A 144,179-nucleotide genomic window follows, 5' to 3' on the forward strand; every position below is an offset into this window, starting at 1 on the left:
CACAGCATGGAGCACTTCAAATCCTCAGTTTAGGTCTCTGTTCTTTTCTCAGAGGATCTGTACACAGATTCTTTAATCTTTGATGACTGTCATGCTTTCTGCTCTGAGAGTAGGATTCCAGTTTCTCTTATTAGTATTATCTTTGCTGTTCCTTTCCTTTGCATACATACAGGAAGAAAAAAATGCAGAAAAACTAGTGCACAAAACCTGCTGATGCCAAGTTATTTTATTCTTTTGGGACCATGAACAGAGAAGGTAAGATAAGACACTGAGTTATTATCTGGAAGACCATGGGATAGATATCTTTGCATTTAGCTTCAAAGGAAAATAAATTATATTGCTCAAACCTTGTAAATTGAACCTACAAGGTATATTTCCTGCCAGCATGAACAAAGTTTTCCATTGTGTGAACTCCCTGAAATTGCTAGTACTTAATTTAAGTGCATGTGATACTCAGCAAGTGTCAATAATGGCAGTAACAAGCATGACCTCGACAATGTGTGCAAGCCCAGCTTTACAGACATTAAACTTAGCAAACAGTTATTCCTGACTGGCGTCAGAACAGAAGAACAGAGAACCAACTCTCCTCATACTCACTTGAAAGTTAGGCTTTTGGCCTCAAACCAAGGAGCTGTTCCTGCTCCAGTGATCAGACAGTCTCCTGGCTCTCAGACTGGCCACAGTTACGCCCGGTTTGTGCCTGTTGGTACTTCTCACCCTGTCATGGTTTAACCCCAAGCAGCAGCCAAGCCCCACACAGTCACTCCCTCACTGCCCCACCAGTGAGATCAGGGGGAGAATCAGAAGGATAAAAGCCAGAAGGCTTGTGGGTTGAGAGAGAGACTGTTCAATAGGCAAGGAAAAAGCTGCACATACAAGCAAAGCAAAACAAGGAATTCAGTGTTCCACAAGGCAGACAAGTGCCTTTCACAGCCATCTTCAGGAGAGCAGGGCCCCATCATGCCCAACACATACTTGGGAAGACAAACTCCAAATGTCCCCCTCTTCTTCCTTCTTCCCCCCACTTTACATACAGAGCATGATGTCACATGGTCTTGAATATCCCTTTGGACAACTGGAGTCTCCTGTCTGTGTTTCCTCCCAACCTCTCACGCACCTCAGTCCCCTCACCAGCATTCAGTATGAAAAGCATAAAAGGCCTTGGCTGTGTGTGAGCCCTGCTCAGCAATAACAAAAACGTATCTTCTCTATCATCACTGTGTTCACAAATTATTCAAAAGACAGCCCAAGTCTAGCTACTGTGAAGAAAATTAGCACTACCCCAGCTAAAACAAGCACAACCCCCCAGACCTGCACCTCATTAACGCTTAATGTAGCAAAACTATCCACTGTCACAGATGTTAGACACATGTACTTGGGTCAGAATTTCACCAGATGACTGTAGAAAGTATGTCTGTTTCTGCTGTGAATGAACCACTCACGTGCATTGGAGATTTCCATCAGGAAAACTGTTCAGTCTGACTGCCAAGTTACTGTTAGCCGAAGGAAAAACTAAGCCAGATGGTTTGAGTTCTGCTGGAGCACAGTAGCAGCCTCTCCTCTTTCTGTACTGCAGCCATTGGTGTCATGGTCTGAGTTTTAAAACAGTTCAGATGCATACTAGTAAGCTTACTTCCCACTTTTACTGCTGCTAGTAGACTTACTTGACAATATGTCTTCACAGACACCATAACCCTAGCTCCACACAAAACAAGTCAATAAGTCCAGGCAGACTTTATTTTTTTATTTGCTAGAGGTCAGCAATGGTTCCAGGCAGAAGGAACATCCAAGAAATTAAATCTTCTGCTTTATTTGAAGTAACATTACCGTTCCAGGCAGCAGCATCAGACCATATCTAGAGCTGTTGAAATCAATGGAAAAATCATCCTTTAAGTTCAATGAGTTTTGTGTCAGATACCTCACCTAGTGGGTCAAAATGTTGAGTGGCTGTGATTTTTCCCTTGCATCTCAAGATATTGATGAGAATCCAGGCAGCTGTGGGAAGACAAATACTCCCCCCCACTATTGCCTCACGATAATTGAGGCAAGAAGGGCCACACAAGGCTCAATGCATCCTTTCATCCATGCTGTTCTTCTAAGAGTTTGCTGCTGAGAATTGGTCTCTGTGGTTAAGAAAGTTTTGACATTGATAAAGCAATGAGAGCCTTTAATTGAACTCAAAGGTGATTGCTGAGAAAGAGAAGAACAAGAGTATTTATGGCACTAAAGCCACACTTTGACACAACCGGCTGACAAAGTAAAATAGAGGAAAAGCAAACCTCCCACACAGTCCACCTTGGGCAAATACAAATATAGAGGTCATGAGCAAAAGGTATGAAAGGAAGTTTACTCACCTGCAGCCCAGGTCTAGCCAGTTCTTCAGTCATCTCAGTCCACTCAGTTGCTGCTCAAGTTACTTAGCACAAGTTCAGTCTCAGCCATGACAGAGATATGCAGCTGCCTTTCCACTTTTCTGCCTCCAGAAGGGGTGTTGGAAAGAGATATCGGTGTAAAGTCAGCCACTTCTAAAATCTCTTTTTGAATACAAATATTACCAGCTGTTAAGATTTTTATTTTAATAAACAGTTATTTTTAAAATAGAATAAAACAAAAAACAAAACAACAAAACCAAGTAAAAACAAACCTTTTCAAAAGTTCAGCAAATATTATACCAAAATGTTGAGGTGATTGGTCTGTATACATTTGAAGGAACTGAGGGTGAACTTTAAAAGTATACATCTGTATATTTTATACCTTTTATACTTTGTATAATCTTTAAAAACACCAAGTCCTCCATTCATAACTGAAGAAGGAAAACACTTGGCAAAGACACAGATCTGTTTATGCACACTTATCATCCCCCAGGGTTCAGTACTGGGGCCAGTCCTGTTCAGCATGTTTATCAATGACCTGGGCGAGGACATGGACAAATTGCAGACAGCACCAAGCTGGGCAGGAGTGTTGATCTGCAGAGGGCAGGGAGGCTCTGCAGGGGGATCAGGACAGGCTGGATCAGTGGGCCAAGGCCAAGGGTGTGACATAACAGGGTGAAGTGCTGAGTCCTGCTCTTGGGTCACAGCAACCCCAGACAGTGCTACAGACTGGGGCAGAGTGGCTGGAAAGCTGCCTGGCAGAAAAGGACTTGGTGGTGCTGGCTGACAGTGGCTGAGCATGCATTGTCAGTGTGCCCAGGTGGCCAAGAAGGCCAGTGGCATCCTGGCCTGTATCAGCAAGAGTGTGGCCAGCAGGACCAGGGCAGTGATTTTAATTTCCCCCTGTACTTGGCACTGGTGAGATCACACCTCAAATCCTGGGCTCAGTTTTGGACTCTGTCATAGGTTAAACCAGCCTCAAACCATGACAAACTCCTTTCTACAAGAAAGACATGGAGGTGCTGGAGAGTGTCCAGAGAAGAGCAACAGAGCTGGGGAAGGGCCTGGAGCAAAATCCTATGAGGAGTGTCTGAGGGAGCTGGGGGAGTTTAATCTGTAGAAAAGGAGGCTCCAGGGAGACCTTATCTCTCTCTACAACTGCCTGAAAGGAGGGTGTAGCCAGGTGGGGGTCAGCCCCTTCCCCCAAGTAACAAACTATAGAATGAGAGGAAACACCCTCAAGGTGCACGAGGGGAGGTTTAGATAGGACATTAGAAAAAATGTCTTCACCAGAAGGGTTGTGAGGCATTGGAACAGGCTGCCCAGGGAGGTGGTGGAATCACCACTCCTGGAGGTATTTCAAAAACATGTAGATATGGCACTTTGGGACATGGTTTAGTGAATCTGGCAGTGCTGGGTTAATGGTTGATCTTAAAAGCCTTCTCCTGCCTATAGATTCTATGATTATCACAGTAATTAGTAAAATCAAATGGCAGGAAATAACTGTGTGTGGGGAATTCAAGGTTTTCTTGGTTTTTACAAGTAATAAAGGCAAAAGACTCCTGGAGACATCTTTGGAAAGGTGAATTAAATCACATTACATAACTGGGAGCAGGTGACATAAGAATGTGTAGAAAGAACTAAAATAAGAAGCATCTGAATTCAAAAAATCCATCCCACAAAATGAAAAATGGCCTTTGAATTAAATGGGCTGTTAAACTGACCTCAAAATGCTAAGACAATGTGTCATGACAAACATTTACTTTGCAAGGAGAAAATGAAAAAACAGTATTCGCTCTCTAAAGTGGAACTCATGTTGATTTTAGGAGTCAGGCAGGTTATAGATTTTTAATCAGTGTTGAGGTAAAGAATGAAAGGTGTATTTCTGAGGCTGCTGGGGGACTATTATAGACTGGAAGCAAACAGTCATAACAATAGGGGAAGAAACACTAGCAAATATTCCTCCCATGCACTGGTTTAGATAAGCCAAAATGAAGTCACTTACTAATGGCAGGAAGAGAATTTATTTTCTGAGTTGTAAACATTATTTCAGTATTAAAATACTGGCTAGTGAAGGAGGAAGAGATGAAATTAATTGAGAGCCTTGAAACACTGTCAATAATGTATTTTTCCAAGAGGCTGTAAAGGAACTTGAGAATCAGATGTGAAAGGTAAAGTCATATCACGAGTTAAAAACTATCTGAGAGACAGAGTAAATTACTGCCTCTTAAAATGGAAAAAGGTTAATAGCAGGAGGCCCCAAGGACCTTGGCTGGAGCCACTGTTCTGTGCAGTATTCGGAGTCTGAAAGGATGAATGGTCTGGTAGCAAAATTTGCTTCTGATACAGATTATTCGGGGTTGGCACAGTTCGGGAGGATTATGAAGAATACCAGATGGATCTAATAAAGCTACTATAAACGTTTGGAAGCAATATAATTGTAAATGAAATACCAACTGTCATGGTTTAACCCTAGCAGCAACTAAGTACCACACTGCCACTCACACACTCCCCACCTCAGAGAGACAGGGAGAAGAATTGGGAAGGGGTAAAACTTGTAGTTTAAAATAGTAACATTTCATAATTGAAATAAAGTCAAGTATAATACTAATACTACTAGTAATAATAATGAAAAGGGAGAGAGAGAGAAATAAAACTCAAGGGAAAAACCCCAGTGATGCACAGTACAGTCACTCATCATCCACTGAATGATGCCCAACCCATCCCTGAGCAGAGATTGCCCCTCCCAGCCATCTCCCCCCAGTTTATATACTGAGCATGATGTTCCGTGGTGGGGAATGTCCCTTCGGTCAGTTTGGATAAGCTGTCCTGGCTGTGCTGCTCCCTCACAACTTGGTTGTGCCTCCTCACTGGCAAAGCATGGAAAAGTGAAAAGTCCTTGGTTTAGAGAAAGCACTACTTAGCAACAACTAAACACCAGTGTGTTGTCAACATTATGCTCACACTTAATCCAAAACACAGCGTTGCACCAGCTACTAGGAAGAAAATTAACCCTGTCTCAGCCAAAATCAGGACACCAACAAAGAAAGTTCAAGATAAGGCTTGCTGAAAGCAGTGTAAGTTGTATTCTACTTGTGTGCAGTGGGCTCTGGTTGAACTGCAACCTCCAAGGACAGCCCTGAGCACAAATGGCAGGAAGACCATGGAAACAGCACCAGTAGAACTGCCAGTGTGGTTGCTGTCATCTTGAGACTGTTTGCAAATATGAACTGACTAGCCAAATAGTTTCAGCAAGAAAAGACCCAAAAAATGTCAAGGGACAGATTCAAAAAAGTGAAGTAGTAACTGGAGCACTGGGAAAAGATGCATGAGAACCAGTTTCCCTTCCTTCCTGTAAGGGAAGTTCACATGTCATGGGGGAATGCCACAGGGCTACCACAGCGTGAGCTGTGCCAAAGGGTGCAGATTGAATTGTTTCATTTCCTTGAAGAATAAAAAAGAAAAGAATGAATACCTGACCTTGGCAGTGATTAAGCTGTTCCTAAGAAGATGCAGTGCTTTAATGTCTCTACCAATCCAGTGTGCTTAATTAGTGGTATTCCCCCACAAAAAAAAGCCTTGATTCCTGTCAGGAAATGCTTAATTCTCAGAAAATGCTTTAGACAGGAGGATAGGGTTCCCACCACATGCTTACTCACTGAAGAAGCAGGAACAATAAAATTGGAGGGTTAGACTAAATTTTCTTCTATTTTTCTTCTAAGCAAAGTATTTCTTGGAGGCTGAATGGAATATTTGCGTCAAATGAACCAGTGTTTTCCAGGGTTTCTTTTGACAAGAAGTTAGACTGTAATTTTGATTGTAACCACTTTTTGTTTAAATTGTCCAGTTTAGCTGTCAAATCAATTTGTGGTGCTCAGGATGCAAATGCATGCTGTCAGTTCATCGAAGACATCTGCTGAGTGTTCAGCAATTGTCAAGAAGTGAGTGAAGTATTAACATTTTTAAGAAGAAAATGAAAGGTAATAGACAAACCAATATATCATGCAGCCTTCTTTTGGTCTTCACTTTGTCAATTAACAACAGGCTGCATCAGAGCCCTTGAAACTTAAAGGCATTTTGCAAAGACATCCCACATTGCTTTTTTTGTGTGGCTTTTTGCATTTCCACTCCCTCACTTCACCACACTCTTTTCTCTTTTGTTCCTTCACCAGACTCACACATACCTTAAGTGCACACCCAAACAATTCTTCTGCTATTTTTCCTTTTTTTCCCCCTCTCACCTCCTCAGGTGGCCATCCTACCACTTCCATATTTGAGGGTGAATTTGAAAAGCCCCTTTTGCTAAAAATCTCTATGCTTTCAATTCTTGAAATCTCCCACCTAAAAGAAAATTACCCAGACATAACCAGCATGACAAATCATAACTGTCATCATAAAAGGTCCTCAGTGTCAATGTGAATTGCATATTCAGTATCTGCTCCCCAAAAAATAAAAGGAAGGAAAGTGACACAAAGTGTTGGGCAAAGAATGGATGTGCTGCTCGAGCATCTGTGAGCCTGAGCAGCTCAGGGAGGAGGTGCCCAGAAAGGTGACTGTCTTTTTATTCAGCAAATGTAGATTCAATGGCAATGACAGACATCATCAAACTGGCAGCTGAAAAGATCTGAATCACTCAGGTGAGATTTCAGAATATAAATGGAAGAAAAAAAATCAGAGTAAGGAACATCAGGGGGAAAGGGAAGACAGTATGATATGGGCAGCAGAACAAAGGAAGTTTGCTGTCTTACAGATTTGTTTCTCTACATTTCTCACAAAGAAATTCCTCACAAAGCTGTACTCAATAACTAGGGATTTCCCTTCATCTTGAAAAGTTTACCTACATGTCCCTCAGCTTTCCTACAATAGTTTCACCTCACTCCAGGTCCTCTAATTACCAGGCAGGGAAGAGGCCAGATGTGCTGCAGCTGAATTCAAGCTCAGCATCTAGTCAATCAGTAACAAGATGAACAGGTCAGCCTGCTCTCACCCAAAAGAACAGTGCCTGAGTGCCTCCTTTTCCTCCATCATGAAGGAAATAATAGGCTTTTCCTACATAACTACAGGGGTTTTATGCAATTTGCAGGAATGTTGCAAATTTGCCAAATCTGCCTGAAATCAGTCTGATGTTCACAGTTATTAGAGCTAAATTGATAGATGGGTGAACAAACAACTTGGCTGAGCAGGCATTGCTTCCTTAAGAAAACAGACTAAAAATAGTTTTTTGTTGTAAATGCCCAACACTCTTGGACCTCTTTTCACAATGAACAGACTTAAATAATTTTCAGCCATATTAAATGAAGTGAAGCTTAGCTATCTGATCCAGCTGAAATAACTTTGCAAATGGAAATTAGCTACTGGAAATGCAGAAGAAGAAAAAGGCAGAAGAATCTCTAATAAAATCTACATTGAAGTACTACAAATATGGAGCAAATTTGCAGTAAAATAATATCATCCTAGACACCAGATTAATTTTTGTCTTTTTTAGCTTGTATGAAATACAGGGAAGTGGGCTTTAGTTTATATTAACCCATCCAAACCCAAAATAATGACAGTCTCCTAGTCAGCTGGTGGAGAATTAACTAGGTGGCATGGTAACTCTGCTCACAGTGTGGAGATGTCCCCAGGGGCTCCATGTGAGCTCGGCTGAGTCTTGAAGCAATACAGCCATGGTCTCATGAGGATGCACTCTAGGACTTACTGCAATGAGCTTAGGCTAGTTGGAAAAGCCTTGTAATGCAGAGTTGTCTACTCTTGGCGTGTGCTGATGTCAATTTTTACCAGTGTTTTTATTAACTCTGGTATTGTCTAGTCTAGCTTCTCCTAACACCTCCCAAATGACTAAATTTGCAGGATTATGCTGACTAACTTTGCAGGATTGTGCTGCTGAATCTGGTTTGGCAACCTAAGGGTGACCTTCAAGGACTGCCAGAAAAGATAGAAATGTACAAGTTATTCTCAAGTAGTCTCTTTCTTCCAGTAGAACCCAGGTAGGATTCAGCAGTGTTTCCCCAGCCAGAATACACTTCAGTATCTGTTTGTCCTCAAGCATTTGCCCCAAGAATTTAATCCTAGTCCAAGCTAACACTGGGTGAGGAAGGTAGAAAATCTCTGTCCTGTCTGCTCTAGGTGAAAAAATGGCAAATTTTGAAATTTATAGGGGAGAGATATTTGGGTGTATGTGTATGGGGGAGAATGTTTAAAGCTGAACTTCTGCACCATCAAGCTCAGCCTAGAAGCCAGCTACAAACTGCAACTGGTCCAGGATAATAGCAAATTTTGGTAATACCTGGATTAAACAGAAGTGGTACATTCTGAATCAATTAATGCAATTAATGAAGGGACATGAGACAGCACCACCAGTTACAAGGCTGATCATATGCATTGTGCTTCAGACTACTGAGACCAGGGAAAATGGGATCCTCGAATTTTGTAAAGAGCTGGTGATAAAAGGACATGTTCCCAATAAGAAGTAGTCTCAATAAAAATAAGGTGGTCTGCAAAAAGAAAGGAGGAAATCTTGGCTGGAGGAAAGATCCTGAACAGGGAGGAAGTTCCTGGAGACCTGGGAGCTGTGTGTAGGTGAATGCCAGGGGATGGCCTTGCTGGTTGAATAGTGATGATCCTGCTGGGAAGTGAAGTTGAGACTTAGAGGACACAACACGGAGGTGACAGTAGGACTGAGTATATGAAATAATTAAGAAGGGTAAAAATTTGAATCTTGTCGGTTTTTAAGTAATGCTCAGTTCCTGGATCAATGGTGGGTTGTCATTTGCTCTGTCTCATCCATGACATTGCCTTATTTAAAGCAGTCTGAATTTCCAGGGCTAGTGATGATGTCAGGTCTTGTGACTCTTGTGCATTTCTTTGCTATTGTAATACAAAAGACAAAAAAAGAACATTGTCATATAATTACTGTTTTCCTCCAAAGATTTCTCAGCTGGTACAAAAGCACTCCAAAGCACACCTCTCAGTGGGAAAGGAACACTGACACTTTTAACCTTGAAAGCAGGCACCTGAACCAAAGTAATGCAGCATTAAAAGGAGACACTGGTCTGATTTTAAAAAAAGTGCTGGTATTTTAAGTATGTGTGCATGGAAAGGGTCTTTTTTGGATGCAATTTAAAAAAATCTAATATGGAAACTCATCAATATTAAGGAGTCTGTAAACTTAAAATTTGTGCACGTAAAATTAAATTACCAGGAATATAATTGATTGACAATGCAATAAAATTGACTGGTGTGTGGCTGAGTCATAGTAATATTTATTTTTCAAAGAAATTGCCCACATCTAACAGTGAATATTCTTGAGTGACTATGCCCAAGTCCTTTTTGTGGTGTGAAGTGAAGCAGTGGAGATCTGCAATGACATTCCTATGTCTTCCCTTGTTTAATGCTCATCTAGATAATAAGCACTAGCCTTGTATTAGCAATTTGCTTCTCTTTCCTCCTCTGTCTCCACAACAAATTCTTGATAACTCTCTCTGAAGGTCAGATATTTGCTTTAAGGGCATGTTAAGCTCCTCATGTGGATGTAGCAGTTTTTTACACTGTTTTCAACCAAGTCTTGTAAGCAGAGCTGAGAAAAGTCAGAGATCTCTAGTTCCTTGATTACAAAGAGCCACCTTCTTTGGCAGCTCAATACCTTGCTCAGGGCAGGCATTTTCTTCTGACAGCATTCCAGTGATGCAATCATAAAAGCTGCAAACAATTATCTTCTTAGAGAGTTTCTGAAACTTACTAGTGAGGGCAGTGAGGGCAGCAAGACAAAGTAGTGAGAACACTGACTGTGATAGAACTCTTGGAAGAAAAAAAGATGGTGTCATCAGTTTGACATGCAATTTCCATTTCACTTTTTACTGCTAGATCTTCACAGTCCTAGATTAGGAAAATAAAAAATCCTGGCTGTCTTGTTTTTTGCAGAGTAAACTTGTGGTCTTTTTATGTTCTATTCCATTTTTGTTTGCAGACTGGGCCCATTGTCTATCTACAAAGAATAGTCTTGCAGCATCTTTCAGCCTAGTGAAAAAAATGCCATGCAAAGCCTCTGATTTACTGTCTGACACCAGGCTTTCCAGTGGCCACTGGTTTCCTGACAAGGCATGACTCTTTCTTTTACAGGTCCTGCAAAATTCCACAATGCTTTACATCATATCGCATATATGAGGAGTAACACAGATCCTGGAAATCTGGGGGTAATTACCCCAGGTCTTTTCACTTTTTTGTATCCCACTATTTCCCTGGAGGCCCACAAAAATATTATTGCTGTTGTATTTTGCCTTAGGACTTTAAGAAAACTCAAGTCATATAACAACATAATAGTGAACTGCAAAAGGGTGATACCACTACCTTGACAAAGGGAACAGTGATAAGATGTATTGCAAGTGGTATTCTTGGAAGTAGGTAAAAGATCAAGACTTGGTCTCTATTTGGTACTAACTCTGAACTAGGCATGCTGCCAAGTGAAAAACCTCCCGTCACCAAGGAAGTGGCAGATTACTCCGTTGTAGACTGCTAGTGACTTTTCCACAAGCATTGTACAGCAGAATCTGGTTTCTTGCATAGCAGCAGCTCTTTCAAGGTCACAGCTTGATAAGTCCTATCCATGTTTGCAGAACACCCACACGAAACACATCAGAAATCCAAGAGTAGGAAAAGGTGCTGAACACTACACTTTGGGTAAGCTCTGCTTTCATGAGCTGGCTCTGTAGTGACTTCTGCCTCTAATTTGTAGAGATTGCTGCACCAAAAAAGAGAACCAGTGCTGACACAAGCATACGCACACTTCAGAGCTGTGGCTCTTCCATCTGCTAACTGTGGTTATTCAGAAGATGTTCCCTGGCTAGGAAACACTCTTTTTTGCCACGCAAAAATTTCAAGCTGCTGTGGAGGTTTGTGTCTGCCTTCCTAGTCATTGTTGATGGGGGAGCTGATACAATGACAAAGCTATGGCAATTGGGACTAAAGAGGGAAATAACTTATTCCACTAGCAGGAAAGCAAACTAAATCTAACAAGCTACAGATGTGTGTTATGTGTCTCATGAGCCCTAACATGTATTAGTAATCCATCTCTCACCCACGTTTCATGCAGTACTGCCATCACCATGTCCCCAGTCTTTGTCTCTCCTAAATTCTCCTCAACTCAAACGCCTCTTGCAGTCCCTCATGCTATTGGTACAGCACCCAAAGATCTACTTATATCCATTATTTACAGTCTTTGGGCTTTCTGCTGGGCACAAATGAGTATAAATGAACACATGGTATGAAGAGCTATGGGCACAGTCACTGGTTAACCAGCTGCTGTCAGAGAGAAACCTCATCTGAGTTCCCCCTGCTGCTCCCTCTCTCCTGCTCCATCCAGTCATCTGTCAGATCTTCACATCTCAGAGGTGGCTGCTCAGCCATCCCTCTTTGACACACACTTTATTCCTTAAGATGAGTCAGTGAAAAATACAAACCAACTTTCTTTCTCTCTCTAAGAAAAAAAACCCACAAAGCATGTGCACACTTGGCATCCTTATACACTGGACAGGGAGAACCTACAGAAGTGAGAACCTGGTGAAGGACAGGAGGTGTGTGCTGCTCCAAGTAAGAGAAGAACTACCTAAAACCTAGGGAAGAAAACTCAGATTCAGCTCTGTATTTCTTTCTAGCCAAGGCCAAAGTGTCATTCATGCCCAGTGATACAAAATGTGAGTGGGACTGCATTCCTGCTGCCACCCTGGATTCCAGGGGGCGATTGTGGCTCAGCTGCAGCAGCAGCAGCACTGCTCTGCAGCGGGGGAGGTGTGGGGTGACATCCAAAGCATTACTCACGTCCTTCTGTCTGTAGACAAGTGATGATGGCAGGCCCTGGCAGCTATCATCTGAGGAGGGAGGCACCGTGCAAGTTCTGAGTCTCAATTCTGACTTCTCCATACACAGCCTTCCAGAAGCTGCAGATGTCATCTAAAAGGCTACAGATATCTCAGCTGTTATCAGTATTAACAAATCTGGGCAAATTTTGGTCCCCCAATACTCCTGCAGTCTACCTCAGCATGATGGGTAGCAATACAGAGGAGTGTTGGATCAGTCATTGTAGGGAACCTGAGACAGCCACACAAAACAAACAGCTCTAAGAGCTCTACACAAAGACTTTTGCTAATTTCAGGATAGGAGTAGTGTAGGTGTGAAACTCAGGCAACAACTGTAAAAGCCACTTACTGGTCACAACCCCAGCCATCAGACCAGGCGTGGGACAGCAAACACAATGTCATTGTTGGGAGAGATCAGAAACCCCACAGATAGCATCAGGGAGGAGGAAAATGCAGTGATGTTGATTCATATATATGATATTTCCCATGGAAGTGTGTAGGAGTTCAGCCTTTTACCATAACCTAAATTTTAAGAAAAGCAACAACTTGTTTCCAGTTCAATAACACAACCATATGACATTTTATATTAGCCTGAGAAATAAGGGAGGACAGAGTATGATGTAATTCTTCTCTTTGATGCTCTATATTTTGCAAATTCATTATATTTATGTGCTATGTAAAGTCATTTGAAGGGATGCTTTCATTCAGAAGCAGCAAATAAATAAGAGTAGAAGAATATATTTGGAGAGTCATAAGGCCACATCTTATCAAGACTCCTAACTAATAAATATAGCACAGCTATGATCAGATGTTTCTAAGCTGTCATATTTTAACTTACAGAAAAATAGAATAGACAAACAAAATTCTCAAGTAAAGATTGATATGAATAACTGGATTTAATGACCTGACTTCCTTAAGCAGCAACAAACAAGTAGATAAGGTCTTGTTTCAATGCACATTTCAATCCATAGATTCTGCACCAGAAAGCTGGGCCACAAAGATCTGATTTTCTCCTCTTAATGCTAGCAATATGATGGCTGAAGCAGATTTTAGGTGCTTCATTCTTTTTTGAGCACTGGCTATGATCTCCTGAAAGATGCCAAGGGAGACGAACCAATCTACACAAACCAGAAATCTGCCTGTAAGGAACTATAAACAGAAGCTGTGCTGTAGGAGACTCGTGATATGAAGTTAGGGATGACTAGCAGGGTGGGAATACAACATCCAGCAGCACCTTGAATTTCAAACCTGTATCCTGATTTTTATTAAAAGTTTATAGCCTTTTTTTCTGTGTTCAAAAACAACCCTCCAGGAAAAGAGGCTGCAATGCTAGCAAGAAGCGGGGGAAAATCAAAGAAATTTTTCAATGTTCCTTTTTCTCCATTGCTCAGTAACATAAAATTACAAATCATAAAGTGTTGGTCGGTGCTGTTGTATTTCCTGGTCATTCAGTTCTCTACAATATAGAGCAATCTCATATTATCAGTCATTCCAACTATAACAGAGACACCCCCCATTCTACACAGCTTCTCTGCTGTAACTCCACGAGTTATAGCCAAGAGTGCAACTACAGAAATCTAACTTTAGATCATTTGTTCTGAAGCTGTGCTGCTGCCAGCAGAAATTCACTGAAAGAAAGCTTAAAAGGACATGTTTCTCCTGATACTACATATTTTTATAATTTTACCACTCATTGCCAAATGCAAGAGTTCAAGCTATTGTAGCTCTGGAAAGCTAATGGAGAGGAGCCAATTTTTACCACTCAAATCCTGGCTTTATTTCCACATTCCTGTTCACCCACTTGTTCTGCATTGTTCCATAAAACCACCTCATGCCTGGGCTATTTATTTTCAAATGCATTATGTTACTCTCTAATTACAGTGAGAGAATAGATGGACTCGTTATTTCTATGTGAAATATGGTAATTGTAGCATAATTTAAATAATTTTGGAAAAATTATCAGCTCTGAATAAAGAACACAGTGAATGAAGAAGTAAAACACAACTACAAAGTAGTCCTGACAACTCAGGAATGTGAGTCAAGTGTATCGGAAAGTATGGAGATTTGGGAAAATTGGTTTCTGTACAGAACCCCCTTCACCCCTCCCAAAATAAAAACTCCTCCAGGCTACTTGCTAATACAGTTGAATAAAATCTGTTTCTTTATATAGCTTGCAGCATACAAAACTTTGCAAAGAGAGTCAAGAGTTGCCGGAAGGGATGAGTCAGTGACTTAGAGAAGGAAAGAGGATTGTGCACACGTGGGCTAGTGGCCGTGACGCAGCAGTCCTTTCCTGTAGGACACGGCAGAAGTGCAAAACAAAGGAGACCTGGAGTTTGTAAGCAAAGGGACACACTTTAACAAGTTAAGCCAATTTATCTGTCCGTGGAAAATCAACATGCATTAAAGCCCCAAATGGCTGTCCTTGCTTGGGATTAAAGTGGTCCTAATGTGACTAAAGTGGTCCTCAATCCTTGAGGATTTATTCCTTGATGAAAGAGTGCTCTGAATTGATTCAAAGGCATTTTGTAGAATAAAATCTAAATGTGCAGGTTTCTCCCTTTTCAAGTTATGTCAACTGACTTCATACTTCTCCTTGACTCACCATGACGTTGCTGATTTTCCCCATGAAACACAACCTTAATTTGAAACATGAACATTTAGAGTGACAGGACAGAACTAGTCTTGGGAAAATTGCAGCTAAGGACTCTATTGGGAGCACTGGAGGCTGAATAATATAATTCAGAGAACAGGTAAAACCAGGGCAAAAACCTGACTTGCCATGAGATAAAAATTTCTAGGCAAAAGCCCAGAGGTAGCCACTCTGGGCCAGCAGCATGCAAGACAATGATCCCAGGGTAAGCCACCTTCACCACCTAGGAATCACCTTGTGTTTTAGCTGCAGTAAGCCAGCCAGGGCAGATTTGCCCTTAGTTCAAGAAATTTTGTCATGTCCTTTAGGGTGGAAAGGAGAGAGTTAGGGTTTCCCGAAGGTATTTCACCACTCAGGGTTAGTTTAGTTGTAAGAGAATCATGATAATGCTTTGAGGGAAAAAGCAATCCCTGCCATGGGCACTTCCCCATCTGACACAAAACACACTGCAGTACTTAGAGATGAGGAGAATTACATTCCTCCTGATTTCCCCCCGCAAATCCATCTCTGCAAGGCCTAAGAAGATAAAGCCAGAGGAAGGCAGGACATGTGGATCTCCAGGGCATATCCAGCTTTCAGCCTTCTGCATTCAGCTTCAAGATGGGATGGGATGTCAGCACCAAATGCGTCAGCTTGTGCAGAGCAGCACCCGTCTGCCAGACCCTGGACATGCCTGTGTAATTTTACACAGCCCCAGCAGCTGTTCCAGGCCAGTGGCTTCTTATGAACAGCCAGCAAATTAAAATTGACATAATTAAGGGAGGAAAATCTCAATCCAATCTCAGTTTCCAAGGACACTGGCAGAAAGGAGAACATGGGGATTATTCCTGACACGTGCACACCTGCTTCACTCTCATTTTAAAATCTTCCATTGAAGAAAATACAAAAGCATTTATTTTCCAATGAGGAAAGCAAAAATTCTGACACTGATAGAAACCATATAGTCTGCCTCAGTCTTTGACTCTTTTGGCATGCTTACCCAATCTTGTAACATGCATTTTCTGCAGCTTGGGATTGTCTATGGTCTACTTGTGCTATCAGTCAGAGCAAAGCTTTTCTGCATTCTGACTTCTGCATGAGCTGAAGTGTGGGAAGATATTTCCATCTCAGCTTCATTAATGTTGAAGAATTAGGCCCCAGGCTCTGCAGATCAGTTGTGCTGGCCTCCTCTAATAGACAAGCAAAAGTGTCCTATCAGTGCTCTTATGTAACTATATAATGATTTCTAAGTAAAAGATATTTGTCTGGCAAGTGCTGGGCAAACTTTGGTGGTAAAGGAGGCCAGGTGAATGCACAGGTCTAGCATAAAAATATCTCTGAACGACAGTACCAGTGACACACAGCTTGAGTGCTGAGTTCAACAATCACAGTCTTCTCGGTCCTTAAGACAGATAGTGAGACAAACACTTCAGGCAAAACACTGATGTACAGGTTCTTTACAGACAGGGGAATAAAACATTTGCTGGCAGTCCCAATGCACAGTGGGGCTTCTCAGCCACAAATTGTGAGGGATGCTCTGGATCTGGTCTGTTTTTCATGGGGTGGGATGTTACTGGGCCAAGGTAATCATATGGGAATGGAAACTTCATTCCATCATGCTGTAGCCTGCTGGTGTGATAATCAGGACCAAAGGGATAAGAAACATCAGGTAGGAGGCTATACAGGTATTAATGTCTGTGTATGTAAGACACAAAAAAGGAAAGAAGACTTTGTTTGCTATGTTTCAAGGTGAATTTGTCTGGTCTAGCAGCAGTGAGACAGAAATCCTTACTGATGCACTTACCTGATCATCCAGTGGCTGCATCCCAGCAGGTCTGAAAAGAGTCTCTAGAAAAGAAGAACTGACAGAGTCAATGAGAAATTAGCTGCATTTTTGCACAAACAAAATAATGTAGAGACAGCAATATGAAAATGCAGGAGATAAAATGAGGTTTGTGCTGCTGCAGCACTCCTTGCACCCTTGCAGCTAGGTTAAATCCACAGCCTGCGAAATCTGGTGAGCTGGCATTAGCATTCAGCCTCTTTAAAGCAGAGCTTTCTAATCCAGCTGTCATGGAGGTGTACGGTCATACCTGCTCAAGGAGATGGAGAAGGGTGAAGAAGACAAATGGAAGTGGGATGGGAGCAAGGAGAATGCAGACAGGACAGACTGGCAGAAGAAAAATGAGTTTCAGGTATGAGCTAAAGCCAGTGGACATAATGGTGTTTCCTATGAGTCTTTCTTTTTCTTAGCAAAACTAGGATGACAAAATTCCATCTCTCAGGAAAAAAAAGAAAAGAAAAAGAAAAAGAGAATGCTGTTATGTAACAGAGCACTTCAGCAAAAGGTAAAAGGTAGAGTTATGTTTGTAAAGCTGGACTCTGAGTGACAGCTTGGCAGCTTGGCACTTCTGGCATCAGTACCGAAGTGCAAACATAGCTAGAATGGCTTATTGCCTCTTTTATTGGTTTGGGTTTTTTTTTCTTTTTCAACAATAAGGTCTGATTTCAGATTTACTGGAGGAATCACATTGATTTCTTGTTAAGGCACTGTTTACCAAACATGATCTCAACACAGGTTTTAGACAGCATATTCTTTACAGACTAAGTACTTTTCTTTTTTTGCCTTTAGCTTTTTCTGACTTTTAAAAAATAAGTTCACAGAGCAAGCAGAATTCGACCTTTGCTGCTTAATACACCTTGGAGTGTAGTCCACAAACACAACACTAGCTCTGCCCTTTTCAAGGGCACTCTGCCCAGGGTGCAGCACAAAACTGCCCTAAGGAGGGCTGAATCTGGGTCCAAATCTTGCAACAAACAGCTTCAAGAATAAATCACAACCATTTTTATCTCATATTTCTGATAATTCTTTAAGCAGCAAATGTCTGGAACACTTGCAGTAAGTCCTGCAGAGGACATTGGTGAAGGTTAAGTAGAGCTACATTATTTTGGACAATGAGTTTATGAGACACGGAGATGAAGACATTACTCTCTTTTTTTTTTTTAACTGCCCATTATATCACTATGTCTAAACATCAATTGCTGTTGTCTAGAGGAAGGTGATTTACCTAAAGATAAATCTAACAGCCTGTGACCAGCAAGTTATCAGCTCAGTGTTAAATTAGATTCTCAAGTTTATTTCTGCACGGCAAAACTTGCAGTACCGCAGTCATATGATGCTAAAAAGCATTTCTTGTCATTTGGCTAAAGGAAGGTGAGTGTTCCCTGTAAAGAGCTTCAATATTGAGTCCACTGACAGTACACCCAACAAGCAGGCCTTGTGCTGCTTGAATCATATCTCATGCATAGTTAAATACCAGGATTGCTCATTTAGCCTCTCATTTGCCTCTGGTTCTAATAAGCCAAGCACTAAAGCTGATTTATAGAATTGCACTCACTCAGTATGAAACTTGGCACAATAGTCCTTCTTTCTCAGGACAGTCAGAGCCTGGCATAACAACAGATTTCCAGCAATCAATCAGAAAGGTGATATACTGTCCTACCACATCAGGCCTAGCTAAACCCATGAGCTCTCTGAACAGTGTTTGGAAGTGCAGGAGAGCCTTTGCTGACACTTTTCTAATGCAGCTTTTTGAAGAACGGAACCTTGACTCAGCTTGAAGTCGAGAGAACAGAGCAAAATCAATAGCACTGTTCCTGGTGCTGGACAAAACACTGGCTATAATGACTTCAGAGCCTCCCAGGCATTCCCAGGAGCACTTGACACATGCTGCTGCTTCAGGACCTCACACAGGCAGTTCCCTTAGAAAGGAGGGATCCTGCTCTGCTTAGGCAAAAGAAAGAAACCAGTCAATAGGGAAAAAAACAGTCAATACTCAGATCAATGTTCCCAGGCAGCCGCCGCCTCTTCTCTCCTGGAGGAGTTGGTGGGGGGTCAAAGATGCAAAGGTCTCTTGGCCTCGGTGTGTCACCCATGGCTGAACACGTCCTTTGGAAGGCCATGGAACACCAGGCACGGATTGTTAAGAGGCAGGCTGAGCTGGTGAATCACCAGGGGAAGCGGTCAGTGCTCTCCCCCTCAGAAACACTGCCTGTGTTTCCATGCCTGGACACAGTGCCTGCCTGTGATGCTAAGTGCCAAATGAGGGGAGGCATCCAGGGCAGTTTCTCAGCTGAAGGACTTGGCTCTGATGCAGTGCTCTGCTAATGCAGCTCTTCTCTCTTTGCTGCCAATGATAGCTCAGTAAGAATTAGCCTGAAAATCTGTACAGCAAACAAAATGTTTGTACAGCACAGGTGCACCTACCTCTGAGAGTGAAAAGATGAGCAGGCTTAGAATGGAAGAGAATAGCAGAAGAGAAGCCCCCATTTCTGCTGCCACCTGGGAGTACAGAAACGTTGCTTCCTAAAGGAGCTTTTACTTGACTGCTAAACATCCTTTATAACCAGGCCATTTCCTAAGCACACATTTAAGAATAGAGGAAGCTGATCAGAAATGAAGATCAGAAATGAAGATATGAAAAAGAAATGAAGTCAAAGACCAAGTAATGTTCTTGGCTTGTCAGGCACAAAAACCTCTTTAAAACTTCATTTCCAGTTGAAATTAAACCTGTGCTTCAGATAGTCCTAGACTTTTATTTATTATCAGAGGATAGAAACTTTCTGTGTATTTATGTATAGTCAACATTTTGGTTATTACTGAAATGTAGGCCAATATTATTAAAAGGAACACAAACAGAACTTGGGTAGTAATTTTCCTCCTCCATATTTCCAAAACAACTTTAATCAGAAGATGACACAACAGGACTATCAATTTCAGCAATGAAAGATGCTTCCACAAATTGCTATTATTTTATCAGTTTGAAAATAAGTCTTAGCTAAATGAGCTATTTAGTGCTACCAGTGCTGTTCTATGCTCTGAAATTCCTCCAAAGAAAGGGGAATCATGGGTGCTCTTTTTCTTCTGTATAAGAACAAATTAAAGAAATTAGAGGATTCATATCTTTATGGACAAATAAGATAAAATCATATGAAATAGGACATGGTTTGCCTAGGCATTTTGGTAAGTATGGTTTCAACTGAATAATTTACAATTGTTTCAGTGTATATGTAGTCCTGTTATGTATATCCTATTACTAATGAAGTAACTACATAATTAATAATATGAAGCTTCTCCACAGTTTTCAGTTGTTACCTCTCAGTTATTGCACAGAATGAGACCATAGGCATGTGAAAATGCTCAGCTGAAGAGCTGATCAGAGTGAAAATTAGACCCCATTCCTGCAGCTGCTGCCTGTGGAGGCACAGCAATTCACTATTGTAATATTGCTTTTTGCTGTAAGATTACTTTTTTTGAATTTTTATGGACTTTCAGCTGTATGAGTGCAAGATCAGGCAGCTTTTCAGAAGGAAGAAAAAAGAGGATGGTGTAGGCTGTATAGAAAGAAGTAGAATCTAGGGAGAGAAGCAAGCTGTTAGTCACTTACAGGGCAGAATGCTTGATGGGCCAAACACCCAATAAATCAGAGTCAATAACATCCTAGTCCTGCTCTGATTCTTACCTTCTTTTTCTCCACCACCATTCTTTTATGTCTAGATAAGCTTTCTGTAGTCTTCTTCATGTCTCACTCTTTTAATGGAAATTCTTCCATTCTTTTAAATTGGATTTGCTTTGCTCCTTCTTAAAGCTGCCTGCTTTTCCTATGACTGTCCTCCCTTCAGTGCTGTCTCCCTGATGAATGTAATCATGTCTGATTCCCTAATTTTTGTGTGAGCACTTCAGCAGCTTTCCTTTTCCTTGATTATCTCCAGTCTTTTGTTCCCTTCTTCCTGAAGAACGGGAATTTTGGGGACCTTCTTTCCACAACAAAGCCTCTTCACCAGCTCCTCAGTCCCTTCCACGTTTCCCTTACTCCTTTCTGCAACTGAATTTTCATCCATTTATATAAGTGCCCATGCATTTCTCCATCTAGGCTCTGGATATGGAACATACCAAAAACAGTTGCATAACTTGTTCTTTCCCCTCCATACACTTCCTAAATGAGAATTATGTAGTCAATTTTTCAGTGACTCAAGGAAATTTTGCTTGTTTTGGTGACATTGCAGCTGGGTCAGGGATGCCAAAGCCTCTATTAGTAAGTGGCAGCCAGGACGGACACATGCATCCAGTGCCAGTAGGTGGCCAGAGGAAGCAGCTCCTTGTATTGCTCAGGCAGTTCTTTAGTGCCACAGGGTGGTCTGTAGTGACCATTCCCACAATACAGCTTTTGTGTATTATATGTGTTGCTGCTTAATGGTAATTTTTCTTGAAAACTTTAGTAGAAATTTAGATGTGAGCAAACAAGTGAATATTCCATGCACTTCCAGTTCCCACTGTTAACTGGCATAGTGCCCTCTGCCTTCCCTCCAGAAACTTCTGATTTCTTGTCCCCACTCTTCTCTCAGTAATGTACTGAGAAGCAGGTTTGATTTTACTCTGGCTTTGCTCACTTTCCTTCTTTCTTCTCAAATTTCTTTAAACTTCTTTTTTTAAATCCTCTTTAATATGACAGCAAGAGTGTCCAGCTCCATTATAGAAAAGGCTGGTGGCTCTGTTGAGATCTGGTGACAGCAAATGAGGCTTGCATGACTTCTCTAATTGCCTGGGAGAGAAATTTCCCTTATGCCACTTGCTCCCAGGTCTGGTCACAGCAAAGGCAGGTCCTGGTGTCTCTGCAGCACCTCAGCCATTGCAGCTGCTGAGAGGCTCTCCTGTTTTCCAGAAACCCCCTGGGTTCTCTTAGGTATGGCAAGGTGCCTTTGGTCTCTGCAGCCAGGCAGAACTAAATAAGACATGGAAAGAGCGTGTCTGCCTTTCCTCTCATTTCCCAGCCCCTGAAGCTGCAGGGAAGGCTTGCATGGTATGGTTATGTGCCCCTTCTGTCTGTCAAAGGTCTTACCTGTACATCTTGCTGTCTGAAGAGGCCAATTTGGAAACAAATAATTGCTGCAGGACTGGAAGGGGCATCAAACCAGCTACCTCTTGTACTTCCCTGCAGGATTTGAGTTCAGATTCCTGTCCACTTCAGATTCATGGACTTTCTGTCTTTGCCTTCTCTCTTTGAAGATCATGCACTTTACCTGAATCTAAATATCCTCTGTTTTGCCCATCTTGAGTCCAAATTCTTTCTCCTCCCCCCTGCTTTACACCAATCTACATTTACATTGAGCCTAACATTTATGCCTCATTTGTGTCACTATAAAACAGAAGAAAATCAAGCCTTACATGTGTAAGCAAGAAATCCTCAGAGAAACAATAGCATTTCTACCCACTCTGATTTTCTTTTCTTGTAAGTAAAAGATAATTCAAAAAGACTAATTAAAATTGATCTTGATTTTCTGAAACATTGAATGATGCTGCTCTAAATCAAAATTATAGCAGCTATCTTTTTAACAATCATGAGATTGAAGAGAAAGAAAATAACTGTCAAAACAGCTAAAAAAATATTATCAATATTGGTTTGCTGGCTCAGAAAACAATACCAGTCTTTGAACTGCGGAGTGGTATATTCTTATTCAGATAGGTGGCTTGCAGCAATCCAAGAAATCTATTCTACTGTTCCCAGAAGGATAACGTCACAAAAGCTAAACCTCAGCATGGCAGTGGCTGTGGCAGCAGCCTAGGACAGGACTCACTGCAGGCTACATAGAAACAAGAGATCATCAACAAATCCTGCCAGGGCTGAAGGAAGAAATTATGAGCATTTTCAGGTCTCATGTATAGAGATGAAGATGGAGGAGAAGCAGAAGGAAAAAGTACAACCCTCCCCAGTCCCAAAATTTAGGCAACTGTAAGCAAAATTTTAAGTCACAAAGTAGCAAAATGTAGAATATGTTTCCTTTTTTATGGTGACACAAAAAACTCAACCCTACCCATCCAAAACCCAACACACCAAAAAACTCAAACCAAAACAGTCCCCCAGCCCTGCCCCCCACCCAAAAACTATATTTTAGAAAGATACCGAGCAACATAATTAGCTAGGAGACACATTTGTGCCTTTACTTACATATGAACATTAGTATACACTAACACTCAAAAAAATGTCTTTTTAGAATGAAGAAAATTCATGCAATAACAATTCTTTATACTAAGGAACACTCCTGTAATTTTAAATGCTTTTAGACCTGCTGCCCTAAACCAGCTGTCATTGCATTTTATTTGAAATATTGAAGAAGCTGTTGTCATTCACTGAAATATTTGCCAAAGTAGAGCTTGCCTTCCGGTAAATAATAATTTTTAATGCTGCTAATGAAGTCATGCTCTGCTAATGCATTTGATATTTTTCTTGGAGTGAGAACTAGAGCTTTCTGCATTTCAGTCTGTAGCTGTTGTGCCATCCTTTTAGATTTTTATAGCTACTTCTAAGTTGTAGAGTAGCCATTAAACTCAACTGCAATGACAATTTTGGAAAGATAGTAATATTGTATGCTGGAGACAATTCACAAAGCCTTTATTGCTTGAGTGCTTAGAAAGAGAGAAGCACTGTAATGCCTAAATCCCACAAAAGCTGATTATTTTCTTCCTGAGCTTCAGACACAAATCAAGAAAATGCATCTGACTAGGAGGAAAGGAGCTGCAAAATCAGGATTGCTGAAAACATTGTCCTGGGCTACATATCTTTATCCTACATCCTATTTATGAGTTCTGAATTACTAGGCATCATTACTTAAAAAAACCCCCATCACAGCATCCAATCTGATGATGCACTGATGTAATCATTATTGAAATAATTTATATGCTGCAGACTTTAAATTTTTTATTCTCTAAAAGTTATCTTCTATATCTTTATCTTCTATAAACTGTGAAGCAGCAAGAGACTACAGGACACACACACACATATATATATATATTTGAGATAGTAATCAAGGAGCAAACAGCAGAGCAAAATGAAGACAAGGCTTCATTCAAAGGGAATGGAGAAACCACAACTTTTTCAGAAGGAGCTGGGCTGGGGGTGGTGGAAAGCTCAGCATCCATTCACAGTAGACAAGCTCATCCTGAATGGACTATTTAATGCTGGATAAATGAAGGATGAAGAGTTGATCCCTCTAGGGATATAAAGGACATAAATCCAGGATTCCACATATAGGAAGTCTTTTTAAACAAAGTTTTTGCTTCAGTCATTAAATTAGCTTTTCTTGCTATATGAGATTCAATAAAAGAGCAGCAAAATATTCACTTCTGTGTAATTATTGGGCTGCCTCCTCTATGTCTTCCATAACATGGAATTCAAATAAGGAATAGAAATATTGGCCTCTAAGCCTTTCTGAGACAGACTTTGAAGCTACAGAGAAACAATTCAGGAAAAGACAGAATCATAGAAGCAATCAACACTGAAAGACAAAAGCCCAAACCTACAAATATATATAAAAAGATATATACACATATATAATATATGCATACTAGTCTGGCAAGACCCTATTGAGAGCCTTAATAAGTGGTGTATACATGTGAAATTTCCCCAGATGTGGTTCTCATTTTAGTTATGATGGCAGGGAAAAAAATCAAGGCAAATATGGAGAATAAATCCTATCCCATGAAGTTTGGGTGTAGGAGCCAAACTTTAGGCAGACATGGGACACACATCCACACTGATTTATAGTCAACACCCGTGATGTTTTAAGACCTTGGGTTCCCTGAGAGTGACAAGAAATATACAGTCAAATTCATATGTCTGTCTGTTTATACATGTTGTGTAGACTTCCTGGCACTTGCATTTTCTGGAATTAGTTATGTATTGGCAGGTTCCCAGTCTCATATATACATTAAAGCATAAGAAAAAAACCCCATCATTTCTGAATTCACCAAAGTCTATTAAATACTGAGAAAATGCTTATAGTGCTATGTAATTCCTTCAAAGCTTGGCAAGACAGAAAAATTCCATCTACTTGCAAAATTTTGACAAATGTATCTTTTCCCACAGCTAGAAAGTTCAAAGCATATAATTTTACAGTTGTAAGTGGATACCATTCCTGAGAGTAGTGAAAACTCTTCTATTTATAAAATAAAACCCCTACACCACTTAAAACTTGCAACAGAAACAGAGAAAGCCACAAGACTGTACAAACTCAGACTGGTTCTACCTACATTTACTGGAAAAGATGGGCTTAGGTGACAAAATAACAGGCCTTGCTTTAAATGGATTCATGAAAAGGGAGAAGGTCTCCCTCTCTGTGACTGGAAAGAAACTGTGGGCATGAACAAGTCACAGGACAAAAAGAAAGTCTCACCCATATGGATTACATCCACAGCTATGGGAAAGAGCTCTATACATCAGTCAGAGCTCAGGAGCCCCTCTTTCCTTCCCCACCCTCCATGTGTGTGAGAGGCAAGGTCCTCAATTAAATAAAAATAAAAGAAAAATTAACAAGTTGTTGTTGTGTTTATACACAATGTCTCTTAAAAATAGCTTAAACCAAGCATTTGCTGTCTGAATGTTTTAGCAATCACTACAACCTTACAGTTGATTCTCTGGAAAAATGTAGCTGTAATAGCTGTAGACAGCAAAAGAAAACAGAATGGGTCACCAGAGAATCAAACATTTCAGAATTTCATTAATATTTGCTTGTTTTTATATGAAAATCCAAGTTAAATGTTCTCATTGTGCTAAAATAAAGCTTTTGTTTGGAATTAAGCACACGTGCTACTAAAAGTTAAGAAATCTGCCTCTGAAACCTTTTCACGTCGAGTGCTGTCATAAAATGTACACTTTATATTTACTATTACTTTCAGTGACGTTACAAGCTCTTGTATTACATTAGGTCCATAAATAAAGAGAATCTGAGCACATTATCTACACCAATAAAGTGAATATCTGCAGATGAAGTAGTAAGGAATACTTACCCAATAATTACCCTGCATTTGAAGTCCCTCAGGATCAAATTCAAGCAAATAGACAAATAGGAAAACAAAAGGAAAGCCCTTGTGTTTATCGTATTATATTCTTCTCCCATGAGGAAGGGACTGGCTGGGCCTTTCAAAGACTCTCTAAATTAAAACCTATTAGTAGCTCTTGCAAAACAAATGAACAAGTAAACAACACCCAAACAAACAGCCCACCCAGGAAAAAGAAATCAAAACCACTCCCCAAATCTTAGAAGACCTTACAGAAAGTGAGGATCCCAGCAGTTTCAGTTAAAGCAGATGAGTGACTGGATTGCTCCAAAGGTCTGGAGAAATCTAAATATTTCTGTTCTTAGTGATCCTAAGATCCTGTGCTTCTCTTTAAAGTAAGAACCGAAATCTGTAATCCTAAAATGAGAAAGAAAGGATGTTTGGAAATTTTAACAGAGTAGAAAGAAAATTCCCTGCACCTGGAAGACCAGTGGAGACTGCCCCCCTTTTTAAGGAAGTCAAAACTAGTGGTTGTGACCTGGTTACTGGAAGTTCCTGCTGCAGCCATGCAGGAAAAGAAGCTGCACTGAGAGGATGTGAAAGGTAGTAGACATTATTGGTAATGGGAAGGTCAAGACTTAAGATAAATCTGTGTGGAAAAGCATCTCTTGGCATACCATCCCAAACTGCAACCACAGTGCAGAAACTGACAACAGTTTCTCTCTCTCCCTCCGCCTTTTTAGCCACAGTAGCAGAGGGCATGGCACCCAGAAAAGCCTTCTAGAGCTACAGCAAAACACTCCAGCTGCCAGACACCAAACTGTCGTGGGTGCACAGCCTGGGACGGTGCTGTCTTTGGGTCATGGTGTGAAGCCCTGGGAGGGGATTATCCCAGCTCACTCAGGCAGCAGGGGAAGCCTTCATGGAGACCTTTCCCTCTCCTGCTTTCCTGGCAATAGCACCAAGTTGTATACACAGCACTGATTTGATTGTATGAGAAAAATAAAACTAACTGCTTTAGCAAAGGAATAGTTTTCTTGAAATCTTGAGATGATAAAAAAAAAAGGTTATTGGAAACCATTTTCTGAGAGAAAAACATAAATTTGGCTAACCTGATCAGTCAGAGCATCAGCCTGCACTACCTAGAAACTGAAAACTGCTGTTAAAGAGCCAGACAGGCAAAGAGCCAGACAGATGGCACTGCAGTAGATGTGGATTCACTGGGCTTTTTATCTTCACTTCTGGAAACTTTCATGATGACTTGGTTTTCAACTGCATTCTGGATTGGAACAGAGCAGCTGAGAGAACTGTCATCCTTAAATTTAAAATAAAATATATCGGCAATGTAAATGTAATTTAAGCCAAGCTCCCCATCAATACCTTTTATATATTCTGGCTAAGTAACAAAGGCTCTTTTTCATGCTGATTCTACTGTATGACTACTCTCTCCTGTGCTAGAGCCCTGCTTGTTATCTTTTTATCTACAGTATGTTCACTGTATCTACTAAAGATTACTGACCTGTACTTTTCAGGTAAGATCTGAAGCTGGAGCCAAATTTAAAGCTATGCCATCAAATGCAGTGTAACTCAACCATGTTGTGTAAGTGGGGACATTAGGCTTTGGTGTTTCTGAAGAATCAGAGCTGACAGCCCCACAAAACATCATTTGATATGTGCACTGAGTAAACATCACACCATTTCTCAGCTGGCTGATTTGCTAACGTGGGACATATATCAGTAAAACCAGTGGAAGTGAAGTGCAGACTGCTGGAGCCAGGTAGCCTCAATTGGATGACTCCAATTAGCTGAAGCAAAATTAAATGCATCCAACCAAAGAGATACTCACTGAACACACACACCCACTCCCACTAAAACTTCAATTGAATATACACAAGTTTGGGTTTTGTTGCTTCTGGGTTTCCACTGCTTTCCCCTTCATTCTGCAATAGGTAAAATCACAGGTGCATTCTTTGTCCCTGTTGAACATATAGCATGCCACTCTGCACTAACCTTGTTTAATTTCCAATTTGCTTCTCTTTTCTTTGCTTCATTTGTGTCATCTTGATTTCTATCCTATGATCCAGTTCATTTATAGAAGACTACTCTATGTTTTTGATAGATTTTCTGATGTGGAAGTATCTTTTATCTGCAAAGCTCTGCCTTTGATTGCATCTCTCTTTGGGGAATTTTTTCTGATGTGTCACTGGATGCTGGTACAGAGAGAGATGTCATCTTTCTGAGAATTCAGAGTGAGAGCAAACACATATATGAGCTAAATTTTTAATGTCTGATCAAACTGCTCTTGGTAGAGTTAGGCACTGCAAAACAAGCTTAACTTGTAACATACACATTGACCATGAACTGACAGGACAAAAGGCAGCATGGTCTTTTGAAGAGCTGCAAAGGCTTCATTACCAGGTATGTGCCAGAAAATCCATATTGACAGTTAAATTAACATTGACATCCTCATAAGAAATATCCCTGCTAAGTAAAATTCTAACCAAATATTAGAAATCATAGTTTTCCTAGGATCTGCCATAGTATCAATGCTAGTATTTAGATACACATGCATTGTAAAACATCATGGTTTTCATGGTAATTTGAGACTATCACCAAGCTCCATCCATAAAGCAGTATAAAAAACAGACTTAAAAAGTGCATTTTTGCTAACAAAAGTCACAGTGTTTCTGCCTAACAGCTAGTGGAGAAACTATATTACCTGTATATCCATTTAAAGCTTAATACTTCAACTGATGACATCAAAGTGAGCTCCACAGTAGGAACAAAGCCAGAATACGCATTAGAGATTGCCACCTTTGATTTAAGATTCTTTTGAGCAGTCAGAAACATTTTGCTTTCTAGCTGAATCTTTTACCATTTGAATAGGTTGAAATTTAATACAGACTATTTCAAACTTGAGCACGCCTGATAAAATATAAAACACGAATAAGTTTAAGACTTCAGAATACCACAGACTTATTGCAGACATATCACTGTATTCAGCTGGATAATCACCTCCAGCATTTTTTGCTGAGCACTTGCATTAAAATTGCTTTGTGTAAAAATGAAACTTGTCTTTCAAGCTGAGGTTTTTTCAAAATTACCTTCAAGAGCATGAGACAACTCTTCTGCAGCTTTTTTGTACATTGGCTCCCTCTCCTGTTCATTGAGCGCAAGTAAGAAACTGATGAAGTCAGCCGGTTAAAGACATTTCTCAGCACTTCCATCGTTATTACTTGGAAGCATGTTTCTGAGGATCAGAAGAAAATATTTTCTTAGGTATCCAGTTGAAACTGACCCCTTTTCAGTGAATTTAAAGCAAAAAAAAAATTGAAACAATGTAGAAGGATCCTTCAAGTCTTTACCTTTAGGGTAGAGTCCACATTAGAGCTAGAGATGTACATTTTAGAGTCCACTGCAGAACTAAGAAATGTCTAAATAAAGATTACATTAGAATAGTAAGGAACAAGAAACTGCATGCAGTTCAGACATGAAAAGTACATATTGTAACCGTAACATGTGAAATGAAGAAGCGTAAGACCAGATGGGCAAGCTAACCAGTGACAATTTGTACATGAGAATTAGAACTAAAATTATTCTCTATGGAATCAAAAATGTGGTACCTTTCCTATAAAAATACCATTGGAAGGAATACAGACCTAATATCTAATATTCAGAGAAATGATTATGCCTCTACTTGGTGAAGCTGCACCACAAGTCCTATGTCCATTCCTGGGCCCAGGAATGTGCTGGAGGTGCTGGAGCGAGTCCAGAGAAGGGCAACAAAGCTGGTGAAGGGACAGGAGAACAAGTCCTGCAAGGAACTGGGGTTGGGAGTGTAGAAAAGGAGGCTCAGGGGAGACGTTATCACTCTCTACAACTGCCTGAAAGGAGGTTGTAGCCAAGTGAGGGTCAGCCTCTTCTCCCACACAACCAGCGACAGGAGGACACAGCCTTAAGCTGTTCCAGGGGAGGTTCAGCTTGGACATTAGGATGAATTTCTTTATGAAAAGGGTTGTTAAGCATTGGAATGGACTGCTCAGGGAGGTGGTGGTCACCATTCCTGGAGGTGTTCAAACAAGTGGATATTGTTTGCACTTAGTGCCATGGTCCAGCTGGCAAGGTGGTGGTTGGTCACCAGCTGGACTTGATGATCTTGGAGGCCTTTTTCAACTGAAATTTTGCTGTGATTCTGTGATCAATAGCAAATAAACCGATTAAATAACTGGAAATAAAATGACAGAGCTTTATAGGAAACATGGCAAGGTATGGAGAATTCTGATTTCCTTTCCTCTCTGTTCTCCAAACAAAAAAATCAACAGTGGAAGTAGAGATATGAGACATACTTCCAGGGAAAGGCTGGTTATAGTCAATGTAGGAGCACTCCTGCAACAAAATCTGGGTAAGAGCACCAGATTATTGAGGGTACTGGTGCCACACAGGTGACAACCATGATATTTTTAAAATGCAGTGTGTGTGCATTTGTCTTCTTATCTGGAAGGACTGCACATCAGGGAATGCTCATATAATCATGCTGTATCTCATACTAAAAAAACCCCTGAGGTATAGTGCAGGTAAAAGCCACATAAAACTACCTGCTTTAGTTAGCTCTTAAAAACTTAAAATTAAAAAACACCAATAAAAGGCAATGTCCCATATCTTAAGAAGCATGAGACATCTTAAAAAGAAATTGTCACCAGACACTCACAACTGAATGGGGCCATCAGAAGTCAATTTCTGTGAATTATTGTAAGGGTGAGAATACAGCTTGGTATTTCTGCTAACAGCTTTTCATTTGAGTGCTTATGACCAGAAGACTGGTAGTGGGGTTAGACAGGGACAGCACAGACTTCCACACAAAAATATGCTTTAACACATAGAGGAAAGAGAAGATGGATCTGGAGAGTGGGTGATTTTGAAAGGAAAAAAGCAGTGGCTCACATTGCATAAGCAAGCTGCATTGAACAGCTTTAATGAGATGTAAAACCAGCAGAGTAATGACTTCTGATCTCCACTGACAGGTTTATTTTTATCCAAGGCTGTTTAAAATTAAATGCATAAATAACCTGTGGAGAACACACCTCCCCTGCTCCCAGGTATGTGTTTTGAACAATGTGCTATAGTTAGTTCCTCTTTTGCTAATTTTTTTTTTGGCTTTCCTTTTGCATAATGACAGCTTCAACAGAGGCAGAGAGCATCTTCTTCCCAGAACACAGGTTCAGTTTGTTGGTTATTGCAGCCTTCTGGAAACTGAGGATGTGCATCTGAAAGGTGTTACAGAAGCAAACACCACCCACTTCTTTTACCTCCTGTGACACTGACCTCTAAACTGAAAGCAGTCATTCAGAAGGTGACCATCACATTTTCTGTATTTCAGATCACAAGAACAATCCTGGAAAAAAAGCATGCAAGTACTCACATGCAAGCTCTAAATCAGGAGCAGAGGGACAGCTACCTGGAGTCCTGACTCAGCACTGGGAAGGGGCAGGATTTCATACTCTTTCCCAGGGTTAACACATCCTACTGCTAGCTCTGGGCTGCCCACCTCCCAGAACAACCTGGTTTTCAGGACATCAGTTTGAAATGGTTCAACTCAACCTGTATGTAGTAAAACAGACTTCTGTTGCCTTTAGCCCCAGATGAGATTTCAGGATGTGTTTTGGATAAAGGCAAATTACAACGCTTACTATAGAGGTAAATGTGTGTGCTTCAATGGGCTTTGATATATGTGACAGACTAGAATATCTAATTATTACCTATTAGCTGGTTTTGTTCTCCGCTGTGAACAGGATAGTGTACCACATTTCTTTTAGAAATTGATGCTATATTTTATACCAAAAAAAGGAAAGCATTACATCATCCCATACAAGACTAAATCTATTAAAATGAAGATCTTTATCTGAAGCAATGATTTACAATTGTACAGGCTGCAACAAATGGAACTTTCCCAAGCTGGTTGTAGAGGGGTTACACTTGAATTGTTGTAAGACTAAGGAAACAAGACAGCTTCTGTATCACTAAATATCAATTGGATGTACAACTAATAAGTTTTGTAACTTTGTAAGTATACTACTTACTTGGAAGTCACACTGTGAAAGGTGTGCTTTTGGATTTCACTGTTTTCTCTAGTCATTAACTATCTTCATTCATTTGCATAACTACACGTGAAAATATCACAAGATCAGTTTCAAAGGCATGCCCAAGCAAAACTGTGAACTAGTAGCCAAGCACAATTTTTACAGGATGGTGCAATGTTTGGCAGTGGTGCTTGATTCCCTAACTGGTAACTGTAAAGGAACTACTGAAATACCAAGTGTCTAGACTGGTATCACCGTCAGAATGAAAACCCCTAAACTTGGTACTTCATAAAACAAAGGCAAACCCCACCCCTCTGTTGTGTAATATAAACTAAGAAAGAACTAAAGCTTGATTATCTAACTGATCATGATGCCTCCTTCCCACCCTGCAAAGACCCACCCAAGCAAGCCCTTGCATTAACACTTATTTAAGTGATAATCTAACCTCCTTCCAATATTCTTTGCTTACTCATTAGTAAAAACACCATAGTACTGTGTTTCTCCAGTAGCAAATGGCTGCTCATTACCTACTACAAAACTTTTAAGCCATTGCAGTCTAGGGCTGTATACATGGAAAGATGAAATTTTAAAGATCTGAATGGTCTTCTCCCTAACATGTTATCAAGGATGCATGCTGCATCTAGAATTAAACTTTCTCAGTCTTCAGCGTTATGTAGAAGTAACATTTGTCTTTGTATACAGATAGAAGAGCCAAGCTAAATTGTGTCCTCTGCTTACTTTGGGCAAAGCATAACTTTGCTTCCTCTTTCAGTTTTTCTGATGATGGGTAACTCGTTGCAAATTGTAATCTGTGCAGAAATTACCACACTTTACTGAAAAAGCCTCCTTTCTAATTGATCTAGAGAAGAAATGAACTGTAAAGAAGAACAGCTTGGAGGTCACAGTCTTCTTTCATAAAGGCTAACAGAATGAAGTGTCACAACTCTCTCTCCTCACCATCATCCTGGAAGACTGCAGAGCTGGGTACAGTTACATTCTGTATCTACAACTGCTCTATCAGGATTTTGGCATGGAAAAAGCCTCAGTTCTGCATAACCAAAAAACTGCTATGACAAACATCCCTTACAGAAATTGGAACAGTAATAAATACTAGGATTTGAAGTTTTCTGTTAACAAGATTTTAGTACAAAAACTGTTGTTGTTTTATAGTGTATCCACAACTGCAAGAAATACTGTTTGCAGGTTAGTCTGGAAAGAAAAAGTAATCACAACACATATGACAGCAATCACTGAGACCACTGTCAGTAATCTTAGTTCTTTTCAGTCATTGACTCTGAGTAAAGCACTTTGCCATTCCATTATTAAGTATACTACTCCATATAAATCAAATGCAGCCCATCCTACAGCACAGCTACAACTTTTCAGTTACCTTGAACTTTCTCCCATTCAGCAAATGCTGTTAAACAGCACATCCCTGAAAGATGGCTGGCTCTGGTCGAAAATAGTAACTTTGGCACATTTATAATTCCCCCACCAATTCAATTACAATTTACCTTTTTCCACATGGAGCTTTTTTTTTGGTTTTGTTTCCTAATGATGTAAATCTGGGCATGCAACTTTGCCCTGCATTCCCACTGTTTTTCACTTAATTTCATACACATACAGCAAGCAAGACTTTTAATTTTTTTAATTTACAGTATTGATTGCTCCAAATTATGCCTTACTGTTGGTACACAGTAAATACATTCTTCTGAACAACTTAGTATGAAAAAAACGCAGGTAAAACATTAAAAATACTGCTTTACAATGTGCGAAACAGAACCTTCAGAAGTAATGATGGTGGCTACAGCCAGCACAGCGGAAGACTGCTTGATTTTGTCTTTTAGTCTACCAGCACATTCATTCCTGCACCCCTTCATCTGAAACTTCCTGTACCAATGAATTTTAGGTGAATGTTTCTGCTGAATTTAGAAGATTAAGTAACTCTCAGCTTGGCCACTAGCAGCTGTACTCCCAGAACAGGATGCTTTCTCTTACACTAAGAATGACTGTTATCAGTAGATTTACTGAGCCAAGGGCACCAGTAACACATCAAAACTGGAGATGTTTCTGAAGGGGAGTTGTACTCCACAGGTGCATGCAGCTGTCAAAGTCTGAATGAATTAGGTAACATGCTTCGCCTAGATAAAAGACAAGTGGCTGGGCACAACTGGCAGTTCACAAATAGTACTTAAATCAGATGAAATACCTGTTTCATCACAAGCTTTAGACAGATGAATACATATTGCAACACCTAGCACTGATTAAATTTAGAAAAATATTATACTGGGATTAGTTTTTGTTTTTTTCAATAGCCTTTGTTTTTTTGTTGTTAATGTAACAGACGAATGGCAGAAGATGCCAAAAAGGACCCTGCTTTTTGATGTTAAAGAGCTGAGCTGTCAAAGCTATTACGCTGCTGATGATTACTCGTTTGATTATTTACATATTTTTTTAAACAATGAAGAGGCAGGAAATGTTTATTTATTTTCTTTTAATTTTTACGATCAAGGATGACTGAACCCAATTACATAGTCTTTGTTAAGTTAATGGCTGCCAAACAAGTGTGTACTCCAGTGACCCACCAAGAGCAAAGTTATTTGATGGGTGATTTTAAGGTTAGACACAGTACATGTAAAAATAGAAAGTTTAAAAACCAATCTCATCACAGACATTTCCATTGCCATCTCCTTTGTGAAATAAATAAGGCAGCAGATAACTTTTACTTTGCAGTGGCAACTTTGAGGTATGCTATTAAGTCTGCTCTCTCGCCCTTCTTCTTAATACCCGCAAAAATCATCTTTGTTCCAGGAATATACTTCTTTGGGTTTTCCAAATACTCCATCAGAGTATCCTCACCCCAGGTGATACCTAAAGAAAGGTAAAAACAAAACAAAACAAAAAAAAGTTAATAAATTCAAAATAGTAAACACTTGCATTCTTGTCCTCTGTTCAGTTTTTTATAATTATCACCAAGAACTGAGTATTTTTGTCCCTTAAGGGCAGCTTTAAGTTTACCTTTGTTCTTATTAGCATCCGTGTAAGAGAAACCTTCGGCTTGCCCAGTCTTGCGTCCGAACAGGCCGTTCAAGTTGGGTCCAGTCTTATGCTTGCCTCCCTTTTCAACCGTGTGGCACTGGGAGCATTTCTGGACAAAGATCTTCTTGCCTTTCTCGACGTCTCCCATTGTCAGTACTAGACCAAGAACACACACAGAGGTCAGTACTGCAACCTCAAGGTCACCAGCTGAGCTGAAACTCTAAAAAGCGTCCTGCAGGTTTACAAAACCACCATGTGCAGCACGTGAATCTGGCAATGCTCCAGCACGCTGTCCACCCTCAAGCCACAGCTCCTGGGCTTGAAGATTAATATGGAAGCATGAAACAACCGTAAGGGTATCAAGGTGATACATAGGTTTTTCCTGCTTGAAGGGCAGGAAAAACCTTCCCTCGAATAAGATAATTGCCCCACAGCATTTAAAGGGTACAGTGACAATTTCTGAAGAACAAATTTGATATAACTTGTACAGCTGTAACTGGAGTTTCCTAGTGGTGAACGACCTCGTGTAAAAGCAGAGGACTCTCGGCAGGCTTTTCCTCTGCAGCTGAATAAGCGCACCTGCCACGCTCCCGGGCAGGGCCGGAGGGCGGCGGGCACCGGGCTGGCACCGTGACCCGGGATGACCCCGGGGTCCCGCCGGCCGCCACGCCGGAGGAGGCGGGAGGGCCCAAGGCCGCCCGCGCCGCCCGGCTCCGGCTCTACCCGCGCCCGGCCCGGCCCCGAGCCGCTCCGCAGGCCCCCGCCCGCGCCGGGGGGCCCGGCCCCACGGTGACCTTCCGCCGCCCCCCGCCGCCGCCTCAGGCCGCGGCCCCGGGAACGGCGCTTGGGACGGCCGCGAGCGACGCCCGCCCGCCTGCCCCACGTCCCTGCCCGCCGCCGCCACCGCCGGGGCCCAGCCGCACCTGCTGCCCCGCTGCGCCCTCAGACACGGTGACCGCGCCGCCGGCACCTCCCGCTCCGTCTGCGCCCAAGGACACGCCGTGCTCCGCCCTATGTAACCCGGCACCGCCGCAACCAACCCCGCCCGCGCCCGCCGCCCGCCTTTCCGCCGCGACAGCCAATCAGGCGCCGGCCTCTGCAGTGCTGATTGGTGACAATCAGCTGACGTCACGCCGCCGGCGGCTAGTGGGGTAGGTTGCGACCGGCGGGCCCCCGGACTTCCTTCCGTCCTGCCCCCTCTTCCCTCCAATCGCGGCGGAGTGACGTCAGACGTCGCTGTGCTGCGGAGGGGGCGCGCAGCCGAGGGGCGCGGGTGTTGCGGGCGCATGCGCACGGCGCAAGTGGAAGCAAGGGTCGCGCGGCGCCCTGAGGCAGTGGCGGGGCGGTGGGCGGGGCCGGGGCGGCCGGGCCGTGAGGGCGGGAGCGAAGGGCGCCGTGACGGGGTGACGGCACCGGGCGGGCGGGAAACACCTCCGGTCACCGAGTGCGTTCCGTGGAATGAACGCCGCCGCGTCACTTACACCGCCGCACTAAGTGCCGTGCCCAGTCCTAAACGCATCCAAGGACAGCGACTTCACCCCTTCCCTCCGCAGCCCATTCTAATGTCTAATCACCTTTTCTGGGAGAAATTTTTCCTGATGTCCAACCTGAACCTCCCCTGGTGTAATTTAAGACGGTATCACGGTATCCTCCAGTCGCTGGTTGCCTGTGAGAAGAGGCCAACCCTCATGTGGCCACAGCCTCCTTTCAGGCACTTGTAGAGGGGATAAGGTGTCCCCTGAGTCACCTTTCCTCCAGGCTAAACACCCACAGCTCCTTCAGCTTTTCCTCACAGGGCGTGTGCTCCAGACCCTTCACCAGCTTGTCCATGAGTTTTAAAAGCTTCTCCAGGGGAGCCAAGGGAGTAAGGAGTGGAAGTGTTGCCGAAGTGAGGCGAAATCCCCCCGCAGATGGCGGCCAGGGCCACCTGCCGGCATGGCCCCGTGCGGGCTGGAGGGGAGCGGGCGTGCGGCCGCATCCTCCATCCGTGTGGGACGCCAAAGCCACGCTGCTCCGGCAAAGACGGGAGGGTTGTGGAAGGGACTGCCACACGAAGGGATGGGAGCATCCCAAACGCCAGCCCAGCAGCGTGGTAGTGCTCAAAGAGGACATGTCAGTATTCACATGTTGTGGCCTTCCGAGCAGAATTGGAACGGTGAATTCCAGACACGACTGCCATCTCACTCTCCTTGGCAAGGAGGAGGAAGAGCTGTTGGAACAGCCCAGTGTAGTAATGTCCAGCGTTCAAACTGTTTGCTTTAACTAAGAACATTAAAGCTGTCAGAATTTTCCACTGTCTGACACTGGAAAAACATTTATTTTCTGTGTGTGCTTTTATGTTGTCCTGGAACTGGTGTGGGTGTGCCCCTGTAATTGCCCATGAGGCAGGGCTCATGTGAACAGTCAACATGAAGCAGAAAGATGTGAGGACTGTAAAAATATATCAAGGGTTCCTCTGATGGCAGAATTTTGTAGATAATTCACGAGACCATTCAGAAATTATCACTCCCTAGTTCAGACAGTGCATTACCTTCCAAAACTCATGGTGTCCAGAGCACACGACACAGGTTTTGTGCATTTTTAAACACTTCATCACAAGGTATATACAAAGTATGCATTCTTAAACTTCTAACAATTTATGTTGTAGTCTTATTGACAGTTCACTGGCCACAGTAAAACTGTTTTGCTTACGATATACAGATAAATTCATGTACTTCATGAAGAGTGAGGCAATATGTGCAATGAAACCACTTTAAATCAGGGTCTTGAATTCGGCTGTTGTTGCCCAACTCAAATCTCAAATCATGTCAGACTCCCATAATTATGGGGTTGACTGGAAAAATATTATTTTAAAAACTTAAGGCATCCTCTGTTTCTTTTATTTGCTGTTTGGTTTTGAGCCTTCATGGTGCCTTTCACTCTCGTTTTTAGACTTTTTACCATGATTGTAAGGACTGAGTTTCATTTAGTAAGGCTTGTGTGTCTTAAATGATTCCAAGGGCCAGATGTAACTTAATATCACATAACTCGTGATAAAACCATGTCTCTTCTATCTCTAAAGGAGGGAGCTGAAAGCTGCTTTAAGCTGCTCTAAGAAATTGCACCAGTGTAAATTCTTAAGCCTCTTTAAGGCCTTGTTGTGGCCTGATGTGTGCTGACATCTATTCAGAGGTTCTTCCTTTCTTCACAGAACATAAACTTCAGGCATCTGTAGCTCTCTTAATTTCTGTTGCATTTTGCCTTTTAAATATGTATGCTCCATTCTGAGAATTGCATGTTGTGTGCCACAGTTAATCCTTCTGATGTGGAGGGACACTGTAGTAATATTTTTTTCAGTTTTTTTCCAAGAAGCTGTTCTTGAAAACTGCAGCTTAATTCAAGACAACTGGATGGACTCAGGATATAATACTCTTTCCTGAAGGTGTAAATGATACAGAGTATTAGTAGGTTCCCATACTGTATTATTATTGGAAGCAGAGGTACTGATATATCAAGATAGTAGGTTAGGGGATGTGTTTTCACCAGTAAAAAGAGTTATCTCAATTGGAGAGGATTTCTCATATCTGTTTGAGCCCATTTGGGCATTGCTAAGGGTGGATCTGGGGCAACACCGGGGTAAGAACTGACCTGTAAGCAAAGTAGAAGGTGCAGGAAAGGGTGTTGTTCAAGGTGCTCAGTATTTGCTTTTTGAAGTGTTCTGTGATGGGACAGACTAATAGTGAAATTTTTGGCTTCTCTGCTAAATGTGGCATCTGCAACATACGTTGCAGATATGTGTGAAATGTGTGTGAAGTCCTGCATCTGTGTAGGGCAGAGTATGCTGTGGGGCTTCCAGGGCAACGCTGAAGACAAAGGCAGGACTTTCCTGGCTTTGTGGGTTTGAATTGCTGCAGTAAACTAAAATGACTCGGGGTGCAATTCCAGTGCTCTATACTTTACACACATTAACATTCATTAGACTGCCTTGGTGTGGTTTGCCTAGAAGGCTCATATTTTAGTCTTTCAGTTATTCACTGTGGTTACACCTGGAATACTTTCTCCTAGCTTAGGTCGTTGCACACTGGAACTACAGTTATTTTGCAATCAGAATTCTGTGTGTAACTCTATGTAATTCTGTCCCAAATGAAGGAAAAATAAACCCAATGTGTCAAGTCGAATAATAAACAAAACATGTCAAAAGAAGCATCCAGATCTCTTTACGAGGCACACTGCAAATAAAAGAAAAAAGGTAACCCTGCATTATGGACCTAGACTGGAACTCAGGAGAATATGTGATTTTTTTTTTTTCTCGACTCTGTACTAAACTTCTGGTTTGGTCTTTGACAAGAACTTAGAACCCATTTCCTGTGGAAATCATCACCTCATCCCTGAGCAGCTTGAGTACCTTGGCCTGTTTTCATCCCCTTACTGTGTGGAAGTGGGACAAGCCTGAGCTGTTGCTGGTTATCAGCAAACTGTGCCAGCACTGGGGAGTGTGTGATTTGTGTTGGAGTCCTTGTGGTGTGAGCTGGTTCTTAGAAACTGTTTGAGTTATGACCTGAGTCATAAATCTTACCTCATCACAAAGCAGTACTGACTGTTTTGCACCATTGTGATTTCTAAACTGTACTGAAGCAGTTCAGAAAACCTGTGGGGTTTTTTGTTTCTTTCTTCTGATTTTATCTTGCCTTTGGAATTGTTTGGGAGAAAGGTATATCTATTCTTGGGTTTTTCAAAGCCCAGTTTATAAAGATGAAAGAGTTATTCTGGGCTGGGCTTGAAAAGATTTTTATGCTAGTATCCTTCAGAAAGGAATATTCTGCAGTGGCAAATGTATGGGTTCAGGGTTACTTTTCTACACTTTTATGGTACAAGTCCTATCACTTGCAATATACTGCTGGCTTTATGTTTATTATGTCTTTTACAGCCTGTTCTGGAGGAAGACAGGAACCTGTTCACCCAGACAGGTAGGGAACAAAGTTGAAAAGCATTGGAGACTCAAAAGGAAATAAAAATGCCTGATGAATGGTGTGCCTCTAATCTCTACTGCTTGTACAGTCTAAGACAGAGAAGCCAGTTTTGCTACTGCTTTAAACAGTTGCGAGGGCAGTCTCTGAGATGCTGCAGTTCCTAAAGGTGACTGTATTCCTTTTTAAGATAAAGCTAAATATTGGCCTAGCACCTACTTTGGTGTAATATTTTACCAAACATTTCTCGGGTTTATTTTAAGGACTGCTTTTTGTTATTTCTTTTGGCAGTGTATTTATTCTTTGTGCAGTTGTCTTTGACAATGTTGTGTTTTGGTTTTTTGTTGTTTTTTTTTTTTTTTTTATGACAAGTGTTACATTGACTTGAGTATCTGGATTACATTCAATGCTTAATTGCTATTATTGAAAAGGAAAAATTATTCCTGCATTTTAAAGAACTTCTGATGTACTATCTCATTCTTATGTTATAAAGACCAATTATTTGGGAGTGGGACATAAAAATATTTTCCACAGCCAATGTGTAAAGTGGCAGTTAAAAGAATTGATCTTGACAGAGGAAGGCAGAACTTGGAGTTCTTTCTGCTGTTCCTGTGTTTTTGGAGAGTGGGTTTTGTGAAACTGTGAAAGCAACTACTTGGCACTAAGGGACATAATAATATCTCTTAAGTGTTAAGTAATGAGAATTGCCTGGCCAGGATCTTGTAGGTTCCACTTAGGCACAGGGTGAGGCAGTGCTGCTCAGCATCGTAATGGGCTGTAAAAGAAATTTCAGTAGGCAGAGGGAGAGACAGCAGCCAATCCAGCCAGAGTGGGAAGCTGGGAGACTGCCAAGCTTTCCTAGCTGAATCAGTTGCACAACCATTATAATGCCAGGGCTTACCAAGTGATAAATTTACTGATGAGTTTAACAGGTGTGAAAATAGCAAAGTACTTTGACCATCCTTTGATGCTGTGATTCTAAGCCTCAGGTATGAAGATTTATTCAGCAGCCATTTATTGTATAATAAAGTGTCCCCAGGACTGGGGTAGGTAGAAGTGTCTGTCATTCATCTGGCCTGTGGGGAGCTGTGTAGATAAGGAGATCCAGGGTTCAGAGTCACTCTTTGTCACTTAAAACAAACACAGACCTCAAACTGAGGACATGGACTCAATCCCTGCCTTCACTGTGTGGAGATACGGGGTTGTCCTGCTTGAGCACTTGCCCCAGTAGCTGCCTGCAGACTGATAAATGCCTTCTTATCCGTGGGCTCACTGATAAATAACCTTGGGCCTCAAAATAAGATGTGTGGGATACAACTTCTCTGCAATAAGATGATGGTTTGAGACAAGTAACGCAACACAGACATCTTGTTTGAATGAGCAGTGAGTATAAAACATAGGTGCATGAAGTTGGGGTAATTTGCAGTGAAGCATGGAATAGCAAGAAAGGACTGAATGCAAGACTTGGCCTAGGATGGGACAGCATCAACTTCTGGTTTACTATCAGAAAAATCATTCTGAATCCTTATAATCCAGTTTCCATAGTGAAAGTAGGTTAAAAAGAAAGGTGATTCAAGATAGCAATTTAGAAAAAAAAAAAAAAAACAAACCAAAAAAACCAAGCTTTTTTAGTTCAAGGACAAAATTAATTAAGTTAACCAAGAAGGTCATTCACATTTGAATGATTCAGGACTCAGCAATTTTCCAGAAGTTTAGCTTTTCTTAAAGACATAACTCTTCCTTTGGAAAGGAACTTAAAAATTAATTTTAGGGCTTCAAGAAATGAAAGTCAAATGAAAGGAGATTCTTTTATCAAGTCTATTATGATTTTTTAAATTTAGAGTTAGTCTCATGCTGTTGTGGAGTCTGCCGCAGTTTACTGGAAAGCTTAAAATAATAGAGGTGTAATAAATGTCCTTGAACATTGTCTGAAATTCTGATTGCATTTGACAAAAAACATGCTACAATAACAGCAATTTCTACTGGCCTCAATTTCAACTTTTGGATGGCAAGTAGTTAGTCAAAACTACCCAATTTTCCTTTTTTTTTTTTCTTTTTTTTTGTAATGAGTCAAAACAGTTGGAAGAATTACTGGAATATCCTGTTTGGAGGGGATAACAGTTACATTAATAACACATTTGCTTTGTGTATCCATGATCATCTGGGATGTAGTCTTCTGAATAATCCAAGCTGTAGAGTGAGAAGTGCCTCTGCAACAGCCTAAATTCAGACATTCTGAAATTAGTCTCCAAAGCATCAACTTAGCCCCATGAAAAGCTTAAAATTAAGAATCCTTTTGTAAGGAGATTTGTATGGTTGGGTCTCCTTATGTAATGATGATGTGCTAATTTAATGTAATCTACTAAAGCCTATGCAACTCTTGTGTCTAAGGTATAGGCAGACAGGAGGAGCTTGCTTGAAATATGAGCACTAGTGTGGTCCCAAGAGTCACATGAGAATCTTGAAAATAAAAGCTTTGCTCACCTTAGAATTTTCAAAGGAGAAACCTTTTATAACACATAGAGATAAGGCCATAAACTGGCGAATTTCTCTCCACTCTCTGACAGAAATGGAACTGGTGTGCTTTGGCAGGCTTAATTTTTGTAAATGTAAACCCAGTTCTCTGCAGAGCTACGAGGCCTCTGTGTACAGCAGCAGGAGGAGCTGTTGAGTGTGAAGCCTGACCAAGTCCTGAGACAGCACATTCATGGATTGTCTTCTTTATAGTCTTCTTCATTGAGAGGAAGTCACTCCTGCATGTGGTGGAACACATGGGGTGTTTCTGTCAGTGGACAGGGGGGTTTCCTCCCTGTAAGGATCTTATGCTTGTTTTGCTGCCTGTTGTGTCAAGTTTTCATGAGTTTGGTCACCAAGTGATCACCTGACTGGTAGATTTAGAATCAGATTTTAAAAGCCCAGCTTCATTGCTTCTTTTTACATCAGACTTCAGGTATCTGTCAAGTGTTCTATCAGACCAGATTAGGGGTTTAGTGCTGTTTCTGACAGTGATGAATGCTGGATGTTTTGTAGTCACTCACCCAGGATGAGTTTATAATCCTAAAGCATGGAGCTTCAGAGCTCTGAGAACACTTAATCCAAACTCCTAGTGTGGAAGATGTTTTTCTATGCTGTTAGGACATGTCTCTAGGGCTTTAAAAAATTATGTCAATCTTTTTGCCTTCATCATATTCCCAGACTTTTTTGCCTTTTGTTACTTAGGAAGTGTGCTGAACAAAACTAAATGCGAGATATCCAAATAACACAATATTCTGTCATTTCTGGTGTACTAGAGGCAGAGCAAAAGGCAGGGGTCTGCATTTATTTTAAAATAATTGCTCCAGGAGGTAACAACCATCTAAAAACCCATTTATGGCTGAGTTGTCTTCAGCAATTCTTTGCATAAGTGTCTTCATACTTCACTTTTAAATTTCAGCTGTTGTTGTGCTGCTCGGTTATTTTGTTCTAAGTCCTCTAGATGCTCTCCTGTACTCTCCTTGTGTCCTAACAAATGCATAAATCACCTCTGTTTTAACAACTAAAAGTCTCATTGTTTCTGAAATGTGTGAAAGTGAGATAGAAAGTGAGTATCCTGTCCTAACAGACAATAAGGTCTCTGACTCCTGTCATGTCATTTCAGTTGTATCCTTTTGATAGCCTTGGAGCCCTTTGTACTCAGAATACTTGCCCAGAAAATAGTGCACTGCTGGGGCACTGTGTCCTGGCTAACCTCCTGAAGATCTTACACTTGAATAAAGTCATAAGTGATTTGTGCCATGATTCTTTGCTAGCATCTCTTTTTTGTAAGGGAAAGTTCAGTTGATATGGACTAGCTGGAAACAAGGTTCTGTTTGAGCCTTGTATTCAGGGTATGATCCTGCCAGTCTCCTGAACCCTGGTGATTTGCTTGAAGGGAGAGGGAGATATATCTGATTCCTTAATGGGACAGCTTAGAAGAATGCAATGAAAAAATTCTCAATGAAAAACACAATGGTATTTTCCTGTCTCTTCCGCTTCTCTCTAGGGAACAACTGAATAATCTCATTTATTTAAGAGTTAAAAGAACCCCTAATGAATGTCTGTGTGCTGTTTCTGCTTCTTTAATCCCCACTTGGCTGCAGCTTCTTAAGATATGTATTGAACCAATATGAGCTGTTCCTGAAAAAGCTGTTATAATATTATGTTCTTGAAATCTGTGTAGTAGCATCATAAATCTGTCAGCACACAGAAGGTAGCAATTTAAGTGAGAGAGCTTTCCACAAAAGTTTCCTTTACTCCTTTCTTGTTTTCAAAAATCTTCACAAAAAATATTCAAGATATTTATATATTTTGTATTTGCGGACAGTTTTGTTTAGTTGATTTTTGTTCACACTTCTCAGGAATCTAGAACATCTCTGTGACTACAACATGGCAGCAGGGCTTTTCTTTCCTTATCTCTTGGTATTATTTTTTTTTTATAACTCCCAAATTAATGCTCATTATTAATCTCTGCCTACTATGTTTATCACTTTCAGCCATTTAAGCCTGACTCCTAATAAGAGATTACATGTTCTTGGTAGCTTTCCTGCTTCATCCTAAAGGTTCTTCAAATCCCTGGAGGGACTATTAAGTCCCATTCTCCCTCTACCAGACTTCCCTTCAGTTTATATGTCCTTTCCTTAGAGTTCTCTGAAACATTCCTGTCTCAGACAATGAGTGAAAAAGGAAAAAGAGTCTGAAACACAAGTCGCAACAGTCTGACACAGGAATGTGTGTTTGCAGAGGCCAGTCAGCCTTAGAGCTGGAGACTTTGGGAATGTGCTGTGCGCAAAGAGACACTATGGCTCATGAGTCATGTTTGTCCCCGTGTGTGCGCAGCAGTGCTGTCTTCATTGGCATTTGACCCCCTGCAGAGTAGCAGAAGATCCTTTTAACATGGAAGTTTGGCCTGCAAAGAGCCTTATTGGGGCAGTAATGCTGCTCCCCAGCTGTTGTTGGCAAATGCATCATGGCTCCTTTCATAAATGGAGGCAAGCCTCTTCTCTGATCCGCTCCTCAGCTATTCCTGAACCTCCCTGCCGTGAACATTAAAAATCATCTTGTCATACCCACCCTAAGTTTATTCCCAGTCAGACTGCAATGCTCATTTATTAATCCATTTGGCCTTTAATGAACTAATTCTTTCCAACCAGTGTTTATCCCACTAATGTGTTTATCTAGAAAAGTCATGTTTTCACAGACTCTAGCTCAAGCTCTTCTAGTGGTCTCAAATAATCTGCACATGTCCTGGGCTACTCTAATTGCTCTTCTCTTTGCTGTTTGAATTTATTATGGTTCTTTGGGAAAGGCCAGACAATTTGTGTTGGAGTTCTTTTTATTTGTTACTCCATTTTTTAAAAAATGTGTCAGTTAAAGAAATAAAAAAAATCATTGAAACCATAGTTCTTGTGTCTCTTGCAGTCGTGTTACCTGTGAGGATTTTTTTCCTCTCCTTTTATGGAATCATGTAAATGTTTTTGTGCTGCTGTCATAGAGAAAGAATGTTGCAGCTCTGTAGGAACTGTCTGGAGCTGAGGAACTTCACAGCTGGGGATCCATTCAGGCAGTGTTATCTCTTTTGGCCCATCCTCTGTTTCTATGCAGGCAGACATGTTTTGTGATGGCAAAGTCTGTGCAACAAAATTCCACTTTATTCGTGCTTGACATCCAGTGGTAAGCTTGGCTTACTTAGGCTGACTGGGTTTTCCAATATTGTATGATGCAAATATCTGGGCTTGAAGTCTTTGTAGGAAAGTGAACATGCAGATTTTGGAAGGGGTTCAAGTTTGGGCCTTCCTGAAAGCTACTGCCTCTACAGTGCTTCTTTTTTCAGCATGTCAGTGATTTTCAGAAGGTTGTTTATTGTCTGGCTTGAATCAAGATAAGGAACTTTCTGGTAGCATGTCTAAGACAGAGTGTCCTGCTCTTGGCTTACACCCCATTTTGGTCTGTGCTTTCTGTAACTTTGCACTGCTGACCTAGGCTGGCTGCTCTTTTAATTTCACTCAGCGTTGTGCCTTAGTAGCTGGTGACAAAAGTGGGAATGCTGAGTACAGGTGAAGGCATCTGAAGGAGTACTGTATTTGCAGAATTGATTCATGGGGGTGTTCACCTTGAAGTAAGCATGCAGTGCACCCTTCAGGAGGTGTCACTTGTGACAGACCAGCAGAAATGTTTCTGTATGAAGAAAGTAGCAGGCTTTATACTGCCATCTATGTCTCTTAGTAGGGACTGCTTATTTTAGCAGACCATTGACCCTGACTGCCCTGAAAAGGCACAGTTAGAGGTCACTCAGTTAAGAGAAACAGCCCAGACCTTCACTACTGCCCCTGTCATATAGGGAGCTCAGGGTCACTCTTTATGCTTTGGAGAATTAATTACTCTGTTCCACTCTGGTGCATAAGATTTAAATGGGTATAGATGTCTTGTGTTTTTTTTCTTTCTTCTATAATCATCTGTCTTCTCATATGAATGATAGTATAAATGGTGACTTGAATTAATGTGGTTTTAACTTCTTTTAGGAACAGTTGCAGGTGGTTTTTAGGATGTTCACTTGCAATGTGACTGTTTTAGCTTTCTCAACCACGGTTTGATCCACTGCTCACATACTGTTAACCTCTATGAATCTTTTGCATTGTTGAGGCTTTAGCTACTGGTGCAGAGCCAAAGGAACTGTTCAGATGTAAAGTACATTTGAGTCCCTTAGCCAAAGAACAAACTTCACCAGTTACTGTTGATATTCAACATATGTATGCTGTAAGTGAATGAGTGTTCAGGTAAACCACCATGGCCCTGGATAGGCCTCTGCCAATCTCACTTTGGAAGCCAGAGGGCAATAAAACTGCCCAGTTTTGAATTATGTAAGGTGCTGGTCTGGATTTTCATTTCCGGAGACAAACTGGTGAAAGTGCTCTTTGAAGTGTTCATTATCATAAAGTAAACAATTTTTTTTTTCTTCATTACACTGAAAAAAAAAGTTATACAGCTTTTCCATTTCCGATACAGAGATTCAATTATCAGAAATTTGTAAACATGTCAGAAAATGTAAAATGTAAATCAGAAGGGATTTCCTTACTTGGATTTGTTTTAATCAAACAGAAGAAAAGCAGGACAATTTGGGGACTTATCCAGGGCCATTTGGGACTATAACTGTGAAAATGACACAGTTGCCCTGCTTTATGTAAGTCCATGCAGTTTGAATCTGGAAGTGTGTTCTGGCTTAGTCACGCTAGGGCAAAGTGCTATAAAGCCAGCAGAGCAGGAATGTGTTCCTTCTGTTTTACCTGCAGAATTGCTTAGTCAGTTACAATTGCTTAGAGTTGCAATCAGTCAGAGCTGTGTATATAAAGCCATCACAAGTAATGATGCATTAGCAAAACACAACTCTCAACCTAATTTACTCTGCTTATATGCCACATTATGCTCTGCTTGCATGAGTAGCATTTAATGCAGATAATATCTTTTCAGTTTTATACAGGTCGCAGAGAATATAAAAAGTGTTGAAGACAACAAACACAGAGTTTTTCAATATAGTTTTATACATCCTTAAGAGTAAATATTGGCATTAAAATATAATTTGCTAGTGTTATTGATGGACCCTGGAGGAAGAAAGGCAAATCACTCATGCAAATGGAGGAGTATAAATCATAGAAACTCTGCCAAACTTAAATCGGTGTGGTTAGTAAGGAAGTAGTAGTCTGCAATGGTAATAAGTCACTTATCAAACACATAGTGCAATAAGGACAGTAAATTGGTAAGTTCATTCAGACTGTCATGATTGTCCCCATCCACATGACAGCTGCCAACTCATTTTATGGACACTGTTACACATACTGCTCAAGGCTAAAGGTCTTTTGAACTTCTGTTATGTGTTGGTGCCAACTTAAAATGGTAAGATAAAAAGTAAGCAGATAATCACAGTAACTGCCCCTTCTGCAAACCCTAAAGAAGTCATTAATCCATTCTGTCAACCTGCTGTGTCAGGACTGATTTAGTATTCTGAACTCTTGCCTCTGCTTTAGAGTGAGCTTTGCCCTGTGCTTAAGTGTTGTCAAAGAGAAGACTTAATTCTGCCAGCTGATTCTCTTAATACTCTTGCCAGTATTACTTGTGGTGGAAGTGTGAGATTCTTAGTAAATCCAGTATTTATTAGTTCTGTGTCATCTCCTTGTTCTCCAGTCAATCTGCAAACTGCTTTTATGTAAGGCAATATATTGGAACTGTTCCTAAACAGAGACATTTTATTGTCACACATTTTTATGGGTTAGGAAAATCAGGACTAATCCACAATCCCCCTGAAAAACCTTAGATAATTTACAGTTTATGTGTCTTTTGTTACTAAATGACAAAAAATCAGTGTCTTTGAGTAATTCAGGGGCTAATGATTTGTGGTCTCACATTGCTATCCCAACTAAATTAATTTAATAAAAATTGCTTACCTGTGAAGATCTGACTGTGTGTTGTGATCTCCAGAGCCCTTTCAGTGTTTTGTAGCGTGTTGGTTATTCTTGGAGAAAAGTTATGTTTGAGCTCCTTAAAATGGAGTTGTATTTGAGCTCTTTAAGATGGAGTTGTGTATACTACTGTTTTTGGTGGATTTGAAAAATATATTTGACCATTTTCTTCGACAAACTTGGAAAACTGAAGGATAAGAAACAGGTAAGGTATAAAACAAATATATGTGCTGTATGGGGAAGACTATTTTAAAGACTTGAAATAACATGTGGTCACCCTGCTCTCCCTCAGTTATCTGTTTAGCAAATGCTAATCAAATTTAAATCTGGTGGGAAAATATATTTGTTGCAGTGTTAGTACTCAAGTGGAAGTTTCAACAGGTATGTACTTATGCTGAACTTGGGTCAAATAACTTGGAATCAATTTCTTATGGTAGTTACATATGGTAGGCAGGGAAAGCTATGTAAGCTTTCTTCTGTAGTAGTCACAGTTATAAACTGCCTTAAAATGAACTGCTTCTTATTGTTTCCATTGCCACATCTGTAAACAGTGTGTCTGCATTGATCAGAAGGACAGACAGATCTGCATTTTTAGCTGCATTTGTAGATGAATGCTCACTATAAAGACAGCTGTGATGGTAGGAGAGATGCTTTCTGTGAGCTGCTGCTAATGTCTCTTTTGCCTGTGGAAACTGATCTGATGGATGTGCAAACAGAACTCATCTTCACTCTTTTGATACAAAATCAGCAGGATTAGACCAGATCAGCTGTTTTATCAGCACCAGTTAACCCAGTGATGTGTGATAAAGTCTTAGTGGAGGTATTCTACATGGTCATCTGCACCACTAGATCTGGAAATCTAGTTGTCTCAGGCAAAAAGGTGGTGACAAGCAGCTGAGAGCTCAATTTTATACCATAAAATACTGCCTTTGCAGAAGGCCATCTTCCCATTGCCAATTGCAGGAACTCTGGGTTGATTTACACTCCAGCAGGGAAGGTTCTTATTTTGTTTTCTGTGCAGGATTTTTACAAACAGGAACAGCAGACTCTAAAGATTAATGAATTGTGAAGCTCGTTCTGAACTCCTAATGTCACCATCAGGAATAACTAAGTTTTTCTAGATGTCTTTTAAAAATGAAACTGCACTGGAATTAGTTTCCAACCCTGTCACCACTTTTTCTCTCTCCAGTCTTTCTGCCTCTTGTTTCCTTATTTACCTCACAATGATGCTGCCAGCATTAATTACATAATAGACGTTGTGAGTTTTGTAAAGGAGAGATGTGGAAAAGACACAAAGCTTTTAAGCACAACTTTCTAGTAGTAAAAGTCACCAGGCTGTAGTCTAGGTTATCTGTATTTAACCAGGGATTCTCCTTCAGCCATGAGAGCTGGAGTGTCCCAGTCTCCGAGAAAGTCAAAACATATGAAGGGAGCAGCAAATGAAATTAAAGTATTTCCTAAGTGCCCATACTGACTGTCCTCTTAGCTGATAGTTCTGAACCTGTTAAACATTGCTGAAAATAGGTTTTGGTCTCTGATGATCCTCCTGTTATGCAAAAATAGGCTTTGTAAGCCCACCTCCACACATGATTAGCGTTTCTTAAATTGACCAGTGACCAGTGAAAACTGACTAAAAATGACTACTCCTAGCATTACATATTCTGTGGAAGGATTTTGGGTTTGGATGGACAAATTCTTCACTAAAAAATCAGTCATGTACCTAATTATATAAATACCAGTACAGCATTGTACTTATGACTGGGAATGGCAGTTAATTAATGCAAATTGACCTCCCACTTAACATTATCAGCTTTTACTTGGCTGAAAAGCTTCTTATCCACACCAGCGTGTGCTTTTTCTGTTTCAAACAGTTACTGCCAAGCCTTTCCTGACAAGCACTGCCATGGCACACAGAGGTGCTGGCTTTTTCCTGTCCCAAATTCCCCCTAACCCACTGTGGTCAGTAGCTGCCAAGTGCTTCTCATCAGTTCACGCAGGTGGTCATTTTGAAGTCTTCTGAAATAAAGTACCTGTCAGTTAAGAACAATAATTTCATGCCCTTTTCCTCTAATATTTGATGTAAACCACTCTCAGGGTAAGATGCTGCTGGGGTTAAAAACAAGCACCTCATGATGGCTTATATAGTGTTCTGCAAGTAGTGAATGTCTAGGGTTTCATCTCAGACTTCATAAGGGATAGGAAGAATTGTTTTTTTTCTCTCTGGGTCTTGTTCTACTATTTGTGTAGTGATAAAATGTTTTAAATCATTCATCTCTTATTCCATGGGTATTTCTGTTGACCCCAATGCAGGTGGCAGGCATAATTTTGGCTCAAAAAATGCTACTTTTGGGTCCCACTGATGATTTTTTTTTAATTTTTCTTTTCCTGTTTTGAACTGTGGAGAATTAGTTGTCTGGCAGAAGATAGCAAACACACTAAGTGATCCATCATGCTTTTGTGGGGAATGGCAGCTATGCTAATAGCTCTGTTGGCTTCTGAGGCTACAAGGGGGCCACAAATTGCATTTATTCTCAGTGCTGAGACAGCCTCCATGAGACTGCAACTATCAGCACATACAACTTTATTTTAAGCCAAAGTGCTTACCTGGATCACTGGTGTAGTCAGATTCTGTTAAACTTCAGCAGAAAAGAGTCACAGCTGCCACAGTGTTTTTAGGTAAGTTTCAAGAATAAAGGGTGAGCCAGTGGAGTTCTCTCTTACCGATGGTCTCCTCAGAACAGCCATGCCAAAAGTCTTTCTATCTAGAGATATGGGGATGGAAAGGTTGATGACTGCTTGAATTGATCCCAGTGTTGCAACCCTCAAGTGAAATGAAGTTTGGAAACATGGTGTACCTAGATATGTGTGTAGGATAGGGGTGAGAGGAGGAAAATGACAGGCACAATGATCTTGGGTTGGTTTAAGTTGTCAGGAAGAAGGACAGAAAGAAAGAAAATTTCCTTATTTCACATTTCACTGAGCTTTAGATTAAATATAACACTTTGCAAGAACAGGGAGAAATGTGAGAATCAAAAAGGTAGTATCTTAATTTTTTAATCCCCTTTTGCTTGCACCCTGCAAAGAATTCCCAATGATGCTGCCCTTGCAGCTTTTTTACATGATCAATCATACTGATTCTCATTTACTTTTATGTGGCTTAAGGGAATTTAAGATTCTTGCACAGCTCCAATTAATAGTAACTGAATTTGTGCTTGTGTAATCAAAATTTGTCTCTAAGATGACATTTATTTCTGTGAGGAAGGGGATAAAGCTAAACTGGAGATTTTATGGGATACAGAGAACTGGCATTTCATGAAGTGCCCGTGTTCCTGTGGCTATTCTTTTCAGCTATAAATTTTTAATGATAGAGTAATTTAAGGCTTAATAAAATCAGGAGAATAATGAAATCTGAGGAAAATTAAAGCAGCAGTTTATTCCAGTAAGAAAGAGTAGCCTGTTAAATGAATCTCTGTTTGGATTAATTTACCTTTAGCACCACTGCATACAGCAACTTGCTGAGAGCAAACACCTTCCCCCAGCTGCTGTGTAAAGCAAAGTCACAGTCTTGTACAGGAGCCAGATTAGTTTGGTTCCTGGAGCTGTGTGTCATGGCGTAACGAGATCTTACCAAGCTGGGCTTTTCTGAGGCTTCTGTCTCATAAATCTGCTTTATGACAGAGAAGTTGTGCTTTATAGTTGCTCTCAGACACTTTAATTCACATTAGGTAAAGAGGCCATGAACAAAACAGCGGAGAAAACCCAATTAGCCCATAGGCAAGTCAGCAAGATCAGTATTTGTTAGGAGAGTGTGTGTGCTAAGTAAGCACTGCTAATCTTCTAAACCTAATCATTGTATGCTTCGTTCAATAGAGAAATTTTTGTGCCTCATAGTGTTGCTGCTGCTTATTGCCAAGGAACCTGCAGTGTGCAATTATGATTGTGAGAAGAACAACTTGCCCTTTTATTTCATTAAGGAAAGGTGAGATACAGGTGAAACGTACCTAGACAAAGTGTCTGGTGGTTTGGGAAGCCTATATTAGAGAAGAAATGTAACAGCTTAGGTGAAGTGACCCACTCTCATTTGCATCTCCCACACTTTATCTGAATCAGTGCAGTCAATATACATTAGGGACAAATCAATGTGTAAGCAGTGCAGGCAGTGTTCTTACTGATACCACTCATTACATGAGAAATGTTTGGTGTTGCCAGGTGCCAAATACTGAAAAGACATCATGTGATGTGTGGAATGTCTTTTTAAAACAGAGTGAGGGAATAAAAAAATCTATCTCCTTAGACTTTTATGTAATAAGCTCTATATTAGTTTACAATAGTATGTACTATTAGTACAAAAAATAAATTTTAAAAATTCCTTTTATCAGTAATGCAAAACAAAAAACATATCCTGTTTATACTTGCAGAGAAATTACCTCTTCATACCATGCTAATACATTATTTATATTTTACCTTGGATACTTATTTATTTCAAGGCAAGCAAAATAAAACACTAACTTTAAAGGGCAAGAATTTAATCACTAAGCCTAGCTAAGAGTCTCTTGGCAATTTTACCAAGTCAGAAAAATATCTACGGTTGAATAAGTAATTATTTGCTTAATGGTTCTTTTTGGTATAATAAAAAATAAAACAAACGCCTGAAGTATTACTGGGCTAATCTAAATAGTTCACCTAGATCTCCAAAATTTTGTGTATTTCATAAGAAAGGCTTATCTACCAGGCCTTGCTTCAAAGGGTTTTTATTGTAAATGGGTAGATGTTTCCAGGTGAGAGCCCTTTTTTAAGCTTTATTATTTGTACATTGTCACCCAATGTTTCTTGTTTCTTCAAAAGCTGTATACCAAAACCTGCATATTGCTAAAACCCCTTGTTTTCCTCAGTGAAAAGAGGGATGTCCCAGATCAATTTCCAAGCAGGAGATGATGGTAACTTCTCAGGGCTCCTCCCCTTGCTCAGCTTGAGGACATAGAACTGTTGGGATGTTAATAGGCCCTGCAGGGATTCCATCATTTCAGCCTTAGCAGTTCCTGTGGGATCTCTCTTCCTCCCATGGCTAGGTTTGTTCAGTAGCCTGGTTAATGACATAGCTGTGACATGGGAGCTGCACCCGAGCTCTCTCCAAGTCATCTGTGACTCAGGGTGCAGCTAGGCCACTCCATCATTGAATTGGTCTCTATAAAGGTGGGTGTTGCAGAGTTACAAAGAGGAAAAAAAGTCCCTTCACAAAAAAGAGTTTAAATACAGTACTTATTTCTTTCCATACTAAGATGGGTGTTTTAAAGATAAACTTCAACTGCCAGATCAGTTTTACTCACACATTCTGATATGAGATGTAGAAGTCATGCACTTAATTGTGAAATCTGTGCTGTGGTGTTATGGGACTCAATGCAATCAACATGAGGTGTGATATCTCACAAATTGCTGTGCCAGCTTAACTCATGCCTCAGCTGAGCTGAACAAAAAATCTACTTTTAATGTATGATGCTACAAAGATAAAAGGACTTAAAGTGTTGAATTCTGGCAACCATTTGTATATTGTTGCATTTATAACAAACTGGGACTCTGATTCAAAGTTCACATCTGTCTTAATAATGGGAAGCCTTTATAGAAATGCCATATTTGCAGACCAGCAATATCTCTGAAAGTTTATTACATGAATAATTCTAGTTGATTTTCCATTTATTTCTACTGTTAGAACTGGTGGATATCTATCAGTGCTGTGCATATGTAGAATACATCTTAGTATTTCTATTCAATTCACATTCTGTTACAGCTATATTATTGTAACAGAATGTGAATTAAAAAGAAATACTAAGAAGCATTTTCAATTTCCATTTTGTTGTGTTACAGTGTGACTTGCTACATTTTTCACTGCAATAATTGGACATATTGCTGATACACATACATGTAAATAAGGACAGTCAATCTGCTTTGAGCTCTGGCATGGCAGAACTACTTAACTACCATTGTATATCACTTTTCATTTTAACATCTAAACTTAAGGCAGCAATAAAATAAGGATGAACATGCATTTTCATGACTGCTGTGATTTAGAGAAGGTTTCTGAGCTCAGGTTGTAACAGCCAGCAAAGTTTTGCATTTTTAAGGGTAGATGGTTGTTCTGAACATTTGTTATATTTTTAAAACTCATACTGTTTAATAAAGCCTGAAGACACCCAGATTAGAAGGCAGAAGAGAAAGAGAAAAGGTAAAGCTTTTTTCTGGAAAGTAAGTAAGATATCAGCAGTCTTTAAAATTTTGTACTCTCTTCACTGGAGTTCTATTAGACTTTTGGTGGAGTCAGCCTGTACCACACAAGAAACAGTTGCTCAGTATTATATCATCTGCCCCTTTATGATGAGACCATGGACCACATGGAGTTTGTCTACTGAAAATAAATCAAGGCTCAGGGTGGAGGGATTTATGCTCCCAGTTTGGAAAGGCCCAGAACAAATCCAGGGAGTTGTGCCGATGAACACCATCCCATTTCCCTAGCAATGAGTGCACTGTGGGCACTCTTGAAACACTTTTTGATGAAACAGGCATAAATCAAGTTTCACATGAGAGAGAATATCCTTATGGACACTCTGGCTTCTGTGCAGTAGTTCTGCAGCTTCCCTCATGATGGCAGAGCATTAAGTGGAGAGCTGCACTTGTTCAGTGATAGTAATAAAAGACACATTGGAAGCTGTGTGACCTTCATGAGAGTCTCCCACTTAGCGCTACTTTCCTACTCTCTGACACATGCTAGGGGCCTCTAAAGATCTGTTTCTTTTCTCAAGTGTGGTTTTGGCCTGAAAGGCATGCAGCATGGGGGGCCTCATGACCTTCACCTTCTTTTCTAGATCAGGCCAGAGAACATTTTGCTTCGCTTTCCTGTTACTTTCCCCATGTATTCTGTAAATTATTAGAATGAGATGTATCACTCTTGCCAATTTTAGCAGAAAGGAAATTACAACTAGAGAATAAATTGTTTCAAATATGTAAATTGACTGTCTCTACAGCCTTTTATACTTGCAAAGGGAGGCAATCACTTATCTTGCCTAACCTTAAATCCTGCTTGGTCAGGAATCTGCAGGTCTGGGAACCACCATGGGTCAAGGAGTTGGGAGACAGCCAGTGGAATGTAAATACTTTGTGGCATGATAAACAGCAAAACTGTATTAAAACCCACAAGACAAAAACAAACAAAAAACCCCAAACAAACAACAAACCCACCAAAACAAATCAACCCAAAAAAAGGTAACAAAACAATTTGCATTCATTGTATGCTGTCACTAAACCTACTGGAAGCCTTAGTAGTGTGGCTTGTCCGTGGAAGGACAGCTGCCAGTGCTCTAGCCTGATGTGTGTGTGTATAACTAAGGCTTTTGGCAGTGGCTGAAAGGTGTTTTTCAACACCTTTCTCAATGTTTGTGGTCTTGTTTTGATGTGAACCTGAGGACCCATTACACCTACAGAAGCAAGGAGGCAACTGCTTTTCTCCAGTACCTTTGACTGGAGATCATGTGTGTGTGACCCACTGCCAGTGCACTCAGCAAAGCACATCTGCAGCCGGTCAGTGACTGATTCCAGTGTGCAAAACTGCACAAGGATAGATAGTGCTCATCCTTAAGGCAAAGGCATTGTTGGTCCATGAAAGTGTAAAGAGTTATTGCAAATACCTTGTAATTCATTTCCCACAAAAGACAGTAATGGCTCAAAGGAGCCCTCACAGGCTATAAGGTGAATAAACTGAGTGTTAATAGCTCCCAGGTTAGCACCACTCAGAGTGTATTTTTCAGGAGAGGTTCCATGTGGCTGTCACCATTTAATAGTTCCTGATGGCAGGAAGAATATTTGCTCCGAAAGACCTTGGACTACTAATGTGGAAAACTTTTTGTGTGTGTTTCACTTTTTGTTTAAAAGGATATACTCTTTCCTTCAATTTAAAGGTCTTTGAAAGGCCAAGAAAATAGAGAAGGAAAATAGAATATTCTAGGGAAAGAAAATGCTTAAACTAGGAAAAATTAAAATGTTTTTAGAGACCCAGCATATTTCAGGTTAAGATGGAAGTGCATAATAATAGAGAAAGCATTTTAATGATCTGTTGGTTAAATATTCAGAGTCCAAGGTTATGCACTTTTCAGTGTGTATGAGGACAGAATTTGACCTACTCCTATAAAACCTTCTTTCTTTTTATATAGCTGATACAAGGGCACAGTCACAGCAGGCCTTGGTTGCTTCCTGTTGCAGAAGAAAATCTCTAGAAAGGTGCTGTGATCTCTTCCTCAGCCTGTGTACCTTCATGACCCATTCTGGTGAGCAGCTGTCATGAGGAATGCACCTCACAGCCCTGTAAAGTTACCTGTGAAATCATCACAGAATTATTCTCAGGTTTCTAATATACTTATCAATGCTGATATAAGAGGTTGTTTATTTTCTCTTTTTAAAGAATTTACATCTATGTTTCAAACTACCTTAATCTAAAATCCCGGTGTTTTGCTGGTGCCATCAAGTGGCAAAATGTTGGATTGCAGAAGTTCCACGGCATCCAAATTGACTCTAATATCTCTTGAACAGCACCAATGAGGAAAATAATCCCTGACAAGCCTCCTCCAAAAATACATATGTATAAATATGTCTGAGAAAAATTGACTGAAATACACATGGTGTAATGATTGCTTCAGTTACTTCAGTTTGATCTGGATTCTAACAAGTAGAAAGGCTAATATTTTTGAGTATTACTAGTTGATAAATACAGGCAACCTATAAAGCAAACTCCAAGATCCTTGTTGAAGAGCTACTTGAACTGAAGTGGCACAATGCTGTAGTCTGAATTTCTGTGTTTGCTGTCCTCTGTTACTAGCTATTCCCTTTTTACATGGCTGTTTGATTTCATATCATAGCTGCACTTCATGTCATAAGTGTGGAGTGAATATTCAGTTTGCTGCTGTATTCTCTAACTTCACAGTCTGGTTAACTGAAAATTTAAACTTAAAGTTCGTCATTCATACACACATCACTTTTTTTTTTTTTGCCAGCTGAGTGACATCGTAGTATCATTCAGTAGGAAGGCCTCTGTGCAAAGGAAACACATAAATTTATAAAGCTTATGCTCTATTTCCTTATAAAAATCCAAATAAATTGGTATGGTTTTGTCTTGATTTCTCAGGGAACTGCTAATATCAAAACTCATAGATGCTGCCAGTGCAGAAATTATCCTGTGCTTCAAAATTTAATCATGCAGGACTGGATTTTGAGAAGTGCTGAGCACTCATGCCTGACTTTAAAGTTCCTGAGAATGCTGAGCATTTCCCCCTGTGAAAGCCTGGCTCTTACACTTCCTTACACTTCCAACAGGAGCTATGGGAATGCCTCAAATAGGTACAGGCTCCAACTTTTTACCCTAAAATGAGTTATTTCTACACTCTGGGGACTTTCAGTTCCTTCTGCCAAGGTGCTCACAGAATCCAGCGAAACTGCATGGTTTTCACTGACAAGAATCTGCAAACAGCTCCACACCAAAAAATAAAACCAACAACAGAGAGCAAATGAGAGTGTGAATGAAAATGATGGAAATGCAGGTGGAAAGATCAGCCATAATCAGTAAAATTTTCCTTGGATTAGAAAAAGCCTTACATTTTAATTAATTCTCACTGTGGATACTTCATGAAGTTTTATTTACAAATTCTAATGTAAGCATATTTAGGCTTCTTATACTTTCCCCACTGAAATTTGTGCCAGTACTATCAGAGGCACAAATGCTAAAATATTTCGTTTGAATCTTGCCCACTTCAGCTTTTTACTCCGTAATTATTAGCACTAGATGAAGCTTTTAATTAATCTCTAGCCTGGTACGTTTGGAGATCAGTGAAACTGATGCTATTTGGGTTAGTGTGGCTCTGGTGCTTGCCTGTTTTCTGTGTTTTACAGAAACTTAGCATGGAGGAAAGGCTACACTCCTTGGCCCCTGAGTAGTACCTTCAGGATTGTGGGTATGCTTTGAGCAACTCTCCTGCAGTAACATTTTACTGTGGGAGCTGTCCAGAACCAACAGCAAATGGATGTCATTAACATAGGTGTATGAAGCAGCTTGCTAACCTCTTCTCCCTTTCTGACTGCTATATTGGTTTTCTGAGGTAGGACATTTAGTTGCTATGACTCATCTACTTTCTCATGAGGTATTATGCTAAGTTGGCCAAAATCTCTCCTGGCTTGCAGTGTGAGTGTAGGAATGTAGAGACATAGACTACATGCAACTTAGGCAATTTCTACCTTGTGGAATAGGAAAGGTTTGGTCCTGGACCTCTTCTTTTCTCCAGAATGGGATTCACTTTGATTGGTTAGGGGCTCTACACTAGTGTGCCTTGAAAATCTAATAATCCAAGGGATTGTATATTCAGAAAAAACAAACACAAGAGGAATGAAAATTCTTGTTTCAAGCTCATTAGTCATTCTTGCACTTGTCCTATCACTGTGGCATCACAGCACCTTGCCATGGTTTTGGGATGGAAGTCCTATCAACATCATTTAACAAAGGCACGTGCTGGACTCTCCATGGGATGGGGTAACCCTGGTTGTATGTACAGATTGGGTGATGAGAGGTGGAGAGCAGCCCTGGGGAAAGACATCTGGTGTTTGGGTTGATGGCAAGCTAGATGAGTGAACAGTGTGCCCTGTTGGTCACACTGCCAAAAGGGCCAGCTGTACCCTGGGGTGCATCAGCAGAGTGCAGTGAGGGAAGTGACTGGGAGGTGACTGGGAGGTGACTGGGAGGTGACTGGGAGGTGACTGGGAGGTGACTGTCCTGCTCTGCTCTGCACTGGTGCAGCCTCACCTCGAGCACTCTGAGCTGGTTTGGGTGCCTTAAAGCAAGAAGCACATCGAACTGTTAAGAGTGTGTCCAGAGGAGGGAATGATGAAAGATCTCAAGGGCAAGACGTTCAAGGAGCAGCTGAGGTCACTTGGTTTGTTCAGCTGGGAGAAGAGAAGGCAGAGGGGTGACCTCCACAAAGTCTACACCTTCCTCAAGGGAGGCAGTGGAGGGAGAGGTACTGATCTCCTCTCTCTGGTGGCCAGAAACGATAGGATGTGAGAGAATGGCATGAAGGTCCATCGGGGAAGGTTCTGGATGGATTTTTGGGAAAGGTTCTCCACTGTGTGGGTGACCTCAGCTGGGTGACCCAAGGGTAGTGAGCATAGCACCAAGTCTGTCAGAGTTCAAGGAGCATCTGGACAGTGCTCTTGGTCATGGTTTAGTGTTAGATAGTCGTGTGAGGAGCAGTGAGTTGGACTTGGTGATCCATTTGTGTCCCTTCCAAATTGAGATATTCTGTGATCATTTCACGTAAAGGTTAGCTCATGATAACAAAGAGGAGAACAAGGACAGGAAGGCAAGTTTCCAGTCTTTGAGTCATGTTTAACTCTGACATTCTGGTCTGCATCTTCCATTCCTGTTGTCCAGGAAAGGCTGCAGGACTGAAAGCTATCCTTGGACTTTTCTGAGTCAGCCTTAAGCAGTGTGCTCTGCTTTCAAAGCTTTCCTGTAAGTTAGTAATGGTGATCTGAATCCTGAATCCTATATGAGTGTCTGAACAACACAGACTTGGCATCATCATTTATCATCATTTGCCTATCTTTCAGTTAGCCAGTGGTTTGGTTTGGGGTTTTTTTGGTGGTTTTTTTTTTTTTTTTTAGTTTTTTGTTTTTGTTTTTGTTTTGGTTTTTTTTGTTTGTTTGGTTGGTTTTTTGTTTTTGTTATTGTTTTATTTTTTAAATGTTGTCATGAAGAAAAAGAAGTCTTGGAACTGGTTTCAGTGGAAGTGGCACCAACCTCAGTATATTTTAAAGAACAAATTGGCTGTGGTTAGAGTCCAGGAAAAGGAGCCCTAATTCCAAATGCATTCCCCAACAGCTCCTCAGCTGTTGTTCCTAGACATATCTCTTTTACAACAGCTTTCTGAAAAAGCTGAGCACTGACTTTTCATGTTTATGACTATGGTATTTGGGGATGTGGTAAATTAGGCCAAAAGTGAAATCTTTAAGTTCAGGAAGGATGTTCGGGACAACAGCCAACAGTAAATAGCTATCAAATGATGGGCAAAAAATAAATATGGAAATTTGGATCTTCAAGTGTTTCAACTAAATATTGTGTAGAGATTTGGGAGTACTAATATATTTCCACATTAATATTTTGTGAAAAAAAAAAAAAAAGCTTAAAGTCCCCTGCAGATATATGTACATCTCAGTCTAAATTGCTGTGTGACCATTTTGCTGCTTGGTGCTTCTCTGGTGAAAGCACTTCACTTAAACATTTTGACTGTGAGAAGTATATGTCTAGTCTACATTGGCTGAGGGTCTTGTCCACTACCATGAGGTGTACATCCATTAACAAATGTACTTGGAAATCCTTTTCCCTTGCTCAGTTGTCTTCTGGCAGTACACCTAGAGCAAGTCCTCCATGCTTCTTCCCTGCTCCTCAGGGAAGCTTGCAGCAATGGAGGAATTTCCTGAACTCTTTATATCTGAAAGAAAAAATCCCCAAAACCAAAATGTCTTTTGATAGCAGCAGCAGTGATGGTTTCCTGAAGTCTTTTAAACAATGACAACTTGGCTCTCTTTTCATGACTGTGTCTTGCTCAACTTATTCTGGCTAATGCCATTAGGATGAACCGTCACTAGGAGAAGTTAGTACAACAACAAATGGCAATTCTTTAATGAAGATTGGGTCAAGTCAGTGATGTTTTGATCAGTGAGAGGAGGAAAGAAGGTGATAGATGTGTGCAGCATGTGCATCTTGCAGTGTTATTGGGTATCAGCTGCCAGCACATACATACCTGCACTCTCAGTAGCATATGGACAGCAAATATATGCAATAGCACAGATGGAAGCTTTAGCATCTAATTCCCACTGATTTCAGAATTTGTTATTTATGCCTTTGAAAACTTCCCCTCTCCATCTCTAGAGAGGGGTGAGGAATGTTACTGTTTAGTAGCTGTAGTTCAGACTGAAGGAATGCTGTGTTAGGCACTCACATGGATGTGCTAGAGACTGAGGATACTCTGTACGTTTCCATACATTGGTGTAATTTGACATCAAGCAGTTTTATGTGTATGATGAACCAAAATAAGAATCTGATGTGCCATAGAGTATCAGAAAACTATTCTGTTTCTCAGTTTTAAGCATTCACTTACAAGTTTTGTCTAAAATTTTGCCCCCAACCTGAAAGTAGTCAGGCAGATGCCAAGTCACCTGTGTGGCTGTGATGTTTGTATTCATTAGGCCAGCTCTCACTGGAAACATTCATAAACCATTCCTGTTGACTGTGCTCTCAATAGGCTACCAAGCTGCAGGACAACCACTTTACCTTAGACATAAAAGAAAAGCATTGCATACAAAGGTCTGATCATCTATTCAGTTCAAACAGGACTATGTTAAACTTAAAATATTTACAAGTCTCCTTCTCCCAAAGAAACATTTATAGCCAATGTTGATCCAGTGACATTTGAGATCTCAAGACACATTAAAAAATATCTCAGCCCAGAGATTTTCAAAAAAGGGCTAAGGTGAACATATTTTTAAAATGTCTATCATGAGCAATCCTTAAGAGCCTCAGCGCTATACAAAATGATTTAATAGACACTATTAGGGTTTCTAACTTCCATTATAGTAGATTTATTCTGAATTCTGACAGACAACTTCCAGCTTTTTGGCTCTTTTCTTTTGAGAAAAACCCACACTACCAAAAATATCATGTTCTGGGATCAGAACATCAGTTTGCTTCTTTATTATTAAAAAGTTGCATTTTTCCCTTCAGGTTTGTTTTGTATGTCGTGTGTCTTAAATTATGAGCTTATGAAGGTCTCCAATAATTGTTTTGATCAGTGCATAAAGCCAACACATCTGAGGGTATGTGCTGCCAACAGCTTCCAGCAGGTCTTGGCAGGAGAGTTCTTATTCATACTGACATTTTAATTCAGGACTCTGCTTTTGACGTGAATCTCCCAAAGGTCTCTGTTTTGCAGTACCTTGGTCTTGGACTACGTGAACTGGTTCCTTATGGATGTAATTATCTGAAAGCTGTGTTGCAGAAATATACCAGGAGGATACCACAGCTACAAATGGACCCTTAATCCAAAGTAAAGAGCATCTGAAATATATTTTTTTGGCACCTCAGATCCTCAGCACCCACTGTTTCACTCTACACATCTTCTCCTGTAGTCCACAATACATGCCAAGTGACATAGTCGCTGAGCAACATACGGATCTGGAATTAATTGAATTTTTTTTAGCTTGGGATGGTCTGAATTTGTTTTTATTAACTGTTCCCCAATAAACCTATAAATAACTATACACATAATCTTAGGATATCAATGCTGAATCTGACTATCTGATGATAGGGTAAAACACATAGGATACTTTCTTTGTATATATATATACAACCTAACATTATTCAAATATATATACATACTTCTGGTTATTCAGGGGCACAGTCCAGCTATGCAAATATTGGTAGCAAATGCTCCAGTCCAAGAAAATGTAATAAAATTAGTGGATTAATTATTTTTAAAAGCTGAGAACAACTGTTTCTTATTTATATATTTATTTATTTGTTTGGATTTACATGACTAGGAAAAAATGTAACATTTTAAAAATATATGATATTGTAAAACATGCAGCCGTCTTCTTTTCAGGTATGGATTGGGGAATTCATGTGTGTGTTTACAGAAAAATGTAACTTATGACCTGTGTTAAAATACTGATTTTCATGGTCACAGAGAAAAGAATGTTACAACCTTGCTGTCTGTATTTAATGTTTGTGTTTCAGAATTGGGTCTAACATAGTTGTCATCTGAAAGGTGCCTTGCTGTTGCATTGCTTAATTTTTTCATTTTTCTGGGTATCCTGTGTAGCTAACAGGATTCTTTCCTGGATATTCATGAAAATATAAATCAGGTCTATAATTCAGTAAACTTCCAAGCCTATTAATAGTTAAAAGAGTGCAGATGGAAATTCACCAAATTCCTGCAATGCGAGGAATACCACAAAAACTTGCCTCAGGGCAGATATGTAAGTGGGAGGCATCAAGACACAGTTTGACAGGCGTGATAATTCAATAATATCAAAGTATTCTGACTGAAATTCAGATGTTGGATAGGAGACATTACAAATAATGAAAGAATTTATCAATTGTAGTAAACCAGAAGCCTGCCAGAAAGATGGAAACTAGGACCTGGTTTTGCTAATAAGAGAGATAAAATCTCATATGAAAGAACACTGGAGAACTTGAGGCTCACTCTGGAATCCATTATGTATGGAAAAAATACAAATTTGGATTTAAAAAAAATGTCATGAGTGCCAAGCAGCATGGAAGTTCAGCTTTCCAGACCTTTAAATTCCTTTGCAGGAATTCTGCCATATCCTGCTCCCCAGCTATTAGTATAATTGAGCCTGTATAAAAAACAGTCAAAACACTTTTATTCCTGAAACTTCCTGATTACATACTGATGATTATGAAAGCTAAATGCAAGCTTCCTTTAATTTTAAATTTTAAAGTTTATTTTAGTAATTCTAGGTAAAACTGTAATCTAGGAAAAAAAAAGTTTAAAGCAGGAGTAGATACCATGATAAATGTTGGTGATTTTATGTGAAATATGCTCATTTTTTCCAAATTAGAAATAAATGCAATATATGTGTTCATTTTATTCTTTATGAAAATTATTTCAGGAGATTTTGAATGCTAAAGCTACTGTGTAATTTATTTTAGCAGTCCTCTTTTCAGCTGTAATGAATATATTTCCTGGGGGACTGACACACTATTGCACAAAGTAGAAGATACTCTGTTTCATTAAAGCAAAAAGAAAAAAAGTGTGTCTTGTCAGAAAAACATAACCACAAGAAAATGCTTTCAGTAACAGTAAATTGATATCAAATACTTCTAATGGAATAATTTTCCTCTACAAGTTCTGCTCTTACCTGTCTTTTGAGACAGTCGGCCAGCAAGGAATTTGAAATGGAGTTAGTACTACATTCAAATTGAAGGTTCTTGATGGAACTTCAGGTCCCTCATTTGCTTGGCAGTGTTAGGGCAGGTTATGCAGTAGCAGGTTATCATGTTTCATATTTCAACTTTTAGGGGAAGATGCAGAATAAAATATCAAATACCAGAGAATTTGTTACTGCATCTGAATACTAAGGAGAAAACAGATGAGTTCTGCCTAATTTTGGCAAGTGTCTACAGGAAACAGTGGTTGCTTTTACTACTGCTACTGGTTATTTTTACCAGGTCACAAAATAAAACAAACATAAAAACAAAATAAAAATAAGCAGATTAAAGGTGTGATACTATTGCTTTGTGTAACTGATGAACAGCTGGAAATAAGCTGGAAATGGGCTTTCAAGTAAGAGCAGAAAGTTTGGACTCGCACAGAAAAGGACTTCTGCACAGAAAGTCTCACTTAGTGAATTCAGTTTCACTGTGAAGTTCCAGTCCCACTCTGGAAAGGACTTTAAACCTATGATACTTTTAATAGAAAATGCATTTTTCCTTAACTGCCATGGCTTTTGTCTCTACATCTGTGCTTAGGGGAAATTATTCAGTCCTTCTTCCACTGGAAGATTTGTATTTGTATTTCAGCGCTGGTTGATCAGCTGTTTGTGAGGATAGGAACTGTACTAGGTCAGTGTAAACCCCTCAGCTCTCCAGAACTCCATGCAGGCATTTATATCTAAATAAGTTGCCTCTGCTTTGAGCTGCTCTCTTGTGCAAGACAAAAGCACCTGGACTTTTACTTTCTATCAGATGAAGCTTTGGTTCAAAGACAGAGTCTGCTCAAAAAGCCACCATCAGCTTCTTAGACAAAGTAGACAAAGAAGCATACTGTTTCCTTTCTCATCCACCAAGAGCCAACAGAGCACTCCCTTGTATCTGTGCCTGCTTCTTCTGGGACAATCCTGGGGAAGCCCTCAGGAACCTGTTTGTTCCATGACAAGCACAGTGTGTAATAATGGCTAGATAAGTTCACAAAGGGAAGCACTGAATTCCCTCTGCTTGCCACACACTGTGACAAGATTCCTTTTGACTAAAAAACAATGGCTCATCATGTGAAGAAGACTGAGAGGCTTTTGTTTTACGTCCTTACATTTTGAGTTGTGCTTTTAAGACTTCTGTGTTGCTCTGCACTTAATGATCTGATAGCTTTTGGATATGGACCTTACAATGGGAAGAAGAGTCTGAGAAGAGTCTCAAGGAGAAAGGAGAAATTTATATTCATCTGACTGGTATGTTTGCTATCCTGACTTTGGCAAAAGTTTGACAAAAAGTATATTTTAATCAAGTCCTCTTCTTCTCTGGCGTATGTTAGTGAAATGAAAAAGATTTTGCTTTGCTTTATTAAAATTGGGAACTAATTTGAAAATATTTGAAATATGTTATTCTTCCAGGATGTCTGGGAGTTTCAGCCATATGTTTTTGAAGAAAATAAGTTGATGTAGCACATTCAAGTGAAAAAACCTAAACAAATTCTATCATGCTGGCAGTTTATAGAGTACTGGGTAGATCTGCTGTGGTATCTATATGAACACTATGGGAATCTTACATTGATGACTGATATTCAAGTACAATTGGCTTGCAGTGAGAAAAATCTTCTGAGTTGTTGATCCATAATCTGCAAGTGGGCAAGCAACAGAAATCAGACTTTCCTTCTAGCAGAACTGCTGTGGTTCTGCTAGAAATTGCTATGCAATGTACTTCTGAGTCCACATTGTTCTGACCGCAGTGGAATTTCCTTTCTATCCAGCTTTATTAGCCTGTCTCAGAAATTTATTTCCAGCTGCCAAAATTACAGATGGAGCCTGTGACTACTAGATTTTTTGCCCCTGCCTATTGCACGTATAGGGAACTCCCACATTTCATGTGTTCTCTTTGCAACTCCGTGACAGCAGCTGCCCACTGAGGCAGGGATCTATGCCATCAATTTCAGCTATCATCCATAGCACCAGATCATGATTGACTCCACTCAGCTTCACATCCATGTTATACATACAGACTAAAACCTATCTGCAGTCTTACCCAGCATACCACCACCAGGACCACTGATTCACAATAATCCACCCTCCCTCATCAGAGGGGTTCTGAAGATATATGTCCTATGTCCCTGCAGCTACACTAGTCCCAACCCACCATTCAAATCCTAAAACTTGCCTTCAGCTCCAGAAAATTAGTTCCTTGCACAGCACTTCCAGGTGGCTGGCTTGGGGACCTCAAGCTTGTAGTCAGTGACACCTCCCTTAGGAGCAGGACCCAGACCAAGGGTCAGCACATCCCTAGGAACAGTGCTCTCAATACAGTCCAATGCATGCAGAGGAGCCCACACTGTCTGTGCAGTTCTGTTCCCTGGCAAACTGGCCCAATTCCTTGGCAGAAGAATCCAATGAGATTTTAGCTCAGTTACCAAAGTCACAAGTCCTTGAGGAAGATCCAGAGGAAATCAGCCACAAAGGAAATCAGTAGTTTCCAGGATGATATCTCTCCAAAGCAGGAGCCACCATCATACACATTTCAGCCCCAGAACTTTCAGAAATTCATGATCAAGACAATGAATTATCGCACTGGGAGGCTTTGCTGAGGAAAAGCTCCCAGTGGGAGGAAGTAAGAAGGTATAGGAAAGTGATACATGATTATTTTGAGAAATGATACCTAAATAAAAATTGATTTCTAAATGTAACAAATATTGTGCTTACAGAACCCTAAAGAAATATTATTCCAACACAGGAGACAGTATTTGGAGATCAGCTCCTCTCTTCCCAACCATTATTGTCTTTCTCTTTGGAAGAAAAGTGTTAATAGGAAACTGTGCAGGGCTGAACTCTGAACTAAGCTTACCTTCTTATTCAGTGCATGCTTCTTATTCAGGACTATGCTTTGGTCTGTGTTCTGGTAGTATTTGACATCACAGCAAGAGGGTGTTGGGGAGCAGCACATACATAGGATGAGGTAGCTGGTGATGCCAGCAGAGGTTTAATTATTGAATGGGGTGGAAGGATATTAGAGCACACCCGGGAGCTGGGATCCAAGACACACATAGGCCATGTGCAGTTTTACCTGTCCTGAATAAAGCAATAAATACAGCCACAAACCAAGACAGTTTGTTGCAGAAAATTTGATTGAGAAGAACTGAGTGAAGTCATGCGGATGTCGGTTCAATTCTTGACAAATTGGATGATCCTAGTGGATTTCAAGTAAGGCAGGCAGCACAGCAGCAAGACTTCCACAAAGTGCCAATTTTTTATTCCTATTCTTGAAGATACCAATATTCTTTGCCAAGATCTTGTGGGATGCTCACACCATCCTTCAAAACAGTTGGAGCTGGCCACCACTGGTGGAGTTTGGATTCTGGTTAAGTTGGCTTGCTGGAGGTTTTTGTCTTCTTGCGTTTGACAGACATGGTGATAGATTTTGGTCTGCTTTACTTTCTTCTGCTGACCTTTTCTTTTCTCTCAATATGTTTTTCGTTTGGCTTGAATTGGCATCAAAATATATGGATGCATTTGAAAAGAGTGTTTTTTTCTGGGTTTTTTTTTTTTTTTCATCAGTGAGAGCAAAACTAGCTGGAGGTCCTACTTTTCTTGGAAAAGCAGTGTGAAAAAAGCTGTAAGCATGTCTTTTGGCAGGTGACAATACATAAATAGTTTTTCTGAATACCTATTAAATGCACTATTTTGTTATTAATAACCAGTTGAGCCAGTAATTGGTTTATTATGATTTTGAACCATTGATTTGTTTTTAACCTGGATGGCTTGTCCATCATATTAAAGTGAACTAAGCTTTAATGCTGATGCCATGTGCCAGTGATACAGCTGGCACAGATTTCCAGAGTTCACAAGTTTAATATATTCTCAAAAAAAATTATTTCAGTATGTCTTTTTCATGATCCGTCTTACTCTAGAGCTGAATGTTTGGAAAAGACTCAGCAGAATATTTTCTTTCATTTCATTAATTACTCAGCTGTTGAAAAATGTCTGTCATTTCCTCCCAGAAATATACTATGGAAGAATTAGAATTGTGGGTTTAGGATACAATGGGAATGAGCTACCTCAGCTGTTATTATAGAGGGTGTTGCTGGAAGAAAAAGGCTTAGGACATCAGTTCTACACTCTGAATTTTCACACAAAATGGTCATCCCCCACATGTAAATCTATCAGTGCCTTAGTTGTGTGCTTTGCTGCCACCTGTATCTCCACATTACTGAATTTCTTTGGAAAAAAAACAACAACTAATTGGTAGAATGAAGGTCCTTGATACATCTCTGCATAGCTCCCTTACCGGGCTGCAGTGGATGTCTTGTGCTGATGGAGAAATAGTGTCAGGGAAAGATGGATACCACAAAATCACAGAATGCTTGAGGTGGGAGGGGACTTCTGATGGTCACCTGGTGCAACCCCTACCCAGGCAAGGCCACCTAAATCAGGCTGCCTATGACCATGTTTCCAAGGAGGTATCACACCCTCTCCGGGCTCAGTCACCCTCACAGGCTAAGTGCTTCCTTATGTTCAGATGGACCATTCTGAGTTTCAGTTGATGCCCATCACCTCTGGTCTTCTTCCTGGGCATAAATTAAAAGAGCTTGGCTCCATCTTCTTTTGCAACCTCTTTTCAGGTGTTTGTACACATTGATGAGATCCTCCCTGAGCCTTTTCTTATCCAGGCTGCACAGTGCTCAGCCTTTCATCATATGAGAAATGTTCTAGACCCTTCATTAGCTTAGTGGCCTTTCACGGGACTTGCTCCAGTAGCTCCATCTCCTTTGTTCTGGGGAGTTCTGAACTGGACACTGTACTCCAGATGTGGTCCCACCAGTGCTGAGTAGAGTGGAAGGACCACTTCCCTCAAACTGCTGTCCACTCCTCATGCAGCCCCAGATACCATTTGCTTTCCTTCTAGTAAAGGCAGTTTGCTGGCTCCTGTCCAACCTGGTGTCCACCAGCACCACCAGTCCTTCCTACAAAGCTGCTTTCCATCTGGCCAGCTGCAGCACATGCTGGTCCTCCTTGCAGCATGGGGCTGTTCCTTTTTACATGCAAGACTTTCCATTTGCCTTTGTTGAACTGCATGAGTTGTTGCATCACCCTGCCCCATCACCCACATAATCATGGCAACATTGAGCAGGTCTGTCCCTGGTATTGTTCCTTGGGTACCTTGCTCATTATTGGCTTCCAACTAGACTTTGTAGCACCGATTATCACTCTCTGGGCCCAGCAATTCAGGCAGTTTTCATTCTCATTCAGGCCATAATTCATCATCTCCTCTATGTGTGGGTCTTATGGGGAATAGTGTCAAAAGCATAACTTAAGTCAAGGTAGACAATGTCCATTGTCCTGACCATGTCTGTCCTTTCATCGTAGAATACCATCAGGTTCATCAACCATTACTTTCCCTTGGTGAGTTCATGCTCCTGGTCATCTGCATCTTGTGCGTGGAACTGGTTTCCAGGATGAGTGGCTCTGTATCTTCCTAGGGCTGGAAATAAGTCTAACCAGCCTATAGTTCCATGGCTCCTTCTTCCTGCCCTTTTCAAAGATACAAATGGCATTTGCTTTCTTCCAATCCTCAGACATGTCTCCCAGTTGTTGTATTGTTCAAGGTTTAGAGTGCCTTGAGATACCAGCCAGCTCCTTCAGCACTCACCCCAATAGGGCCCACAGACTCATGCATGTGTGTTTTAAAGGCTTTTCAAAGACTGCTAAGTAAAACCCTCTTGTCCTTTTGGTCCCATCTTGTGTCATGGAGAAGATAGAGAATAAACTTGTCACAACCAGTTCTGCTTCTAAAATGCTGTGAAGGTCAGAAGTCAAAAGCAGAAATGAGGTGGTATTGAGAAGTGTGGTCATTCAAGAATTCTTTCTAGGCTATTCAGGAAACCTAAGAAAAGCTGACTTCAACCCAGTCCTCAAAATGACAATTACAAGACTGACAACTTTACTACTCCAACTGTCTACCTAAGCATATTAAAAATGTCCTGCAGTGAGTTCTCCTTGTAGTGCTTCTGTTTCTACCTGTGTTTTTTTTCTTGAGAGCTTGTCCACTGCTTTCCTCTCTTACTCCACTGCCCTTCTGATTGCTTGCTCCTATAATCCCACACTCAAGGTGTATCCAAGGTTGTTCCCATGCTCTTGCAGTTATGTGGAAAGTGGGATAAAGAAAACTATCCCTTTTCCTGGGGAAAAGAGAGGAAAGAGCTTTACAACAAGGAACTGAAAGCACAATCCACCTTCTTGACCAAAATATTCTTCTCCAGGGACTAAAAATCTCCTGCTGGTTCTCACAGGCAGGTAAAATACTAACTTGTGTTTAGCTGTGGTACATATATGATCTTATAACAGGGATCTTATAACCTTCCCCTTGACTAGTACAGAGAAGATGAAGACTTGCTGAGGTAAGTCAGTAGTCTCTGCATGCTGAAACTCAATATGCTTCAGATGGTGAAATGGGACAGAGCCAGTGGAAACCAAAAATTGAAATATCATTTCTAAGTGAAGAAAGCTATGTTACCTACATAGTAGTGGGTCAAGAAAAGGTGAGGCCAGTTCAGCTAAATAGGGAGAAAAGTAATGTGTCTAATCATTTTTGTTTTCCCCCATAATTTTGGTGGGAAAAAGTAGAGGGATGTGAGCATTTCAGTGAGTAAGTTAGAGACATCATTCTCTGGATTTGTCACTGATTTTGATAGCCACAATATTGTGAGGGCTAGAGATGCACTCAGATCTAAAAAGAGCCAAAGCAAGCTGTTTTTTTTAAGTGAGAAATTATACATATTCTTATCCTTAAGCTGGTGTTAAAAGGCAAAAGTTAGAAAGCTTTGATAGGAAGATTAATACACACTGTAGCAAATCCTCTCTTCAGGCTTTATGTCAAATGCCACTGTAATTTCTTTTTTTTTTTAATTTTATTTATTTGTTCTAGGAATGGTTATTAAAAGTCAGAAAGTTGAGATGACCAGACTTGTTAAGGTTTAAAGCTCATGAGATAGATTTTGTAAAGCTAATGATGTAGTTTCCATTTTCCTAACTCCTCCAGGAGTTTGTCCTGCTAATTTACATCCCAGATTCTATAAGGGAATACAGGATTCTTCCCAAAGTCAGGCTTTACAAGGAGTGTTATTTCTGCCCTCTCGTGGCCACGGACCATTTTGCAGGTTTGCATCGACGAGAATTCCAGACTTGAATCTCATTTCGATAATTGCAAATTGCTTTTACTTGAGAGAACAGACGTAAGTTTTGTATTTCCGAGTCAGTTTTCCTGTACAAAATATATTTATGTATATCTTTCATTTGAATATAATAGTTGATGGTTTACATTGTCAAATTAATTACAAGAAATTCTTCTAGTTTACGTCATAACCCAGAATATGAAGCTGTGACTTGCATGTTACAAGACACAATCTGAAAAAAAAAAATTGTAGCATGCATGTAAGAGCATATAATGCAATAGTGATTTAAGAGAAAAGTATTATATAAAAAAGAATAGATTATTCACCGTCAAATAATACTAACAAATGAGAATTTTTTTGTTACATGTTGGAAAATGGGGAAAAAAACCCCATGACTTTATACATTACCTGCAAACTTTTTTCCTATGTGCTCCTTACTCCTTTTCAGTCAGCCCAAGTTACTGTATCCTCATCTTGATAATTTTGTGGGTTAATTAAGAAAATCACTACTGCGCATGTTGTGCCAATGCCAAACTGTGCACCATCTGCACTTAGCAGAGGGAAATAAGACCCAGAAAGAGTTTATTTCTAGTTACACTTTTGAGACAAGGGTGGGCTCTGAAATCCTCCAGGCCCCTGCTGGATTCATAAAAACATATGCAGTATTAATATGTGCAAGAACGTATTTGGTAGGAAATGTCTTGGAATACAGAACTTCCAGAAACATGCAGTGGAGGATGAGCAGACACAGGAAGAACCTTCTGAAAAGCGTCTGCTGTTTTCCCCTCCCCTGCTCTTACCACAGACTGACACATCAAGAGCAATTCAGAATCACCTGGGTTCACACTTCTTTCAAGAGTCCATAAGCCATATGTGATCCCAGTATAACTGCACTATAGGCTGCTCTGCAGTACCTCCACTGGTATTTAATTTCTTCACAGAAATTTAAATTAAACTTCTCACTTTTCTTTCATAGCTGCCAAAATAAGTCAGCTGCTGAATTGGGCTGTACAATTTTGTTTGAAATATGTCTCTAGGAATAGGCAGACCTGCACTTCTCAGAATTGATGGTGGTCTCTAAAGACAAGGAGGTACTTAGTCAAAATGGTAACTAAACTCAAAGACAAGCTCAGCACCAAACATGTGCTTTTATGTTTTTCTTGAGCCGTTCTCTTCAACAGCAGAGTTCAAAGAAAGTTTGTCTCCATACTTTTACAAATAAATTTCTCCTTATTGACCATAGAATAAATTCCAAACACTTTTATTGCCCCAAGATGTGGATGTATGTTAAGTACCTGCAGAGTTTAGCAGCTAAGAGAAGCAGATGATTTTTAAAAGTTCCCCTCTGTTCTCCTTCACTAATTCAGCCAAATAGGAAGTGCTCCAGATTTTGGAGCAGAGATCCCCCTGTACCCTGCAGACCCAGGTGAGACAGGCTGTCCCCCTACACCCCATGGAGGACCCCATGCAGTACCTCCACTGGTATTTAATTTCTTATTAAAGGGGATGCCAGAAAGAGGATGTCACTCATGTGGGATGCCTGTGCTGGAGCGGGTTTGCTGGCAGGACTTGTGACCCTGCAGGGGACCCACACTGGACAGTCTGTTCCTGAAGGACAGCACCTCATGGGAGGGACTCACGGTGGCACTTTGTGAAGATGTGCAGCACATCAAAGGACTCATACTGGAGAAGCCCATGGAGGAGTGTCTCCAGGAAGAGGGACCCCACATTGGAGGGGGAAGGAATGGCAGAAACATCACTTGATTAACTGACCCCAATCCCAAATCCCCGTTCCCTGCACTGCAAGGGTGGAGGGGGTGGAGGTAGAGAATTTCACCCATGAGACTTTTGTTATATTTTTTTTTTAACTGCCCAGCTGAAGATGGAATGATGTGGTGATTTTGGTAGGCTCCTTTTGTCCACCCTGGATCAGCCCACCACAAGCATCTCCACAAACTGTAAATCTGTTTTCAACTGATAACTTTGATATAAAGCTCCTCAGAGATTTATGATTTACTTTGAACCTCAGTGATGCAAACTGATTTAATGTTTTCTTCCATGTGAGGTGGGGTGGCTTTAGAAACTAAGGATCAAAGCCCAAGCAAAGTTTTGGTTTACAGCATTCCTAATTGTTGCTTCTGGTTTTGAACCACTTTTCATCTATTACTTGTTACCTGTATGTGAATAAATGTGATATTTGCAAAGACAGCTGCATGGCTCTGTGTGCCCTACAGCACTCATATTGCACTGCTGCATGTCTGTGCATTTGTGCTACAGAATGCAGCATGTGAAGTTTAGCTCCAGTTTCTATTATTTAAACATTTCTTTCAGTGTGGCTGAGGTATCAAATACATATGAGGAGAAAGGAGATCATATGGTCAAACCTGTTGAAAGCATGACCTTAAAAGAAATAATCATCTGCTGAGGTATTGCTATGCAAGACAAAGCAGTACTTGGGTGCCTCTGAAAATTTGGGATGTAGCAAAATTAATTTTCCTGTGCAAGGTTTTTCTGACCCATGTCTGTCTTAATCACCTGACTCCTTTTTTAAGACCTGCAAACAATGGAAGTACCTTTCTGTTTTTCATTTCACTTTATACACCATCGGTATGTTGGAGGATGGTAATAAAAGGATGGAATGGACTTAAATAATTTAATTTAATAATTTAATAAGTTCTGGGTTTAGAAATCTGTCATAACCATATCCTTTTTTTCAGTATTTCAAGTACAATGGCAGCCTGCAGAGGCATCTGAGTTTTCTAAAACCGATCTAGAATATTTTTTCTACCAGTTAACTCTAGGGATCTAAGTGGATAATTTGTATGACAGCTGTAAGAGAAACCCTTTTTATTGTTGATTTTCACTAAAATTTTAATTAGATACAGTTCTGAGTAAAGCCACAGGACTGACTTTCTGGCTAATCACTGCATAGGATACATTGTGCACAGATATGAAGAGATGAAAATTGTATTTTGCCCTATCCATTTTTCATGAGATAAAATACATATAAAGATACTATAAGCCTCCCTTTTCTTTCCTAGTAGCACAAATTTTTCTCATCCAAGCTCTGTGCTACAAAAGACCTGAGTGGCACTAGCTGAGGCCCTTCTACATTATGTCATCAGGAGAGCAGCACAAATGCAAATCAGGTATCTATGTCTGTCAATGTATCTGTGGCAGATGTACTTTTGTGCATGGCACTGATGAAAACATTTCCAATTCCTGCTAACGGGTGCTTTTAAACTTGGGGAAATTTTTAAAATGTCTTGCTTAAGTTTGGAAATTTCTAGTGGGCTGTTGTTTCTAAGGATAGTCCCATTTTCATATTTTAAAGCAAATGTAAAAGGCAGTTGCAAAAGCAATTGAAAGGAATCTAAGACTGACAGATTTCAAACACGATTCCCAAGTTGGGCTCCTTTTGAGGGTAAACCAAAAGTGTCACTTTACACTCCACTAAATCTATGTAAATGATATATGGAAATCAACCCCATGATGAGCCTTTGGACTTATAAATTAATCAGTACATTGTCAGCTGTCTTCTCTATAAGCTTAAGTCAGAACTTAAAATAAGCCTGATGGGTTTTTTTTTTCATGGAGGCTTTAATAATAGGCATAAATATTACTTGTATGGCAAGGAAGGCTGGGAGCTCCTGAACCCTACAAGAATTCATGCCAGGAAGTCCCAATAGTCAATTGATTTACTTGTGTCCTTTTCTTGCTTTTTCTGAATTCATGAATAATATCTCTGTGTGGATAATAAATAATCCAGTGAGTGATAGCTAGAGCAATGTATGTTGCCTGTTGTGCCCCTTCTCCTCCTGTTGCACTATCCAGTGATTGTTTTCTTGGCTCATGTGCTCTCAAGCCAAACAGAAATTTTGCACAGCACAGCATAATTTCTGCTTTATGTACTTTTCAGCTAGCAGTTCCCCTGTTAAGGGAAAATAAATCAATAGCCACCTCCTGTATCCATGCTATGAAGCTTGCTGTAAGAGGACAACTTAATTGTAACCTGCTGCTGGGCCGGTGTTTAGGCTTCTGCTTTCCTCCCACAGCAGCTCTCATTAATGCCAATAGATGTGTACCCTGTCTCTGTTGCTAGGGGATAGGTGCCTTAAAAAGGCAGCTTCTATTGCTGCTCGGGGATTCTCACAAATCTTGTTTCCTTTTGGTTCACATGATGTGCAGTGAGGTTTGCAGGACCAGAAACACAGCTCAAGGTCCAGGGCATTTCCTTCTGCTGTCCATTTGACTGTAAATCACTTAAACATTCTGGTTTTCTTGACTGACACCTGTTCATGGTGGTAGGCAATGGCAAGACTTCTACTTCATAGCCTGGATCTTTGACTTTCCCCACACACAGTTTGTTGACCAGTGTCCTTCAGCATGGACTTGGCTGATGTAGCCAAGTGTTATACTGCAAAAGAGGTCTTTCAACAGCACTTGCTAGGTAAGTGTTTTCTGAGGCTCAGAGAAAAACCCAAAATTGGTTTGGCACTCTTACATTCAGAAAGTGTAAGCTCACTGGTTTTTATCTGTTTAGAATTTCCTATTTCTTTGTTATTTCAGGTATGAGTGAGTAGAGAGAATAGATATTCTCAGGAATATAGTCTGATTCCTTTGGATTGAATTAGATTTAGCAGACACAGGTTGAATAGTGTTGTGCTTCCTGTAGCCTCATGAACTTTGTGGAGGAATGGCAACTCAGCCTGTCTCATCTGTGAATTAACCTGATCAATTTGATAGGGTTTTTTAACAGGTTCTTGTAAATATATGTGGAATGTAAGGAGATCTGGTTATTGGTTTTTCAGCATAAAGACTAAGACAAGAGACAGGAGAAGTAATAAACTCTCAGACTGCCAAACCTTGCGGAAGAGGAGGCAACAGGACAGTAGCAATGAGCAGAACTCCAAGACCTTCTTGATGGGACTTGAACAGAGCCACTCAATGCCTTGAGGAGGTTCAGCCAGACACTGCATGGACGCTGTGCATGGACACTGGTGAACACACATATGGGTGTGTGTGATCTGATAGCAACCCTCACACCAGGCTAGCTGGACAGTAGAGTGAGTGCTCTGATTGCCAGCAACTGAGGAGCCAAAGGGACCTGGAGGTCTGAGGGACAGGAGCTGGAGAGAGACAGGCTGTCTGCTCCAAGCTATTGAACAGACTGAGCATCCAAGGGCTGCTGATGAAGGTGCCCGTTTGTGTGTGTGATTCCAATGTCAGTTTAAAGCTGGACTAGCTGGTGAGCTGAAGAAGAGGTGTAGGAGCCAGCTGCCAGAGACACAAGTTGCCTTTCAGATTTATATCTAAGATGACCCATAAAAAACAGGAAAAGTGTTTACTCAATGCTTGATTTTCTCTAGCTGCTCATGACACAAAGGCTACCAGCAGTTTTGATCCTGCTTCTCATTGTTATTATTCATATCATAGGCTTCTTTTTATTTGAACCATGCAACTTTATTAATTTTATGCTTTTTAAAATTCTTCTTTAAATACTGTAAATTATACAGCCATTGTTCTGAAATTCAGTTTTACAACCAATAGGACATAAGTAGCGCAAAAATAAATAGAATTTATATTTGACCACCACTGAAGCAAAATACCACAACAATCACTACAATTATCATTGCCTTATATGTCAAGGGTTTGTACAGAAAAAAATACATTATGCATACGTGAAGGCAGGTTTGCATTTCAATTCACATTTCCTTTTCATGATCTTTCATTTTGAAAACACATTGCAGCTTTTCCAAGTCTTTCAGATTCTGTCTTCATAATTTCATTCCAGTATTAATGTAACTGTTAGAATTCATATGCCTAAAAATACCAGACAAATAAAACAAAAGCTGTTATAATTAGGTGAGACAGTGAGAAAGGAATGAAAGGAATCATATTAAATGAGAGAGAACCTTGGCTTCTAATATATCCATTATCTTTTCTGGCCTGAACTTCTACTTTATGCATGTGTCAGATGGAGGTCAGGGGTAGGCAACTCAAACTTGGTTACAAGACAACTGAGTAGTTCCAGTAAAGCAGCAGTTATGATAAGAAGGACTGTTGTTGAAGAGCTGGTTTAAATGAGTCTTAGTAATAGGAAATAGTTTTTCTATGCTGAAAAAAATTCTGAGATGTCACAAAAATTTTTCCATGGTAATATGGAATGAAAAATCAAAATCTCAAATATTATCTCAGGAAGAAAATATGAAAAAAATAGGATTAGGTGAGAAAAAATAATTTTCAGAACACTGTGGTTCAGCTTGGAATTTTGTCTTTTTTAAACTCTAATTTGCATAAATTTAGAAAATGGAAGAGTAATTTTTAGGTAAGTTTTATTGTGCTGGAATGGGATATTTTAATGATTCTGAACCTTTTTCACCAAAGCTATGACTTTTCAAAATGAAACCTGATCTAAAAAAGCATCAAATCTAATCCTGTCATATGAACATTTTCAGATTTCGCTATTTGGCATTAAAAAAGATTTTATAAAAAAAGATTTAAAAAGATTTTATAAAAAGTTTTTCTACTACTTTTGATGAGGCTTTTTGATTTGATGAAATGCAATCTTTCTTTAGGCAAATTGAACTCATATTGAAGTGCTTAGGAATATTCCTAGAGGAATTCTAGCAATATTTAACCATTGCTAACCTATGATTTAATATGCATTTTGTTATGTGTCTTGAACACTTGTGTAGCGTTACCTGGTTCAGATTCCTCAATGTCTTGAGGCAGATTGACAGCCAGTGACTTCCCAAATCTCTGTGGCAAATTTAGAAGTGATTGACTGGAACCTTTAACAAGTGAAGATCTCCCAAGCCTGTGTGATACCTTTGGAGCATGATTAAGTATGTTCTCTCCAAAAGCTCTTCCAAATCTCAGGGGTAAATTAGAAAATGGTTTAATGCTTCTTTCTTCTGGATAATTTCTTCCAAATCTAAGAGGTAAATTAGCAACTGAATTTGGCATCTTGCTTGCTGTAAAATGGTTCATTTTAATGATGTCTTTTGTTCCCCAGTCTTCCATGTCTTCAAAATTGAGGCTCCTCTGCTTTTCTTCCAAAATATTATCTTTAATCTAAAGAAAAATATTTTTAGAAAGGATATGATCATTTTATAAGGCATTACTCCAGCTACCAATGACACAAAGTATTAAATTTCATACCTCCTTAGAAAGCTGCTGGGTAGTGCTCTTATTTTTTTGAATATGTAATGTTTTTTAGTTCTCTTTGCTAAACTCCATTGTAATGTGAGCTCCTTCATATGGATTACTTCATATGCTGACATTGTCCTGCTTACCTTTTCAGAGCTCTGACCACAAGGACATATTTCTATATCAGGGTCAGTAAAAGGTTCAGCTCAAATGGTGGCAGTGGAAATATTTCTGGGCACAGGTGTCAGTACCTGTGCATTCAGTTAAGATAGGACAGCAGCTGCTGTCAGGTCCACATTTGTTTGTATCACCACCTGAAGTTCTGTGGAGTGGAAGATGCTGAACACATTTTGTGACTTCACACAGACCCAGACTCTTACTCATCTGGTCTGGATGAACAGGGGGGGACCAAGACACCTGAAGGTGTGGCTCATTTCTTCCTCAGCACTGGGTGGATGCTTTGGACCCAGTATCCATCCAGGCTATCAGGGAAGTGAACGGAAAGGTTTTAGGTCAAGTTCACATCATGCCTGTTCTGGACTTGCAGCATAGAAGTTGCCCTGAGCTTTAAATGGCTTCGGTCCTCCACTAGCCCACAAAATACACTTGGAGCTCCTGGGCCCCTAATTTTTGTGCAGCCAGCACCAAACACACTTTCTGTATCTATGCTTCATTCAGTGAAGAGCTGAGCCTAGTATATTACCTGTCTCATGATGTATAGGGCAGCTGTTTCCTGAAAAAGAGCTTTATCAGTATGACCCTTCTAATAGAGCAGTGTTCTTCTCTCAGCATATTGAGAAAAATTTACTTTTGTGACAAAAATAAGTTTCCAGAACTTACCAGCAAAAATGTACAAATATGGATTTAAATTTCAGTCAAAGATACAAATGCTACTAATCATAATTTCACTTCCTTATCCCTATTTGTCTTCCCTGTGAGTTTCTCCAGTTACTGGCAGAGAACAGAAATGAACCATTCTAGTTCATACTTCATGATTTAAGCTTTAAATAAACTATCCCTCTGATTGCACCTGCACACTGCTTCTGGAAGTACAAAAAAGATAGTGAGCTAAAGTCCAGAGGATTTAACTAGCATAATTGAATTTGTATTTTGTTTTCAAGGATGTTTATTATACCTATGATGATAAGTCAAAAAGAGAGGTTGACTCCCATTTCCTAGGGAGCATTTGCAGGGAAGACATGAAAAATAATGCAGCTGAAGTGTGCAAATTTCATTTGGCACCTATTGAGACATAATAAATGTGCAACCCTGCAAAGAAATTTTTATAGGCAATTTCCAGAGTAAAATTTTAAGACCATTAAGTATATTAGATTTAAAATGTTCTCTGTTTATCATTATTCTTTGAGTATTACAAGCATGCCTTTATTAATTTTGGATTAATAATCTGTCTGTTATGTGCATAAAACACCTGACAGGAATGTTAATTGAGGATTCACTGTGTAAGTAAGAAACATTTCAGAAAATGTTGCAGCCTAATCACAAAGCTGTACTGCAAGAAAATTGAAACATGAGTTGATTTACACAGTATGTATGTTTGAGCAAAGGAATTTCTTGAAAATTCTTTTGACATGTTTTTTTCATACTGCTGGTGCTGTAATGCTGAATGCTGTGGAATGGGTTTAGGACAGTCTGTGCCAAAACACCCAGCGTGCTCAGGATCTGACCCACAGTTCCCCCCAAAAAAGTCATAGTAATACAGATCTTACCTCATAATATTTATCATCATTGTCTTCTCTGCTCTGCAGCCTGGACTTCATTGGTTCATTTAGGCACATGCTGTTTGATGTGAGAGAGACAACTGTAGCTAAAGCAAACAGAATAAACTTCTTGGATAAAATGACTTTCATTTTTTTGAAGTGAAACACACTTAGAGAGCTCAGAATCTGTACAGAAAATAAAACTGCCATCTTTTTATATAAGCAGAAAACAAAACAAAATGCTTTCACCATGACATCAGTCTCTAAAGCTCCAACTCCCAGTATTAATTAGGGAAATAATTTGAATATATTGGAAGAATGTTGGGAATTTCTTTTCTGAAGCTGCTTAGACAACACAACTCCTTGTTAGGGACTCACTAACTTTACAAATATTTTCTTCTGGTGAAGTATGTCATAATTAGCTAATTTTGAGAGCCACAACAGCAGAGATGTACAATAGCCACAATGCTCCATCACTAGTAGACAAAATCACCTTGTTTCTTTCTTTTGTATTGGTGTCCTCAGAAGGACTATGAAAGGAAGCTTTCCCCATGTAAGCATTGTTCTGCTTAAACAATTATTTTGGACCACAGAATGCTTGTTTATAATTACGTACACATAGGAACATTTATCCCATTACAATCTGGTGCTGTGAATTGGAGTTTTTGATCAGATCCTAAGAGATGTTATGCATCAACATAATCTATTGACGTACATAATGTCTATGCTCTAAATTTGACATATTAATTTGCATTCAGAATGGGTTAGGTACATGCTTTTAAAATCCATAAGGTAACATTTAGAAATTAAGGTTATTTTACATCTACATTTTTCAGGCCAAATTTCCAGCAGTGGTTTTTAATCTGCCACTTAGGTGAACACAGTGAAAGCACTGGACTGCCCATGCATGTTCTGTCCCAGAAGGAGATTCAGGATGCAGAATAAACCTACCCTTAAAGCACACATTGAATTGGTTGCTAGATAGGCTGGTGAGCCAGGCTAATATTAGACAAAAAGCATATCGTGTTGTTCTTCCATTTATTATTCCTAAATTCTTGAAGTGATTTAAATTAGTACTTAAAATCAGCCCCATATGGAGGAAATTTGATTGCTCGCATTAAGTGCTCACACTGAAAACTGGACTCCAGGCATGTTATTTTGCAATTCAACACCAGAGCAGTAAAATGTTCATTCCATCACATTACTAGCAGTGCTGTCCCAAGAGAACATGTTTTATGCTCTGGGCAGAATGGATAGGATGGACTGTTTATCTATTGACAGTATGTTACTGTCTTTGCTGCACAGTGAAGCTGAAGGATTTGCAACTAATCTCATTTTTTAATTAAGTTGGCTGTTTTGATGGGTGCATGGGCTGCAGTCATTTCTACCTTAGATTCTCTGAGACTGAGATCCTGAAAGCCATAAGCAGCCTTCAGAAGGAAATCCCATTGACAGAACTGGAAGTGAAAAGGGGACAGTTTCTCTTAGATGAACTTCCCCAGGTGGAGAGGGTGTCAAAGATTCTGCTCATTTTTTATGTGACAAAGACCATCAAATTGCTAAAATAGATGAGAATGGTATCAGTAAGATAATTAGGAGCTCCTGTGAGAAAAGAGTGTATTTTAATAATTTACTGGCTTTTGTATGTCACTTTGCTGTTGCACAGTTACATTTACATTTACATTTTTACATTTACATTTTTGTACTGCTTGTTTTTTTGTGATGTGCAATCCTTCTGGCCCTGTCTGACAGCAGAAAAGGTTGGGTTCAAAGACCATAGAACCATAGATGGTTTTGAGTTGAAAGGGACCTTAGAGATCATCTAGTTCCAACCCCCTCTGCCATAGCTGGGGGTGCTTTCCCCTAGATCAGGTTTCTTTGAGCCCCATCCAAGCTGGCCATTCCCTTCCAGGGATGGGACATCCACAGCTTTTCTTGGCAACATGTTCAAGAGTCTCACCACCCTCACAGTGAAGAATTTCTTCCCCATATCTAATCCAAATCCACTCTCTTTTAAGTTTAAAGATACTCCCCCTTGTTCTTTCACTATAGGCCCTTGTAAAAGTCTCTTTCCAGCTTTCTTGCAGGTTCCCTTTAGGTACTGAAAGATGGTTAAGGTCTCCCTGGAGCCTTCCCTTCTCCAGGCTGAACAAATCAAACTGTCTCAGCTGCCTTCATAGGAAAGGTTTTCCAGCCCTCTGATCATCTTCATTGCTATCCTCTGGACCCACTCCAACAGGCCTTTGTCCTTATTATGTCAGTGGGCCCAGAGCTGGATGCCATAATTCTGGTGGAATCTCATGAGAATGGAGTAGAGGGGCAGAGTCACCTCTCTCACCTCCTGGCCACACTTCTTTTGATGCAACCCAGGTTATGATGGGATTTCTGGGATGCAAGATCCCTTTTCTGGCGTATGTGGTGGGAATAAGCACAGTTCTGTGTAGTCTCAAGGGGCAGTGGTTCCCCTTGCATTCTCTGAGACTGTTCTACAAGGTGCTTTAGAGTGGGATGTGGTAGATAGGGAGGGAAAAGATACCAGTAGTGATTATGAAGAGGGCTTGTATGAGCACACATAAACCATGTATGCAGGAAATAAGAATGCTTGATGATGCATTTGTGAGAATGCCTTGGTAAGAGCCCTCTTCACAGAGTAGGTGACTTGTCTTCTGTTTCTAAATAATATTCATGGCAGGGAAATGGTATTATGGGGATACCAAAATTTTGGTATTTGCAAATCTGAGCCAAATTCTTTGGAAAACAGAGAGACTAAAATGACAATGGAGAAGACCTCTAGAAGGAGCCCATGTCCCCTTAGTGCTCTGGCAGGTCAGGGGCAGTGTGGTAGTCACATCTTCTTTGAACAGGGAGAGACTTAATTCTCTCCCAGGATTTTCCTGGGAAAACTCTGCGAGAAAGATCAGACAAAGAAGAAAAACAATTCTTATCTTTACTTGCTGTATCTGTTGTTTGGCACATGTGGAATGTATTATGGAGATTGTTTACCAAAAGAGATTTCTTAATTGGATACTAATAATGGTGATTTTGACTGATTGACCAGTTAGGTCAAAGCTGTGTCATGACTGTCTGTAAGAATCACAAATTTTTCTTCAGTATAGTATAGTGGAGTATAGTATAGTATAGTATAGTATAAGTATAGTGCAGTATTAGTATAGTTTTTGGTATAATACAGTATAGCTTAAAGAAGCATTTGATCAAGGCTTCTGCAATCATGGAGTCAAAGCTCTTTATTCTCTGCCTGGGGGACCACTGCCACAATAGGGCAGCAATTGTCTCTTTTCATCAAGGGCTGAATGTGAATTCTTGACTCTCTGGAGCCTTATGTTAGTGGGCTTCAATCTGTGGGAGTAGACAGATTTTCCAAGTTCCTTTACTTTATGGTAACAATAAAGACATACAATAACAATAAAGAATGCAATTCATACTCTAATATCTATCTATCTAATATGGTTATTTACTGCTGGGCCTTCCTTTTATCTAGCTGCTGCTTTATGAACCTCTCTTGATCAATGATCTTGCAATTAACTCTGTGAAAATATTTGCCTTCTAAATTAAATAGTGTTTGATAGGTCCAAAAATTCTCTCTTATATTGTTTGCTAAGAATACAAATGGTGCTTTTCCTGGACAGGAAAATAAAATGTATTGCTGTTGCCCACACCAAATCAGGCTCTCTTGCCATTCAGCTTGTCTTTGTATGTTGATTTTCTAATCAACATAAAGTGAAATTTTCAGGTGTTTTGTAGGCCAGGCAGTCGGGGAGTTGTGTGTCTTTGTACTTTATAATGATTTAATTTGCCTTTGATGGCTCTACAGCAGGAACTCTTTGGAATTTCAAGTCAAAAAATTGCAGTGATTGTTCATTACCTTCCTGAGGAAGAATTTGTCAGACCCTACTGCTCAAGTACCAGAATGGATAACATGAGTGCTCTTCATCAATGTGATCATGACTTCAGCAGCAGCATTAGCTGGCCCAGCTGACTTCCAGCTGAGGCATCCTGTCATGATCAATTAAAATTATTTATTGGCAGAGGGAAGACACATTTGTTGGTGACACGTTGTGTTGTAGAAGTGGGATGTTTATTCTTTAATTGCTTCTGCTTGATCCACAAAGGGATCAAGGTACATGGAGGGGAAACAGCTCTGGGTGTTGTTGAAAATAATTTTTGAGTTCTTAGCCTCTGGTCCCATGCTTGTTTTTTTCTTGCCATCTTACATCAATTGTCAGCCAAGCTGTTCAGAGGATTTTAACATAACTGGACTTTTGTTTTTAAACTTCCCCAGTTCAGTAGGAATGAGCTGTGCCATCTACATGTGAAACAAGCCTCACAGGCAATGACAATTTAGGTGTTTTCTCAATGGTGCATGCTAGAGACCAGAGCAAGGTAGTGTTTGCTTCTGGTTTCACCTTCATTTAATGTAGGTAGGCACATTTTGGCACATAGGTAGGAGCATTTTGGCTTAGTGGTATAGGAGTAATGTGGATCTTATCTGTGACAAGTTAATGGATATCTACTTTAAAAATTTGACATTAATACATAATTAGTAGTCATGGCAAAAGTAGCTCAATTTCACAAGCAACTCCATGCACAGTTATTTGATCCCAGTGAAAGAACAAGTTTTAATATTGCTCTGTCTTCACATGAGAATATACTGATAAATTCTTATCCATTATTAACAACATATTGTGTGAAAATTGCATGTTATATGACTCATGACACCAATAAGCATCTGTGCATTTCCATAATAATAAATCATTCATAATATATTCATTTTGCCATTATGTATTATATGACCTATCCGATGGCTCATTTTGAAGTAAGAAGATCTAAAAATTTGTAACTCCTTTCATTGGCAAGCAATTCCATTCATTTTTCACCTGCTCCTGTGGCATGCAGGGGGTTGTGTTTGCTTTGCTGTGTTGTGCGTCATTTCTGGTGAACAATGCAGGGAGTATTTGCCTGGAATATGTTGGACTCCAAGCAGATAAATATACCTCCACTTCCCTCAGTACACTGACTCTGTATGCAGATGTGGACCTGGTGTCCCTCTCATACTGATAATAAATATTTCAGTGGTCAGGGGAACCAGTGAAGCTTGCTTTCCCATAACTTAGTGATTGAATATTAAATGACAGTGGGTAATCTCTGAGGTCCAGTAAGGATTAACCTTACTGTAGGATGTTCCTGTGAGCAGTGTCTCTATCCTCTCTTGCTATGCCTGTTATTTCAGAGAGACTTTTCCCTGCCAAATTTGACTCAATTTGACTGCTAGACTTGAAAGTTATCAAGGGTGACTGACAGACACACGCTTATGCACAGACAAACAGACTTGCCACATTTCGTTAGAAAACCAATACCAAAATCAGGAATGGCTCTGCTGAAATTCCACAGGTATAAAGCCTCAACATCTGTAAATTTACCATGGACACAGTGATAATTTTGGTCTTTATTAATGAGGCATTAGCTCAGCTTTTGGGGTTTTACAGAATAGGAGAACCTACTCTACTGTGAAAGAATAGGAGAACTTACTCCACTGTTAAAGCCCCATTCTCTGTGTACTGTAGCTTGCTATGGAAAAAATAAGATTTATGAAAAAGCCCTCTCTGATTTGCACAATCTGACCTTTAGTTTTAAGCCACATTTTCCCCTACATGTATCTCTGAGCTTTCCTATTAGTTGGGTGGTAATAAACTGAGGACAAATGCGTACAAATATCAAGGTACAAGTAATCTCATTTATAGGTTAACCCCTATGAATTAGTCACCACTGTTAGAAGATATTTCCCCGCTTGATTCCATGAATACAGACTATAGATGTGTAATTTTACATTTTAATTTTTTTTTCCTTGAGCTTTTGGAGCAGCAGGACGGCATGAGAGACAATGAGAAGCTTGAGCTGTTATGGTAACAAGCTGAAAATGACTTTGTCTTCTTGGTAAATAAGGTGTGAACAATAATTGCAGATTAGACAGGTTCTTCAATTATACATTTGCATTAATAATAGAATAAACATGTTTTCAATAACATTTGAGATATAAATATCTTCCTTTTTACTAACTACTCTGCAGAGTGTAATACCATACTTACCAATCTACTCTAGCTTGTAGCACTCTTGCCTATTCTTGTCTATTAAAAATTTAACCCTTTTACCATACATTATTAAAAGTGCTTTGGTTGGCTGCAAATCAAGAAAGACTTCATAAAGTCTTACAAGAACAAGTAATCTGATTAAATATAGAGTCCACAGGCAGCAATGGAAAGTGCATGAGCAAAAAATACAACATTAAATTATGCCTTAAAAACTCCTTCAGGACTTTAAAACATCATTAGTAGATTTTATTCAAGTTAACTATTAACCAAGGGACTCCTAATAGATTCATTATTCCATGTTTTCCCTTCACTTTTCAGTTTGGAACTTGTGCTAGTAAGAGATACAAATACCTTCATTCCTTGTTCTCCCCTTTTTCAGAATGTTTTTTTCCTCAGAAATATTATACTCTTTTAATAGTTCCTCTGTGTCTTGTATATAAACATAGGAGTTTGAAGATTAAATTATATATTAGTTGAATTGGGGGTTGCAGGGATTGATTTTCACTCTAGGGGAAAATGTAAACCATTTAGGAGAGGAAAAATATGAAGAGAGAACACCTATGTTTTGTGGAGTAAGAAAAAGACTACAAGCACTTTTCTGACAAAGCTGGAGAAGCAGGTCCAGCTAAATGGAGCAAGTTTCCTGCCAGAGCCACCTCCCAGGAAGAAGGTCAGGGGCTTCTCAGCTGGTTGTAATAGGGCTGGGGAAGGGAGGTACAACTTGATGGAAAAGAGACAAGATTAACAGTGCAGACAGTGGCCCAATTATTGCCAATTCTGTGAAGCTTTTTTGACACTTGGACTGGATATTGCTGGACAGTTTGGCTGCTTTAGCACTGAAATCCTTAATGGTCCTGTGAAAAAAAATAAGTCATTTTTCATCCCTACTTTCTCTCTTTCTTAATAATTTTTTAATTGTACTTCCCTCTTCATCTGAAATACAGAGGACAGATTCTTGTGAAGATTTGATCCTTATGATGTGACTCAGAAAGTTTCTGGGGGAAGACAGGGAATGGTAAGGTGCAAGCCAGTGCTGGATGTTTTACTGTTCATCTGTGATACCTCAGGGAATTTGAATGAGGAAAGCCCTTGAAGAAATAAATACGGGGGGGAAAAAGCACTGAGAAGACAAATCCAGAATCTGAATACAGGATGGGACATGCCATTTTCAAATAAAAGGATCTAGAGGAAAACACCAGGATTACTCAGGTTTAATTGCCATGCTAGTTTAGGGCCCATGTGTACTGAAACAGCTGTCTTCAACCTCACTCTGTTTTGAAGGAGAAAGCTTTAAAACTGTTACACAGGGGTCCCTAATTAATTAAATAATCTTATGAGGTGGAAGGGACCCATAAGGACCACTGAGTCCAACTCCTGGCCCTGTGGAGGATGCACTAAGACTCATACCATGTGCCTGAGAGCATTGTCTAAACCTTTATGAGTAAAAAACATTTATTGGTCCTTCTAGGAGTAATCAGTGGTGTCCAGCATTTCTGGGATGGGGTGACAATTGCCTGGAAGTGTCACTTAAATTCTTGACATATCAGCTTGCACATCAGGAGCTTTTAATAGAATACTCAAATTTCAAAAATCAAAATTCCTCAAAATCCTTATCAAATGCCAAGTCAGTTCATTTTGCTACTCAGTTTCCTGAACCTTGCACAGATTTTCTAAAAAGACAAAACCAAGGAGTTTTAGTCCCGAAAGCAAAGGAGTTGTGGTGGTTGTTGCTGCATTGCAAGGGAAGTGCTAGGAACAATGAGAGCTGTGTGTGGTGCCAGGGCAGCAAAAGAATCAGAGGCAGAAAGCACAGGAGGAGAAGAGCAAATCTGGACAGTCTGTGCAGGATGTTGACCCAAAGCTTAGTTCCTTGCTCTTGAGTATAAGAACTAAGTACATTTTGAGTTATAGGGCTATAATTCCATTGCTGCATTGTGGTGACTGTATAAGGCCACTTGAGCTCTGCTCTTATAGTTTATGATTTCACCACAATCCCCTGGTGGAATTACAGCCCTGTAATTTTTTACAGTAGTGAGCTGCTTATTTTCCTGATTACAACAGTACATCACTGGAGAAGTTGGTAATGGTCACCTAGTCCTATCATATAGTCCCTTATACTCTTGCATTTGTTTTTGAAGCAAAAATTAAAATTGTTCTTTAGGAGCAGGCTGACAGGTACAGAGGAAGGAAGCTCCTTTTCTGCCTCTTGATCTCTTTAAGGATTGTTTAGTTTAACAGCAATTGGCCAAATGCAGGAGAGCATAATGATTGCGAATTTCACATCTCTGTGTGACAAACAGCTGTAAGACTCCTACTTCCACATATTTTCCTGTCTCTTTCTTGCCCTCCTGCTGTATATTAATTTCTCAATTAAAGCTCATCCCACCAGCCCCTTGCACAGGATGTCACCATAATGGAAGGCTGAGGAGAGGTCAGTGTGGATTGCCACAGGTGGATGCCAGGACTAAGGAAGAAACAGTTCTTGGGCTTGATCCCACCCTAGCACCATGCCACAGACTTTGGTCCAGAACAGATGGACGTAACCATTAATTTGATTAGTTATGAGTTCGGAAGGGAGATAGTCACAGCAAAAGGGGATGGGCACAGTAGGCAGGTAATTGAAGTGTCATATGCTTGTCTGCTGCAGCATCACAGCCATATTCTGCTCCACAGGTAATGGTGCCAATTACTTACTGCACATAAATGAATAGAAGCATTTAACAATCAGCACAGTTGGCCAATCTGCCCATTGTACCCTGAGTACTGAGAAAGAAGGCATCACAAACTTGGCAACAGTTCTGGGGAGCTGCTTAGGAGAGTTAAGTGTTTGAATAGAGAGGTAGGGGATACCCAGAAGCTTTTGATTTTGATGGAAGTACTGACCTTGGCATTTAGAAAAACTCAGTGTCTCTGTTGACATCTTTCAGTACAACTTTCAGTGATTCTCTGGCATGTCAAAAAGCATGTCTGTGGCCAAAAAGAGCCAAACCTATCTCCACATGCAGACTAATGGGTGTACAATAGACATGACTGCAGGACTGTGATTTCAGATGAATATGAATTATTGAAAAGGTGTTTCCTTACAAATACAGAATTATCACTAATTCTAATCTAGAAAATTACCATTGTAGTGTCATAGGACCAGTTACATGTGGAGACTCCTTTGTTTCTTTTTGTTGTAAACAACAAAGTGCTGGATGTGACACATGATAATCATTCTTTCTCTTGAGTCTGGGATGTGAAGAAGTATACTAAGAAATCTATTTTGATATCTGCTTTGCCAAGACTCCTAAGATTAGACATTTGCTTTGAGAAAAAGTTGACACATCCACTTCCTTGACACTGAGTCTACTGATTTAGAACATAAGCTGTTATTTTCAGGGCATATTTTAATTGAACTATAGATAAAAAAACCTCAGATGCCTAGATGTTATGAAGTGGGTTGTAGGTGGTGCCCTCCAAGCACTGGTCAATACAATACATGCTGCAATTTCAGGTGAGGCATTTTTAGTAAGATTTTAATACAGTCTATCATTGGTTAGTCTATGGTAGTTCTTAAAACAGCTCAGAATTTTCTATATTTTGTTTATTTGTAGATGTTCATTATCGATATAATATCTAAATTATGCTCTTACACAATTTGGCCACCTTCTTCCATAGGGCACACACTGCTCTTTGCAAATAGAAGGAAAGAGAAAAGCCATGCAGGATTTATTCAGTAGTGTCTCCATTTAACCACATGGGGGCATGAGATATTTATTTAAGAGAGCTTTTAGGCATATGACTGGGAAATATGAGGAAAGGAAGCTTTCCTGGTAAACTGAAATCAAAATTGTCACTTGCTTTTTCAGATCTTTGTTTGCAATCAAAATACTTACTAAACTGTTATTGCAAATGACATTAACATAGAATATAGTAGCAAATAAAAATATAGCATGGACAGGAAAGAATATGAAAACAGGTTTTAAATATCCCCATTAGTCAAGCTGGCCTCTTATTAAATATATTTTTATGATGCTATTCTGGGGCGTCTGTGAGCAAAATCTGAAATCTTCCATGCAACACTGCATGTCTGACTTAAATAGCCTCAATATTTATATTAAATGAGAAGGAGGCTGCTCTGAAATATAGCAACCTACATCTGGAGTAAATCCATTTCATTAATTGCCTAGATTACATTAATTTTTGTCATTCACTTGCAAGATGAGTACTCTGCTCTATGCATTACAGCCCAGATCCAGCAAAACACATGAAATCATAGCTAATGATGCTGAGTGCTTGGATAATTCTCCTTGAGCACATGCCTTAAGCTGAGTATGTATTGAAATGCATTCCAACACAGAAAAAGTAGCACAATCAAACCTTTAATTAGTTTTAAAATGGAATTCAAAATGCAATGCAATTCTTTGCACTTTACATTGAAAAAAAATGCATGCTTTGAGACTCTCTTGGGACAGACATGACTAAACCTATTTATCCACTTTGGTTTCTGAAAGCAAGGAATGCTTATTGTTTTCTGCTGCTTTTCTCCCCTAAATTTATTTTGCTCAGTTTGTTTACAGCAGAATATTTATATGACTATTTCCAAGACTGTTTTTGAATGGATTTTTTTTTAAATTTATAAGATAATTCACACATTTTGTTGGTATTTAAAAGGCTGGAATATTTTTGTTTCTGTTCTTCTGGTTTTAAATCAAAGCAAAAATGAGCAGCACTAACACTGTATAAGCAAGTGCTCACAGTACCTGAAAGCTTGTTTCTTTTCAAAATTATTAGAAAATCAGAATTTTGTTCTGCACATTTCTGATTCAGATATTTAATTCTCACACAGGTCAAAGGAGCTGTAAATCTAGGTCTCGTATTTTTGAGCCATTTTGTGCTTTCCATTCTGCAGCATTCAGCATGTGCCTTTGACATATTGATGTCTGTCTAAACAAGATTGCTGCACCCAGGTGAATTCCAAGTCTGAGAGGGAATGCTGTCCTCTTCTTCCTCTCAGAGTGAAGAAACTGAGAAAAGGACCCTGAATTCAATCCACACTTCACCAAAACTTGGAGTATTTCTTTTTCTTAGCTTTGTATAAACCCATCTTTGTGGTAAATATATTTCTACAGAAAATCTAAATATTGTCCAGAGTCAGAAGACAGAGGCAAAACTATTTCTGATGATAATGTAGGTTGTACAGCACAGCAGAATTTATTCTAGCAGACTACAGCTGTTGGGTACCTTTTCCTAAGCTATAAAATCTTCTTATGTCAATGCCTGGGCTTGGATCCATTCAGTTTGCTCCAGCAGTTTTTGCATTTTTAAGTGCTCTATAGAAGCTTGCCTAAAAGTCCTTCCCAGAAAATGCTGAAATAACTTGAGCCTGCTGATCCACTTGTACCACAAAGGAGCTGGCATGTCTCTTGGCTGTGTTCTCAGAGTTAAAACACAAGCATATGAGAGGAATTGTGACAAGCAGAGGATGAGTCCACATTGCACCCCTACCCTGGCAAAATGTGACGCTAACTGTGCATTTTCTGTCCCCAAAATAGTCTGTAGCAGGTTTGACTGCATTTCTTTTATGTTCACTAAAGTGTCTGCTCCTTGCTAGCAATGCAGCACTTGTGTGTATTAATCTCTAAAGCTATCAGCTCATCTCTACTCTCTAAAATGAATGAGGCAATGAACATGGTGTCAGATGTTGTTTTCCAGTAAGCTCTTCTGCTCCACTAATGCATCAAATATATTTGAATTTACTAGTCACATAACTTTTTATGGAACACTATTAAGCCAATTTGGTTGATAACCACTGTAACCTTTTTAGTAAGTAACAGCATAGTGAGGTCACTATTCCTGGATGTGGTTTGCTGTATCATGCACTATGTTCTGATGCCATGATATCCTTGTATGAAGCAGGAGAGCACAGTTAGTTGGTTTTGTTTGTGGGGTTTTTTTTTAAAGATTGCTTGTTTTTAAATCGAGAACTGATTAGAGAGAATGATTCAATACTGCTTTTCCTCAAAAGCAACATAGTCTTGGGAAAGGATCAAACAGTCCCTCTAAGCTGGTTACCACCTTCCTGACTTCATGTTGTTTTTAAATGAAACATCTGACACATTTTCCAGCTGGGATGTTATTTTGTTCTTCTTGACAAAGCAATTCAAAATTCACTGAAAAACAAGCTGAATGGAAGAGGGATTTTTTTTTTCCCATAGACATCTGTAGCTTTTTTCCAAAGCTGATGTGATCTTTCATCTGGACAAGAAAGGCTTTGATCCAAACGCTAAGATCCCCATATCTCGCAGTTAATTGGTGTTAGTGAGGTAGGTTTGACAGTCCTTAACACAGTCTGTGGAATTCTTTACTGTGTTAAGACCTGTCTATTGTGGCTCAGTCAGCTCAAAGCCATCAGCTTTCTCTTGTTTGACTTTTGTCCCACTGGGGATGGTTACAGGTTTTATGTGCTTTCATTATTTTCTCTTGTAAAAACCACTGAATGCCAACAAAGCAAAACACTTGTGAAACTGAACAAAAACAATGTCTTACAGACATTCCTGTAACCTTTGGTTTTCACACAAACTCACAGATAAGAGAGGAGGAGAGGGAGATTGCATTAAAAATTGAGCTCTTCATTTTTTAATAACTTGCTTGCTTTTGGGGGTGATTGTGTCTGTAATACATTTGTTATTTGATCATCCTGTAATATATTTATTAATTGAAACAATAGAAGCAAGCATCATAGCTTGTACCATGTGTATATGAGTTAGGCACTGTGCATAATAATGTATTATTCCCTAAAGAAAAATGCTCATTTTAAAAATCCATATTTTAATGTGATTAATTGAAACAAAATCTGTGCCCTTCCTTCATGTTAGGACACAGCAGAATAAAGAAAATCTTACCTTCTCCACTGTGTAGCATGTGGCATTGAGGGCAATAACTTGGCAAAGAGCTCTTACTGTATGGGGCTTTTTCACAAGCTCCTGTGTTAATGTAGACTGTACACAGTGAATGGACACAGCCTCACAGCCACACTGTTATTGGAATTAGAGAGGAGACAGGAAAGAAATGCATAAAATTAATTTCCTTTTCTGGTTCAAGGGCACTACAAAAACCCCTGTCACTTCTCCCTTAGGGTGCACATGGAGAACTCCATGTTCCTGTACTGAGACTTCAAGAAATATTAGAACTAAAAAGGAAAGGAACACTGATAATTACAATAACAGAGCATTAATATTATACCTAAAGAGCCCTTAGATTTCCTGGATAGATAGTCCAGCTTTCTACAGATTAAAAACTTGATGCTTTGTAATCCATTCTTTTTCCAATGGAGCTTTTCCTCTCAGACAGTCTAACAATTACAGTTATTCAGTTAAACTTCATATTTGAAAAAATATGTACCCAAAAATATGTAATTTTTTTTCCTTACCACAACTATTAATCTCATAAATTATATTATGCTTTTGCTTAGACCCTACTCACTTCTTTACCTTTGCAACTATAACAAAGCTACAACTTCACCAGAAAATGCAACTTCTTCCCTTGTCTGTGAGGTGGTGGGAGTGAACATACCCTCATGAAAAACCATTGGTGAAAAGTATTCCTAAGTATGTGATTCAATCAAATACTATCAGAACATGCAGCTCTCATATTCCTGAGGAACTCTGGGCAGTGATAATTTGCCAGCTATTCTCTAAGGTACAGCAAGCAATGTAATAGAGAACAATTCCCATTTCAGTATCATGCTGAGCTGTTGCAGCGTTGTTTTGGATGCTGGCAGACAAACCAAAAGCTATTGACCACAGCGGTGCTGAAAAGTCTCTGACTCCAAATTACCTCAACATTCCAGAAGTACATTTTGGAAAGAGTGGAGGATCATTGTGGAGTGTTTATTGTCTGTTAAGCTAGAGGGTAAGCTTATTCAGGTCCTGATACCTGATCATCAGAGCATAATATGAATTTCAATATTGAAAATATTAAAGATGAAAGTAGAGATTCCTCATCCACCAGTCATAAAAAGCACAAAGCAAAAATCATTATTAGCTGATATGTTTGAGAAACTATGCGACAGCTATGACCTTGCAGCTGTTATTGATCTTGGCAGTTAGAGGTTTAATATTGATTAGAAACTGATATACCACTGACATGAACATATCCATTTCTTTCTGAATATATGCCTCATCTTTTTTCTTCAGGTTCATCTCTAGAGCAAAGATCTCAAAGTTCAATGAACTACTCAATAGTAGCTTCTGCATCCCACAATTATTTTTTTTTTAGCGCAGACTATTTCTAAAAGTTGATTGGAAGGCAGTGCCTTTGAACTATAGTGATTGTGGATATCTGCAGAGGATAAGGCTTGATCTTAAACAGGAAGCTCAGGTTTGCAGGAAATAAAGGAAGAAAAATTAAATGAGGCTGCAAAAAAAGATTTTTTACATTGATGAAAAAAATCCAACTCACCATTGTAAATAGGAAGAGAAGGCAGCATATAAATGGAGATACAGACTTATGATTGGTTTTTCTGATCAGGGCCAAGACAGAAAACTGTTAAAAGAGCTAGTCCTATGCTCAGTGTAGAAGAGATATTTCAGGATAAAAACTCTTTTCAAGAGTAATGCTGACGTGCCCACACTGTAACTATCTGTGACAAATGTGCCGGAGGACAATGAGATTGTTCAGATGTGGATGACTTGCAGGTTTTGAGGAGAAGGGGAGAGACAAATCGATCTAGTGGCTGGCTCCTTAGGTGAGCAGGTCACATAGCCCATGCTGGGACAACACACATGACCCTGTGTGTGCTGTACCTCAGAGGGCTTGGCCTGCCACAGTCTGACCTGTTGTCCACACCAGCAGCTTCTGCCTCCTGTGGGATGGAGCACGTGTCTCTGTATGTGAGATTTGCAGCCTTCAAACAGCCATGCCCAGGCTGCTCCAAGGGCTTCATGGTTTTTTGAAACAGCCACAGACTGCCATTTTTAGAAGTCATGGTTGCAAATGAAGGACATGAGAATCATTACTCCAGTCTTGCAGCTGTGAGAGGCTGCTCCAGATTCTGAAGAAGAAAACATACATAACCAAGTGCATTAAGCAGCCACTCATTTTTGGACTGGGGATTTTTGTTTGTTTGATTGTGTTTAAGAGATCCAATAATTTATTTTTAGCACAGTAGTGTGTAACTTTTCCATTAGATGACTTCTTTAGGAAAGTGTAACAAATGTAGTGATTATTGTCTGGTGTCCTGAGACAAGTGCCTGGCTGTGTCCATATCACTACTGAAATCTGAAACCAATGAGAGATTTGGGCCAGTTGTTAAGCTACATACATAAAATCTCCTACATGAGCTTAGGCTATTTCACATGTTTAAGCACCTAGGGTTGATTCAAAGCGACTGATGGAATAACCAGGCTTTATGCATTAGACATGAAAGGCATTTGAACAAATTCCAGTTCGGCATTTATGTCTGGCATTTTCAAGATTTACTCTTATCTCACTTCCTTTCAAGAAAATTGGGATTGTGCTTTACCCAGCTTTTCAAGCATTTCCAGATAAATACCTTCAGAGAAAAGAAATCTGGCTGAAGAATGTACTTGCTTCCTTTACTTATTCACAATTTCAAACAAACCCAGGCAGCTTTTTATTTTTAACCTCTTCAGGGCTGAATGTGTCAGAAAGTTCAGTCACAGTCCAAGGAGTTCCATTTACTTCATGTTAACATTTTGGATTGGCATGGATGTAATCTCATTAGGGTATCCTTGGAGATTGACACATGGAGGGAAGTAGCTTCTATTGTTTACTTGTACTATATGTTGGGATAATCTGCGAAGCCCTAGTGGAGTTGTAACTCTGAACATGCTGATCAGAAGCATTAAGGAAATTAACATAAAGCTCTATTAATGGCTTAAGGGAATCTGACTAAACAAACAAGGCCACACTGAGCAATAAATGTGAGTCTCAGACTGCACGACTTTCCTCATAACTGCTCTAATTAATTGCTACAAAAGATTAATTTTATAATACAGCATGCATATCAAAGGGAATAGCTTCATGATTTAAGTGTTACGTGTCTCCCTGGGAGATTCAGGTTCAGTTCTTCATGCAGCTGTTGTCAGCCTTCCAAAATCTAATAGCTAAAATGAATTTCTTGGATTTTACTGCTGGAGTTTCTATGGAATGAAGACCTCAGACCTTCTTCCGCTGAAGTCAGTGGCAGGTTGCTATTAATTTCAGTGGAAGCAGAAGCAGGTACACGACTATTAAAACAAAATTCTGCTTTGAAATTGTTTGCACTTTTTCATAAATTTAAAACTGGAAAGCTGCCAGTATAAAACCATGTTATCACACACAGAATATCCTTGCCAAGACCCTGCTTTCCAGTAGTGGTTCAGCTATACGTGGTGACGTGAGCTCTGTACACCTCCTTTACAAGCTGGATGCATAATTAACTGAAATTGATTGCATTGGTTTCTGAATCACGATGTGGCAGAATTGTGATTTAGTGTGTTTGGAAATGCAGCAGAGCTAGGCTATAAAATTTCTTGTGAAATATGTTAGAGGAGATGACTGTAATATACTGCCTTTGCATGACCTCTTCTTCGGTCAGTAGTTAAATTCTGTCCTGTCCAGAAAAAAGCGAGGTGGAGTTCCTTGAAGGAGTTTGAACCCAGTGTGTGCTTTCTTTTTGGACTGAAGCAAAGGACATCCATGACACTTTTTTATGTGCTGCTCTAATGCTGTATATTAACCTGTATATAGAAGTCCATACTGGAAATTTCAGGTTAGAAGACAGAGCAGTTGTCTAAGAGCTCAGGAACAGAGGACAGGACTCATACCAGATAAAAATATTTTCTTCCAATCTAGTTATCTTTCTGAGGTGGTTGCCTTCATGATCCAGAGAGAAAAATATGCACTTTTCAAGTGCAATTCCTCTGACCTCAAGACTTGCATTTTAGAAGGTGGATGGCACCCAGACTGTCTGACTAACTCTAATTTTGGTTCTATGAATCCCAGCTGCAACCAATCTGTTGCTTGAAATAGCTGCCAGTGTTGTCTTTCAGTGCCACAACTGAGCTTGTGGTATCTATATGAATGGTTTAAGTGACAGCAAACGTAAGACAACATGGCTTTGATTAGTCCCAGTGAAGAGGGTGAAGCCAAGTCACAGAATTTTATATTTGCATGGCCATGCACATAGGAAGTGTGCTGATAGCTCAGCTGATGTGTGATACCCCAACTGTACATCTGAGCCCAAAGGGTCATCAGCCAGGCTTGTTAATCACCTCAGTGAAGAACTGTCAAGCAGAACAATGGCCCTCTACTTGTAGATTTTGGCTGAAGCTGTTATTTGATGGTTGGCCTGATCTTTCCTCTCCAAAAACTTGTGAATGGAATCCAATAATTATTCTTGGTTTATTTTGACAAGTGTTTCCTTTGCTTCCCCCTCACTTAATATTTGTCTACATGAGCCAAGTTGGAGGCTTATGTTTTAAAGAAAATGAATGGTGAAATAAGACTCTGCATTCAGAATAAGCAGCCTAACTAGGTGACCTGATTTTTAAAAATGCCAATTGCCCAGAAAAGACTTCCAGCCCTAGAGACCATTAAAAAAATCTTAGCTTTGTAACTGTTATTACAATTATTATTTATGGTATGTATTGCAGTAGTACTCTGGCAGCACACAAAGACCCATTGTGTGAGGCACTGTACGACCACAGAGACTAAAGTTACACAGATTAAAATTCCAACTGCCTGTTCCATGGTGGAAACAAACTCAGACTATGCACACCTCGCTCAGCCACCCCCTCCTTGGAAAATATCTGTCAGCTATTCAAATGCTCTACTTTTTAAATGAATTGGTCAGCCAGTAGCCCTTGCAGGGCAGAAGAGGAGCCAGGAAGCTTTGTCCTGTGCGCCCCAAAATTTCTGAGACTCCTCTGAACACTGGTTAAGGGCCCTCTCTGCTGGTCTCCATCCCTGGGCATGTCACAGGCACTCAGTATGAGCCCAGCCAGTTTTCTCCATGCAGCACTAATGGCTTTGGCAAAAGTGACAGGTCCCCTTATTTGTGGCTGTTTCTGTGCCTTTCACGCCCAATCAAAAATGTTTACAAAGGTGCAGTCAGGGAATGAAGGAGAGGGGAGCAGAAGAAAAGAAATCCAATTTTGTTTGGAAACACTTTCAGAGCTTAATTAGTAAAAGGGGGGGGGGGTGGGAAGGGGGGCTGAACAGGTGGTGTATTATTCTGCCAGGGATCCTCAAAAGCGAGGGAGTGCATATTGTTAGTTTTCTGCAGAATGAAAAATGAGAAGGTCGACAGTACCTGGGTACCTAAGAGCAGGTGAGCTGCTGAAGTAAGGTCAGAGTTATGCATACATAGGCACTCAAAAAATCTGCATAGAAAAAAAATTCCCTTTTACCCACAGGGGGACAGATCCCAGCTCCACATCGGAGATTTACATGGATTCATATTCATTACATTAGCAGTAGCCACATTTAGCAGAGATTCCCAAAGGAACAGGAAAATGATGGCCTCGAAGAAAGCTGCCACATTTCAAACTCTCCAGCTGTGCCTTGCCACCATTGCTGCATTCCACTGCCAAATGCAGTAATTTATGAATTTGTCTTTTTTATCTGAAAAAAATGTTAATTTACAGAATGAAGAGAAGAATAGGAAAGCACTAACATGCCTGGAAAAGAAATGTCTGTATTTTCCTTTAACTGCTTTATAACTATTTCTCTGATGCTGTAAATGTTATTTGTGTTCATAAGGTCATTATTATTTTGCATTAGATGCTTGAAAGAAAGCAGGGGTGCCAGCAGACAGAGCATTCCAGCTTACAAAAAATCATTCTAAAGACATGGTAGCCCAGCAAGACTACCACAGAGTTTGAAAACATAGAGAATGAATTATGAAAAGTAATTATTTTTTGCTTTGTTTATTTAAGTACTGAGCATGGGCCATAAAAGTATAATAGATATTGCAGTTGTTTCAAAAAAGCTATTTTATGTTGCATTGGATGGAACTACATACATGTACATCTGTTCTGGTAGGGCAGACCAGGACTTATACTTTTTTATTATTAAATTATTAGTAGAGTAAAGCAAAGCTTTGTCATTTGTCTGACACCAAAAGGAAAAGAAGATTATTCCTAACTAAATATATGTCCCTACCTAACTAAATATATGTCCCTCCCTTAGCATTGTTGCTGAAAGCATCAAGCAGAGCTGTCTACAGGACCACTGAAAGAGTTTGCAGGCTGAAAAATATCTGCATAATAGTCTTAGTTGTGGGTTGATTCTATTTTGCAGTGTTTCAGTTTTCAGTCTCAGGGAATTAAATTGAATGGCATAAATTTTTGGATTTTTTGGAGTATCTTGGGGCAGGAGGTCCAAAGTATGGCTTTCTGTAAAAGTTTCTGTACCTTGAGAGGCACCTTGGTAGAGGTGGAGCTTGGTAGAGTCCAAGAGCAGCTTGGCTAAGGCTTTCTTACACTGCAGTTTAATAAGTTCAGCACTATCACTGAGACCCAGGATAGAACTTTTCTAATTCAAAGAGTTTTGCTGTGGTGTTGAAAGGAATGAAGATCCTGTTCAAGTGAGAGTAGTTCACATCCAGGGATATCTGCCAGCAGATCAGCAGGTAGAGCTGTATTAAAACCTTTGTGTGCTCCTTTGTGAAACCAGGCATTTATAATGTTGACTAATTATGGTGTCTTCCCCCTGGTGCTCAATTATTCCCAGTTTTATGGGCTACTTAATGAAGCAAAATTCTCCATTAGTTTTTGAAATGTCGTTACCATCTAATGCTAGGGGCTGTCTTCTCAAAATGATGTCTGCCTGGACCAAAGTCTCTTGCTCTGCTGATAAAATGGAGGCAAGGCACCAACAGAAGGAAATAATCAGCTCAAGACTCCAGGAAGGAAAGGTACATTTTTTACTTGTAGGTGAAAAAAAAACTGAATGGGGTGAAAAAATACCTCTTAATGGTGACTCAGCCCATCTTGTTCTGCACCAAGGTAACGATTTACAGCCCAAGAGAAGACAGGACCCCTCCAGAGATCTCTATCCCAACACCCTGTAAGTGAGAAGAGCCAGCATGCTGTGCCTGCTGTGTGCTGCCTGGGGCACAGCAACCAGGTGGCATCTGTGAGCAAGGTCCTCAAGTGTCCTTGAGAGCAGGCAGGAAATGTTTTGCTGTGAGTCAAGAGGAAGGCTGGCACTGTGGCCCATCTCATGGGGCTCAGTCAACACTGAATTCTCTAAATATCTCTAGATATCTCCTTGTTTCCCTGGCCAGTGAAGAAAGGAACACAGCAGAAGTGGTTTTGTCTTCTGCCTCAAAAGGTCATTCTAATACATCATTGATCCTTCTCATTGAACATGGTTCCTTTTATTTCCCTTCGGGGGTTCACCTGTTCACTTTGTGCTATTCCTTTTCCTTGCTCGCATACTGAAAATAACAATCTCCTGGGCTTTCAAGTTTGTTTGCTGCTAGTGTTTAGGAGCTGTGAATCAAAGTCCTCTTTCACTTATAAGCCTTTCCTAATGCCTCTGATTTTGGTCATGGTATGTAGGATTTACACCCGTGTAAATGAAATCAGTACATGACCCATGACAGAGGCTCCTTAGCAGTCTTTTTTTTAGGCTGTGTAAATTAATTTTTCTTGAGTTTCCTCTCAGGATAGCATAAATTATGAGACAAAAACCCATAATTCACTGCTAGGCGAGCAGCAGTTACTCCCCCTCTACCACTTTCCTGCCAAAATTATAGGAGAATAGCTGGTGATCTCAGCTCATATTTACATGGTGTGAGCAAGAACAAAACAGAAAAATGCTTGCTCAGGTGTCATGAAGACATGTACCCATTGTTGCCATTTCCTTGCTTCCAATATGGGAAATTCATTGGAGAGCAGAGGCAGCTGTCTGTGCCCTCTTGCTTCTTGGCTCGTCTTAATACGCAAAGGAGAGGATATTATTGTTCCATAGAAATTGTGTGCTGATGGATGCACAAAATATTATACTAGATGTTCCTGGTTGCTGAAATTGCATCATCAAGGTTTCTTTTTTTCTTTCCTCTTCTTCGGTTCAAGAGCTCACTGTGTAAATATTAACTATAGCTATCAAGAGGCAGGGGAGAGTTTCAAGAGATCTGGAAATTTGATGTTAGCCCTTCAAATCATGATATTTCTTTGTGCACTGCGTTCTTAAGGTTATGCCCTGCACTTGGCCCACACAGAGGCTGCACCCTGATGGAAGCCCTAAGAAGTGCAAGGCTCATCCTTCCATTCTGAAGTCTGAGGGCTTCACCTGCAGGCATTGAGGCTGGCTGTGACTGCCTCTGACTGCTCACCAGCCATGCATCAGCCACCCTCTCAGAGGAGCTGGAGAGGCCCAGGTGACAAAGAGCAGAGCTTGAGAGACAAGCAGCCCTGCAAACCCCCCATTTCACAGAAGCAATGTCACTGCATAGGCTGCTGAATCAGGTGGTGAAAGTGAAGAAGCAGATGACTGTGTTGGCTGACACACTGCCTCTTGTACTGAAGTCAGACCAACCCAGCTCGCTGAGATGTTCCTGGCTTCTAGCACAAATCTAGTAATTCCTTGCATTATGCAGGTGGGCATTACAGCACCTTGGATTTTTCAGTTGTTTTGGTGACTGCTCAGCTTCATTTCTATTTGCTAATGTATCATCATCCTTCTGAAATATTCTTAACCTTCTTTATTGACTTCCCAATGTAAAAGTATTATTATAAGCCAACTCATATTTAGCAACAACTGAAGTTTTTCATCTTGAGATTCATCCCTTACTCTCTGCTGAACTGTGAGAGTGAGTTACTACCTTGTAAGTGAGTCACAGGTATTTATTATTCTGTGTATAAAGGTCGGATTTTAATGTTCTGAGTGATATATGGACATGGCTCAAGATCAGGCAGTCTTGAATGATAGGTCTTAAATTATGATCCCGTGGAAGAGGAAAGAAATAAGAAATCACAACTTTTGTTAAACAAGCCTGAAAAAACACTTGCACATATTTGAGCTGGTGGTGGAAACCTGCCAATTCAAAGGCTGGTTTGCTAAGCCATAGTATTGTGGCTTATGGAGCCCAGCTCAGAGAACTGAGAGGAAATTTTTGAAAACCAGATTAATGTCTATCTATGCTTGCTTTCTGTTAGTCTCTTAAAGTGGAAATATTCAGTATTAATAGATAGCAGAGCTGATAGCAGACTGTAAAAGGATAATCCACAAATACCCTTCTGAGTGTGTCTTGACACTCTCACATCTGCTGGGGACCTCTAGGTGATCTTGCCAATACCTATGCAACGGAATTATCCTCAGGCATTTTGCTTCTTTATTAATGTGCATAGCCTTTAGGCATTCTTCTGTTGAGTGGATCAAAAACTAAGGTACCTTTGTGGGTCCTCCTGCAAATGCACATACCCTGTGATACAATTGTCAAGAATTCAGATCTTGGGCTCCAGTTCAGAAGGATGTGTAGGTCACAGAAGGGCAGCAATGTCGCTTCTCTGCTTTCTGCCTTCATGCAGAGAGGCAGAACAGTGGTTCAATAGGGGCACTAGAAGTTGCAAACGGGTTCAAAGATGCCTTCTTATCTCTCTCCTCCTGAGCTCTTCTAAGACACAGTTTGTTGTAGTTGAAGATTTAGCCATAACCCCTATATTTTTATAATGTTTTACACAGGCAGCATACACACCCTCAAATGACTCTAGAAATAGAAGTAAAAAAAATGTATGTGGTTTTATATCTGGTACAGCTGAAACTCTGCTATTCTATTAATCTGCTTTTAACGTTGGTGACAAGAGTTCAAGCCTTGCTCATGAAGTGGCAGTTTTGGCTGTCAGCACCAACATGCCCTGACTTTATTTAGAAATTGAATATCTAAGAGATATTCCTTACATATAGCTGTTGTGGGTTTGGCTGTCTGAAAGAAAATATGGAATTAGAGGAGAATGTAGTCCATGAACTCTTTTAACCTGCAGCTCTCTGTATCTTCATGTCTTTTAGTACCTGAGAACAGGAGTTTTATGTGGTTATTTATACCAAGGCTGTGATAAACGAAGTGCAGAAATGCATAATGAAACTAAGATTGGTCAAAATCTTATTGAATTTGGGAGCTGGGACTTAAATGGGAAACAGAGTGACAATGATTTTAGTGACTTCCAGCTCTTTATGTAGATTTCTGCTACTGCACTTTCTCTGTCCTGTCAGTAGCAATGGGGTTATTCTCCGTTCATATAGCCATGAGGGAGAATAGAATTTCATGCAACTCTGTCTACTTTTGGGAAAGTATGCTCCTTAGAAAAATAATAATAATATAATTAAATGTGGGATCACAGTTTGACTGGAATAGTCCAGGACCTGTTATTCTTATTAATAGAAAAAATCCTACTTACTCTGTCATGCATATGGAAATATGACTTCCTTTTAAACTGGGTAAGGAAATTACAGTAATGAGTTTGGTTATTTAGACAGGGAAATGTTAGCTGCTTGTAGAAAATGGGGGCTTCCTGCCCCTTTCATTTTGGATGAGTTCTACAGATGTGGCCCTTGTTGGTTTTAGTCTCAAGTATAATTATTTAGGTTTGATTTACAGTTATGATACTTCTGAGATGGTAAAGAAATCAGAAGTGAAAATTGTTAAAAAGTAATTTCTTACTAGTTCTTAAACCAAAAAAAAAATCTTTGGTAAAAAAACCTGATAATTAGGTACACCATAGGAATGATTTTTTTCAGTTTTGCCTAAGTTATCTTTCTATATCTATGACTGCTGCATACATGAGTTCCAAATCAGTGTCTTCATCTAAATAGTAATTTCTTATATCTCATCACTATCTAGCTGACTTAAGTTATATTCTTCATTTCAACTAAGTGAATAATTTATTTTGTTATGCACCCAGTTTACAAAAAATACTACAATTTCTCCCAAATCAGTCTGAGAATTCAAAATAACAAAGTGTTTAAAATAGCCCCCAAGTGTCAAAATCAGACTATATTTCATGAAAACAAAACAATGAGCCCTCCTGTGTCCCAACATTTTGATTTTGCCTTTAAATCAGATTGAATCTGATTTTTTTTTTTCTGTTTCCATTGCATGGCATCTTGCAAATTTTACTCAGCATTTCATCAGGGCTGTTGTGTAGATTTCTATAAGTGAGGCCAGATCTGTCATTATATACTGGGGCATCTGAATCCTTTGATGCCCATCAGTAAGTAGAAGGGTTACACAGGAAAAATAATTTAGCGAAAGTATCCAGCCTTCACAGAGAAGAAAGAACATGGAAAACTCAAATGAGAACTCTAATCTAGCATTGTAGCAATCAGCTGAGCCCCAATTAATTTCATAGAATCATAGAATGGTCTGGGTTGGAAGGGACCTTAAAGATCATCTCATTCCAGCATCCCTGCCATAGGCAGGGACACCTTACACTAGACCACGCTGCTCAAGACTCCATCCAACTTGTCCTTGAACACTCCCAGGGATGGGGCACTCACAGTTTCAACCTGTGCCAGTGCCTCACCACCCTCAGAGTAAGGAATTTTTTCCTAATAACTCAGTCTAAACCTACTATCATTCAACTTGAATCCATCCCTCCTTGTCCTGTCACTATGTGCTCTTGTAAATAGTCTCTGTCCATTTTTCTTGCAGGTACCCTTCAGATACTGGAAGACCACAATTAGGACACCCTGAAGCCGTCTCTTTTAAACTGATCCAAAATATTTTCTTTTGATTTGAAAAAAACCCCAAACCCATTCAAACCATGCCATGGAAACTGCCTTTGCCAAACTATGCACTTTGCTTGCATTTTTTTCCTATCAAAATGTTGAAATATTAAAATAAATTTAGACATAATTGTTATGTTTCTTCTCCCAGATTCCTCATGAACAGATAAAATTCACTTCTAATAACAATGTTACGGCTCTGATCTGAAGATCCTGGTTTAAAAAAAAATTATAATCCTTTTATCTACACTGGCAGCTGTATTTAATGCACAGAACTTAGTGAACACATGCACTCTGCCTGGATTTGCTGGAGGTCAGGCCTGAGTAGCTGAGATTTCTGTGCCTGTGAGTGGTGTCATGCAGCAGGGCTATGTCAGCAGGCTTTGCCAGGGCAGGCCTGGCTGGTGGCTCCATGCTCTTGGGCCAGCTTTGCCCTTTATCCAACCTGAGCAGATCTCACACCAGAGAAGGTTTTCACAGGCACAGGGCACCGAGGGCTGGGAAATGTCCTTCTGCCTCCCATGCCAGCCCTAGCCCAGTTGCAGAACCTGACTCATTGTTTATTCATTGGCATCAAAAATGTCTCTGCAGTGTGACATGCATAATGGAGACAGCCTTGAAAGTAAATAGCTTTCTGCACTTGCTAGTATACCTAGGCAACATCATTAGATCATGCTTATAGAATTTATTCATTGCAATCTATTATGCAAAACAGAAATGGTTGGGTGAAATGGATATAAAGGGGTTTGGAATCATCAGAAATATATTCTCTCATCAGTACTATTTACAGAAACAGATAATTATTTAAAATCCCAATATCTCACTTTCAAAATTAATTGCATTTTTTTTTCCTATATTACCAAGCTTCCAGAAGCCTTTTTTAGTTCCACATGCCTCAGGTTTTAAGGACTTTGGAAATAAAATCTCAAACCTCAGCTGTGCTCTCATTTTGTTAGAGTGACATAGGGATAATCTCACAAGGATCCTAATAAGTACACAAGGAAAAAAAGAATCAGCTAAATGGAAGATGTGAAAGTGTTCTAGCCCAGTGCTATTACATAGGTCTTATACTTTTTTTCTGCCTGATCCATAATAGGATATTTGCAAATTCTTCTCTCAGCAGGTTTTGAACATGAACTTGCATTATTGTTCTTACAAAATAATAAACAGCTCTGGGCTATAAAATCTCTCAAATTGTTTTCCACAGAAGGGATTTGCATGCTGACTCATTCCTACTATATTTATCACCTATCGCCAAACCACTGCAACTGCAGGATTTCTAATAAAGCTATGGAAATTACATGTATTGCAATGGGACCTGAATACATTTACATTTGTAGTATTTTACCATTTCAAAATTTATGGCAGATTACCTTGTTTGTGCATGTCTGGACTTTAATGGTTATTTTTTATAGCAGAAAATAGTAGTTTATGGTGGTATTCCCAGTAGAAGGTTTTTATGAATCTACCATATGGAGTATTACATAAAACTAAACTTGTATCAGCAGTGATTTTATGTAGAGTAAGACAGTGAGCATTATCAAGAATCAGTGATTACAGAAAATGTCTGAAAACTTGAAATTTTATGAATGTGGGGTTGTTTGGTTTTTGGTTGTTTAGTCTTTTTCTTTCTTTCTCTTTCTTTCTTTCTTTCTTTCTTTCTTTCTTTCTTTCTTTCTTTCTTTCTTTCTTTCTTTCTTCCTTCCTTCCTTCCTTCCTTCCTTCCTTCCTTCCTTCCTTCCTTCCTTCCTTCCTTCCTTCCTTCCTTCCTTCCTTCCTTCCTTCCTTCCTTCCTTCCTTCCTTCCTTCCTTCCTTCCTTCCTTCCTTCCTTCCTTCCTTCCTTCCTTCCTTCCTTCCTTCCTTCCTTCCTTCCTTCCTTCCTTCCTTCCTTCCTTCCTTCCTTCCTTCCTTCCTTCCTTCCTTCCTTCCTTCCTTCCTTCCTTCCTTCCTTCCTTCCTTCCTTCCTTCCTTCCTTCCTTCCTTCCTTCCTTTCCTTCTTTCTCATAAATAGCAGTCCAAATCAGAAATCTTCATTGTCTGCAGCAAATCCTGGGCAACTCAAAGCAACCAATATTTACTGTTGGTGACCATCTCTCCCTGCTGCCTCCCCTTAAGGTGTGCTTCATGGAGTTTGGCACATGAGGGATGTGGTTATTTATGCAGAAGACGACTACAGAAATCTCTAACATCTTCCTATTTTTCCAAACACCTTTGTCAGTTCATATATTTCAACCACAGCTACTTTCTTCAGCATTGATAGTAGAAAACTTTTTTTTTCCTGTGCCTTCCTACTAAAGGAATAAAAAACTTCTGCCAGCAAAAGCTGCATCCAGAAAAAGTATCACAATTCCATAGGAGAACATAATGATTAGCAAGGCTATTCTCATGGAAATATGTGTTTGCATAAGTATTGACATCAGGAGATGCTACACAGCTTTGTCAAAGAGGACCTCATGGATTTGGGAGCCATTTGGCCAGGAAAAAGAAATGTACCATGAAAAGTAGGCAACCAGTCACGCCGAGAGAGCGGCAGATGGTGCATCCGTGAAGCAATTGTCACTGCCAAGAGCCTGGCTTGTTCTGCAGGCTGGAATGTATCTGCCTCATTAATGGAGCAAGCACTTGGGCAGGGAATGTCTATGGAAATCCATATATGGTTGGAAGTAAAAGCTGTGAGGTTTGTATCTGAGATGTAAAGAAAGAGAATGGGAAGGAGAGACAGCTGTAGGTATCCAATCCTGCTTCTTTTACTGATCCCACTCCTGGCAGAAACTCCCGGGCAGCACAAAGCAGGTTTTGATTCCAAGGCATATGCATTAGGGATGGTGACCCAGGTAACCACTGCTTTTCTACACTTTCCCAATCCCTGTATGGCAACTTCCTCACTACATAAATTTGATTAGGAATGAGAGCATAAGACCAGCTTTGCTCATTGTGGGGCATTGACACATAAAGACAACTGTACATTTTCTAGCAGTAAAAAAGGGCTAAATCTTAAAGGATGGTCCAACCCTTAGGACTTGATAACCATATATGTAGGATAGCATCAAAACCATATGGGTCTGCTGTATATCTTTAGGGTAATCTGTGTGATCTGTGCAAAATTTTCTATTCATTGTTTTCCTGCAGAAATTGTTCTCGCTGGAGATGGTATTGAAATCAGAGAGGTTGATACAAATCTATCAACATATCCGGGGTAGCTGTCAAGGCTATACCTGAAACATTTCAAGGTCACATAGGGCCATTTCATAACCTTGTCTGACTTTTTTTTAAAGCCTAGTGTCTTTGTGGCTCAGAAATCTTGTTGTTTATTCCCACGGAAAGGATATTGCATGAAAGAATTCACTCAGCCCTTTGCTCTGAGAGATCCTCAACTGGGTTATGGGCTCAGGGGCTCAGGAGTGTGTGCTACTATCCCTGCTCTCATCAGCTAAGAAGCTGCCTCTTGGCCTCTCTACTGATTTGAATCACACCCTTTCTGCTTTTTCATTAGCTGATGTATCATAGTCTTACAGCTGTCTTCTCTTGATCTAAATTGCACACTAATACTGTACATTATTGATTAAATGAGTCTACAAATGTCTTTTTAATACTCTATGGGTTGATCAGTCTTCTCAGCTAATGTGCAGCACCTCCAGTGGGCTTTAAAACCTGGTGAAGCAGCTTTTAACCAGATCTTACTGGGAAAGAAAAAACTGCCTGGGATGCTGTGCTCACACGCAGGCTGAAGTATGTGTTTTGGCAGTGGGGAATTAGTAATGATTTCACTTACTATGCTAAAAAGCTCCCTGTGTTCACAGAGTCTTATTTTGATAATCACAACTGCTGATCTTACTCTTTGCAACTAAAATAATTCACAGGAGACTGTTATTATACACACCAGTGGCACGGCTGCACTGTAAGAGTTGAGATAGTTTACCAACTAATTTGGCTTTTTGTGTGACATTTTTGTAGGAAAGGTTTCAAAGTTTTCTTAGTCTCTTTTCATCCTTTCAAAAATTTTATATACACAGAACTGTAATAACTACATTGCCCATGTTTGACATTTGATAGTAAATATAGTAGTATTCTGTCTGTTTCAAGTGATTGCATTACATAAACAGCATTCAGGAACGATTCTAGTTTCTACCTCCACTACTTAATTACTGTAATTTTCCTTTTGCTTTCATTTCTTGAATTTAAATTCCTCTTTATCACCCTTCACAATCCAATCTACAGGCAAGTATTGCTCCTTTTATTGCACAGTAGGAGAAACATGTTTGTGCTTTTGGGTAGGAGTCATGTATCTGGTTTCGTAGTATTATAGAAAATTGGGCTGAAAGAGCCTGGAAATACCACCTAAATCCACACCATTCTATTTTAAACAGGGAAACAAAAATGAGTTTTTCTATGCACATATTTGCTGAAATACTATCTTTACCTCAGATCTGTGTTCCTGAGGCATTGCACAAATAACAGCAGAGCTCTAGTGCGATGGAGGAGGTCTTGTGGGGGTATTTGTGCTTTCTGTGTACACTTTTCACAAGGGGCTTTGCCATAGGGGTGTGGTCAAAATCAACCCAAAATATTTACCCTCCTTTGTCATTATTTAGATGGACATATGCATTTCTACCAAAAAACCCCCAAACCTCTATACAAATTGGTCAGTATGGGTACATTTAGTCTGTACAAAGTTTTGAAAGACAGGTAAGTAGTTTCAGTTCTTAAATGGCAACTGTGCTGGGAAGTGGCAGCTGCCTGGTGACTGGTGGCTGAGCCTCTTGGTGTCCTTCTTGGGGATGCTGGACACAGCTTTGTGGTGTTCAGAAGAACAATAGAGAAATAAATAGTGAGAAAAAGAATCCTCAAGACAGAGCATCAGATACAGATTAAATGCAAATGTAGCAGCTAGACTGAAGAGACTTGGGAATGCACAGCAGCAGTAATAATACTGAGAAGATGGTTGGTCTCACCCTGACTCCTGGGTGATGGGCATCTCCAAATCCATGCAAGTCTTAAAATAAGGAAAATTTTACTTACACCTCAGTAAAGTAGCTTCTCCCAGGTAATCAAACATTTAGCTCCTTGTCAGATTCTTTGAGCCATACATTAGCAATGAAAGAGTGATATTGCCACTATCGTCCTGATGATTCAGCAAGGAGCAAAGCATGATAGCCTTTCTAACAAGGCTGTTATTCAGATATATCACTCGGTGTCCCCACTCCAACTGCTTAGTGGTTCAGAGTGTTAATGCTCTGCATATTGTGCTTAATAGAATTTTAAATTATTTTGATTAAAGTGTCAAGGGATGAGGATTTAAGATTGATCAAAATTACTTGCTTGTGCTGTGGCAGTTGTTAACCAGCCACTTTCAGAATATTAGTGCAGAGGCTTAAGTGAGGTAACATTCAGACATGAGAAATATGAGGAAGTACTTCTCCTAAGTTCATACTGGGAAACAAGAGGGCAAGGAGTATATATATTTCAGAAACACTGTCTGACTTGAGGTCCCAGTCCTTCATTAAGGGAAGTTGATAGGACCTTTACTACTGCCTTCAATTTAATGTAATTCAGCCATGGATACACAATAGCAAAAATCCACTATGGAAAGCCTTCACTTCTTTGAGCAGACATCGTAAGCTTTAAAATATGATTCCATAATGAAGAAAACAAACAATGGAGGCTTGTCTGGCTCTGAGGTCAGGTTTCTGGAAGTAGAGTCAGTCTGAACAAAGTTCTTGCTTTGAAGCTCACCTAGTTGGGGCAGAAGTCTTAAGTGATGATTGTTTAATTATGATGGCAAAGAAAGATTAGGATGTTCCCATTACATAATAGATTTCAGCTAAAACAAAGTACTTCAGCATGTGCATAACCACTAGTATGCAATTAAATCCACTGAAGCCAATGTAAGAAGAATATCTTGCAATTCTTAAGTGTGTACATGTGCTTCAGATATCCTCTAAGTGGAGCCTTAGAGTAAATGGTTCCCAAATCATTGTCTCAGGTCATGTGTTTCTTAATATTTTGACCTGAATCAGAGTGCAGTGGCCTAGCTATGCCACGAAACCATCATCTATTGCAGTCCTCTTCAAGGTGATGCAGCGTTCTTCTCTACTTTGCTTATAAAATAAAGAATAACACCCTATCCAGCTCTTGCTTAGCATTTCACTAAAAGATAATTGCTTAAAAATCTCAGTAGACTTTGCATCCACATCTGTAAATGACCATACATATGGTGCTTTATGGAAGACTATCCTGAGCCAGACGGGTTGATATGCTCTAGCTGCCCCTGTCCCTTCAATAATGCAAAGCAGTCATAAACTCACCTTAAGTGGCTGCTTAAGTCAGGTTTACAGCCACTGAGTAACTGCGCTGCTGAAGCCACCTCTTGCATTACATGTGGGTTATTCAGACAAGCACTTTATTGAAATGACAAGCTTGATGTGAAATAGTGTTATCTTCTACATGGTGAAACCTAAAGAACAATAAGACATGAAGCTGGAAGCCGCTACTGATTAGAATTATTCTGATAGAAGCAAGTGTTTTGATTGCTGTCCTGTTCAGCAATTAAGTGTGAACTATAATAACAGTTAAAGATCATTTACCTAAAATGGTTTAGTGGTGGAGTCAACAGTGCTAGGCTAAAGGTTGGACTTGATTTTAAAGGTCTCTTCCTATGTAAATAATTATATGATTCTAGGATTCTGTTAAAACTGGATTAATTCAGCTCAAAGATAAGCAGACTATTTGCTGTTCACAAAATCTCGGAGTAAATCTCAATGTAAAATGAGAGAGATAGCTGATGTTATGAAAATAGTTTAATAGTCTAAGCTAAAAAAATATAGAAGATCCAGAAGCTGAAAATAAAATGTGTAGTAAAAGTCTATCTTGACAGCTCTTGATTTGTGTGAGTGGGCACATCTGTGCTCTGTTGCATGACACAGAGAGAGCAGGAAAAGAGCGTTCAAAGTACAGTTGTGTTTTCTTATATTCCCTTTCATAGTATTTGCTCAAAGTATTCTTTCAGAGAAACAACAGATGCAAGTATATTGTATCAATCCACAAAAAAAACCCAACCTACCTATTGTTGCATAATGCAAAATCTCTGCTTATGCACCCCCCTGCCCGCCATTAAACCGAGTCTGGTGGGCTGAAGGCATCTGATGTATGAGTTTCATCCTGTTTCCAGTGGGGACGTCCAGAACTGCAGCCATTTAACAGACAAATGAATATACAGAGCCATTAAAACATATTAAATACTCCTGCATGTGTTTAACTGCAAGTATATGACTAATCTTTTTGACTCCAGAGGCAGCAAGGCATACATCTTAAGCAGGTACTTAAGAATTTTGTTGAATGGAGCTCACAGAACATTAGTTCTTATGCTGGTGTAATTGCCAAGGATTATGCTGCAGGGAGCAGGAGAGCAGGGCTGCAGTCACAGGGTCCCTCCTTGTGCTCTCTCACTGCATTCACCACCTAGCAGTGCCCTCCAAGGACTGTTTGGACCATGTACAGGCACCTGTAGGACAGATCCTCGAGAAAATATATGATGACTGCTGTCACTTGTCAAAATTGACCTTACACTGACAACGAGAAAAGCTTGTTGAAATGGAAATCAGGGAGAAAAAAAAAGAATTCAGATTTGGGGGACTCTGGAGGTGGAAGCAACGCTGAAGTTATTGTGCTGTACTTCACAGTAAGGAGCAACTTCCACCCTTGTACAAAATTCAGGGTACAGAGAGCACCAGGTCAGGGCTGAGCTGGCACTGTTACTACTGCCAGATCAATAAACACCTTTGGCTGCTTCTATTGATTGGATTCAAACACCTTGTTAAACAAGGCAGATCTGCAAGAATTGGGTTGAGACCATGAAGGCATTGCCCATCTTTCATGGTCCTTGCATCCCAGCCTAACCAGGGAGCTAATGATGCAAAGGCAGAGCAAAGTTAGTTAGTTACAGAGTAACCTTTACTTTGTGAGGAAAAGGACTTTTCATAGAGACAAAAGGCAAGGACTTGGAGCTCATTGGGAAACTTTCCATTCTTTGTACCTCTGTCTCCATTTAAATGAAATAGGGAGACCCATTTCCAGCCAACAAAATTAGCTAAAAGCTACTCACATAAAGACAGAAATTTCATTGAAATCAAATCCATATATTATCTCACAAGAACAGTTGTCCAGAGTTAATTTCCAGGTTAATAGGCTATTATTGCCTTTTTCAAATAAAGCAATTAAAAGTAATATTCTTATATTACTGATAAGGAGGACCACACTGCATTGGACTGTCAGCTTATTTTGTTCAATGTTCTTCCTCAAAAAGTATCTAGTACAAATTACTCTAGGCCAAAATGGAACAAGACTGCCTAAAGGAAAAAAAATACCTCTCTGAAGTGAAAGATAGATTTTTTGACTAAATTTTGAAGCAATGAACTCTATTCCTTAACTTGTGAGATGTGTAGAAAGTATTCTCTGTCTAAATGTTCTTTTATCAGTTTTTCTGAACTGAAAAACAGAAGTAAAACAAGATGTTAATTATACATCAGTTTTCCTGTAGATATTGAATGCTTTCCGTGGAGCATGTGAAATATGTTAAACCATAATCTCTTCGACAAAAGTGTTTTGTGGAAATTCCCAGAATATTCCCAGTTCTTTACTGCAAGAAGATCTGTACCATATAGGCAAAAATCTGATCAAGGAGAAGAAATATAATTTCTCATGGGGAATTATCATACACATGAATGTGAAAACTTTACTTTCCCCTCTAAAATGGCATGACTATAAGGTATGTCCTGATCCAATTAGAAACTGTCTTTTTTAGATTATCATCATGGCAGCCTGCACTTGTGAAAGCAATTTTGATGGATCTGGGGCAAATTTAGTATCAAAGGAGAGAGCTAACCTTAGAATTTAAAAGGAGACATTCATTTTTCACAGAGGGCATTTTTTGTCTATTTGAAGAAGACAAAGTGCTGAGCAAAGCCCCCATATTCATGCTGCTTTGGTGGATAAATGCCTGGGTATTTTGCAATAGCAGAACAACCATATTCAGCTACTGTAAGGGATTTATTGGACTAGAGCAATGCAAAGTTTCTGACTTGACATTATTTCTGTCTGATGAAGCCTCCAAGTTTGCTGTCTCTCTAGGATGACTGGTCTAGCATAAGGCTTATACTTATCACTGTCCTGGAAAATTTTACTGAACAGGGTGAGTTGATTTTGACTGCAGTTGGTCATCAGTCATGGGCCATGCGGGGAATCCTGACCTGGGAATGTGCCTCGTGGTGATGAGAACCTGATGTTTCTGTGTCTTTGTGGATCTACAGCACAAATTTGGAGTACAGCAAGAGGGAGTCAGTTCCTGACATTCCTCTTCACAGGCCTCCGGACAGCCTTTGGATTTATGGGACATATTGCTTCAACATCCCCCATGTCAGTAAACCTTTTCATCCCTGAGAAAACACCTGTGGTTTTTATTTAATCCTTAAGACCTGTGAAAGTTTTGACACGTGCCTAAATAATGCTTCACTTTGAAAGATATAAAAAATTACCTTGCAGTGCAGCCTTCCCAGTCACTGGCATGTATTCACCAAGTGGGGCAACATAAATAAGAAAGTGGCAAAGGTGTCTGTTGGCTTCTGTCATTCTAGGATATGAAATTCTTGATAAAATAAATCCTCTGGGATCTGATTCAAAGACTCAGATGTGAAATGCACCTGTCTTTTGAGATTTCTGAGTCCAGCCCACGCCAAGTAAAATTAATTGGAAAGCCAGACTAAGCAGTGCTGATTTGAAGCACATGCTGTGTTGCTCAGTGGTTTGGGGGAGTGACACATGAGAGGGAGCTTCCTAGTCCCAGGGAAGTTGTGTTTGAAGGGCACAGGATACTTTGGGTTTGTGCTGTTCAAAACTAGTGACATTCCTTCATCCCCAAAGGCCAGCTCAAGACCTGTGCTCTCCTCAGCTCTCACATCAAACTTGCTTTCACTGTGTACATTGTAGGCTTGCCTTCACACAGGGCTTTGCCAGAGGGACAGGATGGTGCTGAGAAGGATGTAAGCTGTCTTCTGCTCCACACAGAGCTTCAAGAGCATGTGAGAAACACAAAGTAATACTTCTCACTGTCAGCAAGTGACACTTTGCCTTTCAGACTAAAGTTTTTAATTAAAATAGGAAATTCTGGACTGAATATTGGCAGCCACAGACTGCTGAAATGTGACATCATTTATGACTCCAGCAGTAAGGAGTTCACTGTCCATGATCATAAAGCAGATTCCAGTCTTGATTTGATATCGATTTAACAGTCAACATAAGTTTGCCCTTTAATATTAAACAAAATATGTCAGATCAAAGCATTAACAGTATTCTTCTTCGGGGTTTCTCCATGGATATTACCTCCAGTTCATCCAAGCAGAGATGCCTGGCAGAGAGAAAGCTTCAGACCTCTGTTCTGTAACAGCACTTTTCTGGAGCAGTGGTGTCTGCTATTCCTGCACAGCCCCTGCACAGTGTCATTCCCTCACCACTCTTTTTCTCCCCAACACGGACTAAGGCCAATTCTGCTACAAATCTTCTGTTACAGTAATTGCCAAAGACTGGCAAACCCAGTCTTCATTTCTTCCTGCAGACACTCTGCAGCTCTGTGCTCAACCCTTCCTTCCCAGCCACCCCTGTTCTAATGGCTTCAGTCTATTCTTGCAAGTCTCATTTATTTTCTTCCTTCTTTTTGACACGAGTGATACAATATGTGACCTCTGTCATGTGTCCTGATTTGTCTGTCTCCTGCCCCCATGTTTCAGATATTCATTAAGGCGATATTCACTTTTCCAGCTCTGCTTTGCCCCTTAGTGAGGTACGCTCAGAGACTCACATCAATGTCTTTTTAAATTGAATTTTCTTATTGCCATATCTGAATTTAATCTCCAGTATACCCCTTCTTGGCTTTAGCTGTAATTCTTCTACCATCTTTTGTCCCTTTGTTTAAAAAAGTAACTAAAATATTGCAGCAATTTTTGAGTTCTGAGATATCAGGAGGAACCTGGTCTATTTGGGAAAAAAATGTCAATCTCATGAGAACTCCAGAATTATGCTTTAAACAGCTGTCCTGACATCAATTGATATCAGTATTGACAACTTACTGCCATTGTGAGCTAAAATATCCTGATAGCAGTATGTAAGTTTTTCTCGCAATATCCCCTCCAAACCAAAATCTTTACTTAGCATCAAAGATAGAGGCAACACTGATCTGACACAGAGCTTGAATAGCCCCTTCCTGTACTGTTCTCTGAGAGACTGTTTTGGGAGAGCTGAGGAGGAAAGGGTCATTTCTTTTAACTGTAAGGATGTGGCAGTTGGGAAAATTTGTATTCATCCTGTACTGTGCAGCTGTTGGGATGGGAAGATTCATGGGGTATGTGATACACTTTGAATGTTTTTTATTTTAGTTTTTCAATAAATATCAGGGGTGCTGAAAATACAAGATAATATTATGGTAGAACTATAATAAAAATGGAAGTAAAGAGATGCATTAACAAACTGCTTGTGTACTTAAACATATCTTGCCCTTGCATATGTCTGTCCTTGCTACCATTTCCTTTTGTTTATCACAGTGAACTGGGATTAATTTGATCTGACATTTTAAATCCGGGCTTGGTCAGTAATGCTGGCTTTCTGAACACAAAAAGTAGTTTTCTCTGTATCAGCATGCAGAAGCTTATGGATGATAGATGTGTAAACTCCATTTTGGTCCTCTGCTTATTCTCCTTATGAAGTCATAGGTGGAAGCAGCTGTTTTGTGATATTTTCCTGCCATTTATATAACAGATCTTGGAAGTGAAGGTGAGGTTAAATAAAAGCTCTGTGAGAATTGGATTGATTTTTACTGCTCATGGAAGAAATCATGGAAGTGGAAAAGACACAATATGATCAGAGACAGACAGGAACTACTAATTTGTAAAATTATTTCTATATTAATTCTGCTGCTGTTAAGACTACAGAAAAATCCTTTGGCGATTGTATTACAGGGGTTTTAACCCTAGAAGTCAGTATGTTTGCTACCTATGGCTTAAGACCTTTGCCTCCTCACCACTTTTGGTGGCATTTCCTCATGCACTTGTTCATGTCACTCGCTCTTGTCCAGTCCACAGTCACTGCTGTCAAGCCTGGATGCCAAAGAAGGCTAAATTCACTCCCATATTTCCACCCAAAGTTTAAATCCAGTTTGATGAACCAGGCTTCTCATTTTAGACCCTGATGCTCTGAAGTGATACCTAACCCACACTCACTGCAAGAAATTCAGACATCATTTCATTGTTCCACATCAACTATGTATTGCCCAAGTGGTGAATAAGTTTAATTTTACCCTCTGATTACCCAAAAAGTAATCTGCCCAAAAGCACTGATATTTCCATCGTTTTGAACTGATGACAGCCCATGATTTACATGCAGCAATGTGGTTCTGAGGGGTCTCAGAGCCATCTGAATATAAAGGTTTAATGATTGGATTATATATTCTCTCTCCATGATAGAAAATAAGACAACTGACTTGGCTTTCAGGCAGATTACATAAGCTCAAGTTAAGTGGTAGAATAAAAATGACTGATATTCCTTCTTGACTTAAATACAGCACTAAGTAGTATGCCCTTGAATTCTGCATAAAGCAATTTCCTCCTCTTTGGTAACAGCTAGGGGGCATTCCAAATGCAAATAGAGTCAGCTTTGCATTTTTAATATTTCTTATATACATAATTCACTGCCTCAGTTTAGAAACCTTATTGCTACCTCTTCTGTGCATTTCAATTATTTTGCACCTCTGAACTTTCATATTAACTTTAATGTCAGCTCTTAAAGTGTATTTTTTACAGGCGAGCTTGTGCTCATATCTCTTGAAATTCACAGATTGCACAAATGCTCATCCAGGCACAAATACACTGTACAGTTTAACCTGTGTCATTTCACTGGGGTGTGTGGGGGTTCACTAACTGCACACAGGGTTATACCAAAGCCCTGGAAATCAATAGGTAGAAATGGGAGCAAAGCAAGAACAATCAGTATTAGAATATCACATTTGTGTGCAGTGCACTCTGCATACATAACCCACAGGCATAACTAGGATTCCAGCTGATCAATAGGAAACAATGCTTTTTTTAAAGTGCCTTTCAAAACAATAGAAATTACGGATGGAAGAATATGACCACAATGGAAGGAAATCCATCCCCTTGCTAATGTGAAATTAATTAATGCATTCCATAAAGCCAGAGACTGTGAGATGATTCTGAGCAAGATTTACTTAATTGCATTTTTGAGAAGAGAGAGGCAGTTGTGGCCATCTCCTGCGACCATGAACATTCCCGAGAAATTGTTTTCACTCAGAGGAACAAAGATTTACAGCATCTTGTTTGATTCTTCAAACTTCTTCAGTTACTGGCTGACATTGTAACTGCTTGCAACCACAGATCTCAGGGAGGTGACTGGTAGATGGCTTTGCTCATCTCTGCTGGTACTGTCTGTGGGGGCATAGATCTGACTCTTACTCACTCCTTGCAGTCAATGGTGCCAGAAACATCCTCTCTGTTGGTCCCACTCCTCTTGCAGCCCACCACAGCAGGGAGGCAGGGATCTAGCTGTGCTCCTTCTTTTGAAGAAATACCCTTCCTGTATGACAGTCTGAAATGGAGAGTGAATGGGGCCATCTCACCTCCTGCTCCACCCCATCCCTACCAGACCGATGGGGCTGCACAGCAGAATACATGGCAACATATACTCAGTGTTTCCTTGGAAGCCTCTCTTAAGGGTGGCAAAACTGAAGTTGGACTGAATCAATTACAGTGTTTTGAGTGCTGGCACCTGTGCAACAGTCAGCATGACTGGTACTTTGATCATAAACTGTGCTTCCTATCGAAAAAAGACTATAAACAGAAGATATGGCAAAAACTCTCTTGGTTTGACTCTACTGACTCTTTCTCAACATAACTGAAAATCAAGCCTGCTGCCTCCTGCATTGCAATTGAAATAGATGCCCTGCCTCTAATTTCCCATCAGTTTACACCAATGTAAGCCCAATGGTATGGTGGAAAATCCACCCCCAGTGTGCACAGGTTTTGTGTACTTTACAAGGCTGCTGTAGCTCTGCAAAGCCAATTCAGAGGCTATGCCAGGGCTGTCAGTCACAGGCATGCTGGCAAAAGCCTGAAATTGTTTCCTGGCTGCAGATGAGAGCCATGTTCCAAAGATAATGACTGCTGTTACTGAAAAGGAGATTGTCTCTGGGCTGAATGTGCCCTGGCAGTCATCAGCTTAGACCCCATTCCTGGAACTTTTCCACTAAATAGATGGTGGGGTTAGGCTTCTGTTTGATTTCTCTCCTTTTGTCTGAAATAGTTACTGATGAAGTTATAGTGGGAAACAAAATGAGTTCAGGGTTTATGCTAATGTTACTGTGGCACTGTGAGTGAGGAAAAACTGACTTGCAGACTGGACAGGCATGAGGAGTCAGATGATGAAAGATGATGATGAAATCAATGCTCTGGAAAGCTGGTCTAGCTGAGATCAGAAGTTGGGACATAAATGAAAATGCATTGTGTGTCATCAGTGCACATGGCTCCCAGCAGTGCCCACTGCAGCTAAAGGGGAACTGCAGCTGCAGCAATGCAAACAGCTCGGGGTGCAGTGGGGGATCCACCTGAGAAGCCACCAAGGTTGTCCCTGTTCCCATCCTTCTGTAGTGAATTACTGCCCTTGAAGTGGGCTGTTGCCACTGGCCCTGAGCCACTCTGGGTCTCTCTCCAGGAAAGTGAAACACGTTCATTTTGACCACCCCAAGGACCCCTGTCTCTGACTGTGCCTGCAGCTATCCACCCTGCTTGGTGCAATGGGCAGGGCAGCTAACTTCATAATTCCAGCAGCTGCTTCTAACAAATACCTGACTTGAGCCTAATGTTTTGGTTTGTTGGACAAACCAAATGAAGAATTCAATTTGGATTGAATCAGTGGTTACTGTTATTACTTTAAATGGCAAAATAAATATCCTACTTCAACCTCTGCCCTAATATAATAGATTCATTTAATAGAAAATGGCCAACCTCAGATGCAAAAAGAACAACTTAACAAAATTGAAGTAGTTTGTTTTGTGGCCCTTGTAAGAGGAAGAATTGGGCTCTATTCATGCTGACTACCCAGTAGCCTAGTGGTTAGAACACATCTAAAATGGGGAATTTGATTCAGATCTGCTTTTCTCCCTGAAGGCAGTCACAGTCCTGTGCTCAAGAAAAGCTTCACCACCTGCAGTGCTAAGGCAAGGAGATAAAAGTCTGTCTCCAGTTGGGGGTACAGGGGGTTTGTGATGGGTGTCTTTAGTTGATGCTGCTCTCTTCGAATAAATTGTTAAAAACAGGATCCTTTTCTTTCACCTTTAGGTGAATATGTAACCTGTAAACCCAGGGAGTTTTTTGCTAATATATTTGGAGGGGCATCTTTCAATATATGCACTGTATAAGAATAAAATTTCTCAGCTAAAGATTCATATAAAGATTCACATGGACAAATTGCTCATCTTCCTTATTGGAATTGGTTAAAATACTTTGCCTTTGCAAGACTTTTGAGGATAAATACTCAGTGCAAACTGTGGTATAAATACCAGTGCATTTTTATTATTTAGTGAGTTCTTTTGTAAAGTGGCTTGTAACACAGCATGTGTCTTATTGTACCAGTAACCACTGCATTGAGCCACAAAAAAGTCTGTATTTGAGCAGCTGTTAAGACCCCTCCTCCTATATTTCTTAATTTTCTTTTGCTCTAGGAAAAGTTGGAATTCTTAAAAAAAGTGACCTCCTCAGGCACCATCTCTCCTCTTATTTATTTCTTGATTCAGCTGTCATTCAGTAGATTAAAGGTTATTTTTTAATGAAGCACTGTGGGTAGGGAGAAATAACTTTTACCTTCTGTTCTAATTGATGAATGATGTGTTAACTAATCAGAAAGCTTTTCTATAGGCACCATTAAAGCAACAGATGTATGTGGCTCAGGAGAGATTTGTTGAACGGCTTCAACCTTTAAGTGCAGAGGATAAATGGGTGGTGACATCATTATACCTTGACAAATAGAAATTATATCATTCTCTTTTTTTCATTACTGATGGTTGATTTATTTCTATGGTTTTCATTTTGATGAGATCCATTCATTGTCTCTACAGTTAAAACCTTTGAAAATTGCAATATGCAACGAAAGTGGTTGTAATAATTTTCACATGATCTTCAGCATGTTAACTTTTGAGGTTTTCTCAAAAGTTACTTGTAATGGAAAAATAGTATGATGTGGAATATGATAAGACAAAAAAGAAACATTTGAAATTGATCCTTGGGTTCGTTTTTGAGCTAGCCACAAAAATAGCACATAGGGAGTCAGAGCACATTTGATGTGGTTATAAAGCACCTACATTGGTTGCTGGAGGATTTTATTTTTGCAGTGAACTCAAAGCCTTAGAAGATAGACAGTTGTTCTGCAAAGCAATTCTGTGCCATAATAAACAAGCAAATGTTCCCCTCTCACCCACCTCTCCCCAGTATATTTTGAGCTCTTGCCTTGTTTGATTGCATTTCTCATACAGTCACTGAGATGGATCAGAATTTCTCTGAAAATTTTGGTTATTACTGAAGATTGCATTTTTTCCACTTTTACTGCAGCTTACAAATCAGAAACTAAAAATAAAGTCTGCATCTGTTTGGATAATCTATTTCTCCAGAACAGATTAAAATGACAGAATAAATCTTGGATGTACTTGGAAGAGCTTTGAATGAATTACAACAAGAGATTAAAACAAGGTGAGTTTTGCTTGGCTAGGACCTCAATGAAGGAATTAAGCTGATGCTGTGTCAGGGCAAAGTTTGCAAGATAAAATAGGGGTCCTTAGTGTCTACTATAGAAGTATAAACAGCAGATTAAAACTGGCATTTCTGCCAGAAGACCTTTATGAACACTGGGGAAAAAAAGAGATCAAGGTTAGTTAGAAAAGTCAGGAAGACAAAATTCATATAGAAGGTCTCATGGGTGTGAACAGAGTTTCCGGGTCCATGGCCACAGCTTGGAAAGCAAGGACTGAATAAGTGCCTGTTCTTGTACCCTGGGGTAGGGATAGGCAGCACAAGGATAAGATGTGCTGGCAAGTTCTTTGCTTCTTCAGATTCCAGGAAGGAGTTCTTAGGCTGAAACTCTCCTGTATGAGAAAACCCTAAAAATAAAATAAATATATTAAAAAAAAGAGAGAGAGAGAGAGAGAGAGAGAGAGAGAGAGATCCTGAACGTGTTGGCTGATCCTCAGAAAAGCTGATGAGCTAATCCCAGCAGGAAACCCATTTTGTAGGGATTCATGGTCCAGAGCATGGAAAGAGCTCGTGGCTGCCTCTGCTAATGGTGCTGCCAGCATCACTGCTGCTCTGGCCAGGAGTGGTAACAGGAAAGTAACAGTGCAGTACTCCTGTTCTGGGGTTGCTTTACTGAAATTAAATGTAAATAAATGTCTATTTATGGTTTTAGGAGTCAAATCTTAGTGTTCTGCTTGCTGTCAGACAGTTGCCTTTAAAATGGTAAATTATCCTAAGTGCAAGAAAGGAATGAAGATGCAATTTAATATAAATACAGAAAGTTCAAGTTCTGTCACTAAACTACAACGAAATCCATTTTGGAAAAAGCTGTGCTTAGCTTCACAGGAAGGAATGTATTTGCTTCAGTAACAGCAATGAAAAAAATGGTGTTTTTACAAGAGAACAGGGAACAGATGATCTTTCAAGTCCCTTCTGGCCTTAAATCTGTGAATCTAGGAAATGATGCCTCATTTCACACTCTAAGTCATTAAAAACACACTTTAATTATTGAAGTAATCTCATTTCTTGGCATTGTGGCTACTACCTGCTAAGATGATATACCAGATGATCAGTGTTTTACTGAAATTAGTGAAAGAACAGTGTTCTTTACCAGAAGTCTTCATTTTTATTGTTTCCACAAGCTCACTGGAATTCTAAAATATAGAAAATCATTCTGTGTTATATATTATTAAAAGACAAACTTAGCAAAGTAGGTCTTTGTATGACTCCCCTTCCCCATAAGAACAAGGAATGTATGAAGCTTTCACAAACAGGGAGAGATAACTCAGGAGAATATGAGAATAACTCATACACAAAGAATGTTGGGGGTGGGACAGGGGCAAGAGAGGTGTTAAGCATTAGCTAGTACTTTTAAATAATCTTAGGCACATTTCAAAGTACTTCTCAATTGTTTTTTTCAGTACTGGAATCATACAACTTTCTAATTGGAGTTCACATCCTTACCCTCCACCCAATGAGGAGACCTTGGGGCACAGCTGGATTTCAAACAAGGATGTTTCCTAACCTTAAGGCATTCTACTGGGTCAGACTGCTCTTTTCTATTACATCCTTTTATGGTTTTCTGGGGAAGACAGAAAGATCCTCTAAAAACCTCAGTAACATCTTACAAAGTTACTGCTCAGTCCCTGTGTGCCATAAATGTGTCTCTGTAACAGAAAACACAGGCAGCCACTGCCTTCAGGTTTGTTTCTTTCAGTACCAATCCAAGAGAGAGGGACCAATTTAACTTGAATTTCTTGATGGTGCTGTAAAACGTGACCAATTAAACACATGCAGTGAACCTCCCTGTCAGCTCCAGTGTAGGTACTGCAAACTAGCATTTACCTTCCTATTCATGGGGCTGTACTGGACAAAACTCCATTTCACATGGCCATTTCTAAATGGGTAAATGGGTAAATAAGCTCAACCAGAGAGGATGAATAAAGGAAGAAAGTAATTTTTCATACTGAATGAGTGCAAGGTAGGACTGAAGTAAATGAAACAATTTGCTTGAGAAAGTGAGTGCAGTAAAAACTTCTGGTTTTGATGAGCTGTCTCTCCAAAGAACTGGATATACTTTAACAGTATCATTTCTGATTTATCTGCTGTTGCCAGATAAATTTTCTTCTGGGGGAAGAGCAGAATTCTCTTTATTTAATGTACCATGTCTGGAATGTGGACTAGATTCAGCTACATGTCGCTTATAATTATTTATGTAACTTATTAATCACTGGGCTGTCACTCAGCTGTTTATAAAACACAAAAGAACACTTGGAGCCTGAAAAATTACATTTTTCCTCCCCTGCACCTCCCAAAAGGCCTCTTTGCACTTCTGAGGAGACCTCCATTTAAATAAAAATCTCTTGCCCAGCCTAAGAAGGAACTCTGTAATGATAATTTAAAGAACACGCTTGTACTTTATGCTTGGGAACGGAAAGATTTGCTTTAAGGTGCTGCAAAACTTTCCTTTCAACTTTTGTGACCAATGTCCTTGGGTCTTTGTTTAGTTTATTTTCTCAAGCAGGTCATGGAAAGGGTCCCCTTCTTGCTTGCTCAACAACCTCTTTTCCTTATACTCAGTATTTGGAAAACAGCAGCATCTCTCAGGTTCTACCTCTGTATCATGCCTGCTTGAAACGGGCAATGCACAGAAAAGTTAAGGTGCTCAAGCACAGACATGCTCACACCTACTCACACCCTTGTTTCACACATCTCATTTCACTCTGTGAAGAGTGGGTCTGTGTGGCTTTGTGCAGCTCCTTTCTGAGCTGGTGTGCAGGGTAGCTCACAGCCTGCCTTTCAGGGGAAGGTACCCTGCCAGATCAGAGACCAGCATCCGGCCTTGTAAATGATGCACAGAAGAGCAATGATTCCATTCAGCTGAATTACATTTAAAATTTGATTATGAATGGCATCTCTGAGGCAGGCTATTCATCATTCCATGTCCTATGTGGGTCTCAATGTCTTGGAGCTTCATAAAGGCAATTCATTAAACAGCTTTTGCCAGACCAAGAGGTGACTCAGTGGGCTGGTGAAAAACAGTGGCTGACACCCCACTGCTGGCCATGGCATTCCTGCATTATTGTCTAGGGCTGCAGTACATTGGCAGGGTGCTTGTCCTTTTGATGCCTCAGTTCAGCTAGTGGTGTAATGGCCATACCAGGATTTACCTGCCTTCTCACCCATTTGCTGGGGTGACTAGCAACGTGTTTTCAATTTTTGCATGAAAGGCTTCACATTAATCCATGCCACAATTTGCTTTGTTTGCTTTCACCACTAAAATTACTTGTTTCCCCCAAAGATCTGCCATCTGTCACTATTCACCTTTTACATTTTTATGCTCCACAGTTGAGCAAACACCAACGCCTGAATAACTCTATTTCCCATTATCAGTCCTTGGAAGTGCCCCAAGGTCAAGGCAGTTGTGATGTCTTGCCCCTGGCTGGATTCCCTGAGACCTCAGGGCTCACCCTGTAGCCTTGTCCTCTCTGCAGCCACTAAAAATACTCTGTGTCTTTTTCTTCACAGGGGTTTCCCAGTCTTAAAAAAAAATAAAAAAAATTAGTCCTGTCTGCCCCATACTGCCATAATCTGGCAGATGTAACACAGAATTGTAGTAGGGAGAGGCAGAGAGATGAGACATTGTCTGGGTGGATGTGGGCAGCTGATGGGGACTGCTCTCTGCTCTCAACATGGGTAATGATATCGTGATACTGTTGGGTATCTTTGTCTGCACTTGACAAAGGAAAGGGGCAGACCCTGGGTGACAGCTGGGAAGTGCAGCTGTGAGCCACAAGCCAGTGTCTGAGTAGCCAGTTGCAAAAGATTTTTGTGTTTTCATAATCCTTGTGAGTAATATCCTGTCAAAGTCTTCATCAAAAGTTATTAGTCCCTCCATAAACTGGTACTTCAATATGTAAACTTGCCTTGTAATTAATTTTATGAGCTATGCCCCTGGCACCATAGAGCTCTTATTTCATTTTAGGAGCATAATTGATTAGGCTTCCTGTTGCTGTGATGTAGACCAAGGATGTTGCCACCAAACGAGGAGTAATTTGTGACAGCTCATTTATGAGGAGATATCTACTGTTTGCCAGCACTGAGCATACACACAAGGCAAAGCAAAATATTTTGTATTGCTACTGCTGTGCACTGCTTGAAGTTAAAAAAGCAAAAGGAAAAACAAAGAGACTATAATTATGCAGCCAAATTAATATGGTTAATTATTATATATTAGCACAGCATCTTTTATTCTTCACTGTAAAGGTTTTTGTTCTCTGCTGTATTCCTCTGAAGATATTTGTCTCAGTACAGCATCAGATGACATTCCTGTCTGGGCAACTAGATTTTGCATTGCTAATATTTCCTTTTGTTTCAATTGTATCAGATACTTTTCTCTACTTCCAACTGTTATTGCAAAATAAATTCTCTCACTCTGATACAACTTTTAACAATTGCAGAGTCCCTCTTGATGCCAGTGGTTTACATTTCCCTTTCTTTTCTCTCCCTGTTTAATATTTGAGTGAATGTTGTCTGAGAGAAATATGTTGGACACTCAGGCTGTATTAGCCTAATTTATGGCTAGCATAAAAGAAGCAATATTTCCTGTGGGTAAGGTCAAAAGGGCTTTGTTTTCTATTAATTAAAAATAGGCTCATATAAGACAATGCATGTAAGTAATAAAGACATAATGCTTATTTGTGTGGCCATAAAGGAGTAGGTTACTCATGACTACCAATCATAGCTGCAATCTCTCCCTGACCCTGACAACTGACCAAAAAAAGGAAAATGTATGATTTTATCCCTTCCATACTTTGCTTATACTAGCTAGAGAAGTGAGCTGAATGTCTGAGAGAGGCAAGTCCTAGATTGCTGCAGCCCCTTAAAGCCTGTAAGCACAAGGTTGAAACTAAAAGCGGCTGGTTCTTGCTGCATCTCCCAGGGAAACTATGTATGGCTAAATTCAACCAGAGCTCTATCTGAAATTAAAAAAACCAAAACCAACCCACAAAATCTCAGAAACTGGATGTCTAAAAAATGAAACTAAGAGAATTTCAGAGGGAGAGTCAGAAGAAATGAGAAATGCTACCCTCCAAAACTGAAACAGAATGATAAATTACTTTTGCCTTTCTGAAGCCAAGCTAGAAAACCTCTGCTCACCTCTATTATCTACTTCTGGTCTCTGAAGATGTATTACCATATTAATTCATTGCGTTATACAATTTGAGCAACTAAATGAGTTTACCTCATGCCCTCTTAATAGAATTTTCTTCTAATGCTAACTTTAAGTGATACATTTTAAGGGATACTTGAATTAGAATGCATCACAGAAATTTATTTATACTCAATTTTGTTTACAAATTATGACTTAACCCTTCTTGATAAACCAAGTGTAGAAAAACCCCAGCCTCTCTGTGGACAAAATATCTCTCGGCACTGGAAGTCCTACCATCCCCTAAGTCATGTGAGGTTTTACTGGGCCTCAGGAGAGGTAGAAGGACTGTTTGTGTGAAAAGACAACCAGCACATCACAAAGCAAATGGCATGCTTGGTGAACTGGGTACGTATGCAGCCCATCAGAATGGGTGGAGAGGTGCTGTGACGTGTGTGTGGTCAATTGGCTGCATCATGAGGGGGCTCACCAGCCTGCAGTGCAAAACATCAGGAACTGTTTTCCAAGCATTGGGAGTGTGGAAAAGAGGATCAAAAATGGGTCAACTCAATTTTGACAACATGGTTCCTGTCAGGACAGGAATTTTATGTCCTGTGGCTATGGTACCAGCAGGAATCCTCCATTCAGGCATAGGCTATATTTTTTTTCTACATGCATATGTATTTCTGTGTACGTGTAAATGCACACAAAAAATGTGATCTGTGGCCTCATTTCTTTCTTTGTTTCTTTCCATTACCCAAGAGACCGAGGAACTCATATCTCATGGAATTGCCCCAGGAATTATGACAAACCTACCAACTGCAAACATGTCCCTATATCACACACACAAGGTTTCAAGGAGTAGGAGTCTCATTGGAAGCTCTTCATACAGCTGGTCCCCAGCTCTGCTTATTCTTGTTCCTGGGTTTCCTCTTGGTCAGTGCCTTCAGCTGCTCAGGAACATTTCTGTGCATATTGAAAAATTCTTGTATATTCCAGTTTCAGCAGAGGTGAATGTTTTACAAAATGGCCATTGTGCAGCTCCCCTCTATTCACTGGGGTTTCATTCAGCAAAGCCTTGAGTAGCTGAAGTATTTACACTTTTTTATTTTCCTGAAACACAGAGAAAGGATGTAATTCCATGGAGTAAGCTCCCATTTCAGTCATCCATGGGAGGAGCACAGACAGTACTGGGTAATTTAGGTATCTAAATTTTAAATACATATATTTTGCAAATAACCTGAAAATCACTCATTTAGTGTAATGATTATCAAGAAATTCTGACTACTAGAAATAAAAAAACAGTTTCACTTTGTGGGCACAAGAAAACAACAGGTTTGCATTCAGCAGAACTACTCTCAAGTGTGAAGTTTAGTACCTACATAAAGTTTTTAGGCCTGATGAATACATCTGGAATTATGATTTTGTCCATGAATGATCAAATTCTGATACTATGGACAGAATTATTACCTTGTTTCAAAAACCCAGGAATAGATGCTACTAATGAAATTGTTCTGCTTCAGATTCTTAAAATATAACAGTGAGATTAACCTAGCATCTTTGGTCGGCTTTCGCAGTTGTTTACTCTTCTTGAAGCCTTGGTTTTCTTTATTTAAAAAATAAAATATTAAGTATTTGCAGTAACTGATAGAAATAATATTAACTTACTGTCAACTGGAAATCAAATCCTATTTGACCTTCTGATATGTATGAACCGCCTTTATACTTTAAAAGAGAATTTCATCCACCTTTGTGGCATTGACATAAATTAATAAATAGAAAGTGTCTTCATTTGATATTTTCCACTGTAAGTACATGATCAACAGAGTCTTATGTTCAGTGATTTTAATTTAATGGGTTTATCCCTGTGCCAGATATGGTTTTCATTTAAACTGACCTTGCTTTATTTGAATTATTGCTCAGATTTGCACAAGTACAAATGACCTAATCTTCCAAAATACATTTTCTGATCGACATAAGCAAACAGTCTGAAGAAGCAATTATGTAAAAGAAATGCTTTTAGGCAACAAATGGGTCTATAAATAAACAAGTACTTCCTAATCACAAGCTAAACTTGTGTCATTTTTCCATTTTTAATAAAAAAATAGTTGAACTCAATGAATTTTAATATTCCTGGAAGTGAGGGACCAAGATTTTTTGCAAATCCAAGTACTTCTAAATTAAAAGCTGCACCACCTTTTTGCTAAAGTTCAGCCAGCATAGCTGCATTTGACCACTACCACCTTTGACTTCCCAGGTCAAATCAGCAAGAAATCATATAGAAAAAAAATCCATTTTTATATTCGCGATGTGTAGGAGGGAATGGGATGTTTTTACAAGTCAGACATTTTTTTCCCCCAAAGTGAAAAGCAGTGCAAAAATACACCAGCCTACATAACTTTGTGTCTTTTCTATGTTTTTCCATTGCCAGTGCCCTGGGATCTCATTACTTATTTGGATTTATGTACCGTAAATAAAGGAAGCATATTGGGAAATATTTGTTGAAAAAAGTTTCTAAAAAGGGAACTTACATCTACTTGGTATTTGGGAAAAAAGTGATTGTTAATGGGTGGAAAGGTATTATTAGGACATGTACTGTATTTGTGTCAATAGGCATGAGAAGAAAAGTGATAGCTGAAGCTTGGTACTGAAGGGATCAGTGTGGACAAATGATTTTCTCACAGTGAATACATCAAGAGTACTCAACTAAAGATGATGGATAGTTACACAGTTATACATTGGTATGAGCAGAGTCTCAAGTCTAGGAAAAATAAGGTGCGTAAAAAGGCAGAAGTCACTTGACATGAGGAGAAATTATACTGCTAAAGCAAGAGAGGAGGAGCAGCACAACAGATATGAAAACTGGTTAGAGACATCTCTCTGTGGAAAGAAGACAAAGAGAGGAATTAATGGAGAGTGTATGATGTCAGACAGATGACAGGGAAAGAAAAACATATTTTAAAAACCCCAAAGACATTCAGAAAGACGGAAACTCAGAAATGCTAAAGCTGAGCATGAACCCAAACTCCACATACCAACTCCCCCAAAGCCTGTGCCTGCTTTGCTCTGGTTTATTTGCAGAAACGTTTGTTGGGCTGTATCTCAGGCAGGCAAGGGGCCCCCAGGTGTGAGGGACAAGCACTGGAAACCTGTGGAAAAATAGTTTTGCTAGGGGAGAGAGGTGTATGTGTGTCCATGTGTGAGGTTTAAGAGAAGCTCTTGCAGTCCCATGGAGAAATAATAAACTGCTAAAAAAATAAAAGAAATCAGATATTGTCCTTGTGCTGCTCAGAAGAAGGGTGCAGGAGTGAAACAGGCTGATATTCACTTTTTAGTGTTAAGGACACTTTAGGTGAAGAGAAATCAAATCTAAAAAGGGAGAGTTCTGCAGAAATCAGTCTTCCTCTCATGACACTGGTGAATACCAGGAGCTGCTCCACTGAAGGAAAGTGATTCTCACCAAAATAAACCAGCTGGAACAGAAAATATCAAGTTTGGATCAGAGATCGTCCAGGTAAGATGTTTTTGATGCACAGCATATGCACACATCTCAACTGTTTCCATAGGGAAGAATAGGCAAAGGCATTTGAGCTGACAAGCTCTCCAGGTCTCAAATCACCCTTTTCTTATAATTTACATTTTAAAGCTTGTTTCCAGCTTTCTGTTTATACCTATGCTCCCTTGGCAGCTCAGACCTCACACCTCCATTGCTTTCTGGAGCTGGACTGTAGGTAGAAATGCAAATGCTGTTTGCAGTCAGTCTGCTGCTTTGCTGCTCAGTGTCCTGAGCTGCACTGTTTTCTTTACCAGGGAACACAAATTCTTCCAAATTAAATGTTCAGGATGTCTCTTACATGCACATTTTGTGAAGGTCATGATCCTTGGGTGTGAAATTGAGTTCCTGTACACAGCACAGAGGATAGCTGGTGAATAACAAGATGCTTTGTCTAGATGTACGCATAAATGCAAATGTTTTCTTTCCTCATTTTCTTTGTCTCAGGAGGCAGTATGGATTATCAGGAGGATACATCTTCCCAAGTTTGTAGCTGTTTAGAGTGCTGGAAACAAGAATGTCTTTTCACATGCGCCTTGATGTTCTTCCAATGTCTGCAGGTTGCCACAACCCTTATGATAAAAGACTCTAGGAGGATAGATTATTTTCATTTTAATTTTGCAGCAGTTGCTATAGGGGAATTGTGAAAGGAAGTATCCAGTAAGTCATATATTGTGCAAATTAAAGGGATGTCTCTATGGGACTTAGGGGGCCAGCATGGTGCCACCTCAGTGGGCATCTGTCCCCGAGCAGGCAGGGTGGTCAGACTCCTGTCAGTGGCACCAGAGTCCCCCAGGAAGGAGGAGGCATGTTTGTCACATCTCCAGCTGATTGCTTACCCGCTGTGGGCAGAAGACAAGCTTTGCTGATGTAAATACACACCATTTATGTTGCTCATAGTAGTGTCTTTCAAACTTTGATGCATAATATGAGAAGAAAATGCAGTGTCCCTGGAGAAACAAGTGCTTTTTAGATTTACAAATAAGGAGTTATTTGCACATCCCTCTCTGGCAGGGAAGAGGGAGAAACATGCACAGTAGGGGCAGCATTTTAAGCAAATTTTTAAGCTTCATATCCAAGATACATACTGCTTTCTTGTAAAATATGCATGTTTGTACCCTAGAGAGGAAAACAAAAAAATAGCAAAGTAAAAAGAGATGCTACATGAAGTTTTAGGTTAGACACTTGCTTGTTTCCTCAGACTTCTAAGTTTCTCAAATACCTCTCCTTTGCATAGTTTGGACCATGGAAGATGTTTCCATGGTGACAAATAGATGTTATGTTTATTTACTGGACAGCAGGGAATGACAATGTCAGCAAAAGACATTTCTATTCCTTTTTTATTTTTCCAAGGGAGATGTTTTTTAGCTAATGAAACTAGCAGCAGCAGCAGCAGCAGCAACAGTTTTTCAGATACCCTTCCCAGCCCCATTGTGAATTTGTGTGTGAGACAAAAGTAGGCAGCAGTTACTGTGGCTGTGTCATTCTCTGATCAACCCTTTGGAGACTTTTGCTCTGTTTGGTATGCACATAGCTTCTTGTGAACAGCACTGCCTGAGAGGTATCAAGGAGATTTCAGGCTTCACTCATGGGAAAGAACCTAAATATTTCTTGCATTAGATGCCTGGCCTTTTCTTCAATCCTCCCCCACACACACCTGTTCTTGTTGACAGCTCTACTATATTGTCCATAAAAAATAATCTGATAACTAAACCTCAGCTTTGTAGTTGATAGTGCTCTGGTAAAAATAAATAAATAAATAAATAAATAAATAAATAAATACTCTTAATATTTGCAGCAGGTTGTGTAAAGTAGGAAAGAGATTTTCAGAAGAACTCTTATCTCTGAGATAAGAGACCAGGGTCTGAAAAAGAAACAGTTTTTGCAGGTTGATTAGTTCAGAGATTTTATACATGTTCAAATATTTTTCAGCCTGAAACCCTCTGTAGCTCCTCAGGATTTCCCATCAGCTCTGCTGGGGAATGTGTAGGACTCAGGAACTCAGTAGGAAAGTGGAAGGTGGTAGGTCCATTAATTGTACCTTCTTGTATCTGTCTCTGTAGAAAAATACAGTAGTGTGAGACTTTCCTCTCCTAGCCCTAGGAAGAGACAGTGCTGGTAGCTGGCTTCACCTTGACAACCCCCTTCCTTTGGTGAGCAGTGAAGCACAGACTCTGCTTCCCACTGGGATTCAGGAGGGGTGTAAAATTACTGCTAGCAGTGTAAAGCTTTTGTGTTTGGTGCTTTCCTCCCTCCTACCTTGTGTGCTTGAACCAGAGCTGGCAAACAGCAAGACAAACAGTTCCATGTAATATTAACAAGCTGGAGGTTGAAGCTGATGATAAGAGTGCCAGACTGGAAAAAAGTTTCAACAGTTGACTTAAACTTTCAAGAGCAGTAGTTAGGTAAACTCCCACTGTTTTGTTCTTTTCACACATAACATTTCCTCAGCTTTCTATTACTGAATTACTACAGAAATATGAGGATCAAGGGAGGACTTTCACAAAAGCTAAATGAATGTATGCCCAAGGAAAAATCTCAGTAAAAAACAGTTGTGCCACTCCAAAAAATACCCCAACCCAAACACACAAAGTATTCGCTCAGGAGACATGGTGTGCTGGTTTTGGATGGGTACAGTTAATTTTCTTCACAGTAGCTTGTCTGCACTATGATTTGTGTTTATAATTTTAAAAAAAGTGTTGACAACACGGGGATGTTTTACAGAATCACACAATCACAGAATAAGGTGAGTTGGAAGGGACCCATAAAGATCATCAAGTCCAACTCCTGGCCCCACACAGCATCATCCCCGAGAGTCACGCCATGTGCCTGAGAGTGTTGTTCAAACATTTCTTGGACTCTGTTAGGCTTAGTGCTGAGACCACTTCCGTGTGAGCCTGTTCCACTGCCCAGTCACCCTCTGGGTGTAGAACCTTTTCCTGATATCCAACCTAAACATCTCCTTGGCATTCACTCAAGTCCTGTCACTGGTCACCACAGAGAAGAGATCAGTGTCTGCCCCCCTCTTCCCCTCACAAGGAAGTTCTAGACTGTGATGAAGTCTCCCCTCAGTCTCCTCCAGGCTGAACAGACAGAGTGATCTCAGCTGCTCCTCATACGGCTTCCCACTGAGGCCCTTCATCTTCAGAGCTGTCCTTTGGACACTCTAATAGTTTTCTTATATTGTGGTGCCACAGACTGGACACAGTACTCAAAGTGAGACCAACCCAGTGCAGAGCAGAGCAGGATAATCCCCTCCCTTGCCTGGCTGAGGATTTTGTGCCTGATGTCCCCCAGGACAGGGTTGGCCCTCCTGGCTGCCAGGGCACTGCTGAGTCATGTTCACCTTGCCATCAACCAGGACCCTCAGGTCCCTTTCCATGATGCTGCTCTCCAGCTTCCCCTTTCCAACATCCGGGACTGCCCCATCCCAGGTGCAGAATCCAGCACTTTCTCTTGTTGCACTTCATGTTGTTGGTGATTTCCCAGGCCTCTCATTTGTCGAGGTCTCTCTGCCGTGGAGGAAGTGACCAGCTCCTCCCTGTGTTGTATCCTCTGTGAACTTGCCGAGTATCCCCTTCGGTCCTGTGTCCAAGTCATTTAGCTGCTGCTGAGCAGTGCATGCACAGCTTCAAGGCCCTTGATGCTTCTTACAGTGAGTGGGCTGGGGGCACGAGGAGCTGGGAGGGGACACAGCTGGGACAACAGACCCCAGCTGACCAAAGGGATGTTCCGTACCACGTTGTTGTGCTTGGCAATAAAAGGATGGAGAAAGGGAGCTAACAAAGACACGCTGAAACGGTACCTATGTGTTTCACAGCAGTGGAATCCAGTCTCTAGTTGAAAGATACACAGTCTACACTAGTTGAAACAGAATCAACATTTTCCTACAGCTTTTTATGGTCTGGCATCTATATATCTGTGTGTATATATACATATATAAACACAATTGCATAGAGAAGCAGAAATTTGTGTCTCTATAGCTGATTACAAAATCAGTACTTCTTCTGAGCTTGGAGGTGGTTTGTTCTTGTGATTTCTTTTTTATTCCACTCCCCCCCTACCCCCAAATATTCTGTGTTATGGACCTCTCTTCACATTTCTTCATCCATCCATCTTCCTGCTGGATTTTGAATCCTGGATCAGGACTTACTGTTTCCTCTCAAATTTGAGGAACAGAAAATGTTAAATATTAACAGAGTTTGTTTATAGTCCATAGCAGGCACACAAGAGAATACATTCTGTCCTTTAAGACATGGTAGCCCTGTTTATGCCCTGTTTCCAACTGCCAGGTAATTTAATTATGGAGACTTAGTCCTTACCTCTTGAAAATAATTAGTCACACTTTTTTCTGCTCTTTTGAACTGTAAGGTCAGGCCCACCTAAAGTTGGCACATCTCTACAGTCCCAGGAATGTAAAACAAAACTCTCACTAATGCATGAGATTAAAATATGCGAAGTTCTATCCACATCAGCTCCTCTAAAACCATGTTTGTGTGCTTTAGCAAGTAAGTCTTCTGACTAATGTCAGACAGATCCCTGGGATGGCTATTACATTCCTTCTGTCAGGGATCAGAAGAGTTTGTGTAGTTGCCTTTGGCCTTGAGACAAAGAACTTTGTGGCATGGTATCAAGGAAAGGAGGAGAGAATAACAAGAAGAACAAGGAAATTACTTGGCCAAGACAGAAAATGTGAAGTTGGAGCTAAGCCAAAGCTAGCCCTGAGACACAGTTTGAACTGTGAAAAGCCCTGGGGCACCTGGCCTGTTTTTGTTGTGGGTCAGCAGGTGTGCAGCAGTGCTGGACAAGCGAAGCTTGCACCCTCCTCTGGATCTGGGCAGGGATGCCAGACATCTGTCCCAAACCAGACTAGAAACCAAAATGGGAAAAGAAAAACATGCAGAATTTATGGAGTTTTTGGAGTGAATTTGAATGATTCTGACAAATGGTGGGGTGCCAGGCTATTTGAAGTTAAGCGCAGGAACTTGATTTTGGGGCAGGGGGATTTCTCTGCTCCTGAAAACGTCTCTGAGGAGACCGACTGTGCTTGGAGCATGACCTGGTAAGGGGAAGCTCTGGGGCAACCCTGCTGTCTATGAAAGATGGTTCAGGTGATATCCAAAGACTCCACGCAGGGAAGCTATATATAACATCACTGTTCACTGCTCATCATAACACTCTCCAAATTTTCCCTCCCACAAAAACCCCATGTCTTTCAGAGACTGGGGATTTATTGGAAATTATATATTCTCATGCTTGAAGTTTTCTAAGGTCCAAAGCCCTTGAAAGACTTACAGTTTACTGCAATGGTCAGTGGCTCCAGCTTACAGTGTCTTTTATATGGCTTTTACCAAGAATTTCATGAGGATGTTGTGACACCTCATAGCATCCCTCTGGGGCTGGACTACACAAAGAAAATACTTGCCCAGATCATTTGTGTTGGTGACTAGCTCACCATGCTGAAAAGGGAGGAAACCATCTGCCAGTCCAGGTCCTGTGGGCTTTGTAAAATCTAGGGATAAAAACAGATTTGAAAAACTGGTCTTCTTATTCTTCCCATAATAAACCAACTAATATCATTCTTCTGCCAGTGTTTGATCATCCCTGATGGATCAAATGCAAGCAATGACAGCCTCAGCACTGAAAGACAAAGTAGAGAAATGAGACAGGGGTGTGACAACAGGAGGGAGGAGTGGAAGGTACTTTAAGGATGGGCTGGCACCAGAAGGACCAGCAGAGGACTATGAAATGGACCTCACCATTTGACAGTGGCATGTTCTGATAGGAGTTGGAATGGTGCAAAAGCAAATGTTGGACAGAATAACCAGACCAGACAACTGCAAATACACCCATTTCCATCAGAGTGACAACCTCAGTAATGATGAGTTTTGTGGCATGAGGTCTTACTATCTGGCAGAATTGACAGGAAGGAACTCCAAGTAAAGCCACTTGCCCTAAGTGGCTTTAGGCTAAGGCTTATGGAGTCTGAGGAATCAAAATGAGCCTTTCTGTATGTTTGAGACATTTTAGTTCTTGCTCAACAGAGTTTATTGTTTCAAGTCCTGGTCATTTATTTAGTCCTAAAGAAGGCAAGGAAGCACCAAGACAGACATGTGAGGGTTGTATATAAATTTTCTCACTAGGGCAAATGAGAACAAAAATATCTTTCTTTAGTGTAGAGGGTCTTTTCACCTCTGCCTGGGTTGCTGCAGGGAAATCATAAGTCTTCAATGTGACTCTGATATTTTCCTTCTGTTTTTTTATTCCCAGATTCACATTTGTCCAAACTGAATCTTAGGAAGAGAAAACCTTTAGCAGTGCTTTGTCTAGCACGAGCTGCAAAGAGAATCTAACTGGAGGTTACCATTCATTCTGGAAAACAAGAAGCCCTTCCCAAAACTGGTGGTTCTGTCATAATTCCAAAGAATAAAGGTTTTTTTCTTAACCTAAGTTACTAAATGACTTAAAGTCCTTGTCAAGATGATGATTGAAGTTGGTAGGATTGGACAAAATCCTAATCTCTCATAGCCTTTAGTTCAATATGACATTTTGGAGAGGAAACTACAAATGTCTGATTCCATTTAAAGATGTTTTTTATTCTGTGCAGACATCTAAAAGATGACCATCTGTCCCTTTTCTCACATCCTCTCTCCCTGACCCTCAAATTCTTACACCACTTGTTTTTCACTGGGAAAAAAAAATGGGAATTTCAAGATTCAAGACCTAATGCAGCTGCAGTTTCTATGCTGACAGGATTTATCATTTCCATTTGCCTGATGAGAATAATCCTTTAAAAACTATCTATGTGAACAGAAAAAGCTATGTGATTTTATCTGCTTTCCTTTTATCAGAAAGGCTAGTGCTGAGAGACCTGGAGGATTTCATGGTTTGCTTGTCTGAGTACAATAGATTTTTAGCAAGTGTGCACTTCTGGTAGATGTAGGCTGCAAGTCAACGTGATTTGCATGATGCACAACTATCACTCATTATTGGAAAAGGTCTTGATATGTTGGTAGCCCTGTGACCCTTCTGATACCATTCACAGCAGCTACTGGCATAGCTAGACAAAAGGAAGGGTCGAAATGAACAGCATTTGAGTTACTCTTGATTTTGGTATTTAAAACAGGAAATTTGATGGCAAATCATGAAAAGATAATGTGCGTGTGCCTGAGCAGGATCCTTAAAGGAATGTGAAACACCAGGAGATGTGTCAGATGACTTTAAAACCATAAGCTTTTGCCAAATGTACTCCAAGAACAGTGTCCAGTCTCCAGTGTGGAGCATGCTGCTGCAGCAATCATTTAAAATTCTGCTAAATCATTCTGCGACTCTCTAACCAACACTAATAGCTCTTAGGCTGGCTGGCAATCTCACTGCAATAGGAAGTCTTGCACAGGCTTCCAGACCATTTATGTGTGTGGTACAGAGAGGGAGAGCACTGCAGATTTAATTTAGTGCCCTTGGTGGTTTTCAGTAAAATATATATCTATTAATCACTTATGACTTCTGGTTTGGGGGTGGGAGTTCATCTGGAGTACAGGAAAATCAAATGAAACTCATAAAGATGAAAGTTGTCTTGATTTCATTTGCTGATTTTAAACAGCAAATTGTTTCTTACTCATCCTTGCATGATAATTGGTAAATGTACTGAAATGGGTTATTTGAGTTTCAATGGACTCTCTGGGCAATCACACCATAACTGGAGTTCAGAATGTGCCCTATAGGTACAATTGCTAATGGCATTGCTCAGATAATTTCTGTCTGGGAGAAACACATATTTTGAAGCTGGCATCTTGCAACAAGGAGGCAGGGCCATATTTAGCTGTGTCTGGTATGGGGTCCCCAAGCAGACAAGAGGCTGTAGCACAGCCCTGAATATGTGAGCCATTGACTCAGCTGCAGGGAGCAAGAAATGGGAGTAAATTGTGTGAGATGAATGAGACTCAGTGGGTCTGTAGGCAACATTACTCTGCAGATGAGAGTCTCTTCATCAGACATTAGGCTGTGAATATTGCACTTTAATTTGGTTGAGTAGTGTCTCTCTGTTGCCCTCAGAGGGCAATTTATCCTATCTGTTGCTAAGGGCTTGCATTTCCAGAATATGAGTCGTCTCCTTATCTGTGGATAATTCACATTCTGCAGGTGTCTTTGAGAATGGATAGAGCTTGGGTTAGACTTGCACACTGGACTCCTTAGGTGATCACAGCTAGATCAGAGGTGTCATGCCAGGGGCAGGGTTTGATCTAGGAATCTCCAGAGCAGGTTTGGTTATAGGGAACTAAATCTGGAGAAGGGATGAAGCTACAAGGTTCTGTGCTGGTGCAGCTGAGAACATGCTGTGCCTGTAGTCTGCAGATTACAGCTGTGGGGGCACTTTAGTGATTATTTTTATCTCACATCTACAGAAAGCAAGGAGGAATTTTGCTAAATGAGTGAAAATAGTGCAGGGGAGCTCAGGGTCTAACAGGGACTGGGAGTGCCCTGTGCTCAGAGTGGTGTACAGGTACCTGCAGTCTGTGGGAAGAGCTGCTGGGGTGGCACTGCTGGCAGAGGGGCATCTGCCCTTTTGTCCTTCAAACCTAGCCACACATTACTGAGCAGTTCTGCTGAAAATAAGGGAAAAACCAATCACCCAGCCACAGCTGGTGCCTGTCTCCTCCTCTACCACATAGCTGCTGTTGCCATGGCAGCAGTCATTGCCGTTGGAGGATGCTCTGGGGGCCTCCTCCTCCTCACCTGCTGTTCTCACTGCCCTAGGAGCATCAGGCTGCTCCCATGGATGAATCAGTGACAGATTCCTTCACTGCCTTCCCTGTAGAGTTCTTGGCCTGCTCTCTCCTGAGAGTGTCTGCAGCAGCATGGCCACTTTATTGATCATTGGCAGCACCACACAACAGTGACACAATCACCTGCTCTTACTGCACCAGGTGCAGAGGCACTTCCCAGCCTCTTGGTCCAGTCCTGTGTGTGTCACTGCTAAACACATCATTGTTCTTAGCATGTATAAGAGCATATGTCAGGGTCATGGCATTTCTTTGAGCCTTTAAGATGCAGAGAGCAAGTTTTCTATTCCTCTCAGTGAGACAATGTGAAAATCCACCTGCTGTTGAGCATTTTTGTGCCTTCATCAGGCAGTGGCAGTCAGTAAGTGGCAGTCAGTAAGGATTGTACACTTAATTCTGCCAGCTCTCCCTCAAGACTGCCTTGTTTCCTGTTTAAATTGCCGAGCTGTACCTGATAACTCTCAAACACCAATAGGCATATAAAGGAAACGCTTTGAGAGGTGTTGTTTGCAGAATTTGAAGTACGTGGATAGATGGATTTTGTGAACCAGCCACCGAAGTATGTTCAGGTTATTTCTGTAATTCCAAATTTTCTCACTTATTTTCACTTTTCTAACTAGCTGAAGGTCTGGATCAGATCTAAGTAGAAATTTAAAGGAGGGTTGTGATTGCAGATACCCAGGACTTCAAGGGGTTGTTGGGGCAGGCAGACATTCTGATGTAGATTTTGTCTTGCTCCCTTATCCTAAGAGTGGTTCTCATGCATAGAGGATTGAGAAAAGGATGACCTAAAAGTCCAGATGGCAGCAACCAAAGATTTCTCCATACAGGAGAAATCATCATAGTTCTTGTCTTCATATTGTATTTGTTCTCTCCCTACCCCCAGGGAAAATTTAAGCTGTGTTTGAAAGAGAATTATTACAGGGTTGACATTATAAACTTTAACTAAGTTTAAAATAAAAATAAAAATGCTTTGAAAAATATTTTTCTGTTTGAATCCAGACTAAAGCTAGACTGTCCATTCTCTGGGAAATTCAGACTGAAAAAACCCTCAAACAACATATTAAATTCCCTCAGCAGGGATTTTCTTAAAGGAAGCAATTATAAAGCTATCAAAAACATCTCACTTCAAGGCTTTCAGAAGGCAGCATCACTGGGGGAGTTCAAGTCCTGATATCCACAAGGCACCTCTTCCCCTGCTTCCTACTGTGGGACCCAGATCTGCACTCCATGAATCCTGGTTGATGACCTGCAGCCAGAAGTAGTTTTGAGCTCATGGTCCCCGTCTGGGAAACTGAAATTTTTTCAACCTGCAAGATTTTGATGACTGCTAAGTTTAGCAGAGAGAGGAGAGGAGGGGGTGAGCTGACAGGAAGGCAGACGTTGCTCCACTGGAGCCCCTGCAGGGTGAGTGAAAATCACCATTCCTTTCCCTGAACAAGCAATTTTCAATGGAAAATGGTTTTTGTCAGAATTTTTCCACCCACCTCTTCCTTGTGGCTTTTAATGCCAGTTCTCCATGCCCCTACCCTTCTCTGCAGGCCGGTTAACCTACCCAGCCAGAGTTCCATGAACACCAAGGTCTCTTGTCTGGCAGACCCACTGCATTGCAGAAGAGCGGGAAGTTGATTTTTCAGGTTGAAATGGAGCAACCAGCTGAGAGCTTTCTAATGGGAAATGGAAGCCTGAGGTTGCAGGATATTTATCCTGTAGCACTTGGGATTCACTACAGAATAAAATAATTTACACAGATAAAATAATTTGGGGTACTGGACACAGGTGTTGCTCATGGGTCCATTTTTGTGAAAGACATAAACTTGGCAGTTCAGAAGTAATTGTTGGGTGGGTGGTTTGGGTTTTTTTTCTAAATTCATCATTTTCTTGAGGCAAGAGAGGTATTTTTTATTACTATTTTCATGAAGCTGGGATGCAAACTGTCAAAAAGAAAAACAAAACTTTTTGTACTAAAATTGGCTTAAAGGATCATGTGAAGCTCTTAAAAAACAGAGAGTGAGTCTTTAAAGGAAACCCCTGTGATTGCCACAGCCAAGGTTGTATGTCAATAATATTGTCTCACACTGAGGCTTAATAAGATTTATGTGTTATCTGTACCAGGATTTCTGCTGTCAGCTTCAAACTGAAATAAACTGTATTGGTGCAAGCCATATCTAGCATTAACACTCTTTTTTTTTCTTTCTTTCTTTCTTTCTTTCTTTTTTTTTTTTTTTTTGTGTTGGGCACTCCAGTTATTGCTGCTGCATCAATTTATTAAAAGGCATACTTCAAGCAAGCCATCATTGGTTTAATAGGAAACCCAGAAATATGCAGAGATGGCTTAAGACAGATATGTTTATTGCTGCTGCTGACAGTGTCATCTTTAAAAGGGAAGAGAGATCACATAATTAAATGTCTGTGATCTCTTAGTGTTGTGCCACAGTTCTCATGGAAGGATTTGAATCCTTCTGTTTTCCAGAAAATCTGGCAGTTCCAGTCTATGTTGTTCTGTATGTCATTATGCACATCACACTGTTAGGGAGTGGTTTTACCCCAGAAATTAACAGGATGGAGGTGTTCCAAATGGTGTAGGTATATCCAATGCCTCTGTCACACAGGAGCAATTTGTTTGATTCTTGAAGGAATTACTCTGAATATTTTTAATGTGCTTCATGCTCTGTGCAGGGACAGAGCTGGAAAACTAATAAGTCCTAAAGCACATGTTCTCTCCTATCAACACAACACCAATATTATTGTGGTGCACTTGAGAAAAATCAACAAATTAAAAATATGCTGATCCTGGGAACTGCTAATGTATATGGCACACTAGATATAAATTAAAATCATTAATTGTACAAATTAGCCATTTTATGCATAATATTAAAATGAGCAGGATACTACCCAAGTTTAAGAATAGCCTAACTCAAGGGATGTTTATAATTTTGAAGTGGAAGAGCTGGTGACATTATAATTATTATTAGAATACTTCCTGTATTACTTCTGTTCTGGAGGGGAAAAAGAACAGGAAGCAGTCCAGCATTTTAAAGATAGCTAAGGAATTTCCTGATTCTTTATTAGCCACTTTGAACAGCAAATTTGGGTCTGTCTGGGGAAAAAGACTGGAATAGGTCTGATCAGCTGGGAATCAATAAAGGAAAAGACTTTTAGTAGCCCAGCAAAAACAAAATCCTCACCTCAAAGAAAAGAAACTTGGAAAGTCACACCAAAGCAAAAGTGCTCATGAAAAAGTATGGAAGCAGAGGATATCAAAGAAGACTTATCCAAGGGCGAAAGAAAGAAGCACATGAGAAGTTTATGTTAAGTATTCTCTTCTGTATTGCTCTGTTCTAGCAGTTGCATTTAAAAATAATAGTTGGAAAAATCATGGCTCATAAAAATTAGCCCTCTTGCTTGTGAACAGAGTGTAAAGTGCAACTGATTTGCTTTATTTGTCAAAATTTATTGTTATTATTAAATAGCTGCTAATAATCTGCTAAGGAAAATAAGAAGCTACTTGATGAGAATAAAAAATATTTTTAGACCTGGAAATCATTAGATAGCATTTGGTTGCCAAGATCAAGTCAACCCAGACAGATCATGCTGGAGCACTGAACACTGAGGTGTTTGAGACCAAAGCCTGGGCTGCAATAATGGCATTCTTTTTCATAGTAAGTAAGCCTTTTGAGCAAATCTAGTCAGATTTCTTGGAAGGAGCAATGGTGATAGAGTGGGAGACCAGGGAGGGAAGGGAAAAATGGGAGTTAGTACAAATGTTTAGTTTCTCACCTGAAATGTCTCACTCTGATGATGCTGAACAACACTGGACATTGCAAAATTCTGTTCCGTGCCCCTGGACTGTGATTTAGATTTTAGACATTACCATTAATTATTGAAACTCAGAAGGCTGCAAAAACATCTTGATTCATTGGCAAACTGACAAACATATGGTGTGTTTTGCAAACCTCTAGGTTTTTGTTCAGAGGAGGAGAACATTAATTGCATGCAAATTCTACTGGGATTTCTGAAACCAGCCGTCGTTAACATTGTTAGACATCGTATCTGGGAAGCTCAGTGCATTTTAAAATCTAGTTAAAATTCAGAGCTTCTGCAAAACTTCTGAGAAGGAAAATGCTGCAGTGTAATAAACTCAAAGAAGTGCATCAGAGTATCTGATGCTCTTTGGTATCTGATGTTGGTGTGCCAACAGCTTTGCTTGTTGATTGATACTCTGGATGGTAGGCTAATATTTGTCCTGGTAGGTTAATATTTGCCTTGTTAATATATCTTGGAAACTGGCATCAGTTGTAGCATCAACTGTGCTGCCTGTGGCCTCCTACCATTTCTGTTTTGGCTATTGGATTGCCAGTTTGATATTTGAAATCCTACTAATGTTGGAACTTCAGGCCTAGATTCACTGAACTCAGAGTTTAATCAACATTGGCAACAGGCCCCAGATGAAGGAGATTGTGCTGTGGTTATTGGCACAACCCTGAAAGCCTCACCAGAGAATGCTACAACACATCATGTAGAAAAATAAATTGGCATCTTTTTCTAGGCTCTTTTTGTGAGAACTATTCTTCTCCTGCAAAAGAAGCGTGCTGTCCAGCCACCCCTCTGGTTGAGGAAGGGTGCATATATATGGCATTACAGACAGAAATGGGGGGACAAGACCATATGGGCTGTTTTGACCAAGCCTGTAGGATCACCCTGCCAGGTGACCCAACAGGTTTACTCCACTTGCATG

The 144,179-nt window shown here is 40.1% G+C and overlaps 3 protein-coding genes and 2 long non-coding RNA genes across 7 annotated transcripts; 1 reads left to right on the plus strand and 4 right to left on the minus strand.

The window, feature by feature from the left end:
* Positions 1-208: 208 nt before the first annotated feature.
* Positions 209-3,261, minus strand: LOC135296387 (uncharacterized). The gene is made up of 2 exons (XR_010358455.1): positions 2,355-3,261; positions 209-1,861 (listed from the first exon to the last, which is right to left on the minus strand). It is a non-coding gene; the product is annotated as an uncharacterized LOC135296387 (long non-coding RNA).
* Positions 3,262-33,399: 30,138 nt separating this feature from the next.
* Positions 33,400-35,877, minus strand: LOC135296392 (cytochrome c). The gene is made up of 3 exons (XM_064412651.1): positions 35,729-35,877; positions 34,785-34,961; positions 33,400-34,637 (listed from the first exon to the last, which is right to left on the minus strand). The coding sequence occupies exons 2-3, from the start codon at positions 34,951-34,953 to the stop codon at positions 34,489-34,491; spliced, it is 318 nt and encodes a 105-aa protein (XP_064268721.1). The 5' UTR covers positions 34,954-34,961; positions 35,729-35,877; the 3' UTR covers positions 33,400-34,488.
* A 9,315-nt stretch (positions 35,878-45,192) lies between these two features.
* SPMIP4 (sperm microtubule inner protein 4) lies at positions 45,193-64,334 on the minus strand. Its single transcript, XM_064408483.1, is given in 12 exon segments — positions 45,193-45,365; positions 45,368-45,569; positions 45,784-45,964; positions 46,029-46,032; positions 48,205-48,323; positions 50,991-51,128; positions 52,221-52,250; positions 57,212-57,243; positions 57,246-57,291; positions 59,051-59,078; positions 60,559-60,737; positions 64,189-64,334. Coding segments are annotated over 12 exon segments (1,278 nt in total).
* A 954-nt stretch (positions 64,335-65,288) lies between these two features.
* Positions 65,289-105,182, plus strand: LOC135287494 (uncharacterized). Its single transcript, XR_010351164.1, has 3 exons — positions 65,289-65,493; positions 100,189-100,303; positions 105,044-105,182. It is a non-coding gene; the product is annotated as an uncharacterized LOC135287494 (long non-coding RNA).
* NPVF (neuropeptide VF precursor) lies at positions 76,768-93,422 on the minus strand. Of its 3 annotated transcripts, none has more exons than XM_064400792.1 (4): positions 93,285-93,422; positions 80,300-80,369; positions 78,125-78,497; positions 76,869-77,243 (listed from the first exon to the last, which is right to left on the minus strand). In XM_064400792.1, the coding sequence occupies exons 1-4, from the start codon at positions 93,308-93,310 to the stop codon at positions 77,236-77,238; spliced, it is 477 nt and encodes a 158-aa protein (XP_064256862.1). In that variant the 5' UTR covers positions 93,311-93,422; the 3' UTR covers positions 76,869-77,235. The 3 variants fall into 3 exon arrangements, with proteins under 3 accessions (XP_064256852.1, XP_064256862.1, XP_064256855.1); XM_064400785.1 differs by having other exon boundaries at positions 80,300-80,397; positions 93,285-93,400; XM_064400782.1 differs by lacking the exon at positions 93,285-93,422 and having other exon boundaries at positions 76,768-77,243; positions 80,300-80,499.
* Positions 105,183-144,179: the final 38,997 nt, after the last annotated feature.

Source organism: Passer domesticus, chromosome 1 (assembly GCF_036417665.1).
Source record: "Passer domesticus isolate bPasDom1 chromosome 1, bPasDom1.hap1, whole genome shotgun sequence".
NCBI lineage: Eukaryota > Metazoa > Chordata > Aves > Passeriformes > Passeridae > Passer > Passer domesticus.

Coding starts and splice junctions, on each gene's coding strand:
- LOC135296392 (XM_064412651.1), bottom strand. CDS start 34,953: ATGGGAGACGTCGAGAAAGGCAAGAAGATCTTTGTCCAGAAATGCTCC. Junction 34,638..34,784: donor GGATGCTAATAAGAACAAAG/GTAAACTTAAAG, acceptor ACCTTTCTTTAG/GTATCACCTGGGGTGAGGAT.
- NPVF (XM_064400782.1), bottom strand. CDS start 80,440: ATGAAAGTCATTTTATCCAAGAAGTTTATTCTGTTTGCTTTAGCTACA. Junction 78,498..80,299: donor ATGATGATAAATATTATGAG/GTAAGATCTGTA, acceptor ATTTTTCTTTAG/ATTAAAGATAATATTTTGGA.